The sequence below is a fragment of the Dipodomys spectabilis genome, unplaced genomic scaffold (assembly GCF_019054845.1).
Source record: "Dipodomys spectabilis isolate Male_0828 unplaced genomic scaffold, ASM1905484v1 ptg000190l, whole genome shotgun sequence".
NCBI lineage: Eukaryota > Metazoa > Chordata > Mammalia > Rodentia > Heteromyidae > Dipodomys > Dipodomys spectabilis.
The window spans coordinates 6,421,983-6,566,161 of NW_024870867.1; the positions used below are offsets into that span (position 1 = coordinate 6,421,983).

The window sequence follows — 144,179 nt, forward strand, 5'->3', positions numbered from 1 at the left end:
TCAAACCTGTGGTTATGACAAAAAGCCAAGTATGTTTATTTTAATGAGATTTAAAATAAGCAAGCTTATTATGCATCTCTAAGTGTTTGAAAAATAGAACAATGCCCTGAAGTCGTAAAAGGAAGGAAAGATTATAGATCAAAACTGAAATAAATTAGAGCCTCAAAGAAAGATACATGAAATAAATAAATTGTTCTTTGGCCAGGCGCTGGTGGCTCACGCCTGTAATCCTAGTTACTCAGGAGGCTGAGATCTGAGGATCGCGGTTCAAAGCCAGCCCGGGCAGGAAAGACCGTGAGACTCCTATCTCCAGTAAACCACCAGAAAACCGGAAGTGGCGCTGTAGCTCAAGTGGTAGAGCGCTCGCCTAGAGCTGAAGAGCTGAGGGACAGCGCCCAGGCCCAGAGTTCAAGCCCCACGACTGACCAAAAAAAATAAATAAAAAAAATTAAAATAAATTGTTCTTTGGAAAGATAAATAAAATTGACAACTGAGACTGAGAGTGAGAATACAAGAGAATACAAGAATACAAGAATAATAATGAGGGGGGAGGAGGAAAAGAAGGAGGAGGAGGAGGAGGAGGAGGAGGAGGAGGACAATGAAAGAAATAAAATTAGAGAGGGACAAGGAGACATGACCAGTGGCAACAGAAGTTCCAATTGTTAATTTTGGACAACCATAGAACACATTAGAAATAAAATAGAAAATTCCTTGATACATGACCTACTAACACTGAAGCAAGAGGGTATAAAATTTTTAAACCCTGAATAGACCAATAGCAAGTAATAAGACTAAACCAGTTATTTTTTTAAAAAGTGTTCCCAAGAAGAAAAGTCTAGAACTGAATTGCTTCACTGATAAATTTTACCAACTTTTAAAAGAAGAATTAGTACCAATGTTTCTCAAACTATTCCCTAGAAATGAATGGGAGAGAACCCTTCTAAGCACATTCTATAAGCCAGAAATACCTGTTACCAAAACTAGATAGGAACACAATGGTTAAAAGAAAACTATGGATCTAGCTACTCAGGAGGCTGAGATCTGAGGACTGCAGTTTAAAGTCAATCTGGGTAAGAAAGTAAGTCCATGAGACTCTTATCTCCAATTAAGTACCAAGAAAATAAAAAGCCAGAAATGGAGCTATGGCTCAAGTGGAAGTGGGCTCACACACACACACACACACACACACACACACACACACACACACACACACACACACACACACACACTACACAACCTATGGACCAATATTCCCTGGTAAATATAGATGCAGAAATTCTCAAAAAAAAACCTAGCAAATAATTGTTGGTAGAAATGTTGATGACTATGGCCACTATGAAAAACTGTGTGTAGATTCCTCAAAAAGCTAAAAATAGATCTGTAGTATATACAGAGATTCTACTCCTGTGTGTCAATTTAAAAGAAATGAAATAAACTTTAGAAGTGATATCTTCATACCCATTTGTACTGCAACACTATTCACAATGGTGCTGACATATGCAATCAGCTATGGTGCCCACCAACAAACGAATTATGCAATATATACAGTATGATGTATTATCCAGCCATGAAACAACCTGATATTGTCAGAATCTATACCTGCAACTGATGTGGCAGTTGTGAGTTACATAACCAATCTTATTTCAGGGGCCAGTATCAACTTTGCCTGGAGTTTACTCCTGCACAGGAAACATAGGGACTGTGCTGGCATCTTTATGATTAGTTATTGATGGGTCTGGCTTCTTTAAAACTACTGTTTTGCTTAGAAACAAAAAAATAATCTTTATTACAAAAAGTAATCAATCCCATAACTCAATATTAATATAGTTATATTACCAGAACTAGTTCTGTAGCCAATACTCATAATCAATATATCAACTGTCAACTGAATCAGAATTAACATTTGATTATTTCATGACATTAAAATTCAGATCCATTTTGAGATCTAATTGTGGTGTTTTGTATTTGCTTTTCAGCAAACTAGTATGGATTAAATAAATAGATTATTTTTCATGGCCACTTTTAAACAAGATCATAAATTCTCATAAAAGCTGAGTAAGGAATTCATAACCATAGCTCTTGGTCGCCACCTAAAGGTTTCTGTCTTGTTTTATTTTTACATGAGACCTACTGTGCATTCCTTGCACAACAAAATTTCTGTCTGTGTCATTATAAGTTTCTATGTAAGCATAGGATAAAGATACTTGTTTTAGTATGGCCTTTTGCTTTTATTAATTTGAATGTGCATCATGTGTCTACTTTGAAAAGTATTTATTAATCAATATCTTCATTGTTAAAAAGAAATTTTAACTAGGACCTCTTAGTGGTTCTGGAATTCCCTGTTTATTCAAGAGATTTGTAGTGTCTCCTCATTTTATACAATCCCACCCATGGGCTAACTTAAATAAAACAAAAAAACATATTTAAGTCAAGGTATTTAATTGCAGGAAGCATGCACAGGTTACTGATAAAAGAGAATAGCTTCTTTTCCATCATGTTCTGCATTACAATTACCATTAATTGGATGCTTCTGAGAAAATCTAGAAGCAGCTTAACAAAGTATTTTTATATCCACTTTCCTAAGGAAAACTCATTTAAACTCATATTTATTCTGCTGCTGCTGAGAGTAATGCACTTGTTAAATTCCTCAGATTCCATGTAGGGCATTAGTATCTGATGTTTCTTTAGATTTGATCACAAATAGAAATGTCAAAACTATTTTCTATATTCGATTTTCATTCCCTTTATTTCTCCTTCTAAGAACATGATTGATCAAATCAAATATCTCAAAACTACTTAGACTATAAGAAAGTCATTTATGACACGATAATAAATAGTCCATTATCAATTTTGTAAATTTTTTAAATGAACAGAGCATCTATCTTTATTCTTGTCATTATAGGTTTTGTACATTTAGTCTTTTATTTCTAGAGCACCACGCATAGGTTCTTATCTTATGCCAAGCATCCACCACTGTCTTCACCAGGCTAGTCTTCAAAAAAATAAAGCTTGTGAAGAAAATTGAAAATAAATAACCAATCACTCTATTATATGGCTCAAAGAAACTGAATAACGTACTGTGATAGAGAATTTTGAGGTGAGTAGACCTTCATTAGGTAAAGAAGTCAGGAACACCTATCTATGAAGACAATATTTAACCTGAGACCTGAAGAATAAGGAATTCTCTATTCCATATTCTCTGCCAAAAAAAGAAAGAAAGGAAGGAAGGAAGGAAGGAAGGAAGGAAGGAAGGAAGGAAGGAAGGAAGGAAGGAAGGAAGGAAGGAAGGAAGGAAGGAAGGAAGGAAGGAAGGGAGGGAGGGGGGGAGGGAGGAAGGGAGGGAAAAGAAAAGAAAGGGAAGGAGGGAGGGAGAGAGGGGAAGGGAGGAAAGAAGGAAGGAAGGAAGAAAGAAAGAAAGAAGGGAAGGAGGGAGGGAGGGAGAGAAGAAAGAAAAAAGAATGGAAGAAAGGAAGAAAGAGAGAGAGAGAAAGGAAGGAAGGAAGAAAAATGGAGGGAGGGAGAGAAGAAAGAAAGAAAAAAGAAAGAAAGAGAAAGGAAGGAAGGAAGAAAGAAAAAGGGAGGGAGGGAGAGAAGAAAGAAAGAAAAAAGAATGAAAGAAAGAAAGAGAAAAAGAAAAAGAAAGGGAGAGAGAGAAAGAAAAAGAAAGAAAGAAAGGAAGAAAGAAAGAAAGGAAGAAAAGAAAGAAAGAAAGAGAAAGAAAGAAAGAAAGAAAGAAAGAAAGAAAGAAAGAAAGAAAGAAAGAAAGAAAGAAAGAAAGAAAGAAAGAAAGAAAGAAAGAAAGAAAGAAAAGAAAAGAAAAGAAAGAAAGTCTGCAGGAATTGCACATGCAAAGTCCAACATATTGGGAGAAGGCTAAGGGAACTAGAGATATAACGAAGAACCAGATCAAACAGGGTTTTGAAATGCAGCAGAGAGGACTTAGTTTTTAGCTGAAAAAGAATGGAAAGCCACAATAACAAGTTAAAGAAGGAATCCACTTGATCTGATGGTTGTTTAGAGGAAGGATAATCTGGATATGGAACCCTACTAGAGGAATGCAGATGAGAGAAATGATAACACTGGTGATAGCAGAGACAAAGGTGATGTCGATGAAAGTCAAGAGAAGTGAACACAATCTAGATAGATTTTTGAAGCTACCACTTGGTGGTAGATCACATGACCACTTAGTGGGTTCCCAGCTTGTTAGCATTTGCTGACATCACCATCACTTTGAAATGCTGATGTAATTTTCCACACTCAATTTAGATTTCTACATTGGATTTTATGTTACACATAAAACTCTTAATTTAGTTGAGTGCTTTATAGCATTGTGGAAAAATGTCTTAATTGAATGAAAAAAATTTCTAACAAGAAAGAAGCAGCAATAGCTCCTACAAATGAAATGGCTACAAAAATAATTTTTGCAGAAAATAGATTCTTTTCTGAGTTTGTATATATAAATATGTGTGTATATATGCATATATATGTATATGCACACATATATAATCTTTAAATATGTATACAAAGGAGTTGCCATTCTACAAAGCAGTTTATGAATACAATGCATCCTGATGGATGTTAGCTTTGGATTTTTTTTACATTTTTATTAATTCCATTAGTGGTACAAGGGAATTTCATTTTGGCATGTCCTTAGATGCACACAAGCCACTCTCCCTCATTTTCTCTTCCCCCTTTCCAAACCAATCTCCACAAACTCCCTTGTTCCATTTATCACACATGTACATAAAGCATTTTGGTTATATTCACCCACCCTCCTTAACCTTCCTATTGGAGACACCAAAGATTATTTTATTTTACACATCCAAAGAATTTTTTTCTAAAACTTTTCAACATGCCCCTAATCTCTACAATAGAATATATTTATTTTCTTTTCTATTATTATTAAGAAGTTGTACAATGGGGTTTCAATTCAATGTGTTAATTTGTAAGTGAAATGCATCTTGATCAATGTCAACCCCTTAGTTCATCTTTATAAAAACTCAGATTTATCATGCTACTAATAAAAAAATGAGATTTTAAAATGGGTTTCCCTCTTTTGGCAAACTGCTTTGAAGTAATGTCATTCTTCAGCCTATTGGCTGTGAATTCTCAATGTGCCTGTCAATCACATCAACTTTGACCCACTCAAAGCGCTGTTTCCTTTGCTAGAAGCTGAGAATTTAATTATCATATGTTCATGCATACTAGTAGCAATGAGGTTCCAAGTGAAGAGTACGAATTTTTGATTGTACAAAGCCTATTTTTGTTACACCTGCTGATTTATCAAGTATTTTTGTTCATTGGAATTTATTGGCCAACAACATGAATGTTGAATTTATTGGCCAACAACATGAATGTTGTTTCTGTAGTACCATATTATTTCCCACATTTTCATAATACTCTTTGTAAATGGAATTCACATTACCATTTATATTAACACTTCTACAAAGGTTGTCACAACTTAAACATCATTATGAATAATGTTTTTAATGAGATATATAAAACTTTCAAACATAACAAAAATATAAAATTTGACATAAAACTTGATTCAAAAGATAATTCCAAATATCATGACTGGTATTATAATGTCATTTTTTGTTTCTATTTCTTCATTTAAAATATTTTTGATAAGACCAGAAATTCAAACAACTCGAATGTCCACAAAACTGTACTCTGCAACACAATTTTCAAAGTATCTTTTAAGAACTAACATGCAGGGAAGGGAGGTGAAGGGTAAACAAAGGAGGAGGCTGCAATGCTTGGTAAGAAATGTATGCATTTTCCTGCCCATGTAATTGTAACCCCTCTGTACAGTATGTTTTCAAATAAAATAAAATAATATAAAAAAAAAAGAACTAACATGCATATTTTTAAACCAAAGAGAACAATTAGAAATGGCTCTTCAAAATATTCAGTTGGGTATTAATGGCCCACTTTTGTAATCCTAGCTACTCAGGAGTCTGGGATCTTGAGGGCTGATCTTTAAAGCCAACTGAGGCAAAAAAAAAAAAAATACAAGAGATACCTATCACCAATTAAACAACAAAAAGTCAGATGTGGAGATGTGCCTCAAGTAGTTCAGCACCAGCCGTGAGTGAAAGACCTAATCAAGGGTGCTGGCCCTGAATTCAAACCCCAGTAACAACACAAAAACACAAAACACTTCTCAAAGCTGTGTCCATATCTACCTTGTCTTTGTCTTGTGAAAGAAACTTTGCAAATATGTAATGGAAATATGTAAATAATTGAAGCATTAGTATAAACAAAGAACATTCTTAGCACACATACAAATTATCAGGAAACCTACTGAAAAACCAGATCCCAGATGCTCCATGGCTGATCTTAACTGCCAAATGAAAATCTCAGAGAGTTACAAAATTTGGCATTTGAAACACATATTCCCAAACTAACTATTCTAAGTGTTTCTTAAGACAATCTATAGATAGTACTGTGAAAACTGTGGGTAAGAAATCTACAGTGATTTGCTTTTGTTACATTGTCTATTTTCCAAAGGTAGTTGTACCAGTATATAACACATCATCCTATACGCTCTTCCTATAAGATAACATGGATATTTCTCCATGAAATGGTGTAATTTATGTTAGCTTCTACTTTAACCTAGGCAGACTTTGGACTTAGAGTGAAAATGATACTACGTGACTTCAAAGAGCAATTATGCAATCAAACTTTAACGTGCTTGTCTTGGGGTTCTGGCCCTAGTAATTCAGTCACCATATTGTGACTGAAGAAAGCCATGTAACTTTCTGCCATAGTTCCTCCTGAAATCCCCATCAACAACCAAGCATCAACCATCAGACATGTGAATGAGTCAGCTGATATCCAGTCCCCAGTTTTAGGTCACTCTCAGTAGAATGAACATGAGTGCTCTCACCTCGCCCTGGTCAAATTCCAGGTTTGTAAGTAAAACTAATGTTGCCCCTGACCTAAGTTAAAGTTTTATAGTGGCTTGTTATGCAGCAATAGATAAACCAGAACTAATTTTAAACACTTTAGCAACTTCTTCAGATAAAAATGTAAGGCTCAGATAAGCCTTTAAGCATTCCAGTTTGCATTTTTGAGGGTTTATTATTTTTTTCTATCTAAATCTTCAGGTCCAGTGTCAGGCAAGATTAACTCCCTGGATGCTGCTTTAAGAATCTGCCTAGATCCATAATTCTCAGCCAGAAGTTATTACGCTCCCTCACAAGATATCTGGGAATGTATGGGGACATTTAAAGATATTCATGAAGTGTCAATTGTGACAGAATTAAAAACATGGAGAATGTCAGTGTTGAGAAACTTTAACCTGGATCTGGTCCATAACTGTGGGCAACTTAGCTCTTATCCAAGATTTTCTTCCCCATCATGTAAGTTTGGTCTCAAGCCAGGAATTAAAGGAATTATAGGTACATATTTGGGATAGAGGAGGATTATCCATGAGGATTTGTAGCTTGTACAGCACTATTTTCTGAAGGTCTGTATCCCTTCAAAATGCCTGTGTTGAAACCTCATCTCCCCTGGGATGGTCTTGATTGCTGAGACCTTTGGGAAATATGGTGATTATGAAGGTGCTCGTGAATAAGTTCTCCCAATGGGATCATGTATTAAGTTACTTTTCTCATTGCTGAGGTGAAGTGCCTGATGTAAACAACTTGAAGAGTGGTTCATTTTGGCTCACGGGTTTACAGTGTTCTGTCCATGGTCATTTGACACCGTGTGCTTGGGAAGGACATCGTGGAAGTGGGAGAGGCTGTCTCCTTCATGGTCGACAGGATACAGAACGATATAGGACAAGGCCTGGGACACAACACTGGTCCAGGACTCATCTCTGGTGACTCATTGCCTCCAGCTGGTTCCTACCCAGAACCTCCCAAAAGAGCACCACCATCTGTGGACTAAGCCCCAACACATGAGCCTGTGGAGGCCAGCTAATCTTCAAATTATTACAGGGTGCTCAACGCGAAATTGGCTGATACTTTTATCTTATACTTCCAAGACTCAAGAACTGTGAGCAATGAAGTTCTGCTGGTTCTGAATTACCCAGTGTAAAGATTTTTTTTAAAGCAAAAACAGACTAAGACAAGTAAGTCTGTGATGCTTAACCATGGCTACAAACTAGGATACCTTTTTCTAATGTTAAATTCTCAATTTCCAGTTTTCAAGATTCTAACCTTGAAAGCAGTGGCTACTATCCTTTGTTTGAATGCTTCTTATGTCATTCTAATATGTACCGAAGCATGAGAACTATAGGGCCCACCTCCTTTGCTCCGGATTAGATCTCCTAAATTAGAAAGGAGTATTAGAGAAGCCTAGAAGGCAAAACTACAGATCCCAGTGGAAACTTCTAACCTGGTCTCACTCCCTTACTCAGAACCTTTGTTCCCACATGTTCCTCTATACTTAGATTGTCATCCCTGGCCAGACTTGTCCATATTTTTTTCTGAACTTACTTTGGATGGAAGAAACTTGTGCTAGTTGATTCTTGGTAAACATGTAGACAGCACCATTGAGTAAACAGCCAGTTTAGTACAATGTGTTCTATCAGTTATGTACTTCTCATCCATGAACTTGATTATCTTCAGTACACTGTCTATTAATTACCTAAGAAATATATGAGAAAAATAGTTGGTTTTCTGGACCTCACACTTCAATTTTATTCATAGTAAAAATAATTGATGATAATTTTAATTTTAGTTTAAAACTAAATCCTGTCATTTACATGATTTACATCACTCAGAATAATGACAGAAGTCACCGGTAAAATATTCCACTACCAGCAAGAAGGATGGAGGCTCTGCTCATCTTTTTCTAAAAGGACATACATTGCTCCTCCTAAAGCAAATGTATTGTCATCTGCCTCAAATAATAAGCAGATGAAACTCAACTCATTCAAAGAATAAAAATGATAAGTAGAAAGGGTAAAATGTGAGATAGCCTTATTATTATAATTACTATAACAGAAAAATGTGTTATTTCATCCCAACAATGGACTTTCATAATATATTATAATATTATACTTGGAGTAATAAAGCAAAAAACAAACTTATTCTTTTCAAAAATGTATTTATCGAAGGAAAACAACAATTTAGTAGATTTTTCAATAATTATTAGGTTATGACTTCTGCTTTATTCTTCTCCACTGAAACCAAAACTGGAATCTATCACAATACATTTATGCTCATGGAGTATCTGGAATAATTGAGTACTTTAGCTGTACAGTATTCTACCATATTTTTTAGTCATGATCAGTTACAATTAAGGGTTTTTAAGTGAAGATAATGTTTGCATTTAAATACTGACTCCATCATTTACAAGGTGAGTTGGGGAAGTCATTTTATCTCTTGAGTCTTAATGTCCTCTTCTGAAAATGGTGGTAATAGTAGGCCTGACAAAACAAATGGTGTATGTTAACATGGTTGCTGGCACATAGGATATACTTAATGGATGAATTTATTTCCACTCCCAGATCTGTAAAATCTCTTTATATTTTGCCTTTGAATGTCAGAACTGTTTCCAATTGCTTCTATTTATCTATATAGATTTCCTTAGACTCTTCTGAGTTATCTTCCCTCATATGCAGATCTGTTTTCCTCCTATCACCCTTAACTAACAATGTATGCCATTTTACAAAGATAGAGTAAGGTGTTTAGAATTATTTTCAAGCTGCATAGCCCAACAGGAGGGTCACATGGTAATTATACTTTGAGCTGAAAGTTTTCTCTCTTAGAAGTCTGGAAGTTGAAGTCTGGAAGATTGAATTTTGAATCCAGCCTAGGCAGAAATATTTCCTTGGCTCCATCTTTAAAATAACCAGCAAAAAGCTCGGCTGAAGATATAGCTCAAGTGGTAGAGTGCCACCTTAGGAAGCAGTAGCCCAGAAGTCAAACCTTGGTATAGCCAAAAAAAAAAAAAAAAAAGGCAAAAACCTATCATACAGATCTTAGAATACCAGCTTGACTTTTCTTTTTGTTTCCTGCTGACAGTGTAGCCTAAAAAGCCACTTCAGAGTACAAAACTTTTTCGCAGGTTTGGAATCTTATCTGGACAAAACTTCTCATCAAATACTAAGTTCTGTCTCTGGGTCATTTAGTGTCCTTGAATTTTTCTGACTTTAAACCAGCAAGTCTCCTCCTAATCAAAACAACTCCATATACTCTTCTCATTAATTGTCAGATATTTTTTTCTAAAATTTGGTGCTTAGGATATATTCTGTACTTTCCTGAGTGGAAGATGAATTCATAAGAAACTGTGGGAAAACATAAAGTTTCGGGTATTAAATATCGGAGATGTCAAGAGAGTCCCTAATCTTTCACTCGGTTATATCACCTTCTGAAGTTTTCTGAAGTAAAGAATTTTAAGCATTCAGAAATTTGAATATAAATGTATGCAAAGATGTTTACATTTGCAATAATCATTGTTAATATGAACACAGCCAAAGCTATATATAAATGTGTGAATTCTATCACATGATAAACCAGGTGACTTCTGTTTTCTACATTGGTTTCTCTCACCAATTACTCTTGCCTTGGAAAGCTAGCCTTCTTCATTCTCAGGCTTTGACTCCACTACCCCATCTGGCTTCAGGATAAACCTTACCAATGATGCATTTTAACAGGAAATTTGAGAAGGGAAAAAGAGCAAAGTGAGAATAGTTATTCTCCCACTTCATTCCCTGCAGATAACCTCAAGTGCTTGTGACTCAGGAGCTAAATTGAAATAGTTTATCAGGTCACCAGCTCCACAATCCAGTCTGCATAAAATCCAGCAAGCAAATATTATCTGTTATGAACTACTTCTTAGCATAGGAAGATATTCATGAGGAATATAACAAAAACAACACATTCAGTATGAACACAGATACATTAAAATGAAACAAAAGTCATGAAGCAAATGCAATAATTCTTCCAAGTTTCTTATAATTAAAAGCAATTATCTTTGTGTGTGTGTATGCTTCTCCTGGGTCTTGAACTCAGAGCCTGCATACTGTGTCTGAGCTGTTTTGCTTAACATTCTATCACTTGAGCCACAGCTCCACTTCTGTTTGTTTTTTTTTGGGGGGGGGGGTTGTTAATTGAAGATAAGACTCTCATGAATTTTGCTGGCAGAGCAGGCTTCAAACCATGATCATTAGATCTCAGCCTCCTGAGTAACTAGGATTATAGGAAGGAGCCACTGGCACCCATGTAAAAACTAAAAATGTATCACTTTTTGGTGAAAAAAATTAATAACTCAAAAGTTGTAGAAAGATCAGAATTTGGAAAGACTTTTTTGAATTAGAAATAATTCTTGGTCAGGCTGAAGGTAAAGTGCAATAGAAAAGTGTTTGCTTAATATGATCAAGTCTTTGGGTTTGATACACTGTACTGCAAAAGTAAATGCAAAACAAAGTGAAAATAAATAATTCATGATGATCAAGCAGGACAACAAAGAAAAAAGGAGGGGGAACCTCTCTGGCTGACAATGAATCCTAGAAAAGACAAGTGAAAGTATTAGCAGAAAGTCAGGATTCCAGTCTACAGAGCCTTGGGTAGATGGTATTGGTAAGAAGTAGGGGAATTTAGGAGAAAAGGGCACTGGGAATGTGATTTGGGGCCAGAATGTCCAGGGTTTCATTGTTGCCTCTAAAATGTCCCCTTCCTGGCCAGGAAAGAGTTTGGGTAATAGCATGAAGTTAACTGTAAAAGGGTTTTGAAAAAGGATCACAAGTTTGGATTTGTATTTCAGAGGGAAAACTCTTCAAACACTGTGGAGAAAGGATGAAATTTCAGTGAAAGGTGATAAGTGCCATACTATGGAGACTTACTAAGAAGTAAGTGCCTTAAAACAATTATAGGCTGGGCACTGGTGGTTCAAACCTACAATCCTACCTGCGCAGGAGGCTGAGATCTGAAGATCATGGTTCAAAGCCAGCCTGGAGAAGAAAATCCATGAGACTTTTTTTTTTTTTTTTGTCAGTCATTTTGAACTCTGGGCATGGAAGCTGACCCTCAGCTCAAGGCTAGCCTTCTACCACTTGAGCCACAGCACCACTTCTTGTTTTCTTGTGATTAATTGGAGATAAGAGTCTCTTAGACTTTCCTTGCCCAAGCTGGCTTTGAACCGTGATCCTCAGATCTCAACCTCCTGAATAGCTAGGATTATAGGAGTGAGCTACCAGCCTGGCTCCACAAGACTCTGATCTCCAATTGACCACTAGAAAACCAGAAGTGGAGCTGGGACTCAAAGTGGTAGAGTGATAGCCTTGAACAAAAAAGCTCAGGGACAGTGCCCAGGCCCAGAGTTCAAGCCCCACAGCCAAGCAAAACAAAAAACAAACAAAATTGTAGATATCTTCCTATAAGATTTTGGTGGTGGTGGCAGTGGTGGTAGTTTATCTATATAAGGTTGTTGTTGTTGTTATTTAATTATCTTGAAGTAATTGTACAAAAGGGTACCAATTCCACGTATCAGTTTATAAATCAATGCATCTGGACCAGTGTCGTCCCTTCCATCATTCTCTCCTATCTCTCCCAGCCCCACTCGATTCTATTTTCACAAATGCAAATTGAATATTGTTACTGTATTCACTCACCCTTCTCAAGGTAGGATTTATATAATCTGTAAACTAGTAATCTCAAAAGCACCCAAAAGGAATGAACAAAAAAAAAAAAAGAAAAATAAACCTAGGGCATACTTCTGATATTCCACAGTGGTCTAAGGAGGAGAAACACAGTCTTGAGGATATTCATTGAAGATTTCCAATTTCTCTTTGCTCACACACTAAAGAAACGGCTATATATCTCAAACTGCTTTGTTTCTCTGCAGGGTCCAGCTGCTTCCACTCCTCTCTGCTGAAGTCCAAGGTCGTGTCCTCAAGTGACATCTTTTCTGTAACAACATAGCCCAGCTTGCTGGGAATGACTCATCATTACTGAAGGGGAAACACATATAGGAATGTGTTTTTAATGATTTGTTTTCACCATGATGTCTCATTGCTATCCATCAGATACTATGTTCCTTCGATCATTTTTTTTAAAATTTTCTCTCATGAAAGGTCAGAAAACTGACTCTCTAATACTTGATTAATAAAGAACAATGAACATGACATTTTTAAAGCAACTACAAGCAAGATTAGAGTTGTCATGAGTTCTGGGGACTTAGCGCTGAATTAAATAACTGTTTATGCTTGTAGCAACTTAGAAACTGGAAAGGAGAAAAGTTAACTGTTTTAACTATGTACTAAAAAAGGAAACAAGAAGTAAAGATCAAGTGGTAGAACATGACTCTTGAACAAGCCAACAGACAGTCTGAGGCCCTGAGTTCAAGCCACAGTATAGAAATACAGACAGACAGACAGACAGACACACACACACACACACACACACAGGAGAGGGGTGAGGAGGGAGAGGGAGAGAGAGAGAAAAAAACATAGCAGAAATATACACAGAGCACACTGTTGGGAAGGATAATTTAAGAACAGATAAATGTACCTGAGAGAGACAGTTATGCTACTTAAAGTTGATGATATCTATATTGGAAATGAAAAGTTGTTTGCAGAATGTGGAGAAAAACTTCTTTCCAAATCAGAGTGACTAACAGGGAAGCGATAGGAACATCCATGATGAATTCAGGGAGCAGCAAATAGCTGTAAAGGGCAAGGTAGTCATTATGATTTTGGAAATTGGTCATCATCCAAGTCACAAGTTGGGGACTCTTGGTATGGTTAGGAATTTTTAGTGTGATCAGTGGATTGCCATTTATATATTTTAATGCAAAGGATTAGATGATCATGTTTATAGTTTAAAGAGATGATCTCTTCTTTAAGAACCAATATTAATTTAAGTGTTGATAGTAGAAAGATCATCAAAATCCAGGAACAGCCAACATTTACATACAAAAAGGAAAACTAAAACCTGGGATACACTTAAAAATGTATAATATTTTTGGGGTACTTTAGCTCGGAAACTTTTGTTTATCTTTGTTTTTTTGTGCTAGTTCTGGGGTTTGAACTCAGAGACTACAGGCTGTTTGAAGCGAACACTCTACTAATTGAGCTAAAGCTCTACTTCCAGCTTTTTGGTGATTAATTGAAGATCAGAGTCTCACAGACTTTCCTGCCTGGGCTGGCTTTGAACCACAGTCCTTAGATCTTAGCCTCCTGCGTAGCTGGGATTACAAGTGTGAGCCACCAGTGTCAAGTGAAAAAATTTTAATAACCAAAAATATTCATTTCATCTTTTGTTGTAATTTTTTGTCACATTGAAACGCATTTTCATGGGCATTAAATTTCTTATATTAATCATTTGAAGATTGACTTTTCAGACTTAAGATTCGTGTTTCAACTATTTTAAAGATTTTATTATATCTCGACAACAGATTGCAGTAACATTAGTGAAAATATGTGATTATACCAACAATCAGTTCCCATTTCAGTCATCTATTGTTACTGTTAAATACTGTATTTCGGAAGTCTGAACATTTGCTGCATAAAAATGGCACTGGTGACTCATGTCTGCAACCTAGTTACTTTAGAGATTGAGATTAGAGGATTGTGGTTCAAAGCCAGCCTGAATAGAAAAGTCCAAGACTAAAATAACCAGAAGAATGCTCGCTGGAGTCTCAAATGGTAGAGTGCCAGCCAAGCATATGCAAACTGAGTGTCTCTTGCTCAAAGCCTTGAAAGCTGGCCACAGAACTAACTTTCTCTCTCTCTCTCTCTCATACACACACACACACACACACACACACACACACACACACACACATTTATATATATATATATATAGATAGATAATATTAAATTTCTTGTTAGTATTTTTGATAACTAATGAAGCTAAACTCTTCCCGTATATCTTTAAGCATTTGCATTCCCTATCATTCCCATAATGTACATCAGGAGAAGATAGACTGTGTTCCAGTCTATGAATGTATGAATGTAATATATGTTTACATTTTACCCTTTTCTCTAATATTTGTAACCACATAGTTTAAAAAACAAAATTTGTTAATTTCTTTTAAATTGAATAGATTATTATATATATGAATTTTATTATATATATGAATTTTATTACATATAGCAGTAAAAAAATGGTCTCATCATTTTACACTGAGCCAGTTAATCCATCATGAATGTATTTTGGTATAAGGAAAGTTTCTACATTAACTATCTTGTCTGAAGATCTGACAATTATCCCAACACTAATTGTAAACTTACTTATTTATCTTTTTCCATTGCTATCTAAGGTATGTTTTACATTATATTAAAGCACTACTGATATTACGGACTATTCCTGAGCAATCTTTTTTTTACCAGTTTAGAAACCAAATCATCTTTTTTCCAAGTTAGATTCTAACATCTTAGAGGAAAAGGATTAGATTTCATTGATGCTTTTATTTTCCATAAGGCCTATCACTTTACACATAGTAAATGTTCAATAAATATTTATATGTTTATTAAGTGAATGCTTAAATTGAATATCCTGTGCCTAATTTATAAAGTACTTCCTTACTATGTCAAAAGGTCACATTCTTCAAGGTGAAACATGAAGTAATGTTGAAATTAGAGAAAGGGTCTGAAAATGGCACTGTTCCAAGTATAAAAATTCCATGTGAATTTGATTAGAATAATTTAAATTTCATGGTGACTCCACTCTCCAGAGGCCATGTGATCATGAGAAAATGCTGAGGAGAGATGTAGTCACAGGCTGGTTGAGTCAGAACAGGCTGTTCTGAGTTTCAGAACAGCCTTTAGCTATGGAACAATGTACAAATCAGCCCACATACCATTGTGTCTACACAGATGAAACGTGTCAAAGGTGAGATGTTGTCTTTAGAAAGTCTGCAGAAACGTGTCAAACATTGCTACCCCCTCCCTTATTTTTTCCCACTTTCTGTCTCTCCAATTCATTGCCAACACGTCTTGTGACTATCGCTGTCGCTTGGGTTCACCCTTTGTCCTTTGTCTCACCATTTTGTTGTCCCCTTTCCCTTCCCCAAATCAGATAAACGTATATACAAGACACAGGATACCAAAATCAAATACAGTGACAACAGGGGATAAGGCTAACTGGGAAAAAAATGAAAGTACAAAGAAAATTTTCACACAGTACATTAAAAACAAGCAGAGCGCCAGTGGCTCATGCCTGTAATCCTAGTTACTCAGGAGGCTGAGATCTGAGGATCGCAGTTCAAAGCCAGTTCAGGCAGCAAAGTCGGAGAGACTTTTCTCTCCAATTAACCACGAGAAAAACAGAAATGGTGCTGTGACTCAAGTGGTAGAGGGCTAGCCTTGAGCTGAAATGCTGAGGGACCGCCCACAGGCTCAGAGTCCAAGCCCCATAACAGACAAAAACCAAAAAAAAAAAAAAAAAACCCACAAGAAAAAAACCTCTTGTTTTCATATCTTGACAAGAAATGTACTCATTACCTTATGTATGTAACTGTAACCTCTCTGTACATCACCTTGACAATAAAATTAAATTAGAAAAGAAAAAAGTAAGTCTGCAGAAATTTCTCTATGGGAGAATCAGCTGTAAACCCCTTAAACTACTATACATTTAAGGAAATAACATTTAATATTATTACATATCTATTTTCCTTCTTAAGTATGTATGTTTGAACATTTTAAATTGTAATCAAAAAGCAATATTGAATTATACACAACCCTGTTATGACCATATGTGAAATTATCCACTATTTATATATCACACTGTTAAATAATGACTTCAGATTGAAAAGATAACACAAAAATTTTGTTTGACTAACAAGACATGAAACTTGATCCTTAAGGATCCTAGAATGACATACATAAAGACATGTTACTACATCTATAAATGTGACCAAAGGATTACATCATTGCCAAAAAGAAAAGTTATATTCCCAACAAACCTATGAAGAATAGAGTTTTTTTAACAATATGCAAAACTGGAAATAAGTATTGTGTGTATTTGTGAAATGAAATAACCCTAATTATCATAGTAAAAAAATCTTGAGATAATATATGGTGAATCTTAACATGTTTTGTCAATAATCTTTCTTGATTTTCACAGTAGTTTTATTGAGTAGGGTGTGTGTGTGTGTGTGTGTGTGTGTGTGTGTGTGTGTGTGTGTGTGTGTGTGTGTGTGTGTGTGTGTGTGTGTGTGTGTGTGTGTGTGTGTGTGTGTGTGTGTGTGTGTGTGTGTGTGTGTGCTGGTCCTGGGGCTTGAAATCAGGGCCTGGATGTCTAGAGCTCCTTTTGCTCAAGGCTAGGCATTCTACCATTTGAACCACAGCTCCACTTTTAACTTTTTTTCAGTAGTGTTTTGGAGACTCTATCTCTAATAAACTATTCACAGATTATCCTGCCCAGGCTGCGTTCAAAGTTCCTCAAATCTCTGCCTCCTGAGATAGGATTACAAGCATGAATCACTGGTGCTCAGCTCTGTAGACTAACTTTGAGAGCAGCCTTAGGTTCACACAACATCAAGGAAAAAGTAGAATCTTATATATTTCTTACATATCTTACATATCTTACATATCTACTCCCTTGTGTATAGAAAATTCCCCTGCTATGAACATCCCATACCCCAGAGCTATGGTTGTTGTAAAGAGTGAAGCTACCTATGTCATTAAGTATAGCTGATACTGGGACCCACTCTTCCTGTTGTACATTCTTTGGGTATAGACAACCATGTAATGGTAAGTAGTATTGTACAATTATTTTTACTGCACAAACATTACTATCTCTTTTGCTTGTTCTTATCTGTGGCTTGCCTAACAGCTGCAAACCACTAATCTTTCTATTGTCTCCATAGTTTTGCCTTGTCCACTTTGTCTTTACCAGTTTAGTTGGTGTCATGTACTATGTGATTCTTCCAGGTTGTCTGTTTCTACTTAATTATATACATTTAAGCTTCCTCCATGTTTCTATGGTTCGTTTTTTAAAATTCTGAGCTGCTCTCGATTGTTTGAAAACTACAGTTTGTAAAAAAAAAAAAACAATTATGGGTGATATTCATTCATAACAGAAGAGGGTTTAATTGTGGTAACTCAATAGATGTGTGCATTGTATTGTCAACAAGTTCACTGTATCTGTTATATACCTAATCTCCTTCCAATTTCTTCCTTTTTCAAATAGTATTTGGTGAGACTCATTTTGTTATCTTCATAGGTATAATGAAAACATCATTTATGTAATATCTGTATAAGTGTAACACATTCCAGGACATCTTTATTGCTTCCAACTTTAGGCAATTATGATTTCACCTGGTTTTAAGTGTCCATGTACAAATTATGTGTGGATATAGTTTCCAGTATCTTTTGGGGGGGGCGTCGGTCATGAGGCCTGAACTCTGGGCCTGGGCACTGTCTCTTAGCTCTTCAGCTCAAACCTAGTTCTCTACCACTTGAGCCACAGCGTCACTTCCAGCTTTTTCTGCTTATGTGGTGCTGAGGAATCGAACCCAGGGCCTTATGCATGCAAGGCAAGCACTATACCACTGAGCCACCTTCCCAGCGTCACTTCCAGCTTTTTCTGCTTATGTGGTGCTGAGGAATCGAACCCAGGGCCTTATGCATGCAAGGCAAGCTCTACCACTGAGCCACCTTCCCAGCCCCAGTTTCCAATATCTTTTGAATAAATAAATAAACAGTGTGATTGCTGAAACATTGAGTTGTTTAATATAATTTTATTGTCTTTATTAAGGTGTTACACAGAGAGATTACCATTTCATAAGTCTGGTAATGAGTATGTTTCTTTTTTGGACAATGTCACACTTTCCCAGAGTTTCCCCCTCAAATATTAGGACACTACTAAAGGGTCTTCCACAGAGGCTTTCAACTTTACATTCTCACTAGCAGTGAATGATGGTGCTGATGTTTTCTGTACTTCTACATTCTTGCCAGAATTTGGTCCTGTCCTTGTTTTGCCCATGCTGATGTTTTCTGTACTTCTATATTCTTGCCAGAATTTGGTCCTGTCCTTGTTTTGCCCATGCTACAAGAAGCCTAGTGGTTTCTCATCTTAATATGAAATTTTGCTATTTTGCATCAGCGATCATTTTGTAAATGAATAAACTGAGGTCCAGAGATATTGAACAACTTGTCCACAAATCTGTAGCTGGTAGGGAGGACATTCAAACTTAGATTAAACATTCTCTCTCTCTCTCTGTCTCTCTGTCTCTCTCTCTCTCTCTCTCTCTCTCTCTCTCTCTCTCTCTCCAAAGCCCTAATATTTTTCATATGATGATTGCTTGATAGCTAGACAAAAGTAAAATTTAAATTTGCAAACGCAGGGTACTAAAGGTGACTTTCTAGTCACATTTACTACTTGCCCTAGCTTTGGTTACTCAAAAGAAGACTCAGAGACATGGAAATATCAGGGAGCAGGGAAATGGGGAAGGGAAAGGCAGCCAGCAAGATACATTTGGAACCAGTTATCATTATATGCAACTAGAATTTGTCCCTACAGGGAAATTTGGGTGAAAGGGGTTCAATTTTGTTCAAAGTCTGAGAGACAGGATCATTTCTTCTACTGTTTAAGATTGGTCCAGGAAGAGCATTCTTTGTGGCTCAGGAGGGATGTGTAAAATCTAAAAGTATAGCAACCTGACATTTTTGAGACTTTGAGCTTTCTAGAAATTTGTTTTGTTATTTTTAATGGAGCAGTTTATCATACAAGGCTTAAAGTTAGTTCCATATAAGAAGCAAAGGAAATGGGGTCATTATACCCCTCTGCCTCTCGAATCAAGGAACATTTAGACAAAAGTAAAATTGTGCCCCTGCAATCAAGGGACTTTTGTTCTGTAGCATTTTAAGCTATGTGCAACAAAGTGAACTGAGTCAAACAGTGGAAACCCTTTAATAGCATCTGGTACAGACTAGAGTCAAAAAAATTCACACAGCTGAGAAATTATTTCAGTATTATTGTATCTCTACAATTACTATAAGGACTATTAGAGCAAGTTTGCCTTCATCCTGGATTCATTACACATGGTTTTGACCAAGTGAAGTAAAAAATAAAAAATAAAAGTAATTAACAAAACATTGAATTTCTGTGTCCAAATTAGCAGTTCATTGGATGCAGACCAGCTCTCAGTTCTATAATCGTCACGTTTTCAAATCATTGTGTGACTGCTGTTTCTCTACCCTTAATTTTCGGACAGTATGCTCTCTGAAAAAGTAAATAGTGCCAAAAAAGCAAGGTAAAATATAATATGGAAAACTTAAGGGATAAAGTGAAATCTTTTGATCTGTTGAAAGGAGACTTGTCTTTAGTGAAAGTTGAGCAGCATATTGGGGAAAATGCATCAAGTATCTGCAAAACAATAGTAATGTAATGCAATGCATCATAAGCATGGGTAACTTTTCTCAATGGCAATTCCCTGGAACAATATACCTGTGGATATCAATGTCCACTACAGTGTAGAAGCTAAACTTCAGAAGATATAATGTTAGGATAAGAACATGGCTGTGAGTGCAGCTGTGAGGTTGATAACTTGAGCAAAATCAGGTTAAAATTTGCATACTCGATAAAAGCAGTAGTGTCTCAGGCATCACTTCAGCCACCCACCAGTGGCTTGCTTATTCATTCTCCCCAGAACTGAATTAGTGAAAACTCAAGATTAAAGGAGTAGAGAAGGAACGAGTCATCTAATTTTATGGCTGATTAACAACTCAAGAAAAATCTGACGCTAGAAAGGCTGGAATGAATAGCTAAACTGTTATTTTTAGATGTACTGTGTTAATTTCATTTTCTCTCATTACCACAAATCATAAAATATTAGCTGTCAGAAACTTCAAAGGGAGATAGCAAAACAATAGAAAAACAGAAATTAGTCTAGTCATCATGTTCTTGAAGATTTTTTCCCCCTCTGGCAAATTCTTTAGGTCATATCATGAAGATAATACTATCATTCTTCACAACATTCTGTGCATTTTTTTGCAGGTAAAACAATGAGTTTTGATAATGAGTGACATTTATTAGAAGCAAACAGAAATCTGGTCTTAGGTCACTAGTCATATTTATTATAAAGAAATAACACATGTTTTGCAGGATTTCAGAAGAATTTTCTTTATCTTTATAGACCTTACTATATCAATAACCTGTTTGTAAGTTATAGGATCACAGCCTAATATCTTAGACATTGTATCATATTTCATTTTGATAACTAGAGGCGCTGCAGCCTATATATACTGACTTGCTGACATATTAATATTATTATTTTATTTTTATTATTTTGCATGTGGCATCAGTTCTTTCTTTCTAAGGGGCTTCAAATATTTCTTTGGGGGGGGCTTCAAATATTTCTGAAGAAAATATGTGCACTTCAGTTTATTGCCTTCCCTATGCAGTTACCTAATTATTTAGAATATATCAACATCTAAAAATATAGAGCTATAAAAAGTTAATATAGTCCTCACTGATGATTCAGTTGCATACATTCCTATTTGCACATGTTAATTCTGTTTAATATTGTAACTGTAATTTACAATCAGCATCAAGAGTTAGATTTTAAAAATATGTCATGATTTGGAAAAAATTGTATTAAGTGAAGTAAGCCAGGCCCCAAAAAACATAGGTCCCATGGTTTCCCTTATTTGCAATAACTAGTATATGTCTGAGAAAAGCAGAACTGGTCAGATAAGTTGATGTTAGGCGAAATGAAACCCAAGATAAGGACTCAAATGGTTTTTCTTTCTTGCTATTGTTTCTAAGATATTTATGAGTTCTTTGTTGCTTATATGCCCCTCTCCCAAGGTATAACTCCTATTTTCACTGTATTTGATGTTGGTATACTTTGGGGAGGGGAAGGGAAAATACAAATTGTTTAAATAGAGATAGAGGTGGACCCATTCCAACAATGAGATGTACAAGTCGTTATGTCGAAAAATGAACTTTACAAGTGGGTGCAGGAAGTGGGGTGAGAGGGGCAGGCAGGGGGGGATGGGAAGGGATGGGAAGGGGAAACAAAGGAGGAGGCAACAATGCTTGATAAGAATGTACTCATTACCTTGCTCATGTAATTGTAACCCCCTCTGTACGGTATTTTCACAATAAAAAATATGTCATGAAACTTGTATGGGATGTCACTTCACAGTGTAGTGTACATACATACATATTCTTGGGGGAATAAGAGAATTGGTTAGTTTCCTTCCTTCCTTCCTTCCTTTCTTTTTTCTCTTTCTTTGTGATGGTCTTAGGATTTGAACTCAGGGCCTGGGTTTTGTCCTTTAGCTTTTTCACTCAAAGATGGTTTTCTATTATTTGAACCACACCTTCACTTCCAGCTTTTTTGTGGTTAAGTGCAGACAAGAATCTCACAGACTTTCTTGCTCAGGCTGGCTTCAAACCTGTGAATCTGAATCCTCAGATCTCAGCCTCCTGAGTAGCTAGGATTACAGGCATGAGCTACTGGCACCCCACTTGATTTGTTTTTGTTTGTTTGTTTGTTTGTTTGTTTTAATTGAAACACTGCACTGTCTCAACAAGGGTAGCTGCAGTCCTTAGGTCTGAATGACTTTTATACTCTGGGGGAAAAAAAAGACAAACTGCCCAAAGAAAGCATCACTTATCAGATCTTGAACTTGAGGACAATTCAGATTTTCAAATTTTTACCCCTATCCCAGCTACTTTCCAATCTTTCCCTTTTAAAACTCCTAAAACCAAACTCACAGATGTTGAAACTTTAAGAAAGAAAATGAAAAGGATTTGGATGGAGTGGCTACCTGTTTAGAGCACAATACCTATGGTGGAAATTTTCTTTTCCAAGAATCAGTCCTTAATGTATGGAGCATGCCTTTGATCTCTCAAAAGTGCCAGCCTTTTGGACACCTAGTGGTGGCTCACACCTATAATCCTACTCAGGAAGTGAGATCTGAGAATTCTCATTGGAAGATCTGAAGCCAGCCTAGGTAGGAAATTCAGTGAGATTCCTGCTCTACTTAACCACCAAAAGGCTGGAAGTGGAGGTGTGGTTCAAGTAATAGAACATGATCCTTGAGTGAAACGCTAAAGACAGAGCCCAGTCCCTGAGTTCAAGCCCCAGTACACAAACACACACACACACACACACACACACACACACACACACACACACAGGTATAGAATGAATTAAGTCAAGAATTCTGGGTCTATAAAGCAATGTGTGTGTGTGTGGGGGGGGGGGGGTCCATACCTGAAATGGGGGAGTTTTCCATGTTGTGGTTTATTAACCCGGTACTTTCCATTCACTTGATTAACAATTAGAAAACAGAAAGAAGAAAAATACAAAAAAGAGTCTACCCTTTGCTTGTGCTTTTTAAACCCAGGGAGGAGACTGAAACTATTAAATAAGAAGGGAAAGTCCTGCACATTCACCTTGACCTGGTCTAATGCCTGTAAGAGGCCAGTGCTCTGTAACAGACATCCCTAGGTACAAATGGAAAAATCAGAGGTCTGACTTGAAGATGGGGAAACCACCCAGCCCCGAGAGAAAGGGGAACCATCATCATCACCCTGTCTCAAATTGGAAAGGGTGTTCTGGTTTCCAATCCTGGGACCTGGATTTCCTCTGACAGCTTCCAGTAGTAAAGACAAGACCCCAGCAGGAACGCTGCGCCCTCTTGTCCCACAAACCACCACCCCACGCCTAAACCTAAATGTCTCAGCTTCCAAGCAGGCAGAAATGCTCTTCCTTTCACCTTGGCTTCTCCAGTCGCTCCTTTGCTGCGGTTTGTAACTTCTTTATTCAGTTTACTGAGATGGTCTGACGTTTAAGGTCAAAAGACAACACTCAGCAAAAGCCCAGAACCACTAACAGACCCTGGGAAAAGGCAAGATTGTCCAGCCCAAGGACTGAAAGCTCTAGAAGGAGCGGCTGGAAATCTCTGCCAGTAGCTCCTGGAACAGCCTCCCCCCCCCCCCCCCCCCCCCCAAGGACTCATCCAACTTTCCAAGATCTGGAGAAGCCCGGGACAGCCTTGGGATGGGACAAGAGGGTGCACTCCTAACACTGAAAGCAGAGTGTGCAAGGTACCACTTTCTCCTTCACGAGAGAGTTGGGGGGAGGGAGGAGGGGCCCTGGACTCCACTTTACGTGCAACAGCTGCGGGGCAATGAGTACCCCCCGAACAAAGGAGCACAAAGCACGGTGGGGGGGAGAGGATATGGGGGGGCGCGAGGTTGGAGTAGCTCGCAGCTGCCGCCGGCGCTGAGCGACTCCCTCACCACACCCCCCTCTCCCTGGGCAAGCATTGGAGGGTGTGCAAGGATTTCAGCAGGGAAGGGAATGCATCGTTGAGATTCCCGTTGCGCAGTGAACGCCTCGGGAATTCTCGTGGACGCTTGGGAATGGCAACCTCAGATCCAAAGGAGTCTGGAGAGAGAGAGAGAGAGAGAGGGAGAGAGAGAGGGAGAGAGAGGAGGGGAGGGGAGAGAGGGGGGAGAGAGAGGGAGGAGAGAGGGGGGAGAGAGAGGAGAGAGAGAGGGGGAGAGGGAGAGAGAGAGAGCGCGCAAAACAAAGAGCGAGTGTGGGCCGCGGTGACTTCATGCCTCACCAATGTCCCGCCCACGCTGCTCCCAGCCCGTCCTGCGTGCAGCCCAGGCAGCCACCGAGCCGGCAGGCGACCGGGGCGAGGCGCACTACAGCTATAGCGTGGGGAGGTTTCCTAGCAACGAGAGGCCCCGAAGCGCGCCCTGCTTACCAGCAGGTTAGGAACCCTTTTTTGGGGTGGGGGGGAAGGGAAGAGTGCGGGGGACAGGGCAGAACAACCCCACCCCCACCTATCATCACTCTCGCCTCCTCCCTCGCACCCCTCACCGGGTGCAACGCAGAGCGCGCCTGCTGCCGGGGCTCTGGGCGGGCGGGACGCTCGAGGAGCTCCTTGGGAGCCGAAAGGACCAGGGTACGAAGCTCCCGCACCTCCCCGACCTCCGCCGCCGAACCTCTTCTTTCTCTCCCTCCCTAGCTGCCGTGCGCTCCACTCCCCGCCCGGCAGGACGCGGCGAGGTCTCCTACGATGCCCGCGGACGCCTAAGGAGCGCCCGGAGCCTCCTCCCCAGCGGCCGCTGGCACCCCCACCCCGCCCCGTCCACGACACCCCCCGCCACCCCGGGGCTTCCTTCCTCGCCAATCGGGACGCTGGAGGCCGGGTCTTCGCCCGCTGCTCCGTGAGCAGGCGGCCAGGCTGTAACTCAGCGGAGTTGGCCTCGCTGCCCACCTGTGGAAGAGCTCGCGCCGACGGATGCGCCTTCGACTTCGCCCGCTCCCTCCCCGGGCCCGGCGAGGCGTCCCCTCCCACAAAAGCAACATCACCCAGTGAATTACATTAGGGTGGTTTCCCTCCCCCCCCTTCCAACCCCCCCCTCCACCGCACCCCACCCCCCCCAGCTTTGGGCTTTGTTTGGGTTTGATTGTGTTTGGCTCTTCGCTAAGCTGATTTATGCAGCGGAGCCCCATCGGCTGGAGAGAAAACAAAAGCTCTTTTCTTTGTCCGAGGGAGTGCGGACTGTGGAGCCGCGGCGGCTCGCCCTCGGCTGTTTTAGGAGGTGTTTTTCTCTCTCTCTCTCTCACTCTCTCCTTTTCTCTCTCTCTCTCTCGCTCTCCCTCTCCACCACCTCCCTCTCCCCCCTCCTTCCAAGATCGTGGGTCTCGCCTCGCAGAGCTGGGAGGGCCGCTAGGGCCCTGAAATGCAGAGCGGTGCCCAGGCCCACGTATCTGCACCTCCTGATCAGAACCGTGGGATCCAGCTGCCGGGCCTGCGGGAAAGGTCCTAGCGACCCTCGGCCCGCGGGCCCCGCGAGGTGCGCCCCGCAGGCGAGGCGCGAGCGCGCCGCAGGATAGCCGCCAGGCAGCGCGCGCGGGGCGGGCTGCTTTGCATGATGTGCCGCTCGGCCCTGGCTTTTTTGACTGCTGCATTTGTCTGTCTGCAAAACTGCCAGCGAGGTCCTGTCTCGTTCCTCCGGGCGGCGTGGGTGTTCTCACTTGTTCTGGGACTGAGCCGAAGTGGTAAGTTGTTTTGATTTGTTTTCTTGTCTTCATTTCCCCTCACTCCTTCCCCCCCTTACCCCCCACCCCCTGGGATACGGGAAGAGCTGGGGATGCTCCAGCCAGGTAAGCAGCAGATGTCAATCTCAGTCACTCCTGAGACCAGGAGGAGGTCAGTTGTGGGGCAGCTTCCTCAAATACAGGTGGCCTCAAGAAAGGTCAGGAGTTGAGCATGTTCGCTTCGCAGTGACAGCAAGGGCTAACTATATTAGGACACATTGGAAGTTGCACCAGGGTGCTGGGCTAGCAGTTCTTGGGAAGCGTTTGGAAAGGAGGGGTTGGATTTTTATTAGCCAGTTTCGAAGGTTCCAGAACATCCTTGAGGGCACGTCTTGTACTCGTTTGTGCTGGTCCTCTCTCCAATATTTGGGCCCACAAGCTACTCATTTGAAATCGACTCAAGGTTGTGGATGAGCTGATTTATAATAGGAACGTGTCTTCCATTGTTTTAGTCTATAAAAGAAAAAAGAAACGGCACTGTACCACTTTCTTCTATCATAGAGTTCATTAATAGAGTGAATTAAATATGCTTAGGCTTTAAGTTACTACCACTGTACCTTGTAGTTGTTGTTGTTTTTGTTTTCTTTAGAAAGAAATCTGTATTGAGTTCATTCTGGGAAACAAACAACATTGACAGTTCTCAGTCCTTTTTACAAAGTTTATAGTCTTCTTCCATTGGCTAAGTGAGGCCAACACCTGCCCTCCCTAAGTCTCAAAAGAAACTTCATGTCTAGCAGTTGAGAAGGGCTTAGAGTATCTTTTTTTTTCGGGTCCGGTCGTGGGCCTGAACTCTGGGCCTGGGCGCTCGCTGTCCCTCAGCTCTTCAGCTCAAGGCTAGTGCTCTACCACTCGAGCCACAACGCCACTTCCGGCTTTTTTTTCTGCTTATGTGGAGCTAAAGAATCGAATCCAGGGCCTCATGCATGCAAGGCAAGCACTCTACCACTGAGCCACCTTCCCAGCCCGTTAGAGTATCTTTGATTGGTGGATACAAAGTCAGATGTAAGGTGGTAACTTTTTTTAAACAAGCCATAAAACAAAACTAATAATAGTAATAACAATCAATTTAGGATGTCGTTTTCATAGAGATCAAATATTTATTTGTGCAAATACAAGACTCCAGACAAGTTGAATTAATAACTTGAATTAATAGTTGTAATTTATTAACAAGTACATTCAATGGTTGTAATGCTTTTACAGACTAAAATTTACTTCTGTTTTGAATTGATGTGTCAAGTCTCTACCTGTAACAACTAATTAAAACAGTCAAGTCATAGGCTTATAAATACGGGTTGGTAATAAAACTAACTTCCTTTAGTTGTTGCAGAAATAGTGATCTAATAGTTATTTTAGGGAGTTTTGTCGAGTTACCTGAAACTGGGTCAATTAGAGTGAATTTTTATCTTATGGTTTATTTCCTGACTACATATTAATGTTGAAATAAGTGAAACAGAATACCAAGGGAAAAAGTAATAGTCATTATTAGTTCTTTCCTAAATGGAACATATAGTTGTGGCAACAGATTTTCTGCCAAGTCTAATTCCATCCTGTTTCAATAAGTAACAAAGTGTTTTTCTAGATTTAGTAAACATACACTATGTCAACAGAGCATACTTTGTTCCTAATACTCAAAGTAAAAAGTCCCACTTGCCTTTAGAATTTACTAACAACAATCATTTTATTAAAAACCTGCATTGTGCTTGTAAAAATGAATTGAGTTCTTGTGTAGTAGTGCTGTATTCCATCTGTAACTCTAACTGACTTAAAACAAGGATTATGAATGGCCTGCCTTGCACCTGCAGATCTGAAAAAGAATGTTTATCTGAAATCAGAACAAGGCATCCTTTTCCCAGTCTCTGTCAATATACAAAGGTTTCTGATGTATACTGATTTGCATGGCAGTTTAAAACATGCAAAAAATTTTAATTATAGTAAATATAACTCAGAAAATTAGAGATCAGGGCAAACTGTTATACTTTTGTTATATAGCTACAAATCTTAAATTATATGTTTTCACAGTACAAATTAGATGCTTAGAGCAGAATAGACATTTAGGTATCAATTACAAAGAAAATCTTGCTCCCATGCACCATAGTTTACACCAAGAAAATGTTAAAAGAAGTAAATTCCAACAAAAGAGACCATAAGCTTCCCAAGAAACATATATTGCTGGATTTGATTTTTTAACTAGAATTTATAGGTCTCAAATATATAGACTTTTAGTATAGTGAGTGGCAGGTGTTGTGAATAAAATGTAAATATATCTCATGTACAAAAAGAAGATTGCAGCCTTTTTTGTAACTATTCCTGGAAGAAAGGGTCAACAATTAAATACAATTAGTGTTAATGACAAAAATGTTATAAAATGGTTATTGAGTAACTAAGAAACAAAGAATACTTAGGGCTAATATTTGAAAAGTAATGTAACAGTGCCACCATTCTATATTGGTTTATTTTTAACGATAAGGAAGACTTTGTTATCTAAATTTCCATAGATTGATATTACAGTTAAAATGTCAAAAATCACTATTAAGCCTATCCTAAAGCAAGAGAGACACTTTTAGAATCAGTACAAAATAAAAGTCATTTATGTTTGCCCTGTTTATGGAAACAAGTAGCTGATGTGATTTGAAAAGTGCCAGAAAAGTTTCTGTGTCCCCTAATGTCTCCTTATCCTTAGAACATATTATCTAAAATGTTATCACTCAATGGATTCTTTCAGGTTAATCACGGTATTGATCCTTGTGTCTCTTCATTTTTAATACTACATAATAGGCATTTTGAACACAAACAGAAGCAGAGAGAATGGTATAATAGGTACAGTATACTCATTACCTGGCTTTCCTCCTTATCCGCTCTCAAGATCAATTTCTTTCCTCCTATTACTACTCCTACCCAGCTCGTGCTCTTCCTCCAAATAAATTCTTTTCAAGAAAATCCCTTATGCAAGTTTATTAAGAAACATTTCAATAAATGTCTCCCAGAAGCACTCCTGGAAGGAAAAATACACTGTCATTAATCTCAAAGCATGAATTTTTAAGTGAAATTGAAGGCCACACAAATGTTACAATCTTCAGAAGAAGGAATTGTGCAAGATGAGGGAAAGATTTTTTTTCTTAAAAATAAGTATATGCAACAATTTCTTATGCTATATGTGTTGAATGAAGAAGAAAAATAATTACATAAATATACTTCCCAAGAGAAGCATTAATTACTTTAATCCAGTGGAATCCTAACAGGTATACTTGTTAAAGTTTCAATTAGAAAGATTCATATATGACTCATATGTGCTACAGAATCTCTCTATTTTTCCCTCTCCCTTTGTGTTAAGTCCTGAACAGAGTCCTTGAGTCTTTGCAGCCAGGATTTCCATACCACCTCCACAGTTCCATTTTGTCCAGATCTGATAACTTCACTGTTGGCATATCTAATGGCCAATTCTTCATCTTTATCCTGTTTGGCCTATTTCTCAATTGACAATGTAGACTGAGCCCTCCTTGGAAACATTCTTCAAACCATCTCTTGATTTAGCTCTTTCTTCATCTCTGATGTTGCTTTCCTCTTCATGCCATGTACGCAGAAGAGGAGGAATGGCCCACGACTTCAGTCCTTTCAATTTCTCTGAGTTCTCACATAAATTGATCAGTCTTGAGATTGAAACACCATTTCTATGCTGACACCTCACTGATCTCTTATTGGATCTCCAGAGAACATTGAAAACTACCTTTCCAATATCCCCACTGTGTGTCTAAAGAAAAAATGATCCCCATGTATTCAAGACTAAATGTCAATTTTTTCCTTCAGGCTTGCTACAGGCCCACTTTTGTCAACCTCTTGGTAGTTCACTAAAACTTTGGTGGCTTTCTTAGTCCTTGTGTCTCGATACATTTCACAGCCCTTATACCTTATATATCAGCCATGGCTCAGGTCTATGAAACCATTTTTTCCCCAAACCTTGAAAAACCTACTAGATAGCTTCCTTGATGCAGAACAGCTGCTTTCTGCTGTACATCAGGTCTGTTCTGCTGCTCTTCCACTTAGTTCTCTTCCACATAGTTTTTTTTTAAATCTATCTCAAATTGAGGTTACCCTTCCATACCCTTCAATATCCCATATAAGTTATTTCCTGCTGGCTCAATGGCCTTATTTTCTTATCTTCCTCCTTTTTTCCTTTTCTCCTTATGTTCCAGTAACTTTCTAGATCTTGGATTCAAAAGACATGATATTATTTTATATGTACATATACGTATGTATGTATAACATGTATGTACATCGATGTATACATACATAAATATACATATGCATGTATAGACACATTTATGCAATACTGGTATTGAACTCAGGGCCTCAGTGCTTCGTAAACTGGCATTCTACCACATAGGCCAAGTTCTCAATTCTTTTCTGCTTTGGTTATTTTTCAGCTAGTCTTGCATTTTTGCCCTGGGCCAGCATAAACAGTGATCCTCATATCTATGCCTGTATTGTTATAGGACTGACAAACACATACTTCCACACTGTGCTTACTTGATGAAGTGTGATCTCACTAGCTTTTTGATTGGTTTGGCCTGATTTGGGATTATAGGCATGCACCACTCTAACTGACCCTACACTTCCAGTTTTGAATATGTTGTGCCTTGTTCCAGGAGTATTCTTTTCTAAGGTTTGTTGCTGACTCCTTCTATATTTCCTCCTAGCACCTATTCAAATATTGCCTTATAAGAGAGAGCTTCTCTGTCTTCCTGCCAGCCCTGAGTATCTCTTTCTTTCATAACCCTTAGCATCTCTTAGATTCTCTGACTGTCCCTCCTTCCTCCTAACCCCCAAACTAGAAGTCAGCATGAGGAGATGTACTTCATTCTCTTTCTTTGAAAAATATCAACCATATTAAAAGACTTCCAATACACACTTGTTGAAGAATAAAAGAACAAATTAGGGCATTTCTTCTTATTCAAGTTTTAGAATGATTCTTTGTTTCTATCAAGACAGGTCTCTCTTTATAACAGATAAACTTGAGAGCCAAGATGTATTATATTTTAAAGGAAAAAATAATTAAAATATTTCTACATTAGTTCAAACATTAATTTAAAAATGCTTTCTAATAATGTCAATTTTGCTGTGATTTTCTTGTCCACTTAAATGTGTCCACTTTTCTTGTCCACTCAAAATCAAAACTGAGTCATTTTTAAATCCATGTTTTGTCGGAAAACTATAAACAGTATAGAATATTTTTCAGGGATGTAATTGTATAATCCCTAAAAAGGAGGTCTAACAAGATAGATAAAGTGCTCAAAATGGTTTTACTAACTGATACTTTTTTAATATATGTGCAAGTTTTATATCATTTACTCATGCATTTATATGCCTGTCAAGTTAATTATGCCTTGATTAGAGACTGAAAATAAAATTAGTTAGCATTATAACAAGGCAATGTATGTCAAAAGATATTGCACAGAAAAGAGGGTGAATTAAAAAAAAATAAGATCTAAGGCAGGCTATTAAGCAGATAAATATAGTCTCTGGATGTTCCATGAGATCTGAGAAATATCATGATAGAACAATATATTGTCCTTCCAGTTTTCCTGTGTTCACTTTTAAATGACATTGTCATATGAAAAATAGAGCATTTAAGATAATCTCATGTTTGCCGCTTAAGAGTTTAGATAGGTTCTGCTTCCACTAAGTAAATTGGGAATATACAGGTATAAATAGTTTAGTTCCTAGTCTAGCTCTATAATATTCTTTAGGCCTTTTTATTGAACATTTAACTAGATGACAGTGGCTGCTATTTTGATCTAAGTTTCTTTAAACTTTAATAAATAGGCCCTGGCCTTATGGAAATACCATCCACTTTTCTTAAATAAAAAAGCAGTGAGCTATTTGCCTTTGATGCAGTCGTCTTTGTGTTAAGTAAAGATGCGCTCAGATCACCTTAAAAGTCCTGGTGAAACAACATCTTCTGCCATTGTGATGCTTTCCTTTGAGTATTGTTGAGGCTGACAAATAAGTAACTGATATAAAATCTGTGGTCTGTACACATTAATTGAATAACCTGACAACTATATATTTGATACTGTTTGTATTGCTCGATCCTTCTTGTCCTCACAACTCTAGTCCCTGTTGCTCTACCAAGTCTGCACATGTCAAGTTTGTCATCAGAAAGCTATGAGGCTGTTTGTAAGTTCCAAAACTACATCTGAAATAACATTCTATCAACTACACCTTGGCTATTAAAAATAATCTATAGAAAAATAACACTCATGCTAATTTGTGGTATTATATTGAATGATTACAAACTAAACTTCTTAAGTTACCTAATTATAAATCATCAAAACTATAACCTTTCCAAGGAGGTTTTAGGATTTATAACCCCTAAAGATGTACATAGTACTTCTTAGTTCTCCTTCTATACCCTACAATGGCTAAAATTACTACCCATATTCATTTAATCTTCACCATAACTCTGTGATAAAATTGGAATTCAAGTTGCTGTTTTAGAAGCAAGGAAACTGAAGGCCAGAGGAGATGCAATGTCTTGCCCACTCATGTGTAGCTAGTGAGAAGAGGTAGGATTTACACTCATTGTACTGCCTTGCAATTTCTTTGACAAACGACTGGATGTCACATAGTCAGCATGACCTGTCAGATGACACAGAACTAGCCACACAGGCCTTGCCTGATTATTCCTTGGGCTCCCCACTGTAATGTGGATAATTGTAGAAACTTTGTCCTCGTCCCCCTACCCCTCACCTCCACCTCAGAGAAACCAGAGGGGAAGATTCTGATTTCTGAGGTATCAGCTTGGTCACCACATACTTTCCATGGAAGCTCCCCGATACTCTCAGCTCACTTTCAAAGTATGTCTCTATATGAGTGAGGAAGGAAGAGAAAACATGTGGCTTTGTGGGGAGCACACGGGGGTAAAACTTTGCCTCCCTGAGGCACATTGGATTTCCCATGTGTCAACGATGTGTATGACTTGTGAGAGAAAAGAAAAATAAAAAGGAGACTCTCAATTAAGTAGCCTATTACTAGCTCAGTCAAAAATATTCAGAAGGACAGATTCATGTTCTAATCAGGCCAGCAATCACACAGGACTAATCATGTTCCTAAATGAATGGAGCCACTACATCATATGCTGTATCATACATTATATTTTTAAATGCTTACTGTTTTTACCCCAAACAATTTTTTTAACTTAAGTATTCTTTAGGCTGTAAGAGTTTGCAGTGATTAGCCACATGTAGCAGGAGGTATCCCACGGAACCTTAGCATTTCCAGTATTATCCTAGGCTTAATGACATGACATTCTTAATGACATCAGGCAGCCACCTGATGCTGAGCTATTAGATGCTAAGTTCCAAGCACTCAGAACACAGAAGAGGCCAGGACAAAGTACTCCTCTCGTGGGATTTACGTTCTAATTAAGAAGGACACATGTATATGCACATGCTTGTGTGTGTATGTGTGTGTGTGTGTGATGGCATTGACCAAGGGCAGGCTGCTATTTTGCATACAGGAGTCAGAGACTGTTCCAATCAGATGACTTTAAACTTCTTTAACTCTTTGTCTCCATGGTCCACATAATATATTGCACAATCTCTACAGTTTAACTTCTGGGAAGGCAGAGAAGCAAATATACATCCAGGGTTTCAAGCTAATCACTGCATTGAGATATCCTCTTCATTTTCTACTGAAGATAATCAAATTCTCTTGTAGGGCTAGGTAGAAAAAGAGTTATAACTCAGCAAAGGGGTGATAAAACAATAAATAAGGGGCTAATACTAGATAAAAAGTAAACCGTTTTAACAGGTCTCTTAACTGCAACAGTTTTTTAGATATGCTCCTGTCTTTTATTACGAAGCCATTAGTTGGAGAAAGCTTGAAAGCACCCTTATTATGTAAGTTTCTTATACAATCCCTTTATTTTAAACCATTGGCCACATCTCCCTTTTGTACTCAGAATCTGCCCATGGCTCCCATTACCTGTGGTCTCTTCCATATGACATTTAGCTACCTCCCAAAGCACTGCATGCTTATCTCTCTGTGCTTTGTTCATTCCCTGCCTCCAACCCCTCAGTGACCTGCCTGTGGAGAGACACTGGGACTGTTGTTTGTATTGTTTTCAAATGTCTGGCACACAGTAGGCCCTAATAAATCATTTGGAGCAAATGATCCTTGAATGATGTGAGGACCATAGAGAGTAGCTTAAAATTGCATAGCTAAGCAAATAAGTCTGATCAGCTCTAAGCCTTACCAGAATTTGAACTCAAGGAAATAGCGTTTTCTTTTCAAACTGGGCTGCACCATGAAAGACTGTTGTTTTTGCTTGTTCAGTCCACTCAATAAAGCAGTACCTTGATCCTTCCAGGCAAATCTTTGGCACCTTGAGACCTCATGCACATGTGGTCAGCAGTGCTTTCCATTTAACATTGATAAATCTTGAAATATCAGTGGATGGGTGTGCTCCACTCACTCCTTACCCTTAATGAGACCTAGAGTTGGGGGCTAGAGCTGGATCCTGAAATGCCAGGGAAGAAACTCCAGTCACCTGTTCATGATGCTGATTCAAATGCTGAGACAAATGCACACAGTTGTAAATTCTGGGTCCGTTACTTAATAGCTAAAAGAACTTGATGAAGTTATTCTCTATCGTTAGTTTCCCTATGACATGGTACAAACAGTATATAGCTCAGAGGGTTGGAACTTTAAGATTCTCTCTCTCTGTCTCTCTGTCTCTGTCTGTCTGTCTCTCTCCTATTGTGTGTCCCTGAGGATGCCCAGCCTGTATAAATCCTTCAAAACATTTAACTATCATTATTTGGCAGAGACATTGTATGTTTGTATCTTATCTTGTGAAGTTTTCTTTGCTTCAAATATTTCTGTAATATCGTTTGCATTGTTGGTAAGTAAGTATGAGACGTAATCCTGATCAGGTAATCGCAGTGTTGATTTTAACTTGATTTCTATTTAAATTATACAAACTGGAATTTGTAGTCATTTAAAAATGAATGCAACAGTTGGTGGGAGGAGAAGAAACAAAAAATGTAGAAGGAAAGAAACAAAGAAAAAGACATCTAATTCAGCTAGTCACGATTAGCTCAGACTTACAGTATCTACAGTTTTATGACCACACTATACTAGAGTTGAAAGAATAACAATATTCAAATGTTTCAAAGGACTTCTTTAGGCCAGGCCTCTTCCTAGACACGCAATATGAAATAGTGTGTCCCTTAGTGTTCTAGCCCTCTCAGCTATACACCATCACTGCCGTGTTACAGGTAAGCTAATTATAGAAAGGCTAAAAAACTTCTAGTTCTCTTAGCTAATAAGTAATGGATCCCAAATTCATAAACATGCGGGTTTGACTCAGCGTTCTGAATCACCTTCATGGACTGGCTTCTATCCTGGCTTTCACCGGTCCAGCTCCAGCCCTCTTCTACCATGGTCTCAAACAGGCGTCAGGAATCGATGGAGCACCCCTATCCATAGATATTTCAAGATATGTCAATGTTAAATGGAGCCACAGCTGGTGCACACACGTATGAAGTTCCAAGATCTTCTCCTTGGAAACAGAACTGCAAGTATTTTCCTAGATACATGCATTTCTCCTGATTTCAGGGAGTGTCATATATTCAGTTTAATTCATTAGATAATTGTTATATGTCCTAAGTAGGGAAAGGATCTGGGTAGGACACTTGATTCTTATGGAATAAAGAGTAACCACTATGTCATTAAGGGATTTCAGAAGTCAAAATTCCTTTATAAGAACTGAGTTGACAGAATGTACCTTAAAAATGCCAAACAAGGGGGAGTATCTTTCTTATTTGCCTGCAAGGGAAGCTAAAAGGCCAGGCTGGCTATGCCTAATCATGTAAGGTATTCACTGACTGCTGTAGAACAAAGAAGGCAGGAAAGTTGTGGGGTGGCCAGGAACTGCTGTAGAACTGGATGTTCTAGTTGGAAACAAAGAACTCATTGTAACAGACTTGTATTGTTGGCAGAAAAAGGATGGAGCTGGTCTCTTAGTCCAAGGCACAAGGCACGTCTCCCAAGGTACTGCTCCATTGTCTTCCTATGTATTTGGTTTGAATTTTTAGTGAACTGAATACCAGTGGATCATAATTTGCCAATAGAGAACTCTCAACAAATCATGGATGGAACCCAAGGTCTGGAACCATCTGGAAGGTGGTAACATTGAAGACAAACAAATTGACAAACTTCAAAAAGGAAGCTACCGTTTCAGATGTCCTAAGTGTTTCAATCAAGGTTTTTATTGCAAAGTGCTACAATAAGAGCTCTGAAGCAAAGACAGACGTATAAATCGCAGAGCTGGACTTTAGTGTTTGATAATAGACATAGAAAGACTAAATGGAATTAGCATCAACCTTACTTTAGAGGACGTAGCATATTGATGCCATAGGAGAGACTTTCAAACCACATGATACTTGGTGACATCTGCTGGGACTGAGATGTTGGAGGAGGAGGGAGGGGAAGGCTTGTCTGCAGGTAGCATGGCATTGCATTCCTAGGGATGGAGAATGCTGCCCCACATGCCATACTGGATTACATAGGACTGGTAATGTAAGTATCCAGGGCTGACCTTGAATACCTGGAGGTCAATGCAGCATTGATCTCAACTCTCACTGCTCCCTAAAGATAGATTATCTGATGACAAGCTGTTCAAGTCAAAACTGATTTAGGACCACTAATGAAAAGTCAGAGACCTTCTGCCTCCCAGAGATGTGCTTGATTTTCAAGGTAAAAGCTGAAAAGTGCCATTTCTGACTAAATGCCTCATCTCAGAGATATCACTGTTTTCCTTCTTATTTCATGCATAAAGTTCCAAGAACTTTTTTTTCTCTTACATTAGGTAATTATAATTCCTTTTTTTTTTTTTTTTTTTGCCAGTTGTGGGGCCTGAATTCTGGGCCTGGGCGCTGTCCCTCAGCTCTTCAGCTCAAGACTAGCACTCTACCACTTGAACCACAGTGCCACTTCCAGCTTTTTTTCTTTTTGCTTATGTGGTGCTGGGGAATCGAACCCAGGGCCTCATGCATGCAAGGCAAGCACTCTACCACAGAGCCACCTTCCCAGCCCTATAATTCCTTTTTTAAATGTGCCAGTCCTAGGGCTTGGATACAGAGCCTGGATGCTGTTCTTGAGCACTTTTGCTCAAGGCTAGCTCTCTACCACTTGAGCCACAGCTCCACGTTCAGCTGTGTGTGTGTGTGTGTGTGTGTGTGTGTGTGTGTGTGTGTGTGTGTTTAATTGGAGGTGAGTCTCACAGGCTTTCCTGCTTACTGGCTTCAAACCAAGATCTTCATCATCTCAACCTCCTGAGTAGCCAGGATTACAGGTGTGATCTATCAGTGCTTGGCATGGTGTTCCCGGTCCTTTGAACAAACTAGATACTTCTAACTCAAAGGACTATTCAGCTACATAAACCTCCAGAACTGGGTCTTCAAGTTCTGTCATGCTGCTGTGGTGACAGAGGAAAGGACCTACTAACTAGACTTTCTACTTGAACATCTTCACGAAGGGAGCTGACTGACAAGCAAGAAACTGTATGCTCTAAAAAAAATTCCCAAGGAATACTAAATTATCTCAACTTTTGTAAGCTTGCTTTTCCAGCATAGTGTTGCTCTGCGATTTGTTCCCAAGAATTTTACCTTCAGCCATGCTAACTAATCTCCCCAGAGCCTTGAGAATGCGACTACTGTACAGCAAGTGGTCCAAGAGGGTCCAAATGAGTTAGTCATAGGAATCCAGGTTATTGGATTGTGCCCAGATATACTGTGATCTCTTCTATCCAAAAGATCACAAGAGATGTAATATGAACACGGGGAGACTGGCAGGAAATTCAAGAATCTGAGAGACCATTGCCAATCACACACATTCCCCTGGCATATATGGTATCTTCTTTGTTTGTCAGTCATAAGGCTTGACCTCAAGGCCAGGGTTCTGTCTGTGAGCTATTTTTCCTTAAGGCTAGTGTTCTACAACTTTGAGCCACAGCACCACTGCTGGTTTTTGAGTGGTTATTGGAGGTAGAAATCTCATGGGACCACAGTCTTCTGATCTCAGCCTCCTAAATAGCTAGGAATACAGGCATGAGTCCCTGGTGCCCGGTTTGATAAGAGATCTCTTATCCACATCTTTTCTAATGTGTTAGCTAGCAAAAGGGAAGCATGGTGGAGATCTGGATGCTTCAGGAGTGTCTAGAAGGCAAGGAATCAATGGCCACGGCACCGAAACCTAGAAAAACTCGGTTGGGAGGTCATTTATTTGAGAGTAAAGGGGAGCCTCCAAAAACCTTGAAGGGATAGATAAATATATCTATCGCTGCATGAATCAGTGGATCTACAGCACCAGTCTGAGAAGGCAGGGAGACAGTGCAGATGGTGATACAGAAGCTCCTGCATTGCAGATTCTAAGATGACTTGATTGCATAGTTTTAAAGCCAACTTGGAGTCCTTAGCAGAAGCAATAGGGCTGCATCTTAAAAGGGACCTTACGAAAAGAAGATCTGAGACTAAGGGAGCTGAATAAGAATGAAATGGGCTCAGGCAGCAAAGCTTAAACCTAAAACTGTTGGATGTAGGAAGGATGTAGGGACAGATTGCTGCTATCTGTCAATTTACTGTTTCACCTGAACAGACTGACCCTCCACAGCATCCTAACAGTATGGTGTGATTTTTCACAGACAGGGTATATTTGGAAGCCAGGCAGAACAAGGATGCAATCATGTAATAAAAGGATGCAGGAAATTCCTCAAGGAAGTTTTCTCTGACCCTCCTTATCTCTCCTGGAGGTGACATTTTCCTGTAATCTGAGCCATAGTGCCCTGCCTGTTCCTTTTCATCGTACACCTCTTAAGGTTTTGTCTTATATGGGGTTGTGCTGTTCTCCTATAAGTTTTACACAGACCGAGACTGTGTCCTTGAAATCTTACACAATGCTATGATTTAATGACAGGTATTAAATAATTGCCAGAACATATATGGATGGACAAATGCCATCAATATCCTCACACTTCAAAGTTCCTAAGGCAGTGGAAATTCTGCTCTCTACCCCCAAATGATGATGTTATTCCTCTTTTGACTAAACCCTTTTCCATTTCTTCCTTCTAACCAATGAGCTTTTCGTAATACTAACAGAGCTGCCTTTGAGGAGGTGAAGGACAGTTATAAGAAGAATTCTGATTACCCAGAGTACATATGAATGTTAACATTTTAATTCATTAAATTTTGTGGCCATTTGCATTCTCTTCCTTCTCTTTTCAGATGTATATGTATTCTTTTCTGTCTTTCATTTGGTATTTAGAGAAGTTCCATAGTTATCATTGGATGAGAATTGCAAAGCCTCATGGATGTATTAATCAATGTTGGAAATACTTCAGCACATCTTCAGTGTATATGGCACCAGGTTAGCTGCTTTGGGATCAGAGAAGGTTCTATGTAGCAAGATAACTACCCCTGAGGGTCCATCTGAATCCCAGGTACCAAGTAGTGACAGGAGGCTGGGAGGCCGCTTTGAATCTTAGAGCTATAGTACTATAGATTTCTGAATCAGACAGATGAACTAATATGTTCTGATACATCGAAGAACCTCAGTCTTATCATTGTTAAGACTTAGTTTTTGTTTTCCTTCTCCTTTCATAAAATTTTAGAGTTGAGAGCCTTGCTAATGGAGGATTCTTAGTACTTCAGTTTTACAATCCATATAGTCTATTTTTTAGTGACTTCTATAAAATGCATGCAGATGAAGTCAAAGCCACATTATGGTCACATCTTAAGTGGGAAGATTTGATAAAAAAAACTTTTGAGAGTTTAAGAAGAAGAATAAATATAATAATACATAATATATAATATAATACATAATAAATAATAATAAGTGTGACAAAAATATAATGGTAATTCAATCAGAGATTTAAAAAAAAAGACTAAGGTATAGGACCTAGGCGAAGTGAGAAAGAAATATGGACAAGACTCAGTCTTTTTGTAAACTTAAAGATCCGCAAGGCAGCTGCAGACACTAAGACTCAGCCTGTTGTTTAGGCTTCACTATTTGTGTCTAATCTGCATCTTTTAACTTTCAGTGTTATGTTTTAGAGTCCTTGCTTAGTCACCTGCTTTCTCCACCATTCTCTGCCTCCTCTTAAATTTGTCACTTACTTTGCTTCTCTTCAGTTTTTCAAGTCTAAGAACTTGGCATGATTTCTTCACCAGTGGCCCTCATGACCTGTGAGAATCCCATGGTGTCTGCTGTACTCAGAGATTGCATGATAGAGGCAGAGTCCTGGGCATGGTGGCTAAGGCAGAACAACTTTAAACAAGGTGATGATACATTGTGAATTTTAGGAAAGCACTTATAGTTGATAACAATGAAGAGAGATAGGCATATCAATCCTAACTGTAAACATGGAATAGAGGAGAATAGAGGAGTGAGGAAAGGAAGGATAGAGGAGTGTTGATGGCAGGTGTGATGGAGGCCTAATGCTAGAGCCAGTGAGAGCCAGGAGAACAATAGAGCCCTGTTTGATATTTTTTTCCCAAGAGTCAAGGATCTCTGAGTATAGCTGAGTTATAATAAAGGGAAAACAGTAGTCGGACTACTTGGGAAGTGCATGGGAAATCTGGAAATAGAGTATTGAAAATAGAGTATCAATGTTAAATCATAAAAATGATGAATTCTGCTGTCACATATATGTTACATATATGTATATATATGTATATTATATATATATCTTTTTAAAATACCAGCCAATCAAATAAAATTAGACAAAGAATAATTGAAAAAGTTCAACTGCCAGAGGCATGGCTTAGGTGGTAGAGCACTTACTTAGCAAGTGAAAGACCTGGAATTTAGTATTAGAAAATTATGTACATTGTATGAAATACAGTAATGTTAACATCTTTTAATTTCAATTCAGAATTTCCTTTCGCCTGAGCATCCAAATAATATAAATTTTAGACAAAAATAAATATTTAAACTTATTCTTGGCTTGAGGATACATAATTTACTTTAGAGAACAAAATATAAAATTAACGTTTGTTAGTAAATATTGAAAAAACACCAGCAAATAATAGAAGTTATCCCTGGGTTTACAAATAAAAACAATGCAGTAAGCAAATAAATAAAATAAATGAAATGAAAATAAATAAAATAAAGACAGTTCTGTTTAAGCCAGACTAGTATCATTAGTGATAATACTAATTGCTAAGATAACTTATATTAGAATTACTACCAGTGGTTCAATTTCCCAAGCTGCTGAGTCTGAAAGAAATTCCAAGTCAATTATAAATTCTTTTTTTAATTTAAAAAATTATTCTTAAGTCATCGTACCAACTAAGATCAGTCCATAGGAAACAGCATCTGACTAATTTACCTCTTAATCTGAATGAAAGATGACATGTAAATTAGTTAGAAATTGTGAAGAAATAAACAACTTTAATTAATTACTAAGTGATCTCTAAGCCAAAAGTCTTACATAATGTATGGCATGCTTTTGAAAACTATGTAATTCAATTTAGTGCTTTTCTGTATACCATCAGGAGGAAATTTTTTTCACAAATGCACTGATTATTTGACAAGTAGTGCTCCATCTAAGTTAATTTTCAATGTTAATCATAAGCAAATTGTATTGTTATAATCAACTATCTGTTTTAAGGTGAAGGTATTGATAGACATACACACACCTGTGAAATAACTGCTGTAGTACCAGAGATTCTCTCCCAACCACCCTAGTTTGATTGACCTCTTTGCTAACATTTTAAATGTAAAACTGAATAATCATTCTAGAGCATGCACAATGGATTTGAGGGGGTGGCATTTTAAACTAAACCTAGCCTATTATCAATTAAAATAGTCCCATAAGTGAACAGAATTGTGTCTATAAATCAAATGTTGTCCGCCAATCAGGTCATTTTAACGCACACTCTGCTTTCTGGATAATTGTCAGAGCTCAGTGAATGAGCACAGGCCTAAAGAGCCAATACAGTTTCTCTACCTCATCTGCCAGGAAGCAGAGCCTGCCCAGAACTCCACGACCAAGACAAGGTCAGAGCCAAGGTCAGTGAACTAAGCAGGATTAGGACAAGAACAAGTTACCTTCCAGGCTTGGCTTCCAAGGCATAACTGGAAAGTCACAAATAGAAAAAGCAACTTGGAACACCATTTTAGGTGGCTCTTCCTAGTTAGCATGCAGCTCAGTGCTGTCCCCTAGGTTCCTTGGCAAGACATTGGAGAAGCACAGTTGTGAAAAGAGCTGCTCCTCCTCCCCCTCCCTCCTGTTGACCAATTGCCAGCCAATCTGCTGCATAAACTCAGTGAAAAGCCCAGGCCAGGACTTCCACGCTAAAACTCCAGTTCCTTGTGCATGGAAATGAAATGCATTTTGAAAGGGGTACTGAGATATTTAAACAGAGAGGTACAAAATAATCCTACTGGGTGTAAGATCCCAGAGACTTAAGCAAGACTGGCACAAGGGCCTTCCCTGGCAGATCTTATGCTGGGGAGGAAAAAAAGCAAGGATTTCCTTGTTTTTACAGTGAGAAAATGAGATTATCTGGATGATAGTGAAAGTAATGACAGACTACTTGTATTGAAGAATTATCTTCCTGGGGTCAAAGTTCAAGTAGTGAGGTACTTGTTACCATGTGTGACATCCTGGGTTCAATCTCTAGTAACACACACACACACACAATGCCTTGGCAGACACAGGATTATTATTGAGTCATCACTTAGGGATGAATAAGAGGACCAAAATAGTAACACTAAAGAGTTTTTAGCTATATTTTGCAAAAATTGTTTCTATGTCATTGTGAATACAGGGCTCTGTATTCAGAACTGGGTTCAAACTTGATCCCTGGATTTACTAGCCATTTACTTATGGAGTAAGATTTAGCCTCTCTGGACTTTTTAGCTCCTAATCTCTTAAGATGGGCTTTCTGCAAGACAGTGCTTTCTTCTTTGTGTTCTTTATAAAGTTCAATGAGATAATACATATAAAGTGCTTGATAAGGCACCCAACACAGAATGATCATGTGGCAAATATTGATTAGTTTTTTATTTTCCCTAATTTTATTCTATTGTATATATGCATTTGATTTTTCAAGTGGTAGTATCAGTATTTTTTCAGCTATTCAAACTTTGAAATGTAATAGGAAGAAAGTCAAATTCTAAGTGAGCTAAAAATTACTTTGGTTTTTATTTGTATATTTATTTTACTTAAAGCTAAATTTCTTGCCATGTACCTTATCATTAATCAAGCGCATACCTGCAGTGTAACTTTCAAGATTTAAAAGATACAGTGTAAGAAAAAAATTCAGTTTATCCTGGGGCATTTTAAAAATCAACATATTTAATTTTTTGGCATGAAAAAGACTATTATTTAAAAAAAACTTGTTTTTATTCAAATAGAAGAAAGAAAATCCATACCTGCCCAGAGCAAGAGGGGAAAGGAGGAAGAGCCCCGTAGAAGTCTGGATCTTGTGTGTTGAATTGAAAACATTATTTAGAGGAACAGAGTGGGAAACTGGTGAATATTTTGGCTTTTATAGAAAGGGAGTGTGCCTCATAAACAGGACAGTTGGAATGTATGGAAAGGTTCCAGTCAAAACAAGAAACAAAGCACATGCCTAGTATTGCTTTTCCAAGTTAGACAAATGTAGCATTAACCAGCATTTACCTCAGAGGGGCTTCAGGAACTCTCCTTGAATCTTGAGATGTTGAAGTCCTGAGTACGAAGTAGGGCCGCTATGGAGAGAAAAGCCATATAGATTCCTGAATGTCTCTCACTTTCTCACACATTTCCCCCAGGGAAGTATCAGAAGACAAACTGATGTGCTCAGGTGAGCACAGTAGAACTGGACCCCTTCAGCCACTATTCAGGCTGTACTTTGTATGACCATTTGGCCCACCCAAGAAATTTCATAGCCTAGAAAAATACCCCCCCCCTTTTTTTGGTGTCATTATTGGGGTTTGAACACGGGGCCTGGGCATTGTCCTTGAGCTTTTTCACTCTAGGCTAGCACTACATTTCCATGACTGGCTTTGGGGGGGGGGGGGCGGGGTTAATTGGAGAGAAGAGTCTCATGGACATTTCCTGCTCAGACTGACTTCAAACCATATTCCTCATATCTCAGCCTCTTGAGTAGCTAGGCTTACAGGCATAAGCCATTGGTACCTAGAGGACAAATAATTTTTATGCCCTTTTATCTGCTTGATACTTCAAATGGCATATATCAAGACATCAAGACATACAAGGATACAAGGGGTGTGAATTAAAAATGAACAATGTGCCATTATGTTTTTATACTTAATTCTCCTTCAAACCAAATCTGGGCCAATCTGTATATGGAGAGATGTCTTTAATGGTAACATATGGGGTTCTTTCTCCTGTCAGAATTTTTTCTAACCACCACATAAATTGCCTTGTTGTTTAATACCACTTATTAAACACCATCAAAACTCTGTGCATTTAGAATAACCACATGAATAGTTCCCCTTTCAAGGTACATGACCCAGGGTCAAACATAAATTATACAGGCATGCAACACATGTTACAACCGGAGATTTTTTTTAAAAAAGGGAAACTGGATAAATGGATTACAATGAAAAATTCTGATATGATTCCATCTGACTTTCTTGTGGTGACCAATTTCAACACAAATGAATGTCATTTGTGGCTGCCTGGTGGTTCTTCTTGCAAATCCCATCATGAAATAAAGTTCTGATTTATGCCATTCCAACCCATTTAAAGTCTGACTCATGCTGGAACTGCCCCAAAGAGGGCAGGACAGACAGGGGAATGTGTAAGCATTGCCCAGACACTTCCTAACCTGCCCAGAGTAGAAAGGTATTATTTTCCCCTCCTTGTTCTCCAAAACTCTTTATGCCAGTAAAACCCTATTATAACTACATGAATTATTTGCTACATAAAGAGAAGGTTGAAATTTGTCTATGAAACCTAAAGGTTACTACTAATAAAAGCAGCCTGGGGGGAGGGAATTGGCTTAAACAAGCAAAAACATATTAGTGTTATTTCCTAATACTGTCACAATAAGGAAGTTCTACTCAGTAAGGAACTACTCAGACTTAGATGCAAAAGGAATATGTGCTGCATTGAAAGTTGGTTTAGATATGAGCAAGAGAATGTAAATGAATACAGTGATTCTGAATCTGATGAGAGTAATGTTATTTCCACTGTATGCCTAAGGCTCACACCTGGAATCTTAGCTACTCAAAAAGCTTCAATCAAAGGATTGCAGTTTGAAGCCAGCCTGGGCAGAAAAATCCTTGAGACTCCAGCAAAAAACTGTGCTGAAGTCATGGCTCAAGTTGTAGAGCACTAGACATGAACAGGAATGTTCAGTGCATGAGGCCTTGAATTTAATCCCCAGCACCTCCCCCACCCCACTATAAAGTATTAACTCTGTATCTTCTTATTTACATTCAGTTTTCAAGAAAGACACTTGATTTTCTTTCAAATAAATCAGTAGGACTATGCAATATCAGAAAACCTGATTACAAAAATATAATATCACTTTGGCTATGTTTGTTTTACACTTTTGAAACAGCAAGATTAATATGAAGGTATCTCACTAAGCAAACATTATATTACTTTTCGAAATCAATAGGTTTTGGAAATGAAGATTACTTAAAAGTATAAGCAATTAAGGTCTACAAGAAGCTTAGTAATTAAGTTCCCAAACTGTCTTCTACTTAGATGCTGAGATGTATCAAGTATTAGACTCATAAAATATGTTTAAGGATCTATCCTCACATAAACTGACAGCCTAGTGATTCTTGCTTTCCCAGTAGAAAGGAAACCAACTCAGTATGAAAAAGCTCATCTTTTCTTTGTGAATGCTCTACTTCTTAAAGGCAGCCATTCTACCACTTGAGGCACACCTGAACTTCTGGCTTCTTTTTTCTGGTTAATTTGAGACAAGAGTCTCATGGACTTTTCTTCCCAGGTTGATTTTTGAACCTTGATCCTCAGTTCTCATCCTCTGTGTAGCTACAATCACAGACATGAGCCACCAGCACCTGGCTGGTGTCTTTCTCCTCATTTATCTTCCAAAACGAGATTGAAATTTTGTTAGTTTATAATTGTATAGTCTTCTAGTAAGAAAGGTCCTTAAAAATGAATTGAATAAGATTGCTGTAGTTTAAGTGTTGTTTTGAGGGTCATTCTGCACAGGTACACCGAGATAGTATGAAAGGCTTGGGTCCCTTTATCTCTGTGTCCTTACCATTGGTGTCTATGAGACAAGTTCTCTCAGGTCCAAATATAGATGCTGTAGATTAATACATCACATCCATGTATCGGGCTGGAAGAAGCAAGGCAAGCGAAGAGCAAATTAACTTCTATTTCAAGAATCTGTAGCAGAAGCCCTGTTAACCAACTTTGGCTTTATCTTAGCTATCACAATTAGTCATAAACTAGTAGCATTACAAGGCAGACGGAAGTGTGTGGCATTCCAGGTCCTTTCAGTGTTACCTTTAACAAATCTAAGATATGGTCAGTAAAAGCAGATAGACAAATAGCAATTTTAGTAGTATTGGATAGCTTTTGTAGTCTATGGGTTGCCTCCTACCCAGACTTCTTTTACAGGACCAGAGTCCTCATCCCCTGGGCCTCTGAGTTCTGACTGTTTATAGTCAACAGTTTGCTGTCACCTTCTTAGAAGAATGAGTCTCCAACCCAAGGAATTACATAAGTCAGAAAGGTCTGAGAGGCCAACTCATTCCAACCCATTCCCACCTACTCCACCTCCAATAAGTTGCCTCCAGCCAATGCCTGTCTGTACAAAGCCAGTACACAGCGGTATTATCATCATTTTAACACTTCTTTATACTTCTTTGTGTAGTTCAACACTGAGGTCACATTTCCTCTATTGAAAACACTAAGTAAAACGGCAAATGAGAAATGCTAGTAAGTACTGTGATTTCTATCATATTTAGTTATGAAATATTTTATTTCTGTAGGCACCTTTATCAAATTTCAAATAAAAGCTTGGGATAACTAGCTAATTGCAAGTGATTAGAACACATTAAGTTTAATTTTTCTTAAGTTTTATATTAAATGATACAGTATACTAAATTTTTGTGTAATAGCTTCAGTAATCTAAAGTAGCTGTAGAATTGATAAGATATATACTTTATATAAATTAATAATTCCAAAATTATATTCTAAAATTACATGTAAAAAATGTGTCTAGCTTTTGACAACTTATTATCACAGTAGAATATGTATTTGTGATTCCAGTGTGGACTTTGATTTTTTTAAGGAAGTAGCTTTATACAATTATTCAGGCTTTATTTAATTTGTATACTAAATTCAACTAAGGAAGACATTCTGCCTAGATAAAAACAGTGTACCTCACAAATCATTCCTACTGAGTCATAGGAAAATCTAGGATAACTTTCTGAATATCAGAGCCTATCTTTTTTATTTGTTTGTTTTTTTCGGTCGTGGAGCTTGAATTCTGGGCCTGGGCGTTGTCCCTCAGCTCTTCAGCTCAAGGCAAGCTCTCCACCACTTGAGCCACAGCACCACTTCTGGTTTTTCTGGTGGTTTATTGGAGATAAGAGTCTCATGGACTTTCCTACCCGGGCTGGCTTTGAACCTCAATCCTTAGATCTCAGCCTCCTGAGTAGGTAGGATTATAAGTGTGAGCCACCAGTGCCCAGCGGAGCCTATCTTTTTTTATTGATCTTATTTGTTCCTTCTGCCAGATAAAAACTACATGGATTAATTAAATTATATTGAAGGTTTGTGGTGAAAACTTTTATAGAACTTTTTTTGTACATCTTTTAATGTAAAAATGCTGTACAAAGGGGTTGCAGTTACATGAGCAAGGTAATGAGTACATTTCCTATTGAGCATTGTTGCCTCCTCCTTTGATTTCCCTCTACCATCCCTTCCCTCTCATCTCCACAACTACACCCCCCCCCACCCACAAAGTTGTAAAGTTCCTTTTCAACATAGTGTTTTGTACCTCTCATTGTTACAATGGGTCAACCTGTATCCTTATTTAAGCATTTTGTTTTTTCCCTTTCCCTCCCCAAATTAGAACGTTGTCATTTGACTTTCAAGAAGATCCCTATCAGAACACAGAAACTTCTGCTGCCTTGGTTTAGTTTTGAAGGGGTGTTTTGTTGTTTTTTTATGTTACTCTTCTCTTTTGTTTGGGTATTTTTGTACATTTAATTCTCCTCACTACTATTGACTAAATGTACTCAAAATGAGCTAAATCAATGGTAACATCTGAAACAAAAATAGGGAAGTGTGTGTCCCGAATATGACATTTCCTGGTAGTTGTGTGCTGTTTCCTGCTGTTGATGGTTATTTACTATCTTTTTATGACAAGCAGCTGTACAGGTCATTTTTTCATGTATTACAGACAACTAATTCTGGGAAACCAAAATTAGTCAACTTCAGTCAATGTTTACATTGCAAAATGTGAAGAAAAGGAAGTTATTCTAAGAGATGTATTTATTTAACTTATTTACTTTTCAGAATTATGACTGGGTGCAAGGGTAGTGTTTCACCACTTGAGCCACAGCTCCACTTCTGGGTTTTTGGTGGTTAGTTGGAGATGAGTCTCATGGACTTTTCTTCCTGATTTAGCTTTGAACCATGATCCTCAGACCTCAGCCTTCTGAGTAGATAGGATTACACCATAGAATTACAGGTGAACCACCTGTGCCCAGCTAGGCTTAGAAATTTTAAATAATTAGCCTAGTAATTGGAAACACCATAGATGCTTGGAATTTTCTTTCCCATGAACCATTTAGTAACCACGATACTACCTGGTCATCTCTGTTACATAACAGAATGAGAAAAAGTAAGACTCCAGCTCAGCTTCTGCTCATAGGGCAAGGAATTGGATCATTTAGTATATGTGTACTAATTGGCAGCAGGCTAAGTCCTTTACTGATTTCTATGATGGAATCATTCTGTGTATGTATGTATGTGAGTGACAGTCCTAAGGCTTGAACTCAGGGCCTGGGTGCTATCCCTGAGTGTTTTAGTTCAAGAATAGCAATCTACCACTTGAGCCACAGCTCCACTTCATGTTTTTGGTGGTTAATTAGAAATAAAAGTCTTATGGACTTTCATGCCTGGGCTGGCTGCCAACCACAGTCCTCAAATCTCAGCCCCCTGTAGCTAGGATTACAGGCAGGAGTCAGCAGTGCCTGGCAAGGAATCACATTTTTAATGGCACAGGATTCATAAAGACATAAAACAAAAAATTAAAAAAAAACAAAAAATCAAAAACGCCAGCCATGTGCAGGTGGCTCATGCCTGTAATCTTAGCTACTCAGGAAGCTGAGATCTGAGGATTGCACTTCAAAACCAACTCAGGCAGTAAAGTTCATGAAACTTATTTCTAATTAACCACCAGAAAGCCAGAAGTAGACCTGAGGCTTAAAGTGGTAGAGTGTAGCTTGAGTGAAAGAGCTAAAGGACAGTGCCCAGACCCTGAGTTCAAACCCTATAAACTCTCTCTCACACACAAAAAATCTCTAAAGTTTTGTAGTTTAAAATACTATCCTTCTAGTTTTTTGTTAAAAATTTTTACTAGAGTCAATAAATATCCATTTATCATAGCATGCAGTGCTAAAATACAAAGATAAGGATTCTTAGTACAAGGTCTCTGGATAAATGGGTGCACAAGCAGCAATTACAACCTCAGTGTGGAAAGGAGAGCCACTGAGACTTACACTCAATGAGTTGTCAGGGTAAGGCTAATGGCTGCTAAGAAACCATCCCAGGAAAAACACTTCCCTGCTTAGGGATGGGAGGCAAATGAGCTGAGTGACCCCAGAAGCTGATGACAAATGCCAGTGTCTGTAAACAGCAGTGGTGCACTGATATGTGGTCAGGTTAGAGATTTCTACTCCCACAGAAGGATACATTGTATGTGTGTGTCGAGGGGGGGGGTATAAATGGAGGGAGAAGGAAGAGGATTCTCAATACATGTTAATAATACTGTTAATAATTTGTCTATCCAGTAACAAGAATTGCCATAATTGGTGTCATATTTACATGTTGGATCTTTCAATCTTTTATATATTTTAAAATAAAAAAGAAACTCCTTAAAATCCTGCATGTCAGAGTGTATCTGGCATGCCTTCTGTGAAATGTAACCGTGACACTCTCCAGAAATAAAGCCTGACACTGTTCCCCTGGAGTTCAATTTATGGCCTTCCTGCAGTTCTGTGGAATAGGAAGGCTGCCTCCTCCACATCCACTTATAGGATCTTTAGTCCGGTAGTGTTGATTGAGAAATGTCAACCCTGAAAAGTGGTATATATTGGACAGAACCAAGTCTCTACACATCTCAGTTATCATCCTTGGATTTCTGAAGTTGAGAATAAAGCCTAACACCAGAACTTTCTAAAGTAAAGATAATATACAGGAAAGAAAGCAGTATCTGGGAATTTGTTATAGCTCAGGTGTGCTAAAGAAGCAAGATCTTGAGTTTGGGGTAACAAGATAGGATCCAATAACCATCACAAACCAAGACCAAAGTCCTAGGTTCTGCAGCTTTCCTTCCACAATTCTACAATTGTAACTGTCAATGCAAAAATCCTATCTATGAATGAGAGGCTTGTTCAAGTTCTGAACTGAAATAGAATTCACTCCATATTCTGGTGGAGTCAAAGTTAGTGGACTGTAAAGGTCAAGTTAGGTTCCATCATGTTTGCTTCAACTAATTATCTGGATCTAGGTAATTTATGTATTATTTAAAGAAATATATTTCTTACAGTGCTGGAGGATGGGAAATATAAGATAAAGGTGCTGGCACTCAGTATTTTCTGAATACCTGCTGCCTTCACATGGCAAATAAGCATAAGGTCAAATGGGGCCAACCACTGTGTGGTTGCCTCTTTTCTAAAAGCCCAATCTTGTTCACAAAGGAGGAGCCTCCAACCCAACCACTTCCTGAAGGTCATGCCTTTTAATACTATTATTGCATTGGAGACTAGTTTTCAGCAAATGTTTTTCAGGGAATCATTCATACCATAGCATTTTTCCAGCCTGCTTGATTTCTAGACCTATATTGGTTTCCTTTCTGGGAATAAAATTGCAAAGGTCACTCACTCTTCTGAATATTTTAGGAATAAGCAGTTTTTATGTTTTTGAAGACTAAGCCAGATGGAAGATTTTTTTTTTAGGCTAGAGATTCTTCAGATGTAGATGGCCAAGCTGGTAGTAAAGAAAGCCCATAATATAAGTTATTTTTAGTTGTTGGAATTTTAGGCCAGATCTGGAAACATGAATGAAGAACTTTCCAAAAAAAATGTATAAGAACATTGTCAAAAAGCTGAGGACAAAAAGACAGAGTACAGGGGATAGAGTGTAAATAATAGATCACCAGAACGGTTGAGGAAGAATGTGTTCCGATTAATCTAAACCATACCTGGGGAAATGCAGAGCAGGGTACTCACTGCCAGGCCTCTCTTGTATTTAGCACCATTTTCTGTGGTTCTGTCCTCTGGGCCCACTGCCAACACCCTGGTATGACACATCCAAGTCAGAACTGCTTTTATCCTGGGTTCCAGATTGTTTGGGAAAATTGAAAGAGAAGAAGAAAAAGAGAAACGAAGGAATGGGAGTTTTATGATCCCTATCCCTTTAAATTGCCATGTCCATATGTGGTTGCGTACACAGATGTACACACTTTTCTTGAATGACTGCTACATTGTTAAAGAGATAAACACAGGTCTAAAAACCCAAAATGAAATGGTGAAGAGAGTTCCCAGATGTCACTGCCTCTAGGGTACCATCTTTAAAGATACCCTCCTCCCTCACTCCTCTGCACCTCTCTGAAGCAGAGTGCCAAGCAACTGCTGCCACGTTCCCATGGCAACTTCAAAAGTCTCTCTGTGCTCCTCACTGGGTTCTCTCCTCACCTGGACTGTGAATGACTTAAAGCCTGGATACTGTGAATCTGAGTGATGGAATCAGCCTGGGGCTGCCAGTGGCCTTCATATACCTATTGTTAAACGATAAACTCTAGCACACATGGGGTCAATCCATTAAAACCTGACATAAAATGCTGCGTGACTCTTTCAAGATTGTAGTTTGTGTATATAAATCTATACTGAACTTTGATTTAATTGTTTAAGTAGTTAGTAGATGAAAAATGCAAGTAGTTTCCAAGTATAACTACGGTATTAAAAGACATTCAAGCTGGGTATCAGTGGCTCACACTTGTAATCCTAGCTACAGGAGGTTGAGACCTGAAGGTTGTGGTTCAAAGCCAGCCTAGACAGGGAAGTTCAGCAAACTCTTAATCTCTAATTTACCGCCAGAAAACTGGAAGTGGTGCTGTGACTCAAAGTGGTAGACACTATCCTTGAACAATAGAGCTCAGGGACAGTGTCCAGGCCCTGAGTCCAAGCCGCATGACTGACAAAAGAAAAGAAAAAGAAAGATAGTCCAGCACAGGATTCCATGGAAAAGTAAATTATCATTCAGGATCCTCATGTAATCCAATCAGAAAAAATTAAATTGGATTAACTTAACTTGTTCAGTTCTGTTTAACTACTATACTCCTAAAATACTGAATAATGCCATTATGTCTGGTTCTGTTCACACCAAAATAACCAGCAGAAACATAATCACTTCTACCTGAAGTACTCTAAATGTCCATCAATATCTGTATATGATCATTTTTATAAGAAAACCTTAGAACCAGAGAAACACCAACATGGCTCAGAGACAATGAAATACTAGACTTCAGTGCACTAAAGAATATGGAAGATCCTTTACTATTGCAGAAAAAATTAAGCCAAAGCCCCCAAAATCTGACTAAAATCACATTTTTAATCATTTTCCCAACTTCACAAAACCAGTCATTATTTAGGTATCTATTTGAGTGCTAGTTAACTGTTTCTTAAGAAATTATACATTGTGTGATGGCAGGTACTGAAACAAAAGGTCATATTATTTCATTTACAAGATATGGCTAAGAATTGCATGCACAGCCTAATTTCAAAATAAACCATAATGGTTCCTCCTATCCTCTGTTTCAGAAGACAGTAGATGTGTATCTTCAAATGCAGCATCGTGTGCAAGGTGCCTTGCCTTGGGTCCAGAATGTGGATGGTGTGTTCAGAAGGTGTGCCTTTCCTTTCTTTCTCATTTCCTTATGCGTGACTGTCTCTCTAGCATGATTTCACTGCACTAATATTCTGTGCCTTAACGGTGCATCAGGAAAAGGAAAGATAATCCTGAGTGAGCATCAGGAAATTATTTGGCTTGATGCTTGCAAACAGCACATCTGGCTGAATATATAATCGAGTAACTTTTTTATAAGGAAAACTTGGAAATACACTGCAAGCCAATTTATACTTTTGAAAATTTTGAAATAAAATAGAAACCAGTTTATGTTTTCTGTCTGGCTATAGAGAAAATTGGCAAATGCAAGTAGTAACTTTTCACAGTTTGGTAGACTTTGCTGTAAAATTCTTGCTGTAGCTTGAGGCATACACCCAAATTGGGCTTGTCCCTTATACTTGTTTAGTAAAGATAAGCAAGACATTTCATATGCTTTTATTTAAAACACTTGAAGTTAAGTAATCTCCATTTCTTAACACTTTGCATCAATTTGGCCTGATCTTGGCCATAAGAAAGTATACAATTAAATTCTGGGAAATTCTCAGAAAGTGTTTATGATTCAGGATTTGTGTTTTTGAAGAGAAACAAACCTTAATGACAACATTCTAAGTAAAGCATTCTTGACTTTTATTTATTTATGAGTTCTTTAAAAAAAAAAAGACCTTCAATCACAGATAGCTATATTTAATAAGTTTTACCAAAGAGCCATCTACTAAACTGGATTTTCTTCTTTATGAGATTTCCTAGGTAATTTTGCATAAGTGTGTAGCTCCTGGAAATTGGATCAGACAGGCTTTTAAAGGCCCTTTGACATGGACATCAATCTCTAGGTTTTGTCTTTTTTTGATTTAGCTCAGTGACTTCACTCACCATCGTATTTCCATCCTCCCTTGTTCCTGCTTGTCCATTGCTTACTCAAGGTAGAGAAAGAAACCTAAAAGTAGTCAAGGAAGGGAAACTTTTTTTTAAAGGAAGCAAGTCAAGGTTAAAGTAAGGGAGAAATTCACCAAACATCAGTTATGACTAAAAGTCAATCTGGATAATGGGAAGTCTGAAACCCCCTAGAAATGCCTCTGGCTGCACCAGTGATCAGATATCAGCCCTCATGGCCAGACAGCATCACAGAGAAGATCCCAGTTTCTGGATCCCATCACATCAGTTCCAAAGACAAGACAAAATCAACTCCATTCTTTGAGCATCTTTTTATTACAAATCTTGAATTTGGGGTTGGCATATAGGTTTTACTATGAAAGAAATGTTTCATGACTTGCTATTTCCTGATCCTAAACCACTATTCCATTGCTGGTTTAATGGGCCACTTGGCCCTGAGGCTTGTGCTAACCCAGCCTTGGCTGCTGCATGCCTTAATGACAGAAGTTTAGGAGAAAATTTGAACAGATAGCACAGAAGCACATTTAGCAATCAGTTGTTACATCTGGGTACAGAAGGACCCTTTCTCCATCTTTGTAATCCATACCAAAAGTCGGAAAATTCATAAGTCTGAGAATAAGAGTTAATCCTGCCCAAAAGGAGTGATTTGGGGTAATCAGAGGGATAGGTCACTGTGGAAGGAGGAGGTGTGGAAGGTAGCTGCTGGCAGAGTAGATAGCAACCTGTGTCAACTGAAGGCCATTTCCTTCATAGTGGATCTCAGGGAAAACACTGAAAAACTCACCTAGCTGCTCCTGTCTCAAAATGCTACTGTTACTATACATACTCAGTGTACTAGGCTTGAGAGTTTGAAAAATCAGGCTTTAAAGAGAAACAAAATGGGATTCAAATCCTAATTCCATCAATTTCTAACTTGGTAAACCTTGAACATAATTTTTGATTCCTGTTTTTGCTAAGAGGAAAATATTAATGACACTTGCCTCACACTATTGGGGAGATACAATGTGGGAAGGGTGTGATACACAGGCATTGTTTAAAATGTGGGACTTTTAACTGTAAAGAACTTAGGTAATAAGGCAGAGTGCTTGTGTTAATAACACAACTTCAGAGGAAGCACACAGTGCTAGGTGCTGGTCACTGTCCACATTGCTAACAGGAGGAGCTGTCCACTCTCTCCCTGTGGCTGACCAGACACCATTGGAAAGCAAGCTGTGTTAGAAAGTGTTAGAAGATCACATGTCATTCATTCTAAGATATGACAAATGTCTCTGGTTTCTTAGGCAGCATGGCTGGAGGGAAAAGAAAGGATGAAAAAGATTTTTTTAATCTTCATAATGAGAAAAAAGTAGCTATGAAATAATCCTGTTTATATAATTTTGAAAGTTGACCAGAAGTAAAAAGTCAATTAAAAATTTTGTCGTTTCAAAAAAAAATTTTTTTTGTAGTTTCAAAGGGAGTCTCAGAGCACAGTTATCCTAAAACATAACATGAAGGGCATTCATTGTCCAAAGGAATGTGATAGAATTCTTCCACTTCAAAGCAAGTTGCTATTATAGAGGTAAAAAATACTCAAGCAATCAGGCAGTAGCTCATGCCTACAATCCTAGCTACACAAGAGATTGAGATCTGAAAATCATGGTTCAAAGGCATCTTGGGAAGACAAATCTGTGACTCTTATTCCCAATTAACCAGTTGAAAACCTGAAGTGGAGATGTTGCTCAAGTGGTAGAATGCCAGCCCTGAGTATAAAAATAAAACAAAGCAAAACAACAACAAAAAACAAGCAAGATCAAGAGACCAAGCGCCAGTACCAGCACCCCCTCCCCCCAAAAAAAGCCTCAGACATAAGAGACAAGTAGGGGAGGAAGCAAAACAAAACAAAACAAAAACTTTGTTTTATTTTTATGCCCATAATATTATCTTAAAGGGATGAAAAACAAAGGAGGGGGTAACAATGTTCGACAAGAAATGTACTCATTACCTTACTTATGTAACTGTAACCCCTCTGTACAGCATCTTTACAATAAAATATTTTTTAAAAGACAAGTGGAGGGGAAAACAAAACAAAACAAAATAACAATAAAAACCCTTTGTTTTATTTTTATACTCAGACTATTATCTTAAAGGGATGAAAATAACAACTGGTGAACAGCCAGCCAAAGTAACTTCAGCCCAGGGTTTTCTTTCTCAATTGGTTTTAGATGCACAAAGTTGGAATATAAATTTGCTGGTGTTTTTCCTTGTAAAAAAAAAGTAAAATACAAGGATTATAAGAAATTAAAATGACACAAAATACCCCAAATTAAAAGGGTGCGGTTTCAAATTGCTTTCTTTTATATGAAGTGGAAAGTAGGCCACATTGGGCAGAGACAACATTCCATTCTTGATTTTGATGCCTTGCTCTTTTCTTCTCTTTTCAAACCTAATTGGCCAATTGGCAGTGTTTTCCTGCCTTTGTTTCACAGTGGGGTAAAAACAGCCATGCTGATTCAGACATTACAAAATAATTGAGAATATTTTGCTGATTTCAGCAAAACCAATTGACATTTAAAGGTCACGTGGCATCATAGCTTGATGTACACTTACGGTAAAATTAACCATCGTTCCTTTTTCTTCATTTGTTACACAAATAACAGACTCCCTAGCTGGCTGGGAAAAAATAGGGAGCTATTTGACCCTTATTTCCTTTCTATGATTCAAAAATCATAGATGTTTTTTAACATCTGTAAAATGCATATGGCCTTGTATGACATGTCATGCTAGACAAGAATGAGCAAATAAGAACAAACATGAATTATATACTGCCAGACACGTTCGGTGACACTCAAACATAGAAAAAGCAGGAGTTTTCACCTAGCCTAGGGTATACTGGGAGAACATGACAGGTATTATGCCCTAAAATTATTAGCCACTTTTCTCTGAGGAACTGGATACAATGTACCTCACCTTCTGAATCTCCTAGTCTTACCATGGTCTCACATAGTTAACCACAAAGCAACTATAATGTTTCTGTCTCCATAGTGCTCCAATGACACCTGAAAATTTTGATTGGGAAGAATGACACATTCCCTTTCACCTTTTAAATATGCTTGTACTTAAGTATTCAAGCAGAACTATATTTGAAATTTAAGAACGATGTCCAGTTTGACCATGACATTAGGCATCTCCACCATGAACTCCAGTTTATCATATCCAATTGATTGGAAATAGAAAGATAAAAAGCTTCTAAACTTACATAGTAACATATGAAATGATGTAGTACAATAATATTTGTTGTCACCTTAAATTCACATATGACCTGACCTCTCACTTGGAGATGGACACAAAGAAAAGTATACTTTCAGTCCTCATGGTCACATATTGTCTGGATGGCACATTTTTTTATACATCTTTTAAAGATATTGAAGCATTTTTTTGATGCTCAGATCATATAAAAACAGGCCTAGAGCTCCATTTGTTTGATTTGACCCTTGTTTGCAAAGCCTGTTTGAAACTGAGGAAGGAACAAAATTTTTGTATGAATTTTTATGTCACCCCCCCCATCATCTCATCTAACAGCTCATCAGTGCCAGGGATGTCCTTATTTGTAATTAGTCAGTGACCTCATCTTTAACTTTCATGTCCAGTTAAACTTGATGATCTCCTTACTTCTTAACCTAAAGACAATATGTCCTTCTCCTATGCTTAATTCCCACGATAATTACGTTTGCTTGCTTACTGGATGAATTCCTCAATGATTTGTTGATTGCTTTTAAGGTCACTAGTCAATCCATACCATTTCATATCTTCAGTGTGTAACTATTGTCCCCGAGTAAATATTCAATCAATATTCTTTAGTTGAATAGTTAATTAATTAGTTTCCAATTCGCTGAATCACTTGAACAAAAGGAAGATTGGTTAAATTGGTTAAATCAAAACTGCCACTGTCAGGAAAGTCATTTAGTGTATTTATAAATAATTATCCCATATGTTTTAGACCAGCATTACACATGATAAGATACATTATCATACTTTTCAATGATTTTCCTTTTATCATGTGCCTATACTAGAGTTTGAACTCAGAGCCAAGGAGCTCTACCTTAGCTTTTCTACTCAAGCCTGGCACTCTACCACTTGAGCCACACCTCCACTTCTGAATTTTTTTGTCAATCATGGGGCCTAAACTCTGTGCCTGGGCGCTGTCCCTCAGCTCTTCAGCTCAAGGCGAGCACTCTACCACTTGAGCCACAGTGCCACTTCCGGCTTTTTCTGCTTATGTGGCGCTGAGGAATAGAACCCAGAGCCTCATGCATGCAAGGCAACATGCTACCACTGAGCCACTTTCCCAGCCCCACTTCTGATTTTTTGATGGGAAATTGGAGATACAAGTCCCAGAGATATGTCAGAAAGAGCTGACTTTGAGCCTCTATCCTCAGTTAATAGCTTCTTGAGTAGGTAAGATTTCAGGCATGAGCCACCAGTGCCTGACTTTTCAATAGTTTTCTACCCTTAGGAAAAAACCTTGAATAGTTAAGTGAAAACTAGAAGTATTATTTTATTTTCAGCCAAAATAAATTGAAATTTTAAGCTTATTCCATTAATTCCAAGCTAAATGATATTGAAATTTTAGATTGAGTTCAAAGTCAGGAGAATTTGAGCTGGAACCTTCATATCTCCAACTCATAACACACACACACACACACACACACACACACACACACACACACACACACACAACTTCTTTGTTTTATCAAATTATTGACAGGCAATTTGGCATCTATGAAGTTAGGTGCTTTTATGTTCTAGGAAATTTGATATCCAATTTTCAATTTCATGAACTTTCAGTATTTAATTAAGCATATGATTTCCAAGGAGTCCCTCTCATATTACAAACAAAACAGGATATAATAAATATACCAATGAAGTCCTTTGAGATATGAGTCTCACATTTGGAGCCAATGAATGGTCTACTTTGGCAAAATTTTCTTTTGGCTCTGTCATTCTCGAGTCAAATAGTTAGAAAGAATCACATTGGTGTAATTTTACAGTGATCAGTTAACAGCATTTAAAGTGCTTGGTTTGAATTTCCTCTTTAATAATTCATTTTCTTCTTTTTAAATGAGGTTTGAAATTAAAGTTTTGTTTATGACAAATTTGCCAGTATTCTTATTATGAACATGCAACTATTTTAAACAATCTCATAATTTGTTCTGCACTACAAATGGCTGCTTTGCAATATTTACTTTGTGTGTCTTTTTTTTTGGTACTATCAGATAATATGCACTAAAAACATCAGGATCCTCCTTTTTTTTTTAAACAGGATTTCATTTCAGGTGAATCAAGAAGTGAACGTTGTGATACGGTTTCCAATTTAATACGCAAAGGCTGCTCAGCTGATTCCATAGAGAACCCATCTGTGCATGTAATAGTAGAAAGTGAAAATGAAATTAACACTCAAGTGACTCCAGAAGAAGTATCCATCCAACTGCGACCAGGTTTGGCCACTTTCAAATGAATCTGTGATGACTCTTACTTTGAAAGCAGAGCTCCTACTAATTTGCTTGGATTTAATAGGATGTGACAGGAAGTATTGTTGTAGTAGAAATCAGAGTGAACACAGAATCAAGAAATCAGAATTCTTGTCTTTATAATGCTCATAGCTGGCTGTGTGACTTCAGACAGGCTTCAAACAGGGCCACCTGACATTATAATTAAGCGTTCTGATCACAAAGCTGATTACACTGTAATGTCGCTGTTTCCTCCTTTATTGCAGTTCTGAGAGAAAAAAAAATCATGTTTTATTACACTTTCTCCAAACCAAAGGCGCATTTATGAAGAACACTATGAATATTTATTGGATGGATTGGAGATAGGAATTAAGCTAACTACATAGAGACTTTGTAAATAATTTTTCAAACATAAAATTGTAATTCATGACTATTATGAGCATTTTAGGCAAATTCTCTTTTGTCCTTTGAGATCAATATATACCTTTCCTCTAATACTTACATAATAGTCCCCTTTCTGTCATAGTATGTTCCATAGCTTGAAATATTATAGCATTTATTTGGAAAGAATTTATTTTCTCCTGGTCTAAAGAATTCCATTTTTTTAACTAAATAAAACAATGGAAGTGAAGATAGACACATATCTACTTTCAGTTAGATTGTTTGAAGCAGTATGAAATTGTTCCAAAGTTTCCTTTACTTCATTGTAAGTGGTCTTGATTTGTCATCTGTTGTTGTTGTTGTTGTTTTTTAAATAACCATTCTCCTCATTGAATTCCAAGTGCTGGACTGTTTCTCCCAGATTCTTGATTACTAGAAAGACAAAATCCAGGGACTGAGAAGGTGGCTCAGTGGTAGAGTGCTTGCCTTGCATACATGAGGCTCTGAGTTTGATTCCTCAGCACCACTTAAGCAGAAAAAGCCGGAAATGGCGCTGTGCCTCAAGTGGTAGAGTGCTAGCCTTGAGCTGAAGAGCTGAGGGACAGCACCCAGGCCCAGAGTTAAGGTACCATGACTGACAAAAACAAATAAATAAATAAATAACAAAATCCACTTTTTTCTTGGCTCTAGATATATTAAAACTGTGTTTTTCACCAAATGAAGTAATGACCCAGCCTGGTATAGACAGGTATGAACAACAGTTGGAAAAGGAGACACAGAAGTCAAAGTAATTAAGTTGATAAGAGTGTAGTTCTTGCCACTTTCTATTGCAAAACGTTTAAACAATGTTAGAGGACAAAATTTGTTAGTTGAGATTTTTTAAGAGAGAGAAATTATAACTACAATCTGACTATAAATTGCACATGGATGGCATTTGAATTTGCAGCCTTTTAATGTTATGATTGTCTACCACATTTAATTATTTCTTTATCTCTTTATGAAATTTTTTTTTGTGAATGTATGCTGGTCCTAGAGCTTGAACTAAGAGTCTGAGCACTATCCCTGAGCATTTTCACTCAAGGCTGGTGCTTTATCACTTGAACTACATCTCCACTTCTGGCTTAGTCAATAGACAAATTACTCCCAGTTTTTCAGCCTTCATGAATTTACCTGGGTCTCCTCCTAGAACATATCTAAAAGTCCTTATTTTTTAATTCATTTGCATGTTTCCAGCTCTGTTTTTGTCTAGTTTCTTGTCTACTGTTTGTCCAGGAGAATCTTTGGGTCTTAATTAGGTCAGCACCCCTTAAAAGTATAAACTTGGTAACATGCATGTAATTCAGTTATACTTGGACTTGTGACTAGTATAGTTGGGGCTTATCCTGTGCAACCTGAGGGCAGGTTGTTAACAGCATTGTCAGCATAAATGCTTCTTCCAGTCTTCCAGATAGGGATCTAGAATCTAGTGGAATGTCTTTATACTCTTTATACTCTTTATTTTCTTCCAACAGATTCTTAATATTAGGACTTGAACACAGCTCTTAATTTGCAGAGGAAACAAATAGGAACGAAATAATAGAGCAATTAGAAATAATCAGTACACAATATTTTTGGCTCTCTGGCTATCATAACAACATACCATACACTGGGTGTACAAACAATGGAAAAAGTATTTATTTCCTCACTATTTTAGAAAGTTTGTTCTAACCATTCAAGTCTAGAAGGCTGGGGAATCCAAGATTGAAATGATGAGAAAATTTGGCTCCTGGTGTGGGCTCTTCTCTCTTGCAGATGACAAGCTATGTTTTTGTTGCTGTTGTTGGGGCTTGAACTCAGGTCCTAGACACATTCTTGAGTTGCTTTTGCTCAAGGCTAGCACTCTATTCTTGAAGCACAACTCCACTTCTGGCATCTTGGTGGTGAGAAGAGTCTCACAAACTTTGTTGTCTGGGCTGGCTTCAAGCTATGATCCTCAGCTCTCAGCCCCCTGAGTAGCTAGGATTACAGGCATGAGCCACCAGCAGCCAGCTTGGCCATCTTTTTGATATGTCTTCACATGGGAGAGAGGGAGGAGATAATCTTCAGTGTCAGTTCTAAGCAGACTATAAATTCCATCCTAAGGACCTTGCCCTAATGAATTCATCAAAACTAATTGTCTCTCTAAGTCCTGATCTCCAAACACTGTCATGTTAGGGGCAAGGCTTCAGCCCACAAATGGGATACCAATAGTCCATATCATTTGATATATGAAAGATTATTTTTCCAAGTGCATGAAATATTTCTAGAAGTGAATCATAATTTAGACAGCTAAATTCTATTCCAAATAATGAAAATCATTTTGTAGGCAAACATCTTTGAGCACAGTGAATTGCTATTCAAAAATCAATATAATAAATAAATAAAAATACCAAATGAAAGCAAAACTAAGAAGTTTCCCATAAGTAACACTATTTTAATTTTTTAAAAACCCTCAAAAGTCTAGTCATAAGCTAGTAGTAACACTATCAGAAGACATCAAAATATATAGAATATGATTGAAGGTGTTCTTACAAAAATTCTAAACTTCACATTAACTATTAAAATAGCATGGATAAAGATGAAATAACATCAAACCAATACAGAGGAACATCAAAACAAAATAATTATCAAGAATACAAGGGGGAGCAGTTGGTAATTTTTTTAAAAAAGGACAGCATCATTATTGAAATACAAAATGAAAATGCAAAATAGACGTATAAATCCAAGATTTATCTTTCACTATGAAAAGCTGGTTCTCCATAAAGCTCAAGAAAATAAATTGTTAGCAAATCTAATTAAAAGAAGATACAAACAAACTCTAGTTATGTAAACTATAATCATAGAAACAAATCTTTAAAAAGAGAACATCAAGAAACTATTAAGCCTAAAAAATCTATTACAAAATGTTTAAATCTTGATTATCCTAGATACTTTTCTGTAAAAAAAATTGCAAGTCTAAAATTGACTTAAGAAAAGGCTAAAATATTTATTGTAGTACAATAATAAACTAACAAAATAAGAGATACTCTTTAAAGATATTAGGCCTAAATGCTTTCATGGCAAGAATCAATTCTTGTTCAAGTAGCCAAGGAACAAGTTTTCCTCATGTTATAAAGACTCTTTCAGAGATTTAGGGGAATACTAGTAACTGCTAATTGTTGCAAAGTTGGTGTCATTCTACTACCAAATCCTTAATAGAATTTTAGCAAATCAAATTAGATTTCTTATGCTAAGAACAGTACTACCAAACAAATGAGTTTAAGCTAGTATACCAAAGGTAACTGATTTGGGGGAATTAACTTATTTAAAAAAATATCTATTTACCAAATTAGGTAAGACACATTAGGAGACAGATAGACACTGAAAATCATTGAATAAAATTTAATGCTTATTACTGGCACTAATATTACAGAATATTTTCTTAATATATTTATTAAAATCCTATATAAACATGACTAGATACAAAAATAAATTATAAACATTATGAAAAGACTAAATAGGATTATCATTCTTTACCTACCTGAAAAACCCAAGCAAAGTAACTAATATTAACTACCTAATTTTCTTTCACTGTGGCATTATTATTTTTGCAATAGTCAAAAATCAATGAATTTTAGTGTCAAATATACAAGAATTAAGAGAATCATATGAAGAATAGCTAAGGGTAAAATGTGTTTAGCCCTTAATATTAACTTTGATTTATTTGTAAATTGTCACTTCATTATTCTTTGATAAAAATCCATGACTTTTAACAAAGTATTCAGGAAGAATTGTTAATTTTTCATGGATATTTTTATACCACATGTTCGCAAGATTCATTAAAGAAAGCTCGTAAGACTATGCTGGAAATTTAACACTATAAATGAGGTTGAAAAGATACTTTCTTCTATTTTTCACTTCTTAAATTTGTCCCTTTAAAAAAGTAATTATTCGGAAGTGGCGCTGTAGCTCAAGAGGTAGAGCACTGGCCTTGAGCTGAAGAGCTGAGGGACAGCGCCCAGGCCCAGAGTTCAAGCCCCACGACCGGCAAAAAAAAAAAAAAAAAAAAGTAATTATCCATCTCATAATAAATACTAATTCTATTAATATTCTCTAAGAATAATGAGATTAAGTTTGAGGGATGATAGAAGAGAGAAGATAATTCTCTAATTTTGACTCAAAATACATATGCCACATAAAGATTAGAATAGCCTATACTTTACTAATATAAGAAAATATTGCACATTTGATTCATTTCAATCTTTCAAGGGAAAATTTCTTTAATATAGTATAATTGAATTTAAATTCAAGTATGCCTTATTCTCCCTTAATTTTTAATTAAAAAATGGAAACTTGAATTCCCTCCAACACATGGTACACTGCCATTCAACTTTCTCCAAATTTCAGAAATATGATGGATCTGTACTTTAAATCAATCTCAAGCCAAGAGGTTGGGGACTTTCCTCATGACCAAATATAAGGAATGTAAGCCGGGTGCCGGTGGCTCACACCTGTAATCCTAGCTACTCAGGAGGCTGAGATCTGAGGATCGAGGTTCAAAGCCAGCCCGGACAGGGAAGTCTGTGAGACTCTTATCTCCAATAAACCACTAGAAAACCGCAAGTGGTGCTGTGGCTGAAGTGATAGAGCACTTGCCTTGAGCTGAAGAGCCCAGGGACAGCGCCCAAGCCCAGAGTTTAAGCCCCACGACCCACCAAAAAAAAAAAAAAAAAAAGGAATATAAATGGCTTCTCTTTCTTAATGAATGTAGAACATTTTTTCAATTTTCTTACTGTCCTAACATTTGCTGTAGCCAGAGCATCAAAGATAGCATCATTAACTGTCCTCCAAATCCTTTTCCTCATTCTGTGTCACAGACTCATTTTTTTCCTTTGAAGTTAATTGAAGGAAATAAGGACTTGACCCTTTATAATCACAATAGACATGAAAAGACAGCTTTTCTAGAGTTAACACAAGTTGACATTGTAAACATTGTAGGGCCAGATGATGCTCTTTCCTGACCCCCTCCATTGAACTCAAAGCCTCCATTGGTACACTGCCACTTGGGCCACACCCCCAATCTCTTCAAGAGCTTCCACATTCTCCCTACACTGTGAGGAAGTTGTACTTTCTGGGCTTTCTGAAATGCTGAACCAAAATATGTTTAAAGCATTTGTGAGTAACTACACGTGTGCCCAACACAGAAGCTTCAGAGGTGAAAACACAGCTATTTACCCTAATATTGCTTTACAATCTACCAGTAGTGATGGGAATAATATCTAACCCATTATATATTTACTTTGTACCAAGTACTGTGCTAAATATTCCACATAAACTATCGCCTGTAGTAGCTTTCAGCTACAAAAAGCAGATAAAGATGCCCTGTCTGGAATCTTGTAATTACATGGTAAACATCATAATGCTAGTATGACCTAGCTGCTATGGCAACACAGGGAGGCTACTCAGCCTGGTCCAGGGAGGAGCAGATTACTGAGCAGTGTGTTGAAGTAGTAATTACACCAAGGAAGGGAGGTTAGGATACCACAGGCAGAGAACAGAATATAAGCAAAGCATGTGTGGAGTGTTACATGGGGAATTACAAGCAGCATGTTTTGCTAGAGCTTAGAGAGAGTCAACATGATGAGTAACTTTTATCTGCCATATGTAGCCATCTGGATTCAACTTGAGCATTAGCCACCTGACAGAGAGCTGCTGACAAATCTAAAGCAGGGAAAAACATAAATAATTTTGAACTTCAGCACATATATATATATATATACACATATATATATATATATGTATATTCACACACACACACACACACACACACACACACACACACACACACACACACACACACAGTGGTATAATGATTGCAGGGAAGTAAGAGTTGAAAACAGATTGAGAGACTATGGAAATGATCCAGGCAAAAGCCGAGGAGGGCTGGAACGGGAAAAGATGCATGTTGATGATGTGGCATAACAGAAAGTTCATTTGAAATGTTGTAACTTAATCAAACATAAGAAATTGAGGGGCTGGGAAGGTGGCTCAGTGGTAGAGTGCTTGCCTTGCATGAATGAGGCCCTGGGTTCGATTCCTCAGCACCCACATAAGCAAAAAGAAAAAAGCCGGAAGTGGCACTGTGGCTCAAGCAGTAGAGCACTAGCCTTGAGCTGAAGAGCTGAGGGACAGCGCCCAGGCCCAGAGTTCAGGCCCCACGACTGGACCCCCCCCCCAAAAAAAAAAAAGAAAAAAAAAGAAATTGAGTAGTGAAACCTGTAATCCTAGCTACTTAGGAGGCTGAGGAAAGTCTGTAGTTTAGTTTTAGTTTTATCTCCAGTAAACTACTCAGAAAAAGCTGAAAGTAGCCTTGTGGCTTAAGTGGTAGAGTGATAGCCTTGAGCACGAAGAGGCTCAGGGACAGTGCCTAGGCACTGAGTTCAAGTTCCAAGACTGGAAAAAGAAAAGGAAAAAATGAATAAAAAATTTAATCTATCAGATTCTTAACTCTTTAACTTTTAATGTGTCAATAGTACGGCTACACGATTAAAATTATATTGATTCTGTCTTCTGTTTAGAAATTCTAGATCCAGCTGGGTATTGTAGTTGCACTGTATGGCTGCAATCCTAGCTCTTAGGTGGCTGGAAGGAAGGAAGGAAAGAAGGAAGGAAGGAAAAAGGAAGGAGGGGGAAAAGCAAGATGTATAAATATCAAGGAGGAAATGTTATGGTCAACCTCAAATTATAGTGTATTGTAACTATTTTCCTCATAGTTGGATATACTAGTCATCATCTATGTTTCATGGTAAGAATGGCCTGTTCAATGTGGGGATGAAAAAGACCTAAAATTGCTAAGACGATGAAATTTAAATCCCATGAAAACAAAGGAAAATCAGGTGTTCCTGCAACAAGGAGAACCTGATGATGTTTTAAAGATATTCACACAAACAAATCCAAATAAAATTTTCACATTTACCTGAATGCTATCAAAAAGAAGATGCATTTTCATCATGACAATCAAGGATACAAAAAAATGAATTTTTTATAAAAAGAAAAACTTTAAACCACTTCATTTGTTATTCTAGAAAATCACTTGTGGGTTTCAGGGCTTAGTAAAGAAAGCAGAAAGGAAAACAGAGGCTGATGGCTCACACCTGTAATTCAGGATGCTGTGATCTGAGGGTTATAGTTCAAAGCAGAAAAGTCCATGAGACTCTTACTTTCAGTTAACCTGCAAAAAGCTGAAAGTGGCTCAAGATGTAGAGCAGCAGCCTTGAGAGAAATTGCTAAATGACAGTTCCCAGGCCCCTAATTTAGGCCCTAGTCCTGGCACAAAAATAAAAATAAAAGAAACAAGATAGTAGAAACACAACTAGGGGATCATTTCCCTTTATCTTCAAACTCCTAAAGTTAACAGAAGTATCTTTAATTAAAGTTATGTAAGATAAAAAGGGCACATTGACTTAGATCTTCCATTAAAATTAAATCTAAAAGTCAACCCATTACAGGCTTACAACTGAAAGCAGCGGGAAAGAATGCACAGGCCAAGTTTGTCTTTATTTACAGAGAAAATACAATTGAATATAACTTGAATAATGGCTGATACTTTGAGGAGTATAGATAGCTTTAAAGTAATCAAAATGTATTGGGCGTAGGTCTACCAGTCCAGTCAAATAAAGCTCAAAGTTTAGCTGAAGAAGAAGCCCAGCTTCACTGGGTCCTGGTGGCTCATATCTAGAATGAAAAGTAATGTAATTCATCAGATTAAAAATTGCCTTATCAATCAATCAAATTATCACTGGAAAGGACAAGTGTGGAGAAAAAAGATTATTCTTGCAGGAAGAATGATCAAGAATGGAGAGTACTCATGTATTCATTCCCTTTCCTTTCCCAATGTTTTTAGTCTCTTTGGTCTAAATTCCTGGAAATATTCCTAAACACAGGCAGTGTTTAGTGGTGTGTTAGGACAGCTCTGATCTCATTTTCATGTGGCCACTCTAGTGTCTTTGGTAACAACCCTGGACCATTAATGAAGAGCAAAGACCTCAAAATGGATCATAACACTTCTTCAAATAATGCCCAGCGCCACTCTGAGCTCATGTTTACACTCTTTCCGAATCATGTCTCTGCACCGAGTCCAATATAGTTTCTAAGTGGTTGTATAATGAGTTTACATAAAAAACTAACGTATTCAATAATAATCTCTAAAATATCCCAGATTATAGCAAATAAACCTTACATCATTACTGAAAATGGAGTTCAAAAACTAAATTTGCTCCTTAAATCAGAATGCAAACATACCCAACACCCAAAATCATTATTATTATTACCTTTCAGTCATTGTACAAAGGAGTTGTCATTTAACAAAAAGTTATAAATACAGTTCATTTTGATCAGTGTCATCCCCTACCTAGTCATCCCTCAGTTTTCTTAATTCTGTAGGATATGCATTGGATGCTTGTCTAGCCTCAAATTACTTGATTGTATGTGTGAAATTTTTAATGGAAATATAAAGTTTTTATCATCCTCAACTTTTGGATTTACTTTATCTCAGACTCTCAGTATAAGGGTGGAACTGAGATCTTTTGGAACTTAAACTCAGGGACTCTCAATCCCATTTGGCTTTTTCTACTCCTGGCCAGTGTTCCATCCCTTGAGCTATACCTTTACTTCCAGCTTTTTGCTGGTTAACTGATTATGAGTCGAGTGGTTTTCTCTGCCTTGGATTGCTCTGAATCTTTATGCTCAAACCTCAACCTGCTGAGTAGCTAGGATTATAGATATGAGCCACCAGGACCCAGTAGATCTGGGCTCTCTCTTCAGCTAAACTTTTGTGTTTTATTTGACTGGACTAGTAGACTTCCCTCAAGATTCTGACAAGATTTCAATTTGATTGCAAGGCTGAGTGTATGCTACTTTTTTTTTTTTGATGTATGCTACTCTTTAAAAAGTAGGAATATGATACTACACAGTATGATCACAGTACTGGGTTCCTGTAAAGGCAGTTTCCAAACCTTCGCAGAGAACGGGTGATATTTTAGGAGAATATTCAAGGTTTATTTTTTCTTGCTTTTATCAGTTTAGTCCAGTTTTGTAAAATCTATGGGCACAACCAGACTTTGCCTTCCTTTCTTTCTTTAGCATCCACGATATTTGTTTCACCAATTGCCTCACACTGGTCATTACCCAGTCAATAATGACCTCATAATGGTTACTAATGTAATGAAACCCTCTTTAATATCATCCAGCCTTGAGCTCTATATTGATTACACCCCAGTACGAGGAAAGCAGAGGTTTTATGTAGTGAAGCCTTATCCTTATCCATATTGCCATGAGAAAGTATTTCTACTACCTCTTACTATGGAATACCAATTGTCTATAAAGCCTGTCTTTAAGATTTTTGTCCCTTACACAAGAGGTTTTATCTTTGTTGCTGTTATTTTTAATGTACTTATAATGTACTATGTGATTTTTTTTGGTTTTTCTTGTATGCTCCTCCCCCTGTTTTCAGTGTATTTGATTCCTGTGCACTGCATCTTGTATATACATTTTTCTAATTTGGGAAGGGGAAGGGGAATAACAAAATGCTGAAATAATGATAGAAGTTGACCCATTGTAACAGTGATATGTATAAGACACTATGTTTAAAATGAACTTTACAGCTTTTTTGGGGGGGTGGGAGTTGGGAAGATGGGGAGGGAAGGGATGGTAGGGGAAAAACAAAGGAGAGGGTAACAGTGCTCGATAGGAAACGTACTCATTACCTCATGTAACTGTAACCCCTCTGTACAATATCTTTACAATAAAAAATATATATTTAAATTTTTTAAGTCCCTTGTATATAATAATCCACTCTAAAGTCAGTTTGCAAGCACATTGTGGACTATGTCTCTAGCTTACATGGACAAGACGTAGTAATTCATGCTTGAACCCTTCCATTTCCTCCTTTAACAAAGAAGGTGGTATCTAAAAAGCACCCTGTCTCTATCTACTTTGAATGGGCAACTTAAAACTAGAACTTAATGGGATATTAGGGGCTTCACAAGTTAAGTCTAGCAATTACTCTCTTCTCTCCAGCAAGTACTAAAAGGCCAGTGTATAGAAAAGCTCCCTGTCTCCTTTTATTGACAGCTTGTTCTTCCAATGTCTCAGCTCAGACTCAGAACTTCAGCTGCCCCAGGTGCCTGTGGTAAGGCCAGCACCTAGGAAATTCAAAGCTAGGCCACAGCAACATAGACATTCTCATACCTGACCTTTTCACAAGCTTCCTCCCAGCCTCTTCCTCTTTGCTGACGCCAATGACATTAGAAAATGCTGACTTGGCTGTGAAGAACAGCTGATGTCTGCTGACATTCCCTGTGTGACCAGCATTTGGTTAGAGCACCCTGAATAGCTTAGGCCTCCAAGGACTCTACCTTTGCTGATGCTACATAGACTGTGCCTTTTTGCTGAACTCACCAACTCATACTTTTGCTGAGATTCCAGCACAGTATGCTGAATAAGGGGTGCATCTAGCAAGGCTTCTATGAAAGCAGATAACCTCTTGTCTTTACACAGAGTCACAATACATGGCAATGATTAACCAAGATAAAAATACCATGTGGTCAGTGCAGAAGGCACTGAGGTAACAGTTCATATTATGTATACCACATATATATACCAAATATAAAATATATTTTCATATATACTATATATTTATTTTTAAATGTTGACCAATACATTGAAATTCAAGCCCCTTCAAGTGAATTGCACTCCTCAACTGTGCTGTATGTATATTTCTCATGAATCTAGCCTGTTTCTGTGCCATTTTCTAACATTCTCACAAATTTAATTTCCCTTCCTATGGTGCAGAACACTTCCAAAGGAACTGAACTTTTCACAGCAGCTCAAAACTGAGCAGAATTTATGGTTTCAAAAGGGAAAGATTGAGAAAAAAATAGGTTTAGCTGGGTTATGCATGCTGAATTTCTCCTTCTAAGTCCTTGAGCTACAAAATGATGAGCATTACCTTAAAGCGATTCCCTACACATGAAGCGCATTCTTCCTTCCAAAGTAGTATTATAGGCCAGTAAACCCTGAGTATTTTGATAGGTTAAGTAATTCAGTAGAAAAACAATTTGTGGAATGAATTAAGGGAAAATACTGCTACAGTAAGAGTTGATAAATTAGAAGTTTCTCTTAATAAGGAAATTGGCCTACCAATTACATATACAACTCATTTATTTGTTTTAAATACTTCCCATTCAAAATATTTTCCATGGACAAAAATAGCTAATGACATAAAATCATTTGATTTAGAGTTTTAAAGTGAAATTCACAAACTATAAGTGACTTTTTTCAACATATTTTAAAAATAAAAGTAGACGTACCAATGCTTTGGGCTCCTAAGGGAATAGTGAGGTCCTTGTTTGAAATTATTATGTGACAGAGAACTGAAATAGGAAACTGTAGACAGTTGTCCTGGGGAAATTACCACATCATTTGGGTATAATGATATATTCACTATTTTTAAAGTTTACTGTACTGGTCAGAACCAGAGTTTTCACATCATCTGTAAATACACATTAAACCAAAAGAACGAATATATACATATATATGTATATATATATATATATATATATATATATATATATATATGCCTTCGATAAAATTTAATTTTTCTGGTTTGCATAAAACCATCCCATAGCCCCTTATACCTTCTGGAGACAACATATGCTTTATATTCAGCTTTTCTAACTACTGAGGGCCATGGACAATTCAGGTGTATGTGACAATACTTAGATTTGTATGGAGCTAGTGCGTTTATTATTAAGTCTAGCTAGTCTGCAGGATTATGGGAAATCCATCATAGAACTTGAAACTAAGAAACTAATTTTGAAAAATATATGATTAATTATTTCATAATATTCCAAGTCTCATAATGTGTAAATTTCTCTAAATGCTGAAATGTGACTTATTGACAGTTCATGCTGAGATACATAAAATAAAAACTATGTGATGCTTTTCTTTCTTTGAACCAGGAGCTGAAGCTAATTTTATGCTGAAAATTCACCCTTTGAAGAAATATCCTGTGGATCTTTATTATCTTGTTGATGTATCAGCATCAATGCACAATAATATAGAAAAATTAAATTCTGTTGGAAATGACTTATCTAGAAAAATGGCATTTTTCTCCCATGACTTCCGCCTTGGATTTGGGTCATATGTTGATAAAACTGTTTCACCATACATTAGCATCCACCCAGAAAGGATTCATAATCAATGCAGGTATCTGCTACTTGATGTGGATACTAGTAGATCACTATTTTTTGTTACATCTAGTTTTTCTATAACAAATTTACCAGAGTATGGAATTTTGTTTTATGAATCGGAATCCAAAGCATGCGAGCAAGAAGACTGTTTCTATCTGAAAACTTTTCTTTGTAGCTCGGGTTTCATATATTCTATTTCTTCTAATGTTATTTCTTCACTTTTTGTCACAGAACACAAAACCTAAATAATATTGGTATAAACTCTAGATAAACATCTACTGACCATGCTATTATGTTTACAAATACCTTTGTGGAAATTACTAATTTCTCCTTTTGGTTTGCTTCAAAATTATTGACTTCAAGCCTGACAAAAATTAACGTATTTATCATGTTAATTATCTATCTCTCCATCTCTGTCACAATTAAGTTTTTGTGATTTGATCATGAAGAAAGCCTGGCTATCTCATGGAGTGAATCAAAAGAGGAGAAACTGATGATTTACAAAGAACCCTTTTTTCCTACCATGTTGCACTTCTGACTCCAAATAGCACTTGTCCTACCAGGAAGAGAACAAATCTTAGATATACAAGTTCTCTCATGATACTACCTTTAGCATATTGAATTTTCAGAGAAATAAATCTGTGTAGTTATTGTTATATAAATCATGTTAATTTAACATATTTTCTGCTACCATAAATTGCTCAAGTCATCTTCTACTACATATTCCAACTTACTAAAACTACCTATCTTACCAGAAGAGACTTGATTTATCTCCTAGTGGCAACTTTATCAACTTCCTCTGCTCTCATTTTTTTTTCTTTTTGGACACAAGATCTCACTATGTAACCAAGGCTGACCTTGAGCTGTGGTCTCCTGCTACAGGCTCCCAACTGCTGGGATTACAAATCTGTGTCATCATGCCCAGCTTGAACCTTCCCTTGAAGGTGATCTTACTTCATTTTGAGCTGTCAGGAAAGCAGTTTTCATGAATTTTAATAGCTCACTGTAAGTCTAGTCTAAACATCGTTTTAAAAAAACAGTGAGAGCTAGGTGCTGGTGGCTCATGCCTGTAATCCTAGCTACTCTGGAGGCTGAGGTCTGAAGATCATGGTTCTTATTTCCAATTAATCATAGAAAAAGCAACAAGTGGCACTGTGGCTCATGTGGTAGAAAGCTAGCCTTGAGCAAAAATGAGCTCAAGGACAGTGCCTAGGCCCAGAGTTTGAGCCCCAGGACTGGAAAAACAAACAAACAAACAAAAACAGTAAGAAACAATAATATAGTTCAGTTAATTCTCACAAATATTTCCCAAAATGTGATTTTCAGATGGTTTTTGGCCAACTGTAACAGGAAATTACTCCAACTTCTTATATTCCTCCTTATTTGCACATTGAATATCCCTAGTTGTCTCATTTAATGAAATATATTTAATCTTCATTTTTGAAACATTAAACATTATGGCTTTATTTCTTACTCCAAAGAAGTATTCAGCAAGATTAAATTTATCCTCTAATTTTTCAGATTTTTGTGTTATTAAATTTCCCTATCCCCCCAAAAAAATACCTACTTCTTTCTCGGTTTAACTGAATAATTTTAGCTATGCTCTGAAACTCTCAAGTTTACATAGAAAAACACACTTTGCATTTCTTTTCCAATGCAGTGACTACAATTTAGACTGTATGCCTCCTCATGGCTACATCCATGTCCTATCCTTGACAGAAAACATCACGGAGTTTGAAAAAGCAGTGCACAGACAAAAGATCTCCGGAAACATAGATACCCCTGAAGGAGGGTTTGATGCCATGCTGCAGGCAGCTGTGTGTGAGGTAAGATGTGTCAGGTCAATAAAGGTTTGAGTGCTCAGATGCAATGCTCTGAAAGAATGAAGAGATTTTATTTTCTCTCTGGTCTGTGAGGTGAAACATAGTTTGGAAGAATATGCACCCCTCTACCATGAACTCATCACACATATGACTCACTTAGTACAGATGAGAGGGATGAAACTGGGAAAATATTTTTTAACAAAAGGCAAGAGCAACTTGAGCACATGGACATAACTAAAATCCAAAAGGGCTGTTCATCCCACGGGAGAACCACGCTATCCCACGATACATCACGTATGTTCCTTCTTGAGTCCTTATGCTTCCTCCAGTACAACACTAGCAGTCTGGGCTCAATGACAGTGGTGAAATAGAGGATGTACAGATAATTGTGGACCCTGTTGAGCAAGCCGCTTTGAACTCTTATCCTCACATATCCTCGCTTCATGTTTGTCAATTCAAACATTGTTTTCTTGAGGCAAAGAACACAGGACAGATCTATGTGATTGTACAAGGTCTAATGATGCATGTTTATTTCAAGAGTCACATTGGATGGCGAAAAGAAGCTAAAAGATTGCTGCTGGTGATGACAGATCAGACATCTCATCTTGCTCTTGATAGCAAGTTGGCAGGCATCGTGGTGCCCAATGACGGAAACTGCCACCTGAAAAACAATGTCTACATCAAGTCAACAACCATGGTAATGTAGCAATGATTCCTTTCATAATGATGACTCTGGGTGAAATCCACAAGCTTGAATTGGCAATCTAGTTATTCTTGTCCCAGTAACTTACGGAGAGAAGCCACACATACAGAAAGCCAGGATAAATCATGGATGGAAATGTATGAAGCAATACAGTCTGTAAATTATATTCAATAAAATTGATGGCTAAAAGACTTTGATAATTTAATAGATGACTCTTCTATTTTCTTTTGTGCTGGAACTAGGACTTGATTCTGGGCTTCATGTTCTCACTTAACATTTTGCTCAAGACTCGTACTCTACAACTTGAGCCACACCTCCACTTTTGATTTTTGGCTAGTTAATGATAGACAAAGAGTCTCCTGAACTTTTCCTTCCTGGGCTGGCTTCATATCAAGATCCTCAGCTTCCTTAGTAGCTTGGATTACAGGTGTGAGTCACAAATGCCTAGCTAAATAACTCTTTGATGACCTACAGGACACTGTACAATTTTTTAAAACTAAAAATAGCTTATTTTTATGTAATTCATGCAGCTAGAAAAGAAACAAAATTATGCCTTCACTTTGTACAAATAGACTAGTTCTACAGGTTGATCTCTATAACCATGTTAAGGAGTGATTGAAAAATAGCAATTGGTCTGGCAGTCTAATAGATATCTTTAGATATCTTTCCAGTCTAATAGCTAAAACCTAAACAGGGAAGGAGAGGAGACCAAAACAAGGGGCTTTGTTTCTCTTTCCCTCCTCTGGAGTGTACCTTTGTGGGGGTCTCTGCTTTAGCTGAGGGATAACTGAATTGCTGCCCGAGGGTTAGCAAAAGCTCTGGGTCATATTTTTAAAGGCAGTCTTTCAGAACTCCATCTTCCGAAGCATTAGCTCATGCTAGATATGAAAACGAACAAAACGTCACTTGTTTCTGAAGTTGGCACCTATTTATACATTCTCCAAATGTTAGAACACATCAGACTTTCTCAGTTTGTGGCTCCTGCTTGTCTTAGAGGTTCTTTCCAAGGTATTCCTGGGGACAAAGAAATACTGAAAGTTGCAAAGTCCAAATAACTTATTTGATTTTTGGCTAGCAACTCTAACTAGTTAAGAAATTATACAAGTGAATATATAGATATGCCTTCATGTCATTTTTAGTAAATTACTTTTTTATTTTAAATATTTTTATTGTAAAGTTACTGTACAGAGGGGTTACAGTTACATGAGCAAGGTAATGAGTCCATTTGCTATTGAGCATTGTTATCCCCTCCTTTGTTTTTCCCATACCATCCCTTTCCCTCCCCCAAACTCTCCCAAACAAATTACTTTTTAACAAGAACTTCTAAAATCTTATAATCAGACTAGTCAGAGATATTCCTTTCCCAAATTGATTTTTCACATTCAACAGTGTGGCAAAGTTATACTTTCATTTAGAGGAATAGAGCCAAATGAGAACATTTTAAACATGCAAGCTACATCTAACTTATCGTTTCTAGTTACCTGGAAAATATCATTTGTGTTGCTTCTCTTCAAAATTTAAACTATTTCTCCTGGGCACTGGTGGCTCAAGACTTCAACTGTTGAGGGGGTTGAGATCTGAGGTTTGATGTTCCAGTTAACCAGCAAAAAGCCAGAAATGAAGTTGGGGCCCAGCCTTGAGTGATAAAGCCAAAGGACAGCACCCAAACCCCAAGTTCAAGCTCCAGTACTCATACAAAAAGAAAATATTTAAACTATTCTGTGCCACCTTTGTGAGTGTATGTGGTTCCCAAAGCTATCTTGCCCGTGGTTTGGAAATGCGAGTATTAGAAGCATCTATAGTATGCTGAAGTTGCTGTGGTTTCCATGTGTAAAACTCAAATAGATCACCAACTGATCTAAAGTACTCCACCAGACTTTCATAGTCAAGGTAGGCAATTGTTTTAGCATGTACAGCAAGTTTAACCCATGGTTATTTAAAAACTAGAATTTGGGTCTATGCCAATGGTATCTTGACTCCTGTTAATTTTCTCCCTATAGCCTCATTTTCTGTTGGCAGATCCACCTGCTTCTACTTAGTCATTTCTTATCTATTCCGCTTCCTGGCCTCTTTCTTTTTTTTTTTTTTTAATCTGAGGTAGAATTCTAATTCGTTCAATGGAAGTGAAAGGAGGAGACAGGGAAGACAAAGGGAAGCTTTGTTTTCCTCGAGAAAAGTAACAATGGCATGAGTCACAAGCTACATTATTCTATTTAAGTTTCTCCAAGTCACTGAGGTCATTGCCCCTCCACAAATGCATTTGAAAAGATGCTATTGCTCATCTAGAGGTGATTCCTTGAGCAACAGTAAAAAAATTATGTCCTAACTTTAGAACTCTCATATTGTAGTACCTTGAGGAACATAAATGATGATTCTGGAACAATTTTAGACAGTGTTTGACTCTTTATGATATCAGAAAATTAGAAAATTTCTCATATGCTTCTTTTAACTTCTTAGTTATTATCCCACATATTTAAAGGAATAATCGGTCCACATGCCACCAGAGTATAGATTAAGTTAACTAAAGAGAAATGTGCTTGTCATAGCTTAGAAGATAACTTTTATTTCCATTATCTCAGGACTGTGTTTTAAAATACTCTAAGAATTCCCAGGCCTCTGAAACTAAAAGAAGCTAAAGTATTTTACATAATCACTTAATTATATATTTATAGAGAGCAGATGCACTACTACCCTGATGTCTCCTGTATCTGAGACAACCTTGACCCTGACTCTTGTCAGGGATATTGATATAGTTTGTGACAGGTGCACATTTTATAGTGGCCCCTTCCCCCATTTATTCTTCCTAGGCTAATAGAAAGGTGTTCTAAAATTTCTTCAAGCTAGAGAAGTAACTAAACACTCTGCTTTTTAGCTTTATCTCCGGCACCCATATGGCACAAAGGTTCTGATTCAAGAAGTTAGTCTTTTGGTCATGTGGTTAATTAAAAAACTATTGTATGTCTAAAGTACAGGGACCCTAGTTCTACTTTTATGCATAGTTATTAAAGATCAATGTGAATTCTAGACAAATATAAACTAACCTTTCGTCACATAAATTGAAAGTACTGTGGCAAATACCCGGTATACAGCATCAACTGATGTTACAATAATTCTTTTTTGTGATTTAATATTTTTGTATGTTTTTATTGTAAAAATGCTGTACAGAGAGGTTACAGTTACATGAGCAAGGTAATGAGTACATTTTCTATTGAGCATTGTTGCCTCCTCCTTTGTTTTCCTACAATAATTCTATAGTGTATTCTTTCTATTATTACTCTTTTACAAACAGAAAAAATAAAGGTGAAAAAAGCTAAGTACAATTTGCCTGAGGATAGACAAGTAAAAGGCCAATAAATTGCAGGTGTGTGGTCAAAGCCATCCCATTCTTATATTTAATTATCTCTTCTTGACCAAGATGTTACAGCAGCTTCCAACTTAAAAGTAGAAAAAAATAGATAATGTCTTGCGTCGTTTCTGTTCTCACATTCTAATTATAGTCTGAACCTACAAAGTATAAGCCAGATGTTCTGGTTTATATCAATTACAAAATAAAATATAATTTAAAATAATTTCTTTTTATGTGTTGTTAGCATCTGTACATGACTGTTGCATGACAGAATAAATTGCATTTTCCACTGTTTTTTTCTTTTCCAGATTAAGTTCCAGTAGAGTAGTAATGTAGCTTTATAATTGTTCTAATAATAATTAAAGTATAACATTCCTCCTCAGGTGATGGACATCCATAAAAAATTGTTAATGGTGTAGATGATAGGTTGTTAATATTGAGGGCCTGGAATTCCGTCCTATCTCCCCACCAACTCCTTCAGGGCTATTCTGAACCTTTGTCAGAGCCCTCCCAGAAACCATTCATTCACTCTCTTTTTGGCCGAAGCCAAGAATAGCGCACATCTTTGGTCACAATGAGGGGAGACCACGGTTCCAGTATGTGGAGGCCACCCAGTGAACTTGATCAATGAAATTTTCAGATGCTCCTGACTTTCGAGCTGAACAGAGAGATTGAAATAGTCAAGAGCCAACCAAACTCTTACCGTGTAGGAATGCATATCATTTCTTGTATTCTCTAGTATAGGAAGCTTGATTCCTTTTCCACATCACTTTTTATGTGCCCCAAAGTAATATGGTCAATGAATCTTCAAGATTTCTCTCATATACCTCCTTCAAAGTCTCTACTGTCTATCTCCTTGGTAATTCCTTTCCCTTCAACCTCAGCAGGAGAGGCTAGTTGCCCAAGGGAACAGCATCCTAGCTGATCAGCATCGAAGCATGGAAGTGGCATTGCAGCAGGGATTCAGTCATTACTGAGTACTTAGTTTCCATGGCTAAAAATTAGCTCAAAATAGTCATTATTACTTGTGTCTCTTCTCATGAAACTGAGCTAAGACCTTAGCTCTTCACAGGCTATTTAGGAAGTCTTCCTTTCTACTACAAAATAGATTCAACTTTTCCAGAACTGCAAATGAAGAAAGAAAGCTTAGAAACATACTAATTCAATCCATAACTTTGTGACACAAGTTAACAAGTTTTCATATAGTTATTGTGTTTGTGAGATAACTGTAACCTTTTTTGTGTGTCTCTGGTGCTGGGATTTGGAACCCATGGCCTCATGCTGGCTTGGCTCATTTGCTCAACCAGCACTCTACCACTTGAACCATAGCTGGCTATTTTGCTGGCTATTTTGGATATACAGTACAGCTTGTGACCAGGCTGGATTTGAACCTCAATCCTCCAGATATCACTCTCTTGAGCAGCTGCAATTACAGGTATAAGCCACTGGCACCCAGTAATAATTGTAATGTTTTATTAAACAAATTTGTCTGTAAGGTTTGATGCACTGTAACTTAGAAACAGCCTCTGGACTTCAGAAAGAATGAGCTCTCTTTTCCTGCTTCTCAGCTTTTGTGTCTTAGATAAATACAAACAAAAAATATGAATAATTAAGCACCTTTATACGCCAGGCAATGAATGTAATTAGAACATTGTAAGTCAGTGTGTATGCTATTGAAAAATATCATTGACATCTCTTGGGGCTTTAAGTGGCTAGCAAAATGCCTGCTCCAGCTTCCTGCTTACTGAACTATCTGCTTTAAATTGTAAACACCAGTCATTTTATGAGATGCAATTTGAATGCCTCTTGTATTCTCAGAAAAGTACCCAGGAAATGATTTCTGCAAACAATATCTGAGTTTATTTTTAATTGAAAACAAAAGTTGCATGTAGCTATCACCTATCACAGGCTTACAGACACCTGCCTCTGCGTCCATCGTACCTTGGGGATGGGATGGAATGAAGGTTCCAGAAGCAAGCACAATCAAATTCAGATTTGTTGTCAGTGCTTATGGAATGGAATGTTCTAATTAAATTACATGTTTTTGTATCTAAGCCAATTTTTCCTTATTATTTTCTATCATAAAACTTATAGCTTGGCATCCGTGGCTCACATCTGTAGCACTAAATAATCAGGAGGCTGAGATCTGGAGGATCTAAGGATCAAAGCCAGCCTGGGGAGAAAAGTTAACTAGAATCCATCTCCGAAAATAACCAGAAATAGAAAGCAGGCATGGCTCAGGTGGTAGAGTGCCAGCCTAGCAAACGTGAGGTCCTAAGTTCAAACTCTACAATCACAAAAAAACAACTTAAGACATTGTTAGCTCATGCCTTCTTTCAACAAGTAGTTTGACATCCACAATTTATACTGTCTGAACAGAGACCAAAAATATCAAACCTTTGAAGGGTTATTTACAGTGTTAATAAGAGACAAAGTTTAATTAAAGCTCCAGTCATGCTCTCTTCCAGAGCAGGACCTGAAATACACACCGAATAGTGTGACATCATAACATGGGCCTATACTTACCATTGATTTGGCTTTAATATGTCCACCAGAATGATGGTGGACAGATTTTACACATGGTGCACTATTAAGTCCGAAAGGGTAAATAATCATCTTCATGATTGTTGTATGGGTATGGAGGCTGGATCACAGAGAAGTTAAGACTGCTGCCCAGTCACATAATATGTTAGTCAACTTTCCATCACCATTTAAAAACATACCCCAGACAACCAACTTGTAAAGAGAAAAAAGGTTACTCTGATTTACAACTTTGGAAATCCTAATCTGTGACTGGATGCCACTGTTGCTTTGTGATTCTGGCATCTCATCATGATGGGAGCCCAGGGTGAAGAAAGCCATTCATCTTGTGGCAAGAGAGAAAAAAATACACCAGGGTTCCATCATCTCCTCTAAGGGCACAGCCCCAATGACCTAAAATCCTTCCTTTAGGCTCCACCTTTGAGAGGTTCCACCACTGCCAATAACTTCACAGGTTGAGGACCAAGCCACACACACAAGAGGTCATTGGTGCACTTTTAAGATTCAAATGACAGCACATAGCTAGCAATTGCAGAGCCCAGAAATGTTCTGTTTTCAGTGTGATTCTCAGCTAATGCTGTTTTACCTTCCTGAGGACAGAGTTTCATGAATGAGGGCAGAGTTTCATGTGTAAGGACAGTTTGGCTGCTAGAGTTGACGAAAGGAGCTGCTACCCTCTAGTGGGTAGAGTCCAGGGATGTCACTGACCACCACACAGGACAAAGGATATCCAGCACAAAATGTCCACCATTGAGGAGCCCTGGTTTGCAGTTACCATTGTAGTGCCGTGTACTCAGAAAATAGGCTGTTGGGATGTGTGCAGATGGACAGCATATACCTTGTGGTTTTCACCTCTAAATGAATCTCTGCTGCCAACTCAAGTTGTTGCTCATTCTAAAATACTTTCTTGTTCAACACTAAATGCTCCAAATTATCTTAGAGAATTCTATTGCAAATTTTACTGGAGATGAGGAGAATCTTGTACTCTTCCCTTCGGTCCATCTACAAAGATATTAATATTCTGTCTACATCAAATTCTACCATCCTTCTTTTTATGGGTTATCTCTTAAACCAAAATTGCTCCCAAAGAATCTTTCTAACTCCTCCTCATTCCGACGTTTATAAGTTACTTCCCACAGCCTTAATTACTCAGCAGCTGTCCCCGCATACTGCTTTTCCTTCTCCCTTTCGCCCTGAAATGTGTGTTATCTCTAATAATGATTTTCAGAGTCTAGGGCAGCAATGTTTAATAGGATAGATGGAAGGGGGAGGTATATTTAAGGGATAGTGACATCACCAGCCCAGGACAGCTGCCTGAGAGGGAAAGTGTTCTGTTAGCAGAATAAAAGGCATGAAAGATAAAATACTTAGAAGATAACATGCTTCATGGAGGAAAGGGGAAGGGGCTTCCGAAAGAGCTATTAATCCATAAGCTTCTTGTCAACAGTGGTATGCTCAACATCTGTTGTACATTTATAATTTTAAAAAATTAGCCTCAAGGTACTTGGAATTTTCTTTGAAAACAGATTGCTCTCTGGGGTTCAAAAATGTGTTCTTTCAAGCCTAAAATTCCTGACTATACTTTTTAATGCACTTCTGAACAAATTAGAGCATTCTAGATTCACATTGTATATACTTTTGGTCAATATGACTTCCTATTTATGAAAGGAAAAAGAAATTAAAGAAAAAGACTCCTATTTTTCAATGTCTGCTTTTGCATATTAAACATTGGTTTCTGAATGTTTTACATATTAATTTTGTGTAAGCGTCAGATAGTTTAAAATACATGGGATAGCCAGGTGCCAGTAGCTTATTTCTGTAGTACTAGCTACTCAGGTTTGAAGTCAGTCTGGACAAGAAAGTCTGTGAGATCTCCAATTAGCTGAAAAAGCAGGAAGTGAAATTGTGGATTAAGTGGTAGAACTCTAGCCACAAGCGAAAAAGTCCTGGGACAGGTTCCAGACTCTGAAACCAAGCACCAGGACCAATCACAACCAGCCTCCCCACAAAAGCCAATGTTCTTGAAATATAAATGGGTTTGAAGATTAAGAAGTTTTAAGTGCTAGGAAAACTGTAATTATTTGTAGTTAAAGCAAAAGTATTTGAAAATCAGGTTTTGAAATTAAAACAATGTTTCCAGATTGCTAGATTTATATTTTTATTCTCTTTAATTTACTAGTAATATATGAACTGCCATAAGTCTTTTAAGATTATGTGAGTCTTTTGGATTGGGATTTCTGTCTTGTTTGTGCCTATACTGGGTCTTGAAATGAGGTTATCTCACACTTCTTGGCTTTTGCACTCAAAGCTGGTAATCCACCACTTAAACCACATCTCCACTTCCAGCTTTTTGCTAATCAGAGATAAACATTTCCAGATTTGTCTGCCTGGCTTCAAACCTTGATCCTCAGATCTCAGCATTCCAAGTGACTAGGATTTAAGGGAATAAACCACGGGCACTTGGCCAGATTATGTATTTTAGCAGGAACAGGAATCAGATTGTAGCTGGCAGAATTTCTATTTCTATTTTTCTTCTGCTACTTTCCTCTTCTCTAGTAAGGATCTAGTTTAGTAAAACAGAATGAAGTAGAGAGAAGTAGGAAAGGAAGAGGAAACATGTCCTGCTCTCCACACACAGGAAATGGAAATGAATAAGACTCTTTCCATTACTTTAAACTTAGACTCTTAAGAATTGCTTTGGGCAGAATGTGTCCTTTACAAACCCATGTGATAAGGTGTTCCAAACGTTTTTATAGGTTGGGTTTCACATCACACTTACATGCAACAGGAGAAAGTTGTTATTTCTACGATAACAAATACAGACAGTATCTCTATCTTTTATTTCTAAATAAAAGAACATGGGCTATAATTTTCCCGGGGGTGAAGCCAGAGCCTTATGTATGCTAAGCACATATTCTACTCTGAGCCCTACCCTCAGCTCTGGTAGTATTTTCTTCAATAGAACACTTTCTATTTTGGGTCTGCATATGTAAATGTAAAATGTGGGTCACAGAACTTTGGGTATAGTAAAACTAATTAATTAATTAGTTATTAGTAATTAGTTATTACTAATTAATTTATTAATTAATGCTTTCCTGAGTTGCCACAATACTGGGAGGTTAACCAACTTAATTTATCAATATTTTCTCTTCAAAAAAACACAATTGACCAAAAGAGCAAAATCTAGGGAATAATTTGATCTTGAATCACAGGAGAATAGTTAAGCTCAGTCACATCACCCTGGCCTTACATATTTAGGCACCAAAGAACAGGCAGAGACTACTGCAAATAGTTTGGTATTATCACTGTGAGATGTCCAGGCATGATCTTTTTGTTCTATACAATCACATTTATTACTAGAAGAGCATTTCTAGAAAGAGAAGTACCTGTAACATGTCCCACTATGTAACCTCTCTCTCTCTCTCTCTCTTAACTTCTCTCTCTCTAACTTCTCTCTCTCTCTCCTCTCTCTCTCTCTCTCTCTCTCTCTCTCTCTCTCTCTCTCTCTCTCTCCTTCTCTCTCTCTTTCTCTCTCCCTCCCTCCTTTCCCCTGTCTCACTTCTTTGTATGGGGAAGGAGAAGAGTTATACCAGTGTATGTTCTTCTCCCACAGTATAACCCCTGTTTTCACTGTATTTGTCATCAGTGCCCTGAATCTTGTATATACATTTTTCTAATTTGGGGATGGGAAAGGCAATAACAAAATGCTGAAACAAGGATACAGGTTGACCCATTGTAACAATGAGGTGTACAAGACACTATGTTGAAAACGAACTTTACAACTTGGGGGTGGGGTGGAGGTGAAGAGGTGGGGTGGGAAGGGATAGTAGAGGAAAAACAAAGGAGGATGTAACAATGCTTGATAGGAAATGTACTCATTACCTTACTCATGTAACTGTAATGCCTCTGTATACTATTTTTAACAATAAAAACATAAAAAAGAAAGCAACAAAACAGCACTTAGCAGCTGTAAGAAAAAAAGAAATAGGTGCTAAAAATTTGGCAAGTGGAAAGAGATAAAATTACCAGTTATTTTAAATGGAAGTCATTAGTCAGTTAGTAGGACTTGTACTTATTCTGGAAAAATGAAATAATAATCTGTCTGTTGGTTGAAATAAATTCTTGTATTATCAGTGCATTAAATTACCTTTTGATTATGTTATTGTGAATCCAGTATTAATCTTGAAGAGGTCTTGATGCCTAATACACTGTGCTGAATCTAGCCTGCTGCATTTTTCTAAGTTATAGATTTTTGCAGAGATTTGATTGATTATGATGTTGTTCTACAGAAGAATTTAAAAGTCTCTAGTTAAACCACAACCCTTTCAAATTAAGTACATTATTATCTAAGTCAGATGATTTTCCTCACAAATGTTTGGATATACATTTCATTTCTTTCTTTATTTCATTATATATTACAGGAACATCCCTCACTGGGCCAACTTTCAGCCAAACTAATAGACAACAACATTAATGTCATTTTTGCAGTTCAAGGAAAGCAGTTTCATTGGTATAAGGTATGTTCATTCCAAAAGCTAAAAAATTAGAATGTTTAATTTGGTGGGGGTGGGGGGGTTGGTGGGATTTTATTAGGATAGTTATGAGAACTAGAGGTAAGCATTCTAGAAGTATTACACATTGTATAATCAAAACTTATTGCTATATTACCTCAAGTATACTTCACAGTAACTTGTTACCATTTAGATATAAATTCTGTGTATGTTTGTAAAATGGAGGACCAAGAGCAAAGGGTAGACACTAAATGCTACTTGAGAATTATAGCCAGTACCCATGAGCACAGTTTGATATGGTGACAACATGTCAATAATAGGCAAGCTTTTTACCAAGTCCACATTCCATCACTGTGCTGTTTGTTTTTGTTTGTTTTCAGTTTAACCTTAGGGCCCCATACTAAATGTTCAACCCTTTACCATACTCCCATCTGTTTTTTCTTTGGTTATTGTTCAGATAGGGTTTTGTGCTGCCCTAGGCTCAAAACACAATCCTCCTACCTATCCCTTCTAAGTAGCTGGGATTACCGGTGCATACTATACCACAGGGCCTGGCTTATTAGTTGAGATAGGATCTTGGTAACTGTTAGCCTGAATTGCAGTCCTCTTGCTCTCTACCTCCTGGATAGCTGACTTTACAGGCATTAGCTGCTGCCATACCCAACTTTTGTCTGTACCTTTTATGTCTCTAGGCTGCTTCTACTGGGGTGTATGGGCCTGTCCTTATAGTGGGTTAAAGCTGGACAGTGTCAGTCTTCAATACTGTTTGCACATCTAGCTTTGGTCTAGGCTGCCCAAAGCATTTGTGTAGAATGTCGGTGGTGTGAAGAATCTTTTGTGGCAGATGAGACTCAGCACAGTAGATGTGTGCTGAGGGATCACTGTGGGGTGCCATGATACTCCCAACAGAGAGTGGTTCCCCATGCATTTGCTATTGTTTCTTTAGTATCTCCCATGGCATTTTAGTATCTCCCATGAAATTCCATTTTCTTAGTTTCCATGGCAACATGATGCCCTTACATTTATTGTGCATCACTGTAAACATGGAAGCTTTATCTCCTTTACTGTCTTTCCTTCTACCTTCTATATCCCTCTCAATGGCTAGGCTCCAGTGCTGTTTATTTTTATTTTATTAATTTCTTTCAGTACTGAGATTTGAACTCCTGGCCACACACTTATCTCATTTTTATTTTGGTTAGGCTGGCACTCTATTACTTAAGCCAGGTCTCTAGTCCTACTTTTTGACAGGCTTTTTTGGAGATGGGCTCTAGTTAGTTTTGTGTGTGTGTGTGTGTGTGTGTGTGTGTGTGTGTGTGTGTGTGGTTTGCTGGGTCCAACCTCAAAATACAATCCTCCAGATCCTGATTAGCTAAGATAACAGGCTTGGGCCACCAGCACCTGACTAGTGCCCTTTAATTTTTATTTTGTAAAGCTTTGTTAAGGAAACTCATTATCTTGCCTCAACAAATATATGAACTCATTTGCATTTGCACAAAGCTGCTGTGCCTTTCACCAGTTCAACCTCATAATTAACCTTATATTTACCATCCCAGAGCACGATTTTACTTATATCATTTCTTCTCTTGGAAATTCATAAAGAAGTTAATTCCCTTGTCTTTCGAATGCACAACCTATGGAAGCATTTTCCAGTGTAACAATAAATTACATTTTAATTTAACAACAAATTATTGTCTACTTGGTCCACACTAAATGGCCCAAAAGCACCTTAATAATAGCAGGAATAGATGCCACCCACTGAGTAGTTAGCTATTATCAGACATTGGGTTTAGAAACACTAATACTTCTATTCTCTTAGTTATTTATAACAATGAGGTCAGTGTATTTATTATGCCCATTTTAACATGAAGACATTTTAAGGGAGATGATGTGCTCTCTTTACCTCTAAACTTCATGGTTGACTTTCAAACATGATGAGACTTTTTTATAGCCTTGCCTCCTCTTTCTCTATGACTTACTTTTTAAAAATAATGTTAGTAGTTCTAGCTGGTTCTCTTCAATCCTTTGTAAACTGTAAAATCAGGTTCATTATTAACCAGACTGTGCACAGAAGTAAGGATCAGCATGTTCCATCCTGACCAGCTCCGAGAGTCCTGTGCCTGTTTTACAGCCAGAAAGACTACCCAGCAATTTTCTCACCCATCTTTCCCCTGGATTTTAACAGTCTTGTAACCCTTCTCTCAATCCATTCTGTACCTGGCTACCAGGATGAACCATTGAAATCACAAGTATGTCCACAGACCTCCCTTAAGTAAAATATGCCGAGGGCAGGCTCTGATTGAGGGGACTAAATCTCTCATGTGGGCAAGTAAGAGCATGTGGCCTCAACTTGACACTCCGGCTGCATCCCCTGAATGTTCCTTGCCCTGCGCTTGTCCTGCCAGTCCTGCTTCTAACCAGCCTCTGTATAAGTGCTCACCAGACATTCTCTTCCTTTCCTGGTTCCTTTATTCTTGCTACTCTCCTTCCTACACGTCTCTGGCAGCCATTTTTCTCTTATTCAGCAAGCTCTTACTCACCTGTTAAGGCAGATCTCATAGTAACCTCTCCAAGGAAACAGCGAGTGCTTTCCCAGCTCTGAAGTGCTTGGTGGACATCTCTCCTAACAGACCTGGCACGTCTCTGTTGAGTCATACAAATGTTGTATGAACTAGACATTACAATATCTGTGAGAATGTAAGGATAGGAACTACTTGGCTTTGCAGGTTAGCGTATCCAAAGTCACATATAATTAGTGCTCAATCAAAGTTCAAGAAATAAATCAGAAAACCCTCTAAGTGAGCGCTCTGACTGGAGATGCCAAATACTTCATGTGTAGAGTATAGCTGGCATACAGCAGGAACTTAGTGATGCTTATGAGTAGAGGCACAAGAAGTAGATTTCATGGTTTTCCCAGTCTGATTCCATTATGGTAAGTACCACAGTCACACCAGTTTCCTCTCAGCTAGACATTTAAGCCTTTGCTCACTCTCATGCTCTCCTAGAAATACCAAGGTCTGCTCCATAATTATTGAGCTCTCCTCATGGTGAGCACCTGCCACACAGTGCTCTCACCTCACACCGTCACTTTTTCTCCTGTCTGGCTTCCAATGACCTGAAGGTTATTCCATGGGACAGCATTTCTATAAAACACTTGTCTAAGTTAAATTATGAGGGGGAAAGCTGGGGAAATTTCCAAATTGCTGGCCTATCTTGAACATTTTGATTGGAAAATATACATTGTGAGCCTCTATGTGGAAGAAAAATTTGCCAAACTTCACCATTTTTTGCCTTCTGAAGCCTTTTAAAAAGCTTGCAAAGGCTTTGGGGGACCACTGATGTCTATCACATTTGTAGATCATCATGCACACATATTCACACATGCACTGATGCAGCCACACAACACTATATCCCAGGTATATCAGTTGGCCACCCTGTTAGGTAACCCATCATGTTTTTCATTCATATAATGACTCTTTCCATAATAACTACCTGCCACATGTTGAATCTTTGCTAATTACTGGACCTTTACCTACTGTTATCACTGTGTAAATGTTACTTATATGTATTCTAGGATCTTCTACCCCTTTTACCTGGCACCATTGCTGGTGAAATAGAGTCAAAGGCTGCAAATCTCAACAATTTGGTAGTCGAAGCCTACAAGGTACGTATATATATCATATGTGGGTTTTTTTCTCCAAACAATCTCTTAACCCCCACTTCTGGAGGAAATATAAACTAGTGGTGGTGAATTATTTTGCGAGGAGTAGTAGAAAGAACATAGGACTCAAAACTTGGACCTAAGCCCTCAGCCCTGCCTTTGCCATGATCTAGTAAAGTGTTTGGGAGAGTCATTTCAGCTCTCTCTGTACCTGGCTTTTGCCACTGACCGTGAATTGTTCAGATCAAAGGTTGTCCACTTGGCCTTCCAAATCTAATGCTCAATGAGTCACCAAATCATGACTGCAGGAAGCTCTTTAGTACCACAAAGCAGAGTTTCCTATGTCATAAAATAAGATATGCACAGTTTTTAAAAAGCTGAAATATGTCAGGGAAAAATGCATTGCCTTGGGATATAATTACTGACAAGACTGTGAAGGACACTGTGTTCCATCATGTGATTGTCCTAGCAATTTCATCAAAACTCTTTGACTGAAAGAATCACCTTAGTAGATTCAGTATTTTATTGAATAGATGGCCATATGTTGTTATCATGAGTCCTTGAAGAGTGGCTGACAGAGAAAAGAATAGAAGGAAATAATATGCTCTCAGAAATGGGGCATGCCTGGCTATGATAAATGCTATTACAATGTGATTATTCTTTCATGCTAACAGCTAGTCACTTTCTATACATGCCTTCATTTAACCTCACAGATGACCTATAAGGCAGGTGCTACTACTCCCATTGAGTATTTGTAGGAACACAAAAGTGCAGCCAATTACCCAATAGTCACACAAGTCACAAGTAAGAGAAGGTGTTCATTCCATGCCCAAGTGCTCCTGCCGTGTGATATCACTTGTTTTTCTTTTCTTACTTTTTAGCATGGTTTTGAAAAATATGCCTTATTCTTTCTTGATTGATGGGGCCAGTTATAGTAAAATCTCGCTTGCCCAATTCTTTAACTCCCTTTCCCACATGCAGAATTTAATAGAGTAAAAGAGTAGCCAAAGCATTTAGAAAAGCTCCAGCTCTCTTCTCTAATCGTCTTCAATATAAACCTGGTTAGATTTGAGTCTCTGGACATTTGTGTTCTCTGCAGAAGACTATATATACCAATGGAAAACAGAGAACAGAATTCCTTATATGTGTGAAGGACAGGTATGGGGTGTGTTAGCCCACTGATTAGCTTTACAGTAAATATTAGTAAATTCAACAAAACTCCGTCTCCTCATTATGAGTTTCCTTTATTTTTGTGGGTTCGTAGTTTCAAAATTTCATTTTGTCTTCACAATTCAACTGAAACAATTCAATATTCATTGGAGAATTACACATCAGGAAAAATTTAGTCTGTCTAAATACTTTTAAGCTAAACTTCATATGCAAAGTTTCATTTCTAAGTCCCCAAACTGAAAAACTTAAGAGATATTTCTTCACACACTGCTTGTAAACATTGGCCTAACTGGCTTCCATCTTAATAGAAGCAGGATTTCAGAAGGACAAGCTGAGAATATTCATTAAAATATTTCCTTCTCAAGGGAATTATTTCATATCAACATCTGTTTTTATTAGTTTATCAAAATGATTCAATTATTAGGTGATAAATGAACATATGATTGGGACAGTATTGCCTAATGCAAATGCTGTTAATGAATATTTGGTTCTAAGGATATACCCTCAGAATTTCATGATTGATTATTAATCAGTAAGTACATCTCTTATGATTGCTGATAAAAGCAGTAAAATCACCCAAGTAAAAAATTAAAAGCTGCTGGAAACTTTGCTTCTGACATTGCCACATACTTTTTCCTTCTGGGTTGGGGAATCTTTGCTCTGTCAAGAGCCGTTTGGATACTTAGAACATTATTCCAGAGCTAAACAAAATTATCAGTATAGGCAGATGGCCACAGGCAGCTGATGAGACCCATACATGTCTGTTTTGTCACATGCCAAATGTCTCCATGGGTTGTTTCCATGGATTTTAAATCCCACCCCTACTCCCTTTTTTCCTGTTTACAAGTTAACGATTTGGGGAACAAAATATGCATAAATTGGAAGGAGTTATTTAAGTAACTAGATCCATTGGAACTCAGAGATTGTGTTGGAAAAAATGAGCATGTGCCTGATGCATGATAGACATTAAATAGATGTTTGCTGAGTGAGTAATTGCGAGATTGGTTTCATCATAGTAGGAGGCCTTATTTTGGAATTAAAGCTTAGAACAAATGATTGATAGAAGCAACCAGTAGGGATGTAGGCCATTCTTGGAGAATCTTAAGAATCAGTGTCTGTCAGGTAATTCTTGTGCTGACAGTGTAGATGTGACTTCTCAAAAATGGAGCTTTCAACTGTAAATCCATAAGCACTCTGCCTTAGTCAGTGTTTGAAGTTAAAATGTTACTTTAGTAACTGTATGTTAGAAGTATGTTCCTTTTCTGTATGGTAGTACCATATATGAGCACCATACCTCAAACCTTGAACACAAACCTTGAACTAGAGACTTTTGTGTGCAGAGGAGTACTCCACCACATCAGTCATAGTTGCTCTTTGTCTCTGATTATTTCTGAGATGTTTGCTTTTTCGCTAAGCCATCCTGGACCAATTACTCCCACCACAGCTGACTGGATTAACAGGTGCCATTCACCATATTCGGTTTCATCTATTGAGATGGAGTCATAGGAACTTAATTGTCAGACTGGCCTAGAACTATGATCCTCTTCATCTAGGCTTCCCAAATAGCTAGGATTGCAGTATCTTATCTTTTAGCTGTCAAAATGTACTCTTTGTAATCATGTATGTTCCCAATGTTTTATTTGGATATTATCATAACATACACAAAGCAGTGGGTTTTAAAGGAATATTTTTACAAAACTGGCTAGGGAGAATTATTTTTGAAACAGTCAAATGCAGTCATAGTATACAGTATGCATGGAACAAAATAAAACCATTTAAATGGAGGTAATCTAACAATTTAGTAATTCTTACATTTTCAAATATAATCGGGTGGTTGTATGAAAATGCTGTTTCTATTTATCCCTTTGTAGAGATAGACTTTGATTTAGTTAAAAAATAAACCTGAAATGATTTAATAAGCTTGACTCTACTTTGTGGCTTACATTTGAAACTGCTTGGATCTGTAATTTAAAAATGTTGTCTCGGCAGAAACTCATCTCAGAGGTAAAAGTTCAGGTGGAAAACCAGGTGCATGGCGTTCTTTTCAATGTGACTGCCATCTGTCCAGATGGGGCCAGAAAGCCAGGAGCTGTTGGCTGTGGAAATGTGACCAGCAATGATGAAGTATGTGGCTGTGTGTTTTTCTCATTTAAAATAAATTAAGTTGTCTAGAATGAATGCTTTCTTCTAGGAAAAAAAAATCAACCATTCTGAAAAGCTTTCTTACTATGGATGGCAAGAACCTTATTTATATTTCAAAGTGACTTGCATTACCTCTCCCCAAAGTTTCTTTGTGTTTTAACTCAATTGACTGGTCTCCTCAAACTTTTAAGTTAAAAATAAATATATATGTGTTTTACTAAATGTTTGAGTTTTAACTTAAAACTTAGGTGGAACAACTTGCATAGATGCAATAATCACATCTCTTCAGGCAATTGGTGTCCATAATTATGATGATAAGTCTATCCAGTTCCAGTCTACTAATTCTCAGAGCAACTGTGAAATGATAAGCTACAGAACAGTTGAGAAAGGCTAAGAACCCAAAATCTTCTGCTTTGTGATGGCCTTGCTGCACTCATAAGGAGGTAGGAAATTTGCTTAGAGCAATCAAAAAGGAAAAGTAACGTCACTTAGCTAGAAAGGGTTGAGATCTAGAGAAGAGAGGCCTGGATTAGAGCAGCATCTGGAATAGCCCAGGACAACAGGGATTCCCCAAAACTGGTCCAATGGAGGGTAGCACATAGAACTGGCTTTTAACAAGAGTCCTTGTAGGTCTTGTAGGTGAAGCTATTCTCAGACAGTTGCTGACCTGTTGAGCTCCCAATTACCTGGTGTGTGTGTGTGTGTGTGTGTGTGTGTGTGTGTGTGTGTGTGCACTCGCGTGTGGGTGCGTGCAAGTGAGCATGTGTGTGCACACACACGTGTGCGCACATACACACATATATATGTGTGAATGCATGCATACCAATACTGGGGCTTTATCTCAGGGCCTCAAGCTCTTCCTTAACTATTTGTGTTCAAAGCTGGGACGTTACCACTTACATCACACCTTCACTAGCAGCTTTTGGCTGACTAATTTTTGATAAGAGTCTAAGATTTTCCTGTCTGTGCTGACTTTAAACTGTAATTCTCAGCTCTCAGACTCCTGAATGGCTAGGATTTATAAACCTGAGCCATCAGAGTCTGACTGAGTTACCTGATTTTTAAGTGAATGGCTTAACTAGATTTCTAGTCCCTATTCCACTCTAAGGTTCCATATGTTAGTAATTATTTTAATGCCATGCTGGTGGGAAAAAAAGAACAGAGATTGAAATAGAATGCGCAAAGATTCTAACATTGAATAAAAGAAAATTTTCCTTTCTCTTTAGTTAGAATTATTTTCCCCTCTTATTTTCCCCTCTTGGGAATTTTAGAATATGTAGGCAGTGTGATTTTGCCCACAAGCTGTACACTTTATTGCAAGTATCTCATTCTGTAGATTCTCCTTAGATTTTGTTCGAAAGGCAGATTATACCAGTTTATAAAAGGTATGCTGAATTTCCACTAAGTTGCAAAAAAATTCTAGCACACAAAAAATTAAGTAATTTCTTTCAAAAAAATCTTTCTTAGGTTTCCTTTACTTTTCATATGTTTTTCTTTCTTTCAAATAAGTCATCTATACAGGTTGACTCACAGAAAAAGACATCTGACCCCTAAATGTGTATGCCCCCAAGTTTTGCTCTAGTAGCAATGATCATATTATCCTGTACTTAAACCCTCTTAAAATGAAAAACATTTTTATTTTTCTAATTCAACCTCAACACCAATTGTATTTTTATATAAAATCATTCAATTTCCCAATACATATGAAAGTTTAGGTATAAATAATTTAAATCATGTGTAATATGATTTAGTACAATATAATTCTAAACAAAATGCCTAGCTATCAGGAGTTTAAAATTGCCATGAAATTTGGCTCAGTGTGAACAAAGTTATAAATGCCTTGTTTGCCAAAACACACAAAGAGAGTAAAGTGAGTCAATGAACAGGTATATTAAATCAATCATTTTATGTAAAATAAAAAAGTCTAAAAAGGAAATATTGGCAGGAGACAAAACCTCCATATTATCATCAAAAACACAAGTTTTGATAGCTTAGTAGGCCTTTATTTCTGACTGACTTTCTCCAACTGAAACATCTTAATGTCTGTTTGTTGAGGTCAGGGAGGGAAGGGATTATAGGAGAAAACAAAGGAGAGGGTAACAATGATCAACAAGAAATGTGCTCATTACCTTACTCATGTAATGGCAGCCATTCTGTTCAGCATCTTTACAATAAAAATAAAAATTATTAAAAAAAACTAAGAGGGACTGGGAAGGTGGCTCAGTGGTAGAGTGCTTGCCTTGCATGCCTGAGGCCCTGGGTTTGATTCCTCAGCCCACATAAGCAAAAAGAAAAAAGCCGAAAGTGGTGCTGTGGCTCAAGTGGTAGAGTGCTAGCCTTGAGCTGAAGAGCTGAGAAACAGCGCCCAGCCCCAGAGTTCAGGCCCCACGACCGGACCAAAAAAAAAAAACAAAAACAAAACAAAACTAAGAAATGGAGCTCTAAGCCTCTTTCTCTTGAGTAATATCACATAAAGCCTCTGATTTGTTCCATTTATGGCTTTTATCAATTAAAATTTGAATTTGACTGTGAAATCTACTCAGATGCCTGGAAAATAGAAGGAAAATAAAAGAAAACTCATTTTGAACACCTCCAGATATTAAACCAATAGATCAGATGCCTATTACTTTGGTTTTTCTGTCCCTAGTGCCAAATACTCAATAAGCTCACATTTTAAGGATGAATCCAGAAAGTAGTATGTTCTTTCCCAATTTCTGTAATACAGTAGCCACCAAAAATGGTATAAACAGGTACATCAGGTCTATTTAATGCTGGGTTAGTATTAACTTGCAATCATTAGTTCTTTTAATTCTCAAATTTACTAATTAGGAAATAAATTACATGAAAAAAGAAGAAATTTCATCTCCATAAGAAAATTTCATCTCCAAGATGGTATATAATTGATTCGAATATTAAACAATATCAGGTGCTGATTGGCTCATTCCTATAATTCTAGCCACCCAGAATGTTAAGATCTGAGGATGGAGATTTAACACCAGCCTGGCCAGTAAAGTACATGAAACTCTTATTACCAATTACCCCCAAAAGCCATAAATGAGGCTGTGACTCAAGTGGGCTCAAGTGGTAAAGTGCCAGCCTTAAGCCAAAAAAAAAAAAAAAAGAATAAAGCTCAGTGACAGTGCCCAGGCCCTGAGTTCAAGTCCCAATTCTCTCTCTCCCTCCTCCCTCCCCCTTCACTCTCTTTCTCTCTTTCTCTCTATTCCTGCCTCTGTCTGTCTGTCTCTCTCTCTCCCCATCTCTCTCTTAAACAGATATAAGTGAAGAAATATAGAAAAATGTAAATATATTTCCTTTCCCTCCCAAACACAGGTTCTTTTCAATGTAACAGTCACAATGAAAAACTGTGAGGTCACAGGAGGAAAAAGCTTTGCAATTCTAAAACCCATTGGTTTCAATGAAACCACTAAAATTCACATACACAGAAGCTGCCGCTGCCAGTGTGAGGAGAGCAGAAGGCCTGAGAGGCAGTGTGTGGATGAGGCCTTCCTGGATCCCAAGTGCTTGCACTGTGATGAGAGTAAATGTCACTTGAGTAAACACCGGTTTCCATCTGAGAGCTGCCAGTCACACAAGGACCAACCAGTTTGCAGTGGCCGCGGAGTCTGTGTATGTGGGAAGTGTCTATGTCACAAAATGAAACTTGGCAAAGTGTATGGACAGTTCTGCGAGAAGGACGACTTTTCTTGTCCATATCACCACGGCAGTCTCTGCGCTGGTGAGTACAATACACAGTTTTTCACTAATCACTGTCACACTTGCCTATGTGCTCGTGGGTCTTTAGGTCCCGTCTTAAAAATTGCCATCACTCAATCTGAATGGAAGGCTCAGGGTTTCACAGGCTCTTCGGAGAAGTCACAGCAACTGATCTACAGTGCATAACTTTATAGTTGGAGTGCATCAAATATCATTCTATATCAAAACCTAAAATAAGTCATGATCTTCATAGATGCCTTGACTGTGGAAATTTTTATACCAGGAAAGGAAACTAGTGATGATGGTTGTCATGTTTTCTAGAAGAATGAGGGTATTCTTCTACATGCTTCTGATTCATTCTGTCCAGTGGTCCCTCCCTCTAGCTTGCTCGGAGGATTTTATTTCTGTCAGTATGAAAGGAAGTGAGCTACCCAAATATGCTTTCCATTCACTAGAAAATTCTAAATGCATCATTATAGATGATATTGTAAGTGTGCCATCATTTAAACCTCTCCAGTTTATTTTTAGACCACCATCAATAACAAAATTGCCAAAGGACAGAATTCAAGAAAATAGTAAGGAATCTAGTGATCTAGAAGAGCAGTTTTCCTGACCCTCACACAGATCAAGTTTTCAAATGACATAAAAAAGAAAAAAACAAGATTATTATTATTATTATTTGTTTAATTGAGCTTACTGCCACCTACAGGCTAGTGTCCAGATTTTCTGGACAATTTTTGAAGATTAAAACAAAATACTGTTTAACAATAAAATACCTGTTATTTGCATTCCTTCTTGGGTATTTCCAGGACAATATAATACATTTTACTTATAGTAAAAAAAAGCATATTTCAGTATTAGCATAACACTGTTATAACACACCTGTAAAAATACATTTTCTACTCTTGTATAAGCTAAACTTGGTCTATATTACCTAAATTTACAATGACAAATTGTCTTTCCATTTTATTATATAGATAGAATGTCTTATATTCTAAGCACTTATTCAGCTGTGACTAGAATTTAGGTATTTGACTTTAGAATGAACCAGAAATTATCTACTTATGTTTTCTTTTCATGGGGCTTTAACTTGAGGCCTCACTCTGGCTTGGTTGTCTTTTGTTCTTGTTGCTGCTTTGTTTTGTTTTTGCTCACATCCATATTTTACCACTTGAGCCACATTTCCAGTTCCTGTCTACTTATTTGAAGAGGAAAGGAAATATTGTACTGGGAAGAGATCTGTGATCATTCTGCATAGCAATCAATCTGTGAGCAAAGTTTCAAATTCACTGAGAATCTCAATCCTTACAGGGAAATAGAAAATCTAAATGTGTTGACCCTACCTATGTACTTACAATACTACTGACCCATAGACAACTGAGAATTGACTTTGAGATGTTGTAGAATGTTGTATATGAGTGAAAATTTTAGAGATGATATGCTTGTTCTCCACTACTCCCCTTTGGAAATAAAAAAAACAAAACATGTTCACTAGTTAGCTGGCTGGAATTTAGCATGCAGGCTGCCCAGGGGAGCAAAATTTGGCAGACGCTCATTCAGCCTGGACTTACTAGCTTTACATGTAGCAAATTGAGCCATCTATCACAGTGTATGAGATAGCTAATCTGTGTGATACTCAGAAATAAGAGAGAGATAAGGTGAAGCAAAGAAGGGAGAGAAGACAGGAAGGAGAGAAGAAAACAGAAAGTTGTTTTGTCTATAGTCAAATAAGCTTGGGAAAAACTATGTAACCCTATAAAATGTACCTCTTTTGGAAATTTTTATTTCATATTGGCATATGAAATTTTTGGCACTTTCTGCAGTGTAAAATTCATTTAATTAGGCCTAACCAACATTTCCACAGGGAATTTGCTCACATAAGTGCCATTCCCCATCCTTTCCCCCATCCATCCTTATCTCCCACATGTCATCTTCCTCTTTTTCATTTACTACCTAAGAACAGCTCATGTCACATTCGGAGGATATGAAAGGATTTTTAAACTTCTCATGGGACATACTACGACCAACACTGAGGCTTTGTTCCATCCTCTCCTAAACTTACCATTAGCAATAGAAAGACTAATGGAATAGACTATAGAAGTCATTCATTGTAAGCTGGGTACTGATGACTCCCTCCTGTCAGCCTAACTACTCAGGTGGCTGAGACCTGAGGATTGTGATTCTAAGGCAGCCTATTCAAAAAAGTCAGTGAGACCTCTATCTCCAATTATCAGCAATAAACCAAGAGTAGAGGTGTGCCTCAATTGAGAGAGCACCAACATTAAGTCTAAAAGCCAAAAGTGGAATGTTGAAGCCCTGGGTTCAAGCCCTAATACCAGCATACCCACACCTTCATACACCCCAAAGTCATCAATTTAAAACTTCAAGTAACATGTTACTTCAACTTCTTCAAAGTGTTATTCTTTAATATAAAATCAAGTGCTGAATAACATCCAAGTATCCCTCCATATTTGTTGGCACAATATATTAGTATGGAGACATTATCTACATTTAAACATCTTTAAATGTACATATTCCTAAATCCTGGCATTGTTTAGTCTAACCTTGTAGAAAGTGATGTCTTTATTCACTCAACTGAGACTGTTGTCGGAGAGATAGGAATCTGGTTTGGGGACTTGTGGCAAAGTCAATGGTGATGGTAACTTAGGTCCTGGGGTGACCTCGTTGCAGGGCATGGAGAGTGTGAAGCAGGAAGATGCCAGTGCTTCGGTGGCTGGGAAGGGGATCGGTGCCAGTGCCCATCAGCATCAGCCCAGCAGTGTGTCAACTCCCAGGGCCAGGTGTGCAGTGGGAGAGGCACCTGTGTGTGTGGCAAGTGTGAATGCACGGATCCCAGGAGCATCGGGCGCTTCTGTGAACACTGCCCCACCTGTCCCACAGCCTGCAGTGACAACTGGTATGACTGATGCCAGCATAGGCAAAGCAGTCCTTTAGGATGGCTGCCTTTGGTTCTTCATTAGTCTATCTTCCTTAATCTCAGTAGTTGCAAATAACAATAATAATGATAATGATAATAATAATAATAGAATTAGAACCAGGTACCAGTGGCTCATGCCTATAATCCTAGCTACTCAGGAGGATGATATCAAAAGATCTTGATTCAAAGCCAGCCTGGGCAGAAAAATCAGTAAGACTCTTACCTACAGTTAAGTACCAAAAATAACAGAAGTGGAGCTCTGGCTCCAGTGGTAGAGTGCCAGCCTTTAGCAAAAGATCTCAGGGATAGAACCCAGGTCCTGAGTTCAAGCCCCAAAACTGGTACAAAAGAATGGAATAGGGAAATTTAAGAGCTAGAAACTTAGATCCTTATCTTTGGCCCACTAGGTAGCTGTAAAAGATTCAGAATAAATCTGCATATTCACTCCCATAGGTTATTTTCAGAAATAATTTCTGAAAATAAGAACCTCTTCCTAGGTACTTGTTTGATACACTACAAGTTGTCAAAGTGGGCCTTAGTTTGAAAGAAGAATGGTAATCATAATACCTTACAAGAGTTCTGTGAAACAATTAAATAATTTATATATAACAAAATATATTTGGTGCATAGTAATCACAGAATAATGTTAGCTATTGATATTGCATCTTAATTTTAATATTTTAATGATAATAAAAAGACTATGAAGCACTGTAAAAATCAACGGTACATAAATGGAAGATAATGTTAAATAAGGTAAAATTAATATTTTAAGATAATTAATAATTCATTTTCCTGTGAAATTCAAGACCCGCTCTAAGATTACAAAGTTAAATGTTACTTCATTTTCCTATTTGATTTATTCTGATTTTTTAAATATTTACTTTTATCAGATCATTAACTCAAGTAGACTTTTTCAAATTATACATAATAATTTGTTTAAATCATTTGGAAAAGCAGTATTTCAACATCCCAATGGTATCTTTTTTCCTGATGCGCCTCATTAAAATTTCAAATATCTCTTCACTATTTTGTTAATTTGTCCTTTAAAACGCTGTATTCTACCACCGTGTTAGAGCAGTAACTGTTTTCAATTCCCCTCACAGGAACTGTCTGCAATGCCTTCACCCTCACAATTTGTCTCAGGCGCTACGTGACCAGTGTAAAACTTCATGTGCACTTGCAGAGCAGCAGCTATATGCAGACCAGATACCAGGTAAACCACGAGCTCATCCTCAGATCACTTAACCCAGCAATAGAAAGGATCAGAGGGAAAAAATTCAAAATTAAAAAGTTAAAGGAAAACCTGGAAATTAGTGGCTCACACTAGTACTCAGGAGGCTGAGATCTGAGGATCATGCTTTGAAGCCAGCCTAGGCAGGAAAGTGTATGAAAGTCTTATCTCCAATTAAGCACCAAAAAAAGCCAGAAGTAGAATTGTGACTCAAGTGGTAGAACACTAGCCTGGAGCCAGAGAAACTCAAGGATAGTGTCCAGCTGTCAAGTTCAACCCCAAGACCTGAACTCAGGGCCTGGCCACTGTCCCTGAGGTTTGTTTGTGTTTTTTTTTTTTTCCATCAAGACTACTACTCTATCACAGCTCCTGGTGATGGTAATACCACTCTTGAAAATATGATATTAAATGAACCACTGAAGATGAAAAAAGTATCTAAAATAACCTATGCATATATACCTATACATACATGGGGAAAGATGAGGCAGAAGAGTTTTTTTAAGCTGATAATAAATATTACACAAGTTCGACCAGAAATGTACTCACTACCTTATGTATTTAACGTAACCCCTCTATACACCCCCTTGACAATAAAATTAAATTTAAAAAAGTAATACTGCACTTAATAACCACAAGGTAGGCTGAGAAGAAGCTAAGACTATTCAGAAACAAAATTTTATTAGAACTCATTGGGCACCAGAGACTAATGCCTGTACTCCCAGCTACTCAGGAGGCTGTGATCTGAGGTTCAAGCTTGAAGTCAGCCCAGACAGAAAAGTCTGTGAGACTCTTACTTCTAATTAACCACCACCAGAAGTGGAGGTATGGCTCAAGTGGCAGAATGCTAGCTTTGAAAAGCTAAGGGACAGTACCCAGGCTCTGAATTCAAACCCCATTACCAACATACACACACATACATGAAATTATTAGGTCTCAAAAGTCAGAACCCAACTTTGGACAGAGGTAAGAAATAGAAGGAATTAGAAATTAATCTTGAAATGAGGGTGTCACTGAAATTTCTCCTACTGTCTTCATTGAAACTACTTTTACTGTTGCAAGTCTCTCCTCCATACTGGAAGAAAAATCCCAGCTCTTAAGGAGATGTCAAAGCAGAATAAACTTTGTCTTGAGATTTGTTTCCTTTTTCCTTGTATCCACCCTCATCTTAACCCATAATGAATTTGGTTCTGAAACAGCCCCATATGCTGCCAGCTGGGACTGTAATACCAATGTAGAAAGCCAAGTAGTCTTTCTAACAAATAGGGCCCTTACTGTCAACATATCATTTATTACATGAAGTAAACACTATACTCCCTTAAATGTTGTTACAAACAGAATTTCCTTAAAGCTCCTTAAGAAAAGCCCTGGCCTGTCCTAAAATAAGAAAAGGATAGGCCAGAGCTAAATGTTTGACCCTCTACAGCATTTCAAAATTCATGCAAATCTGAACTCACAATAATGTCCTCTGTATTAACCTGCTAGAAATGTCTCTGAAATGTATTTAGTAGCTAGCGGGCTCCCTTCCCATTGACAACTTTTGTGCAAAGAGGGAAAAGGGGCATTGGTTAGGCTCCTCTTATTATCTATCCACTCAATCACACTTAAAGGGCCTTCCTTCAGTCTCTCTGGCTAAGCGTCTACCAGGCAAAAAGCCAGGAAATGGGATCAGATCTGTACTAGCTGGCTAGTGGCCTCAATCAGCCAAGGAACCTGACAGTCCATCAGGACAAAAGGCAAGAGGGCTATTAACCTGAAGGTGGCTGTGGGAGTTCAAAGGCCATCACCCTTCAAACACTACAGCTCAGATTCCACTGCCTTACAATCTATAAACATGAAAGTCTTACGCCAGGCACCTGGTGTTTTCACTCCAGTGAGTAACCCTGGGGTCTGTCTTTGACCTTCTTCTCAAGTTCCCTTTGAAGTAATTAAAAGAAATCCATCTCTATTCAGTCTTCATTTATGGAGAGGATCATTTGTCTTTGTCATTTGGGCTTTTGTGTTATTCAAGAGCATAGCTAGTTATCACTCAAAATTGGGACCTAAGTCACCCAGGTTTGGATGATGTGCTATTCTCAAGCTCTCTAAAGTCAAGGATGACTTCAACTTTTAGATGAGGTCCCCAAAGTCTACAGAAGTGGGCAGAGGAACCAATACCTTTTTAGGCCAGGAAGTCATTTATGAATCTGGAGCCACTGATGACTTCTGTGAAATACCCAGTATTGTGCAACCTTGTTCCTCTAAGATTAGAGTGATACCTCTGGCAACAACAGAGCCTGCAGATTTTCCAGTGAGAGTTTTGCCAAAGGTCTGTTGCTGAAAGAGAGAGAGGTCTCAGCATGCTGCAATTCTCACCATGGCATTGGTATTGCTTTCTCTTGTATTTTTTTGTGGTCAGAAAAGAAACACGTAATGAAATTTTGGAAGCAAACAGAATAGATTCAGTGAACAGACAAGTAAAAATTCAATTAATAAAAAAGTGAGGCAAGAGCTTTGTGTATTTTCCCAAATTGGACACTCCTATTTCCTGGTGAAGCCATGTGTAACAATAATGAAATCTTACACTGAGCTTTCAGAGGGAATATTTATGCTTCAATTAGAAGAGTACTGAATTTAGCTTCTATAGATATTTGCTGTAGTTTCCATTGCTGGTATTCAGCAAATGAAGAAGAAGAATAACAAAGGAAACATATGCTAAAGCCCTGAACCGTGAAATAACTTTTTAAAATGCCATTTTTGACATAATGCCCAACAATAACTCACGCACACACGCACACACACACACACACACACACACACACACACACACAAACTCCCCCTTTGGGTAAAGGACTTGGGCATAGCCCATCTAATATAATTACAGAATCAAGTTGTAAAGAAATAATGCAATAATTTGTGATTATTCTCCAAAGGAAGGTTTTCTGTTGAAAACATCTTAATAACAAATATGCAATAAAAGTTAAAGTTGACTATTTTGAATTCAACAGTAATTTCAGTCCCTTGTTTTTTTCAGAAATTCAGATTTGTGAATATCTCTGGGTCTATTCATTGAGGTGTAAGCAGCCTGGACTTGATAGAAATGTTTGATTTATCCCCTTGACGTGTTTTAAACCTGTTTATTTGTTTGCTCTCTTGCAGAATGCTTATCTACTCCAAGTTACTTGAGAATATTTTTCATCATATTCATAGTTACATTCTTGATTGGGTTGCTTAAAGTCCTTATTGTTAGACAGGTGATACTACAATGGAATAGTAATAAAATCAAGTCTTCATCAGATTACAGAGCATCCACCTCAAAAAAGGTTAGTGAATTTTTTTTAAAAAAAGGGACAGTCAGTACATTATGATCTAGTTACAATATTTAGGCCCTTAATTACTAATTAATTAATAATGCTATTTCTTCTCCATCAAGGATAAATTGCTTCTACAAAGTGTTTGCACAAGAACAGTAACCTACCGACGTGAGAAACCTGAAGAAATAAAACTGGATATCAGCAAACTAAATGCTCATGAGACTTTCAGATGCAACTTCTAAGCAAAGATAAAATAGTATTCTATGGGAAACTGGATTTTTAAAATAATTGCTACTAAAAAAATAGTCACAGGAGAAGACAAGTTGTTCAAGATTGTGTCCCTTCATGGTTGAGTGCTGGCAAGCATCATCATCGTCATGTGATTCACCTAGCTGCTGAATTTTTCAGAGAAAAATATGTCTTACTACTGTTTAAAGACTAGTGTCATTGTAGCACTTTATTGTAATATATAACTTATTTAGAGCAGCATAGAATGTAGGTATTCTGAAGAGCACTGATTACACTTTACAGATACCTGCCCTTCTTCTGCTTCCTTGAGAGACACAATGTTCACAGGCAAATTAGCACTGTGTCTTTGCAAGGATGCAGTGATCCCTGCACCGAGCATGCAGGTGAGAAGTATCTAATCTGGCAGTTCCATTCTGAAGTGACTGCACACTTCAACAATTGGAAGAGGCTAGACAAGAACAGTCAGATGAATAAATAGTTAGAGTTTCACCCCTTCAAGAGGTGGACAGAGTCTTAATTGTAATGGGTTTTGCTTTTGAAACTGTATAGTTTGTTGCATGTGTATTTATGTTTGCCACTTTTCGAAAATGGATGCTGAATCCAACCTTCTCTTCTTTTGCCATTTATGTTTTGTTTTTCTTCCTTTCAGGATGTTTATGTCACAGATGACTGGATTTAATAAGTGCTAAGTTACTACTGCCATAAAAACCTGTAATACATTGTCACTTTATTAGAATACTAGTTGTAAAAGCTGAATGTTAATAAGGGACACTGTAAAGTATCTTCTAAATCTAAAGGGCTTTGTTGTTTGAAGATGAGGAGTTTCATATGTTCTTACCTGGTAAACTGGATGATTTCACCATTTCATTTGATCTAACAGTGAATTGAAATTGGTAAACTGAAATGCACAAGATATTTAGAAATTCTGCTTCTAGTCAAATACCATATTTTAAATGGGCTTTCTTAGGTCTTGATTTCAAGTAGATATCAACATTTCTCAAATGCAAAACTATTCTTTTTTGCTCTTCCATGCACCAAAAGACCTTCTTGCCCTGAATCTACTGAACCCTACTCACCAGAGTTCATAAAAGTACAAAATTGGAGGAAGGTAGGTGATAAGGTAAGGGATTCAGAATAAGCTAATTCCTCCTTGCAGTTAGCCATAGAACTGAGTTTAGAAATTTTAAATGATTTCTCAAAAAAAAAAAAACCTCAAAAAAACTACCCAAGCAGTAAAGTGACCACATTAGAAATTAGCTGCCTTCTCATTACAAGGCCAGTGTCCTTTGCACAATATCATGCTACCTCCTGAAGTTTTAAACATTCAATTGGCAACTATTTTTAAGTATGATTTACTGATGTCTTAAGTATATGAGAATGAGAAAATTTCACAGCACATTAAGTTAAACTGAATGGTTCATAATGGGTTTCCAGGCTTCTCTGCCCATCCCCTCCCGATAAGAGACTGCAGCATAGCATAACAACAGGAGAATCCTTCCTTCACATCCTAGCCCGCATAGCTCCCTGCTAGCCTCCAGTGCTCCCTGGAGTTGTCACTGCTCATCTCAAAGCCCTGATACAGAGACCCATGAATTCTAACTTCTAACTGTCCTGTGTGTAGTTCAGAGTTACACCTACAACTAAAGAATTCACTTAAAAATATGATCTAATAACTAACCTCCTGTATTTGCTGTCTTCCAGAACCTCAGTGAAATTCTAGATATTTGCATTATAATGAAGATTTACTTCCATTCTCCTCTAAAGAGAACTGAAAAATACATAAATTGTTCTAGATGCAACAGATCCAGACTGCAACAAAGCAATTAGGATGTTAAACTGAATTACATTTCTTTCCCTAAGATAAAAAGATTAGGGGTGTTTTCCTAGTTTAGTACTGTGATTCACTTATGTAAGAAAATACTTTGGTCGCTAATATATCAGGCACAAATGGCTATAATCATAGTTACTCAGGGACTTGAGACCTGGAAGACCTCAATTTGAAGCCAACCCCTGGGGCATAAAGGCTAAGTGACTTCATCTCTAATTGTCTAGTAAAGGTCCAGGTTGGAGGTTTGGTCCATGCAGTGAAGCATAACAGTGATGAGAAAGAAAAGCATCTCCAAAGTTGCAAGGACTTGAATTTAAGCCTTAGTAAAAGCAAAAAAGAAGAAGAAAGTGTAATGAAAGCTTTGGTCACTGAAGATAAAATAAAAATTACATTTTATCCTCTGTCACCTATAGTATTCTTTGATAAACACAAACAAATGGATACTTGACAAGTCACTAAGAGGAAAAAGTAGAAATAAAATGTTGATCATTTAAAAATGAACATTACAGTGTTTATACAAAATAATCTCACTTCTCTGTGTAATGAGCAAGAGAGCATAATAAAATGAAATCATAAAAAATCAAAGGTTTATATTTTCCAAACCATTATTGTTTGCACTAACTTAAAATGGACCAATACTGGTACCACAGGAAGTAATTTCAGAGCTAGGTGATGATATGTAGTTAAACTCGGGATTTCTTAATGCTTCCTTTTAACCTTTCTTAAAGAGCTAATTCTTAATGACTTTAGAGGTTATATTTTACTTGAATAATTATGTAGTGCATTGTAAGGAGAGAATTATTATTTGACTAGTTAGAATTAATTAAAAGGTGATACAGGGTATCCTTAGATTTAATAACATGTAAATAGAGCTCACTTTCAACTACTATGAACACAGGAGCCTTTTGAGATTTATTGATATTAAACATGACTAATCGAATCTTAAATTATTAGCAAAAATTAAGAACTTGAACAACATTTTTGGTTCAGAAGCATATTTTAGGTTCTAAAGTAGGTAACAATTTAAAAAGTGCCATATTACACACACACACACACACACACACACACACACACACACACACATAAAGCTGCAAGCAACTTCTTTCTCTGAGACATCTTTATATTGCAGTGCAAAAATGTTTATAGAAATTTGCTATATGTTTGGAATTTTCTACTATTTATAAAGCCCTCTACATTCTTTGGCAGACTTAGGAATTCACTGAAAATCTGTCCCAAATGTTCAATTTAACTTTTGTTTAAAAAAATTAACCATAAGTATATCTGGGGATTAAATTTTAAAAAAAATCAAAGATAGTGGATGCATCAGATGCAATACTTCACCAAAGAATAAAATCACAAGTATTTGTAATATCTATTTAATCTCTTTGGAAACAATTCTTGTGAATAGAAATGGGCATCCATAAAACACTGAAATATCTTATGATAAGCTATGAAAATTATAGAATCTTATTGCTCCTGCTAACCTGGTAAAGTCAATTAGACTTTTCTGGCCTTTCCTTCCTTTCTTGACTCTTGTTTTCTTTGATTACTTTGCCCAAGGAATTGCTCAAATGCTTCAAGCTTACTAACACTCATTGTGAAACAAATGTGAAACAAATGACTATCATTTAATGGTATAAATATTTCCTTCTCTCCGAAGACTTTGTTGATTTTAACATACATTTGAATCTGAGAGACCAATTAAAAGCTAAGAATTGTAAGTTTTCATAATGCTTTCCATTCTGAAGGATTTGAGACCTATATGTTTTCATTAAAATAGCAAATGAAATGCAATTACACAGCTCAATCATTGTGCATATATTGGCTAAAGAGCTCCATTTCATGCCATTCAAACCTCTTCAAAGGAATATATAACTAGCATTCTCTCAAATCATTTCCTTTTTCTTTTCTTTCATAACTCCTCCATAGCAACTGTCTTATGTGCAGCTGGTTATATATATCCCTATATGTGTCTCATTAATTCTAGGGCACTCACATTTTTTTTTTTACTTTTTTATTTTTAAAATTTTTGCTTATGTGATGCTGGGGAATCAAACCCAGGCCTCATGCATGCAAGGCAAGCGCTCTACCACTGAGCCACCTTCCCAGCCCCGGGCACTCACATTTTAAATGTAACATTTCTATAGCTGTGATGTCTCTTGAACTTGTTGGCAACTTAGGTATAGCTTGGGTGGTATTACACTAATTCAATTTTAACTAATCAGTCATGGATGTAGGGATATTCTTTTTCTTATCAATGTTTGTGAATTCGTTCATGATAATGTGTGAGGCTGATTTTCAGTGTAACTGAATCACATGCAACTCCATTTGGAGCCTAAATGAATATAGGCTAAAATCCTGTGTACCGAGAACTTATGAAAGCTTCCAACTTCTGTTTATGTTTTGTAGTAGTACTTGTCATTTCAGCAAAGCTATCTAGCTATCTTAATTAACAAGAATGGGTGGTTTTCTCACAATTTTCTTAACAAAATTCCTTCTATTCCTTTCTTTTGTAAAAATCATCTCCCTTTTTTAATCAACTGGAAAAATATTACATGAAAACCATCACAATAGATTTTACAGCATTTTGTATGTCTTATGTCAATGACAGGAGAAAAATATGATGCAACTTTCAGTTTGTGGAAAACAACTCTTGTCTTTGATCTTTGCTTTTCTTATTTGTCTTAATCCTTTCTGTTCATTTGAGATGTTCCTCAGCTCAGATAAATTTCCTGCCAAGCCCATGTAATGATGATTGTAAAACTGCATATTTAAGTTATTTTAATTATGTGAAACAATTGTTCAACTCTCTGGGCAGCTTTTAATGAAATAACTGAGAGTAACAACACTACTCTTATATCTACCTGACATACTTTTCTGAATAAAATTTACTTTTGTAAGCTAACTCTTTTAATTGGGTTTCTAGCTTCTCTCACTCATTTCAGTTAAAATTGCCGACCAGGACAGAATAACAAAACCACTGTGACCATCAGGGTGGAAATAGGACCTGCCTGAAGATCCTTTACTGAATTTGCATTGCCCCACGGACAAATGTGACTGTGAGACAAGATGGTACAGAGATGTTATTAAAAATATGGAGTGCAAGATATTTTAACTCTAAATTATGAAAAGTGCAAATTTGTACATATTAATATAGAAATTCAGTTTGTGTATATTTAAATCTTTAAAACTATTTTACATTTGCCAGCTGCTTTGCTAAGGTTCTTATAAACCTCTGCAAAAATAATTAGAACTGTTCTTAAATTATCAGTGACATAACTTTATTTTGTTTCATTTAACAGGTACTGCCTTTGTAAAAAAATTTTAATATAGAATGTATTTTTAAATTAAAATATTTGAATATACAAGAGCTATAAAGAGGAAACAAATTCTTACTGGAGATGTTTTGTATTATTTCTGGCTTTGTACTACACATAAAGTTAAATTGCCTTAAATGACAATGGAGATTGAGAATATGATTATTTCACATAATATACTATGAACCTGTTCACATAACTGATTGACTACTAACTTCTGTTTTATGTATTTATTAAAGAGCTGACACTGTAGATTGTTGTGAGATGTTTATTTTTCTAACAGAGCTTAAAATAGTTATGACAAGGCATTTAATTAATGTACCATGTTGTTTAATAGTAGATCTTAATCTATGTGAAATTTGTTTTAAAATAAAAATGCAAGAATATAAGAATACACAGAATGCTTCTTTATCATGTGTTTCATGATCTTCAAAACTGCCAGACAAACATCACATTGTCACATGAGAAAATGTGGTAATCCTCATGTACTATTGTTGGCAGAGTGCATTGCATAGTATAAAACCTAAAATATTGCAGAGCCAAGCATGAAGAGGAAGGAATGATGCTAATTGTCATTTTCTCTTTTGGTAGCAACATAATTCTAGAAACATAGAGAATGGCAAAGAACTAAATATATACATATATACATATATGTGGAGAGAGATCTATATATCTTTCTATAGATATATCTCTATACTTAGATCTTTATCTATCTATATCGATTTATCTTTTAAGGCCCCCAAATTCTGAGTACTCTACTTTGCCATTTGCATCCTGAGCTCCAATACACTCCTCAGCTTTCCAAGAAGTTGGGGGGGGGGGGAATCAGTTCTGTGGCTGTGGACAGAGAGAGAGGAGAGGACCGCCCTTGATGCTAGGATGAACACAGAAGCTGCTTCTGAGAGAAGCTATATATTGATCTTTGTTGGGATGTCTGTCCTTGTGTCAATGAGTAGAGCACTCTGAATTTGGGGGCGTAAAATATACAACTATATAGATAGATTTAGATAAATCTATCTATACATATATATGTATGTATATACATATATACACTTATAAAACAGACCTTTTCTACCTACAATGGACTTCTACTATTAAATGTATAGTTTAAGTCTTAGTACAAATCTAACATATTTATAAGCGTCGATTGTAATTTCTAAAGCCATATTTAAACAAATGTGTTAAAAATCTCTATGTTGTGAGTTTTGCTTTATTTAATCTAAGCTAAAGAATAACAGAAGGATTGTGCTAGAGAGATCAGAAAGAATCTATGAGAAAATCAGTCTCATAGGCCTTTGTTGGAAATCCACCCAGTTGGGTTTGAGCTGCAGTCTTTCAAGGCTTGCAGTCCGGGTTTTGTTGTGACTGTTATTAGCCCCATTCCTCCCCTGACTCTTGAGGAGGCTCTACCTCCTGAATCTCAGTAAAGTATAAAATTGAGACTGAAATCCAAGATTCCTTTGCAACTAAATATAAGTACTGCCAATCAGTATCTAAAGATAAGTACCTAAACACGGCTATAGTGCCACCACCTGCGGTTCTCACTTTCTTTTTCCTTCTATCTGAGACAGCCAGCGTAAAGGATGTCTTGTCCTGAAGCTGTCCGAATTTCCCCATTTACCTCTAATGTTCATGTCAGGGCAAATCCTTGGAAGGTTATCCTTCTTCATAAAATCACTGCATTTGACCTTCTTGCAGAAAATCTGCACACTCACAGCAGTAGTCAATGTATACAACTGTCTCACTGAATCCTCAGCAACACAAATACATTTATCCTTGATTTTCTAAATAAGAAAAGGGAGATGTAAAGAAATTAGGATCTCACATAAATAAATCTAAGAGTCTAACTAAGTGGCAGGATTCATTGTGTTTCCATAAATAACTGACCATACATTGTGCACATAGATTTTACTAGTTACCATAGGTTAACAGTTGTCCTCATGCCACCAAAAGCATATGTGATAATAAAGTAGAGTTAATATATGTGCCTAAATACTACAAAGGAAGAAGTGAAGTGATTGAGCCTGAAAAATGAAATTGGAAGTGCACTTTGATGCCAGGATTAGAAGAGTTTTAAAAGTCCATGGAAGAGCTGAGTACTGGTTGCTCACACCGCTAAACCTAGCTACTCAAGAGGCTGAGATCTGCGGATCACTGTTCAAAGTCAGCCCAAACAGAAAAGTCCATGAGACCCTATCTCAAACTGGAAGTGGAGGTGTGGCTCAACCTGGTAGAGTGCTTCCCTTGAGCAAAAAGAACTCAGAGTAGCCCCCAAGCCCTGAGTTCAAGCCCCATGACAAAAAAAAAAAAAAAATCATGGAAGACGGTGCTGGTTTTACAGGAAAGATTGGCAGCATTGATTTGCAGAAATAGTAAATAGTAAAGCACGACCAAAGGCAACAGAGTCTAGACTTCATCCATCAATGTTAAAAATCTTATTGAGATACAATGTGGGACAATGAAAAGCAGTAACTCAAAGGTCCTAGGTTATTCAGACCTTTATTTCTAGACCAAGAATATCAAGTTTCCATGGCTAGGAAGGAAAAATTTTTTAAGATTTTACACAGCAAAGAGATAGTATTAGAATTTAATCTGGTTGATATGTACTTACTGTGTAAACTATAATTTTTAAATATTGATTCATGCTCTCTAATACCTTCTGTAAATTTTATTTGGTGCTCTGAAATACTTAATATTATTAAATTTAATTTGAAATTAAATACTACTTAAGACTAGTGTGGGAAAATATTGAAAATAACATTTACCTAGTGACAATCATTTTCATGTGTAGACTTATTTTTTGTCTTTTATTCTGTGTACTTTTTGATTGATGTTATTCAGAGTACATGTTTATTTTTTTAAAATAAAAAATATTTGGACATTAAAATTAAAGTAAAAATTAATCTAGCCATACAGTTCATTAGTTTGTTTGGCTTCTACCTTGTAAAAGAGTTCGTTTTCTTTGGGAAAAAAAGTACCAAATATTTTTGCATGCCAAGATGTAAAATTTGTAATAGGTGGATAGCTTTCTATCCTTATATACAACTTCTCAATATACAATTGAGAAAAGAATAAGCAAGATATGATACCAAGTACCAAATATTGGTAACAATCTCAATATTCAATATAGGAAGATTGGTTAAATAGTCTGAATGGAATAGATTTGAACAAGTACAGAGAAACGAATGTTGGTCCTGGGAAGGTCTGAATAAATAAAAGATAGCCCTAGGGAACAGGACATTTCAAATTGTAACATGTCAGAGTCAGTGACATGAGCATGAGGACTTTCCATAAGCAAGAAAAGATCTGGAAGTAGTAAGGGAGTGATCTTGAGTTACTGCTGCAAGAGGGACTTGAGAGAACTCAGGAACTGGCTCCACAAAGGTTAGAAACAAAGGAGCTAGTCAAAGAGAATTCGAAGGCCAACTCCAAAAGTCACTACAGGCTTCTCTCCAAACTGGATAAAACTCCTGTCTGGCCTTGCAAACCAATTATTCTTGCCAATCCATGACTTTTAGACTAAATTCTCACTTTATCAAAATATTTGGCTAGACAAAACTAAACCTGGGACTTTTAAAATCATGTCAATGATCATGCTTTTGAATATTGTTAAAATACACTTAATTGAAAGATAAGTGATATCTCTTTTAATGTGACTTCTTATATATGATTGTCATGCCCATAACTAGAAGCAGATGAACTATCGAAGAAAAGTAAATGGCACCTTGTGTCTCAACAATTTTCATCCTTCAACACTGGCGTAGGCTGGTGCATTATTTAGAACTGAGGGTTCAGCATTGTTCAGACTCCCAGTGAATTGCATTCCAATCTGAAAAAAATGTTCAGACTAGATTTGTGATAGAAATACTCTTGCTTTGGTGGGGTTTTAATATGCTCAGTGCTTCTTTCAGAAAAAAACTCTTTAAGAAAACTTTTCTTTCAGAAAAAAAAACTTCCTTACAAACTCACTTTAGCCATTATTAAATTGTAAGAAATAATAATCTACATAAGAAAATCTCAATTTATCAATAACGTATTTTTCTACATTTTGTCCTACTTAACGATAGGATACCCTGAGTCCATGGTTTGTAAAGGGTAACCTCTCAGCTCACATTATCAACATCACCTGAAAACTTATTAGAAATGTAGATTTTTGGCCTCCAGCCCAGACTTTCTGAATCAGAAACTCTGGGAATGAGGCCCAGAAATGTGCTATAATTTAACAAGTTCTCTAACTGGTTCTAATGCCCATCAAAGTTTAAAAACCATTTCCTAAAGAATGAAAATTGTACCACCAGACTATAGGTATAGAGGAGTTTAGAGAACTTGAGAACTTGCTCTACAAAGGATATAAAGAAAATAGTTAAGAAATACTAAAGCCCATTCCAAAAGTCACTGCACCAGGGGAAAACATGGTTCTGTGAGAATGCATTCAATTTCTTAAATATTTTTATTGCAAAGATACTGTACAGAGGGGTTACAGTTGCATGAGTAAGGTAATGAGTACATTTCCTATTGAACATTGTTACCCTCTCCTTTGTTTTTCTCCTACCATCCCTTCCTTCCCCAACTCCTCCCCCCACCAGGTTGAAAAGTTCATTTTCAACATAGTGGCTTGTACATCTCAGTGTTACAATGGGTCAACCTGTATCTTCGTTTCAGCATTTTGTTATTTCCCTCCCTCCCACTCCCCAAATAAGAAAAATGTATGTACAAGATGCAGGGCACTGGAATCCAATACGGGGACAACAGAGGTTATACCATAGTCAATTTTTTTTCAGTCATTGGGCTGTAACTCTGGGCCTGGGCACTGTCCCTGAGCTCTTCAGCTCAAGGCAAGTATTGTACCATTTAAGCCACAGAGCCATTTCAGGTTTTCTGTTGGTTAATTGGAGATAAGAGTTTAAGGACTTTCTTGCCTGGACTGGCTTTGAACGGTGATTCTCACATCTCAGCCTCCTGAGTAGCTGGGATTTCAAGCATGAATAACTGGTGGCAGGCCTCAGTTTTTTCTTTATTCCACTTTTCTCTTATTGTGATAGTATTTCTGCTATAATGTAGCTTGATAAAGGGGGAAAGATTCTGAGGGTACCACTGAATAAAAAAGGGAAAGAACATATATGTATAGGTACACATTTACATGTAAGGGATTAGATCTTCCAAATAAGTGAGCCATTAGAAAAACAAACATAGTGCATTTCTCATCATTGGATAAATGAAACCAGGACAGATGGTTTTCATATGAAAAAAAAAAACAAACAGGAGAGGAGGAGAGAAAGGATGTTTGGGTTGATGGAAAATATAAATCTACAGGGTCTGAATATGTGCAATTTAGTTTTCCATGAACCTCCACTGGAAGATAAATATCTATTGCCAGCTGTGATATTTTGTGTATTTTATTTTTCTAATAGAATCCATTCTAAATGGGCCATAGAATAATTTGGATATACATTGTTTTTGTGAGGGTCTACCTTCTCTTACAAATGTTGACAAGCTAGTTAGAAGGATTGGCTCTCACAGAAATCTAGGTTAGTCTACCACGAAGCAGAACTACAGTGGGAGACCTAGAATATCACTTTAAAGAATATTACTGAGGAATTAATTGCAGACTGGGAGTGGCATTCTGGACTTTGTTAAGCAGCCATAGATGTTTCATTGCAATAACTGCTATTTGTTCCTTCTGAAGATTATTAGAAAGGCAGATTGATTGATTGATTAGAAAGGCAGATTGACTGGGAAATTAGAGTTTTTCCCTTGTTGTCTTTTGTAGTACATTGCTCATTTATTTGGTTTAAAATATTAGTTACCAAAGAACAACAATTCTGTCCAAATTTTCTCACAAAGGTCTTTTGTTTGAGATTATATAATTTCCTATATTTTATGACATGTTTAAAGGATAGAACATTGCTATAAAATTCACTTTGAACATCTGAGTCAGAACCAGACAGACAAATAAGGGTTCAGGATTTCAGAGAGGCGTCTTCCTACATCAGTCTAGACAGGGCACCTGTGAAAAACAGCCATCAAAATGCCAAAGTAAGTATGAGGCCTCCACCCAACAGCTTTAAATTTTCAAAAGAAGTGGTATTAAGAACTTGTTCTGAGACTCTGGGACCCTCAGCCTATGAAGAATGTGCAGATAGTGATGAGTAAGAGGAAAAAATGAGAAAAGAAAACAGTTTTTTTAACAATTTTTGAGAGATCTCTTCTGTGAAACTCTTCCACCTCTCTTTGACAATAGATAAAGATTATATGCCCAACCATAAGGTTGGTAGGTCTTTTGAAGTGGATAGCCTAAATTTAAAATACAGAGAAATCTATTGCTTGATTTATGTTTGTGATCGATTAGCCCTAGGTCTTGTCTCCTCCTAGAGAGACTCAAGAGAGAAAAAAGACTCCTACTAGTTTGGGAATGTATTTCCCAATTGAGTGTCTATTGTCACACTACAGGTTAGTGTACCATTTGAAACAAAATAATCATTTTCTTTCCATCAAAATCACATCAGACTCAGAAATGATTTATAGGCTCTTGAATATAATTAACAATGCTCTATCTCTTGACCAAAGAATCTGGAAGGAAAATAAAAATATAAAGCATTTGCTGACAATATTTTATGAAGATAATTGCTACAATTTTCTAAAATTCACTGGAATGTGTATTTTGGTATATTTCAATTAAATGAGATTACTTTTCATGTGAAAATGCTTACCTTAGTCTGAGATTGAATGTTCAAATTTTGGTACATCTCCCAACTTCCTAGATTCCTTTTGTTAGATCAATAACTTTTACTTTTGAAATAGAAAATCTAAAATACTTTACAGTACTTAAAACAATGACTATAGTATGATACATATTTGTCCTTGAATAAACTGTAAAAAAAAAAAAAGACCAATTTCAGTGCCTTATCCTCTGATAACATGAAATCCATCTGGAGAAAATTATATAGAGCTCTGAATAAAATTAGATGACTAGGACAGTAACTATATATGCCATCTTTTCAATTTCCTCTATTACTAAGAAATACGCATGCAGTTTTTCTTCCTACCTCCTGAGTCATTCAGTAAGAATAAGCCTGCATCTTCTCTCTCTATTCTGGTAAGGGGAGATAATTGTCTAATTAGTCAGTAATCTCAAAATCAAGAACAGAATAGAAGAAACCCACACACTTCTAAAGAATTGAGGAAAGAGTAAGGCGGTCTTAAAAATGGGGATGAGTGAAGGCGGTAGCGAGTTTTCATGATTGCTGTGGGTGGTTCAAGAATCAGAAAGAGACAAATGGAGGAAAATGTTAGTGCAGGATCACACACACACACACACACACACACACACACACACCATACCCATAGATCCTGAACACAGATGCCCAGGGGGACTTCTTTTGCATATTTTAAATTTTATGTATTTTATATACAACATAATACACAGATACTAATTTACTATATTATTTTATGTGATATGTGGTTCTGGGGTTTGGATTCAGGACCTGGGCACTGTCCATTAGCTTTTCACTCAGGATAAGGCTCTACTACTGGAGTCACACCCCCATTTCCCTTCTTATTTTTATGTTCATTTTTCGTTGTTTGTGGTTAACAGGAGATAAGACCCTCAGACTTTTCTGCCCAAACTGGCTTCATAACACAATTTTCTGATCTCAGCCTCCTGAGTAGCCAGAATTATAGACAAGGGGCCTGGCTAGGCCTGGCATTTTAGATTCTGATCTGCAATATATTTATGCTTCAGATGCTTGGCATCCTCTTTGGGTTTCACAGTGTTAGCTTTTTGGTTTCCCTCATTGGCAATAACTAATATATGTCTAGGACAAGCAGAAAAAAGCTATGTACATATTACTAGATAAGATGAAGTTAAGTAAAATGAACCCCAAGATAGAGACACAGTGGTTTTTTCTTTCTTGCTATTGTTTCTAACGTATTTATAAGGAACCACATGATTTTTTTTTGTTGCTTTGTATGTTTCTACCCCATGGTATAACCCCTGTTTTTACTGTATGTGATGTTGGTATAATTTGGGGAGGGGAAGGGAAACGAAGTGTTTAAATAAGGATACAGGTTGACCCATTGTAACAATGAGATGTACAAGACACTATGTTGAAAAACGAACTTTACAATTTAGGCAGGGGGGGCGAATGTAGTTGAGGAGGTGGGAGAGAAGAGATGGTAGGGGACAAACAAAGGAGGAGGCAACAATGCTTGTTAAGAAATGTAGTCATTACCTTGCTCATGTAACTGTAAACCCTCTGTACAGTATTGTCACAATAAAAAACATTTTAAAAAAGATGATGCTAAATGAAATAAACCCCAAGATATGGACACAAGAGGTTTATTTTCTTTATTGCTGATGTTTTTAATGTACTGTGTGATTTTTTTTGTTTCTTTTGTTGTTCTTCCCCCTATGGTATAACCCCTGTTGTCACTGTATTTGATTCTGGTGCCCTGAATCTTGTATATACATTTTTCTAATTTGGGGAGGAGAAGGGAAATAACAAACTGCTAAAACATAGATACAGGTTGACCCATTGTAACAATGAGATGTAAAAGACACTATGAAAAGGAACTTTACAACTTCCAGTGGGATGAGGGGGCGGGAGGAGTTGGGGAGGTGGGGAGGGAAGGGATAGTGGGGAAAAACAAAGGAGGGAGTAACAATGCTTAATAACAAATATACTCATTACCTTACTCATGTAACTGTAACCCCGCTATATAGTATCTTTACAACAAAAATATTTTTAAAATATTAAAAAAAGAAAAACAAACAATTCAGGCGGGGGGAGGGGAGGGGAGTGTAGGTATGGAGGTGGGGAGGGAAGGGATGGTAGGGGAAACAAAGGAGGAGGTAACAATGCTTGATAAGAAATGTACTCATTACCTCGCTCATGTAACTGTAACCCCTCTGTACGGTGTTTTCACAATAAAAAAAACATATATATATAAAAGAATCTGCAAAGGAATGTGCACTGCTCTTCTCTACATATTTAACAGAGCATTTCCTTAATGGCTAAAGAGGCTGAGGGCTTTCCATGAGCTTTCCTTTGATGGGCCCTGACATGATCCTGGGATAGTGGGGTTCCTTCCTCAATTGTAGCTAACAGGGTGCAATAGAACTGGTGGTGTGCAACCCAGGAGCCATGCCCTTCCTCCTTAATCTCCCTTGCTTTGAAGAAAGCCAGCTGCTATGTTATGAGGACATTCAAAAAGCCCACATAGACAGCCATGGGATGAACACAGGCCCCCCTGACATTACTCAGCACCAACTTGCCAGCCAAGTGAGTGAGCAGCTTTGAAAACAAATCTTACAGCTCCCATTAAGGGGCTCAGAGACAGCATCCCTGGGCAACATCTTCAACAGAATCCAGGACAACTCAGCTCGTCCATTCCTGGATCTTGAGCTACAAAATGATGTTGAGATGATACAGATTTATCATTATGCTATGCACCAAATTCCGTGGAGCACAATAGATAACTAACACACCATTGATATCTTCTTTGGCAAAAAAATATATCTGAACAAACCTCCATCTGTTTGTTTAAATGAAGTTACTCACCTTTGTGTTATTAACTAAGAGGTCTTTATATACTTTGGAGACAAGTCCTCTATAAGGTAGGTGCTCTGCAAATATTTTCTGGGAGTTATATTTGGTCAGTCATGGGGCTTGAACTCTGGGCCTGAACTCTGTCCCTCAGCTCTTCAGCTCAAGGCAAGCTCTACCACTTGAGCCACTGTGCCACTTCTGTTTCTAGTGGTTTATTGGAGATAAGAGTCTTACAGACTTTCCTGCCTGAGCTGGCTTTGAACCGTGATCCTCAGATCTCAGCCTCCTGAGTAGCTAGGATTACAGGCGTGAGCCACCAGCACCCGGCTTATTTTATATTCTTAATGACATATTTCCAATCAATTTTTAAGAAATCTATTTTTTTCTTTTTTGGTTCCTGCTTTCGGTGTTGTGGCTGAAGGATCATACTTCAAAATCAGACCAGGTTGGAAGTCCTTGAGACCGGGTCTCCAAAATAACCAGCAAAAAAGCCACACTCCCAATTGATGCTCAAGTGGGAGAGTATAAGCAGTGATCAAGAAAGCTGAACTTAAAGCCCTAAACTCAAGCCCCAATACTGGCACTAAATAAATAATAAATAAACAATTGGCATATATGATGGTCTCATTTAAGGTTCAATTCCATTGATCTACATTTCTACTTCCTTCAAATATTTGTTGGCTTGATTATTCTAACTGCATAGTCAACTTCAAAATCAAATAATACAAATCTTCCAACTTGGTTTTTTCCTTTGCAAAACTTTTTTGCCTATTTCAGCTACATTGCTTTTCCATATGCATTTTAAAATACACTTTCAGATTCCATTTTAAAAGCTTGCTGAGCTTTGGATTGACATTCTATCCAGTATGTAGACTGATATGAAGGGAGTTAACAGCTGAATATTGATTCTTCTGGTCCATAAATACAGCATATCTCTTCATTTTATTTCTCTCAATTATATAAGCATACCCCTTAACATATATTGTGTTAGTTATCACTAAGAATTTTATATTTGAGTGCTAGTTTAATTACACCAATTTCTTATTGTTGGCCTAAAGAATAACAATGAATATTTGCATATTGACTTTTTATCTTGTGCTGTTACTAAATCTACTTACTGGTTTAGTTGCTGTTTTGCTTATTTGTGGGAGTTCTATATCATCTATCAGTCATGTCCTACAGCAGTCTTAAGACAATGCTGAATAGGAATGATGGAAGCAGACATCTTTGCATTGTCTTCAATCTTAAGATGAAAGTATTCAATCTTTCAACATTAATTAACTAGCTAGCTATAGGCTTTTTATAATTTCCTTGTGTCATGGTGCAGAAATTCTCTTTGTACTTAATTTGCCAAGAGCTCTTCAGGGCAGATGTTGATTTTTTTCTAGAATCTTTTTACTGCATGTAATGACTTGATCGCATTCTTACTGCTTTCATGTCAATAAGGTGATTCCCATGCACAGATATTTTTAATGTTTAACCAACCCATTTGGCTTTAACACCTCTCTATAGAATGACTTAAATTTATATTTTCAACCACATTTTATAGGAGAAATGGTCACAACCCTAAGTTCTGGTTCTACACTCTTCTACTTGACTAGTGCTAATTCTTTGACCAGCAGATATCTTCTCACTTCTCCTCTCCAAATCACTGGCTCCCTTAAGGATCAGGATTTACTCCCAACAAGAAAGGAAGTTTCATCTCCATTAACATCAGAAATCCTCATCTTCTCTATTTTCATAGGCCAATCATTTGGCTATAAACTGTGGACTATTCCATTGTTCATTTGCAAGAATGAAGAATGAGAATAAAGCCATGAGACTAGAGAGAATGGACCAGGGAGGCTGAGTAGAATATATGAGCATGACTATGGACATTTCCCCCTGGTGCAGTACAGGGGATTACTTGCTTGAGTTATGGGGAGATTCCAACCCTGTTCTTTCAGATCACAGATAAGCTTCCTTCCACCCTTCTGCCCCTGGAATCATTCTGGAAAACTGTAATCATTGTTTTCCCTTTTCAAGGAACTACAGAGATAAAAAAAGAACCTCCTGTTCTATATATACTTGTTCTTTCTGTTAAATTTCTCCTCTATGTAATTCCCCCCAACACACCCTCCAGAAACATAGCGGCTTCCTTCTACCCGTGGAAAAATGCCATTCAATCTACAAATATTAAACTCTATAACCACATTACATAGATTTAGCATTGTCTTAGTTTTACACAACCAGTTTCATTTTAATCATGAAATATAACCCTTAATTTGTTAAAAAAAAAAAAAAGTCAAATACTTTCTCATGATCTTTGAATAAAAAAATCCAGTTAAAATATAACAAAACTGGTTTTCATTAAAAATCAAGAAGGATAAGCACCGTGGCTAAAAACTTGAAAAGGGCACTGTTTGGATTTCCTATGACACTTCTCTCAATGGAAACATTTTGTCGTTTATGTTTTTGGATATCAACCTTGGCCTTAAGGATGGTTTCCAGATGACTATTAAGTTACCTGGGTAAGGACCTTCCAATTAATAACTACTTTTTCTCGGTAATGTGTTTGTCTTTGTGTGCAGACCAAGTACGAGAGTGACTGCCTGGGAATCCAGAGATTGCCAAATGTTGGGTTTGGTTAGCTCTGCTTCCACACTCAGGAGAATCAAGAGACCACAGTGAAACTTTGGTGATTTCCATGATCCAAGAGGAAAAACAAAGAAGAAAGTCTTACACTGTAAGTGATAGTGGGGATTTTTCTCCCTTCTATTAGAGCTCAGATCACTAAAGTTCAGTTGGAATGTACAGCACTGGATAGCCACAATGAACTATATAGCTGGAACAGAAAACATGGGTCAGCTACAATAAAAATTATAGTTCAGAGTACATGATGACTCCTGGTTCTATGTTGACCGTGATCAGTTCTGTGACCAAGCCTCAATTCTACCTCGAACAATTTAGGAGTGATCTGCCTGAGCAAGGCTGTGGATTCCCCTGTCTTCAGTCCTCTGAGTCTCTGACTTTTGGCATGTTTGTCTTCTCTGGCCCACTCAAACTTAAGTAAATAATCTATTAGTCCTAGGGACCTAATGGTAGAGCAATACAGTTTATAAGAAACATGTGTTTAAAGCAGATAGCTTTGTACAAAGTCTTTTTAGGTGCCTGCTTAAATCATCTGTGAAAAACAGTAGGGATGGTGCAGAGTATTAGAACCAGGAGACAATGAAGAAAAAGGGGAGATGAGACCTTTTGTTACTCGCCCTTTACCAGCTCCGTATATACCTAGAACTAGCCTCTTTGAACACGTTGGGGTCTACCCTCTGGGTATCCTCTGAGCCCTTTCATCTCCTCCTCCTTGTAAAGTGTGTTTTCTATATTATTTTAAAAGAGTCAAGGCACCAGAATCAAATAAGTGCAAACAGGGGTTCTACAGAGGGGAAGGGAAATAACAAAAAGCGGAAATAAGAATACAGGCTGACCCATTGTCACAATGAGATGTACAAGACACTATGTTGAAAACAAACTTTATAATTTGAGGGTGGGGAGAGGAGTTGGGGAGGTGGGGAGAGAAGGATAGTAGGAGAAAAACAAAGGAGGGATAACAATGCTCAATAGGAAATGTAGTCATTACCTTACTCATGTAACTGTAACCCCTCTGTAAGTATCTTTACAATAAAAATATATATTTAAAAAGAGTCAATTATCCTACTGAAAATGAGAAAATGTAGAAGCTGAACAGTGATTGCTCATGCTTATAATCCTAGCTACTCAGGAGGATGAGATCCGAGGATCCTGGTTTGAAACCAAGCCAAACAGAACAGTCCATAAGATCCTCATCTCCAATTAATTAGCAAAAAGCCAGAAGTGGAGCTGCGGCTCAAGGGGTAGAGCACTAGCTCAAGAGGAAAAGCTAAGGGAGAGCAGGAAGCCTTGAGTTCAAGCCCCAGCATTGGCACACACAAAAAAAGAAGAGAAAATAAAGTTGGAGAAATACTTAATATAAATAGTAACTATAAAAGACAAGAAACTCAAAAAGCATAAGTAGCAAGTTAGTGACTTGTACAAAAAAAAATCAGCTCGAAGTAAGGAAGAAGCATAGGAGTGTGTGAAATGAGAATGAAAAGACCAAAAGGCATCCAAACAATCATACTCTCTCAAATGTTAATGAGGCAAGAGGTATCAATGTGGTTCTGAATATTCATGAGACATTACATTGCCCTCACCCTTGAGTAACATCCATTCTGGCTAAGGCTACCTGAAACATGCAAATAGAATCCACAGCAGTTCATGAAGTTACTGAGGAATCTGCATCTGAGGCCCAATCCTGTCTCTCTTCTATACCAGCATTTGTTGACTCCAGACACTTTCCATCTGCTGAATCTCTTGTACACACTCAACGCTAGTCTTTATAATCACGTGGACAATGGAAATGACTGAAAGGTGCAGAAGAAGTAAGACATGAACCATAACATAGGAGAGAGAAGTTACATAGTATGGTTCATTGTGCCCTCTACCCTCTCTGAAATGTGTTACTGACCCCACATCTTCTCAACTCTGGTTTACGGTGATTCAATAGACCATGCACTTCAGTGATTTCACTTTAGCTTCTGAGTCTTTCTGTACTGTGACCTTCGGAATAGCTTGCCTGGATATATACATGGGGCTTTCGCTGCATCAGGTCCTTCCCATATGACACCCTTTCCATTTCTCCATGTGACTTACTCTTGCTGACCTGGTTGGCACAAAACAGTGACAGTTATCCATGGATTCCACAGGCTCCAGAGGACAGTGTTGAGCTCCTCTCTGTACTCAAGACCTCTTGCCCTTGCTAAGCCTAAGCCATGAAGAAGTGTCTTCCTATTATTATTTGCATCTGAAATAGCCCCTAAAAGCTGGTATGTTGAAGTCTTGGTCTCCAATGCAGCAAGATTCAGAAGTGGGCATCTTGGAGTTAATTAGATCAAGAGAGCATTGAGGCCATAAGTGGATTAATTTCCTCATGGTTCATGATTTAGTAGGTTATTGGAGTTGCAGAAACTTTAGGAAGTAGGGTCTAGTTTGGAGGAAATAGCTTACTCTGGACCAGTCCCTAGCTTTTCCTCTTTCTCACTTTTCTTCCTGGTCACCTTGAAGTGAGCAGGCTTACTCCACCATGGGCTATGCATCCCTTCAGGCCCACGTCCTCAGGACCAGGCAACCATCGGCTGAAACCTCAAAAGCCATGAGCCAGCATAACTCTTACCTCATTCAGTTTTCCTCACATATTCTGTCACGGTTGTGGAAAGCTAACATTTCTCCACACTGTGTGAGACTTATTTAATGATACTGATTTTCCTTGCATAGTCCCAGGCTTTGAACATCTTCCAGTTCATAATTTTGCATTTTATTATCTTTTTATGCCTGCCTATTTGTTTACTGATTTGGATTTATTTTATTATTGTGAAACTCGAGCCATTAATAGAGTTAAGTAAATTTTTAGTTTTGTGATAAGGCGTGTATCATGTCTTGCTCCATATTTTGGTGAATGTAACCTGCTACATACAAGTAGCTTGTGATGTACCCAACAAGGGGAAGGAATGAAGAACATGTTGCTCTTGTGTACTTAGCATTACTAAACACGATTCAACTGAGAAAATATTTTTCTTCTATTGGAGAAAATTACATAACATGTAGGAGGCTTTTTAGTTTTGTGCGCTGTAGATTTATTACTCATGAACACTAGACTAAATAGAATCATCTCTTGAACTAACTAGTAGGACTCAACTTCAAAAAGCTATTTTCCCTTTTGTTTAAATAAATTAAAAGGTGATTTTTAACTCGTGGAATAAACTTGCTAATTGCAAAGGTGTGTTATTTACTGCCATTTTATTACTTTTACCATAAATAATTCTGCTTTTTTTTTTTTTGCCAGTCCTGGGCTTGAACTCAGGGCCTGAGCACTGACACTGAGATTCTTTTTGCTCAAGGCTAGCACTCTAAAACTTAAGACATAGCACCACTTCCAACTTTTTTCTGTTTATGTGGTACTGAGAAATTGAATCCAGGGCTTCATGCATGCTAGACAACACTCTACCACTAAGCCACATTCCAAGCCCTAATTCTGCTTCTTGAGATGATTAGTGGAAAGATGTTTTAAGTTCTTGAAAACTTCCCATTTGTTTCCCTGTCACCCTAGTCCTTTTGCTATAAGCACCAAATACTTAGTTTCTTCAGTATCAGAACAAATTAGATAAAGGTAGAATGAATAGCTCAATTCACTCAATTTTATTTCAATTTTTAAAAGAATCCCACATCTGGTAAGCATGAACAGAAATAATTTAACCAATTTGCATTAAAATATATTTAATGTTTAATTCTTATTAATAAATTAACCATAAAAGTAGTTGTTTTTGATACTATGCAACATGTAAAGTTTTCAACTATACCTTTAGATACTCATTGAAATTCCTTGATAATAGATATTATAATGTTCTGTATGGCTATGGATAAACTTCTCATCTCTTTACGTCTCAGTTTCCTCATCACATAAAAATTAAAATACAATAAAATGTGTCTTACAAGGTTATCTAGAACTCAAAATTATAATTGCATGTAAGGTGCCTACAATAAATGACTGGTACTTAGTCATTTGAATATTTTGTGAATTGTTCATATCTTTTTTATTTTTCTATAGCATGTGTGACTTTTTAAAAAATGTAAGTATTTCATACTTATAAAGATTATGAAGCACTTTTAAAATAATTCTAAAAATTAATTTTTATCTAATTCTTTTCATGCTTCAAGAATTCTGTACTAGCTAATTTTATTTAATACTTCAAAAGACCTCATGCATAGGTATCATTATTATCAACATTTGCCAGAAGGAATGAAAATGTAGCATAAATAATTAGTTTACTAATGGTCATTTAAGGAAAAAATAGTGAGATCCTGAATCATGTTATCTGTTTATATCTTCATAGTCCATAATGCTAATATTATGTTTTGTCAACTTTGTCAAAAATTTCTTAAAGTATTTTTCTTCTATACAATTAATCTTATCTTCATTAAGTTTGATGAAAACTATAGTAATAGCTAACAATATTTGCTAGTTTTATCACATTTTGCTTAGCTAGTACTTTCTCAGTCTAAAATAAATATTTTGCAATACTTTCTAATTACTTTAGAGGATCTTTTATTTCCATTTGCTTCATTAATCAACTTGCTATTTTCCTTTTTGAATAGGTACTTAGAAATAACTTTAGAGGCGATTAATGAGTACATCTTTATTTTACTAATATATGATTTCACTTCAAATAATGACACAGATTGCAGTTGTGTGATTTTTTTTTGTTTGTTTGCTGGCTTGTTTTTGGTGCCAGTCCTAAGGTTTGAACTCAGGGCCTGAGTTCTGTCCCTTAGTGCTCAAGGTTGGTGTTTGACTACTTGAGCCATGGCTCTACTTCCAGAATTTTGGTGGATAATGGAGATAAGAATATGATGCACTTTCCTGTCCAGGCTGTCTTTAAATTGTGAACCTCAGATCTCAGCCTCCTGAGTGGTTAGGATTATAGGTGTGGGCCATGGGTGCCTGGCTTGAAGTTGTATTTCTTGTTCATAAATTTAAATTTTGGGAATCTGAAAACTTATTCCACTATGACAATGTGAGTAACTCACTAGTTGCTAAATATTACATACATGTCTCTTTAAATATCTAGTTTAAATATCCTCACTCTAACATTAAAGTTCTTAAGAATATTGGTATTCCAACAAGGAACAAAGCCATCACTCTGTTGCATACCATGATAGTGGTGTGTATAGCAGAGAGCATCATAGGTCCTACATAATAGTGATATGTATAACAGATAGCATCATAGGTCCTAGTGAATGGCATCCCTGGTGACCAGTCCAGGCTCTGAAACCAGCAGCTGTAAATGTGGCTGGTGTGCTCATGTGAGCCCCAAGAATAACTAGAACCACGAAAGACTCGGGTGGAGGTGGGTTAGTTGAAATGTAATCCCAGGAAACACTGGTAGAGGAGTAGAAAATTAAGAGATAAAACAGAAAACAACCACCTAAGGTCGCATTGTCCCATCTCTCATCACCACTGGATTACTGGGGTTCCTGCCTCCTACAGCTCAGGAAGTCAGTGTGGACCTGACTCTTTAGAGTTGTCCACCAACTGGTGAGGGACTTGGAGACTTTAAGCAACTCTCAACAAAGGAGGGCATTGTGGGAGGCATCTACTGCAACAGTGGAGCCCTAAGGTTGTGGTAGGGACTGATATGCACTTGGGAATAAGTTTGAAAGAGTTGCTGAATTGTGAGAAGTCTTTATGCCTGGGTCCCCAATGACTACTGTGTGTAAAGCATTCTAGAATGCTTGCTAAAATGATCTATCTCTTTTTCTCTCTGCACCTTATCCCTTCCAGGGTGACTGTTCTGATCTAGAACTCCTATTGGAGAACTACTCTTGGAGAGTGGTGACATTTTAATCATAGTATTAATATTTTAAGGCAAATAAATCCTTCTTAAGAAACCATTTTCTTTTCTTTTCTTTTTTGTCAGCTGTGGGGCTTGAATCTGAGCTAGGACACTGTCCCTGCATTCTTCAGCTCAAGGCAAGTGTTCTACCACTTGAGCCACAGCACCACTTCCAGTTTTCTAGTGGTTTATTGGAGGTAAGAGTCTCATGGACTTTCCTGCCCGGGCTGGCTTTGTACCATGATCCCCAGATCTCAGCCTCCTGAGTAGCTAGGATTACAGTCATAAGCCACCAGTTCCCGGCTGAAATCATTTTTTAAGAATAATTTTTGGCTACTCTCATTTTCCCAAATAAAATTCAAAATTTCTTTGATCAGATCTAATACTTACCTTTGAATATTTCTAGTGGTAATTATTGTTATTTCTAAACAAATAATTTGGGAAGAATTAAGTTCTTTAAAAGCAAAAATGGGGTTTTTTGCATGAATCTGTATTCTATAACTGCATAGGTAGTGTTCCTTTTGTATCCCTCAAAAGTTGCTAACTATATTCACAGGCCTGACACATATTTTAGAAGATTATTCTGAGTATGCAACAGGCAGATCCCAGCTTTCCAGCTTTGGGATGAGCTGATTCCATAAAGGACTTAGCATGCAGTGTGAGGTGCCTGACCACCAGCACCTACAGAGGGACCCTGGTCCCAGCTGTGCAGGCTAATCCGACTCCCAGAAAGGAAAACATAAAAAGAGATGTCTGGGGAGAAAAGTGCCACTTCTCACATTGTTCCCAAGGGACGTAGAGGGGGAAAATTGTATTTGGAGACAGCCCCCCTGCCACTATTCCTGGACTCAAGACTTTGACCTTGAGCCCATAGGGAATTCTGATGTCCCTCAACCCCCAGCCAGGCTAGCTGTTGGCCTGAATAAACTAGAACAGGTACAGTGGGGGTTCACAGTCATCCCCAGCCTGTCCTCACAGGGCTGTTTCCAGCAACTGCTGAGCAAGCTTGCCTAGGGAGCACCCCATTTCATTGCAGGAGAACAGAGTCCACTGAGGCAGAAACTGACCTTGTGGTAGGCCTAGAAGAAACACACATGATAGAGAGTAAGTAGCCTGTGCCCCTGTGGGGATTTGCTCAGTGAGCTCTACGCCTGATGCTGGAGCAGATAATGAGGCTCTAGCAGCTTTCTCTCCAGGACCTTTCCTGGGAATGCTGAAGAGGAGGAGTCAGCTTTTCACCTTCCCTTGTCACAGGCCCCAGGCCATGGAGTACCAGGCCGCAGAGCTGTTGAGGCAGACAGAGGAGACAAGGGCAGTGGTAGCTTCACTTTCAAAGCTGTGAATTCACAACACCCAGGCTGAGGGAAGCCCAGGGAAACAACACCTCTCCACCCTTCCCAAGACATGAGGACTTCTCTCACTGGGACAAGGTCAAAGTTCTGCTCAAACAGAGCCTTTGACAGCCTGAGCTCTTGCCCCTGCAGTGAGTCCAGAAAAGTCTCTAGAAGGCATCAATGCTGGCCTTGGCAGAAGACCATTGGACATCCTTCATGATTAAGAAGCCATAAGCAAAACCTTTCTGTATGCAGAGCTCTGGTCCCCCTGGGTGGAGGAGGTTTGCTATGACATGTTCCTCATACTTTATGCTATTGCTCTTCCTCTACCTTGCCAGGTGAAAGCTTCTGATATCTCCATCCCAAGTGAGACTTTCTCCTCTGAGCAGCCTGGAAGATAGCTACTGGTCCAAACTGCAGCAGTTCTAGAGTTCCTCTTTCTTCCTAGAAATCCTTGGGCTTAGACAATGTGAGTTAATTTGTTTGGCATGGTGATTTACCTGGGCCCCGGCATGATGCAGATATGTGTTTGCATAATGCATCTTAGTGAGCTTGTCAGTTGGCTGGATCCAACTGTGGCTTCCAGAATTTTGCATCCAGAGGTTGATCTTATGCATGAGGTAACAATGGAAGGATGGGGCTCACCTTCATCTCATTGGGGAGCAGTTAATTTCTGCTTTCATCCTCACACTTGAATTGTTAGGTCTGGAATAGGGACGGCTGCTGTCTTGGCTACCTCTATATTGAATCTTCCCACCAGAGCAGAGCCCCATAAGGCTGCATGAGGAATGGGGAAGATCAGGAACAAAGAATGAATAAATATCAGACTAATTTTTCAAGGTCAGTTCTTAAGCTGCTCTGGTTTATACTAGCATACACATACCAGAGCCAAAATAGAAAGCCCAAGCTAGCTGTAGATGATGGCAAAGTCTGAACCATGACTTTCCACTTGGGACAATGATGTCTGTCCTACCTCTGTCATCAACAACTTATAGCAGTAGAAAGACAGCAAAACGTCAAAAAAAAAAAGCGAATCTTGCTTTCAGACACAGGGAACTAAAATTCAGCCATAAAGAGCTTTTGTGGTTGTCTTTTTAGTAGATAAGACTGACACTCCTAATGTTTTAGAAGTCTTGAGAAAGGAAATGAGAAATTATAAAATATGAAATTTCGAGTACACGTTTCTTTTCACAATTCAAAGATATGTATCTTTTTGGGGGGGGGAGGCGTTGGTTGTGGGGTCTGGACTCTGGGCCTGGGCGATGTGCCTCAGCTCTTCAGCTCAAAGCTAGAGTTCTACCACTTGAGCCACAGTGCCACTTTGGGCTTTTACTGCTTATGTGGTGCTGAGGAATTGAACCCAGGGCCTCATGCATGCAAGGCAAGCACTCTACCACTGAGTCACCTTCCCAGCCCCCAAAGGCATGTATCTTAATGGACAAAATGATGTAACAAAAAAAAGGGAATCTATACTATACAATTTTATTCCATTTTTTTATATTCTAATTTTAATTTTTTTCATTTTTTTACAATACTATCAAATAAATTCTCTCTTTAGCCCCCTCCCCCCTCTCTCTTGCTCGCTCATTTGCTCACTTTTTCCCCCTATCAAGTCTAAGCTAAGCTGGCTTGGCACTTCAGATTCCAACCTCACCTGCCTCAGCCTTACAGATGTGAATCACAGCTGCATCTGGAATTTTCTTTTTCAGCAAAGTTGCCCTTTTAAAATTCCAGATACTTCACAGTGTATTATTAGAAAACAACAAAAGATATTAGTTAGTATTGCATAATAATAGTTAATTATTAGCATTTCAATACAAAACTCATCCAGGTATAGCAGTACAGGCTGCAATCTCAACAATTTGGAAGCTAAGGTAAGAGAATTACAAGTTCAAGGCCAACCTGCCTACAGAGACCTTGTCTAAAAAATAAAATAAAAAGTCTGGTGCCCAGTGGCTCATGCCTATAATCTGAGTTACTCAGAAAACTGACTTCTGGAGGACTGAGGTTCAAGGCCAGTCTGAGAAGAAAAGTCTGCATGTAGAGACTACATCTCCAAAGTAACGAGCACACAGCGGAGCTGGAAGCACAATGCAAGTGGTAAAGCACCAGCCAAGCAAAACCAGGCTCTGAATTTTAAATTCTAATTCTGCAAATAAAAAGTACAAACAACAACAACAAAAATCCACTGAATAAGTATCAGTTTTAATCAAAGATTGAAAAATAATCATTTTTGAGTGTCCTTCCATAAGATAGTCATTATGCAAGCTGTTATTTTTTTAAAAAAATGTTCACTGAACACAAAATAAGTTAGAATTATTTTTAAATTGATTCACTTTCAATCAGATTGGCTTATACAATGAGGTAAAATATGAATCAAAATGAAAGCTTTTGGATTTTATTTTAAAATCTACCGTAGTTTCTATCACAGGAAGTTATCTAACATTTTCCAGGTTTTGTATTGTCCTGGTAATTCAAGTGACCTTATGTAGTGAGAATAGATTATGAATACTTAAAACTCTCAAAAATACAAAAGTTCTTCAAAGTATATTTTGCTACCAGTAAGTACAATAAATGCTCAGCAATTTTTAACCTTGAATTTTTGCTCATTTAATTCAAACAGTATTGCATTGCAGAATAATTTTGTACTTATAATTTTAAAATAATCTGAAGTTCAAATTCTGTGCCGAGTTTCTATATTCTTTTATTTATAAGACAGCTTTGTTATATTTTGATATCCTTTTATGTAATGAAGAATTTGACTGGCTTCAGGCCCTGATTACCAGAAGTTATTTTCTAAATTCTCGAAATTTCCAGAGTGATTGAATGTCTTTGTTATTATTACTGGGCCCTTGGGATCAGACCTGTGACTATGCTAATGAGGTAGCTCTTGGTAAGTTTTTTGATACTTTAGGCTAATGAGATGATGAGGGAGTGATGGGACAGTCTGATCCCGACAGGAAGGAATACCAACTACATTAGAGACTGTAGTTTGAACTAGATAATATCCATCCAGTCTCTGAGGAAGACAGGGCAGCTGGAGCTTGAGCTCAATAACATGGCCAGTAATTCATTCAATCATGACAATGCAATGAGGCCACAGCAAAACTCAGGGACAGAGTTGGCATGAGCTCCTCTGGTTGACAGTACAGACCATCACACACTGGTGTACTGAAAGTCAACACAGCCTGACTCCAAGGCTTAGGACACTCAAAGCTTGTGCTTGCCATCCTCCCAGCTTTGATTTCTGTTCTTTTCTTAAAATAACTCTAAGCCTACATACAGCACTTTCTTGAGTCATTCCAATAAGCTTTCACACCTGAACAATTTGTAGTGAAAGTCCCTGAATTTATAGTCAGCTGGTCAAAAGTGAAAATAGCCTTGGGTCTCCTAACTAGGGTCTCCTAACAGCTCATGTTGAAATAAGAATAGTCTTACAACCAGGTGCTGGTACCTCACATCTGTAATCCCAGCTCCTCAGGAGACTGATCAAAGCTAGTTCAGGAGAAAAAGTCTGTCGGACTCTTACCTCCAATTAACCACCTAAAACAAAAGTGGAGAGGTGGCTCAAAATGGTAGCATTCTAGCCTTGAGCACAAAACCCAGGGATATCTCCCAGGTCATGAGTTCAAGCCCCACTACTAACCAAAAAATTAAATTAAATTTAAAGAGACAAAATAGTCTTACAGAGGAATGTGCCTTTATCTGTGAAGTTTGACCTAATTATATCAAAATCCATCAATTTTCTTAAAATGAAAATCAAGATAGGCACTGGTGGATCTTGCCTGTAATCTGGCTACACAGGACACTGCCATCTGAAGTTTGAAGCCAGTGCAGACAGGAAAGTCTTTATTATCTCTAGTGAACCAGCAAAAAGCCAGAAGAGAAGTATGCCTCAAATGGTAGAGTACTGTCCATAAGCAGAAAAATCTAAGAGAGTTCAAGTCACAATACTAGTACAGGCACTCACACAAGCATACGCACATGCATACACACATATGCATACATACACAGAGCACAGAAAATCATACATGTAACAATATTCTTTTCCATGTTTCTAAGCCTTTTCTTTTTTGCTTTCCATTCTTTATCACTAAATGTACTAATCGTTCTGACATCAAATTGAGAGGTTCATATGGTGTTTGTTTTTTTTAAGAGATCATTAAGTGAAGAAGGTCAAAACATTTCTACTGTCATGTTAACTATTATCTCCTAAGGAACAGGGTGCTCTTGCATCAGGATTTACTTCTGCAGGTCATGTTCCTGCATACCATGTCTAACTTTGCTAAGCAACTATCTTAATCTCCTAAGTTTGTTTAGAAAGAAATCATGTACTTCTCAAAGAAGTCACATTCCATAGGATGATTATAAGAATAAACTGATTCAAAAAGTTTATTTATATGTATTAGATTAATTATATTTTAAGGACAAACACTTTGGAGGTGTGTCTTACATAGTTTGTGTGTGTGTGTGTGTGTGTGTGTGTGTTTGTGTGTGAGTGAGATGTTTGTAATGTGTATATGTGAGTGTGTGAGAAAGAGAGAGAAATGTTTGTGGTGTGTGTATGTGTGTGTGTTGCTGACTGTTAAAGTATATTTTCTGTGTTTAAAGAGATCATCATTTGTAATAAATTAGTGAATAGCCCAAATGAGCCTCTAGTATTATTCTATCTCTTGAGGAGACTCAGACATTAGTCAGGTAAATCTGTTTGGTTAGAATGGCCTGAAGTCTACATGAACATCATAGAGCTCTTGGCTGCAAGAAATAGTTTTCTGTTGATATAGAAAGCCCCAGATTAAAAATGCCTTCGGTCACATAAAAGGTGCTCTTATCAGGGATTTAGTGTTACAAGGAAAGCATGAAGTGAAAGGAAAGAAGAGATCTGACATTTCCCTCATCGTGATCAGGGAAGCACATTTGCCTGATCTCATTTTTGGACATGAAACTTCAAATGAGGAAATAAGATCCAAAAGTGCAAGTGTCTTTGATATTGCAGTAAGGAGCAGTTTATTAGAAACATTAGGAAAGCACATAATTCATTTAGCTCAACCAAAACACAATGTCAAAACTTTGTTTCCTGCTTGTCAAAAATGATAAAGTCTATGAGATTCATGTCAATGAGCCGAATGACTGAAATCTTTCATTATCAAATCCTCATGCTATTTTCATGTCTGGTTGCTTTGGTTGTAACAGGAGCTTGAAAAATGAGGAACTGAGAAGAAAAGTCATACCCACTTTAGAGGAGTAATTTTACCACTACATGCTGCGTTGTTTCTCGGGAGAGGAATAACTTGGTATGGTAGAGAATCAAACCATCATGATGAAGGTAATTCATAAACAATTGTCTAACAAGGGGATGATGTGGAAAACTGGCTTGTCTATGGACCATCTGCCTCCTAAATTTCCCATTACATAACCATCTTTGCTTTACTCCTAGCTGACTACTTGAGATCAAATTTAAAGGAAAAGGCAAGTGCCTTTTGTTTGGCTTTTACTTCAAATTGTCATGCTTAATAACTATATCCCAGTGGAAGAAGACCAGAGGAGAAGTAATTTAAAATGCTCTATATTGGGGTACATTTGTCAATTCTTAATGTGAGGAACTTTGACCTGCCATACATAAATCTGTATCTCTGTGCTTAGTGGTTTATATTGTCCACCAGACAAATTATATTCCTATGTATTTGGTTTGTTTGCTCATTATAATCTTTGCAAAAGAAGTTGAGATACAATAACATCAGAATATGACCCATATAATAATGGAAACATGTTTTGGAAGGTGGGTGAAGGGGAAAGAGGACATAGGAATGGAGAGAGGAAGGGTGAACAAATGTAATTATATTCAATATACACTATGTAAAAAAATGAATTATGTACCTTGAAGGTAGAGACCAGAGAGAAAAATTAGGAAAGAACAAAGTAAAGGATAACATTGATCAAGAAGCATTGGACTAATAACCTGATTAAGTAAATGCACCTCTTTGTACATCTAGTTAACAACAACAACAATAATAATGTGAAAAAGTGAAAGATAAGGCACGCAAATAATCAATTTAGACTATGTAATAATAAAGTTCTTAATCATGTAAGCCATTCAAGCTTCTTTAGCTGGGGTTCTTATTCTACAGGTGAAGTAAAAAAAAAAGATGTGATCACTTAATTCTCATTTTGGAGGAATAGAAATTGGAATCAGAGATTATAAATCATACACTGAAAGGAAGATTACAGGCAGAGATTCATTCTGGAAAGGTTTCCTACTGAGGGAATCAGCATTTAAGGCAGAAGATCGGCTATGAGTACAGAAATCAAAAGTGCCCTGAGGGAAAGGGCCAGGTCAGGATCTAGCCCATAAGACATGCCTACAGTGACTACTTTTACTAGCTAGGTCCCTACTCTAAAAATGTCTATCCTCTCCTAAAATAATGCCACAAGTCTTCAACTCAGGCTCTTGTGAAGTATATATTTTCAAACTTTAACCTCATAGAACCTAACAATCAGGGAGTCAGGAGATTAGGACATATTCATCTTTGAGATCAGCCTACCACTGAGAGGTGAGGAGAGATGAGAGTGGCTGTTTCAAGGGCTATTGGTTGATATCCAAAATGATGAACAAATATGGGACTTACATAGGAACTAAAACCAGTCATGAATGGGCCATGAATGTTGTGGGAGAGCTCTATATGCAAGAAGTAATACAGAGTATCCACATTCTTTCAGTCAATCAATATTGCTTTGGAACCAGATAATGTTCTAGTTTCTGAGAATGGAGCATTGAAACCTTCATAAATGTCCCTGCTTTCATGGAGCTTACTTCCAACATAGCTGCTCATGCCAAGTGATTCTATCTGCAAGTGTTCTTTTTCTCAGACAGGTAATGGGTGCTAGAGAGACAGATGCTCACTACTTCTGACAAAGACATGGGCTAAGACTTTCCCTGGGTTCTATATAGGAAGACCTTGAACTCAGAACCTGAGAGCTTTTGCCACATGATGCTAGCACTCTACCACTCAAGCCACAACTCTACTTCCAGCGTTTTGCTGGTTTATTGGAAATAAAGATGCTCATGGATTTTCCTGCTTCAGTTGGCTTTGAACCAGGAACCTCAGATCTGAGCCTCCTGAGTAGATATGATTATAGGCATGAATTGCCAGCTTCATCTTAGTTTTAATACATACTTATACCTTTATGTTGAAACCAGAAATTACTAACTTAGCAAATATTTTTCTCAATTTATCTCAATAGAATCTTCATTTTCCAAGAAATGTGTTGCTTGATATAAACTTCTATGCTTTTAATTCTGAATATCACATGTTAATGCAGATTTTAATAAAGAAGAGATTGCTTTACGATATTCCAAGAAGTTCCACTTTTGACCAAACTTTTTAAAGTTTTTAGTCTAAGCTGGAATATTAGTACTTAATCTTCATTAAGACAAAGTCTAATTGTGTGTGTGTGTGTGTGCATACATGCATGCATACTAGGGCTTGAACTCAGGGCATGGGCTCTGTCTCTCTTAGCCTTTTTTCTCATAGCTAATGCTCTGCCACCTTAATCACAGCTCCACTTCCAGATTTTCAGCAGTTACTTAAAGATAAGAGTCTTATAGGTTTTCCTTTCTGGGCTAATTTCAAACCGTGATCCTCAGATCTTAGCCTTTGTAATAGCTAGGATTACAGGTTTGAGCCACAGGTACCCTGACAGAGACTGGTTTTTTTAGTATGACACATAAAATCCCCCCTCCCTTATAAATTCTGAAGGTAAGATAAATGAGAAGTATTTATGTCTCAAAAATAATAACCTGACTTAAGAAGCTGAATTAATTCACCATGCTTTCTGCAACACTGAATGTCTTCTAGGTAATTTAATGGCTGTATTTTATTCTGTGATTTAGCCCCTCACTATTAAAAGAAATATAAGATTAGTTTCTTACTTTTCTAAACCCTCTTTTAATCAAATCATCCTGTTACAAATTAAGAAATATGTTTAACAAGCTGATGACAGGAGATTGCATAATTGCATTTATTCAATTTTATAAATCAAAAATATCTGTCTTGTGATTCCAGTTGTATGGATTTTGGCCTCTCTCCCTTTGTAAAATTTATATATCAGATTCTCAAAACTAAAATGACCTCCAAAAAGTAATAATGTTTGAAGAAGTTTCACATAAACACCAAAAGTTATAGTTAGACTCACTAGGGTGAAAACATACAAAATCATTAGCTGCCAAACCATTACTTATGCCTTTTCCTGACTGGGGTTTGTATTTCTCTGGCAATATACTTCTAGGAATAAATTTTGTTATCTAAAACTGACATGAGTTAGGTGTAAATGTTCTTCACGACATCAATTATGGCAAGTAACCTGAACATGAATATGAAATTTAGCCAAGTAATGGTTGCTCATGTCTACAATCATAGCTACTCAGGAGGTTGAGATATAGGATTGTAATTTGAAACGCAGGCAAGAAAGTCCATGTGTCTCTTATTTCCAATTAACCAGCAATAAGCCTGAAGTATATGAAATTTGCTAATCAAACTCTCTCAATACACACATGTTCATGCACACACACCCACACACACACACACACAACACACACACATACAGAGAGAGAGAGAGAGAGAGAGCTTTGCATATCAGCTGCACCTCTCCAGCATTCAACACAGTACTATGGCAGACACTTGCCAACACTCATCTTCCTCAGAAGGCCATCTGGTTCAGTGATTCACTTCATAATTTTCCATTGCTCATTTCTATTTTCTGATGATAATTACTGTCTAAATTTTCAATCAACTATAAAAGTTTGAGTGACCTTCATGACATTTGTACAATATTCTTTTTCCAAAATCTTACAACTAGTTGGCTGTCCATAAAAGTGGATGTGAAACTGTTCAGAAACAGACATGACACACCTTAAAAGTTGTCAGTGTGCCATGGAGTGTGGGGAGGCCAGGGAACAGCAGGCCCTCATTCCTATAAGAGTGACAGAAATTAATTCCTAGCAGAGAAAGGAGGGATTAAAGGAAGCCTCATGCATACCCATGTTATAGCAACATTATTCACAATAGCAAACATGTAGAAAAAACTCATGTCCATTAATGGCTATATGAATAAATAAAACATGGTTTATGTACATAATGTAATATTATTCTGCCTTAAAAAAGAGAACTCTGCCAGATGCTACAATATGAAGATTCCTTGCCAACATTATGCTAAGTGAAATAAGCAGCCATGTTCATAAAAACTGAAATAAGTAGCCATTTTATAGAAACTGATAATATGATGGTACTAACAAAGGACCAGGTGCAGAGAAAAATGAGAATTTGTTTAATGAGTTTCAGTAGTGCAAGATATAACCAGGAGACTGATTACACAGAAAGAGGAATATGCTCAACACTAGTGAAATGAATACTTAGAACTGACTAAGCCAGTAAATTTTTATAGTATGCAAATTTTTATGGTATGTATTTTTACCACAAATTTTTATATGACATCTCCAGAAAGAAACTCCACTTAAACCAAACAGCTGTATGGATTATTATAATAAATTGCCAAGGCTGTTGTCTGATTGTAGGGAATCAAACTAAGAGAACACAGTATCTTACATAGATGCCTGTGGGTGACACATTGAGTTCTGTCAGCAAAATACTGAGCCCAAGGAAGGAAATGAATAGTCTTTATTCTGTTGTCTGTTTCGGTAGTCCTGAGGCTTGGACTTGGCCTCTCGCTTGCTAGGCAAGTGCTGTCGGACTTGATTCTCACCTCTAGTCATGCCACGTGTTCTCCTTCTTGATCACCTTGGAGAGTCATGTGAAAGGGGAAAATCTGTTTAGCAGCTTGTAATTCAGCCTGGCGTTTATCCCAAGGGAAACATCATCTCAGCTCCTAAAGCTGTCATGGAAATTACAATCCTGAATAATGAGCCTGGTGAAAAGTTGTATATACTACAAAATGACTAAGAGTACAAGAAACTTCCAACAGGTCATTGGGAGGGTTGGGTGTGCTAACATATTCAAAGAGCTAGGAAGAATAATCATTCTTTATGAGTGACAATAGTGCTAACTGTAGTATTTCTTTAAATTAGCCCCTCTGTTACATATCCATATTGGATATATATCTATTAGGATATACATTTATATATATATATATATATATATATACAGATATATATGTATATCTATGTTGGATATAATATATATGGGATAAATTAGATATGAAAGGCATGTATTAAAAAGTTAGGGAAAATGAGAGTAAAGTAATTATCACACTATTACCATCAATGAACTACCTATAACTTTGTTAATGCATATACAGCTTTTTAATTTCATAACTTGATATCTAGATCCATTCATCATATTTTCAATAATAAAGCAAAACAGGTACCCAAAGGTCTGTGAATAAGAACATGTATTTTACCCAAGCAAGAGCTCTTAAGAAATAGAGCTAATTATAAGCAGCTTTCTCAACAAACATGTATTGCTGTATCAGGCATATTTATCAGATATAATACCCACCTCATTTTAGTGTCTTCAAATTGCAAACAATGTTTATCAACATTGGAGAAGGTTGTGTTAAGCTTGATTTGCATGTAGCAAGTCAAGCTTATATGTAGAAAGCTGAGGAGGAAGAGATCTATTAAAAATAGACCTGAGTCCTAAAACCTTCACCATCATAGCCTACCTAGTTAGTGGAAATCATCAGGAATATCTGAAGAAATATTTCCTCCAAATATCAACAAAACTTTTCATTTAAAAAAATGTAGTTTCTCAGGTTTATACTAAATTAGCTTTCCAGTAATGTCCATAATGAAGTTATCCATTTAGTTTTAAATGTATCTATGTAGAAGTAATAGAGGGTTTTTGAGGTTAAATAAATGGAACATTTAGCCACCAGTCACCTGTCATACCTTCATTTCAGCTGATAACAAATTTCCTCCTCTGGAATTTTTATCAGAATGGAAGATACAGTGTTGTCTAATTTTAAAATAATCTAAAGGAAAAATGAAACATCAACATTAAAATGATATTCTAGCCAGAAGATACGGAAACAAAAATCCAGTGTGCTTGCATTGTTTATATATATATATATATATATATATATATATATATATATATATATATATATATATATATATATATATATTTCCTTTGTTTATAAGCCAAATAGGATTGGGCTAGCCTTCCAGAATTTTTGGAAAGAAAATCAAAGGAATGGGATGGTGTTTATCTGATTGGTGTTTTGTTCACCAGGCTCTTTATTCTGTTTCCTGGCCTGTCTGGTTTTGCTTTAGTGCTGCTGTGCTATAATAGTTCTGTTAAAATAAATGCCCTGAAAATTTTTGAAAAGAAAAAGCTAGTTAATTCAACTCCATTACCTTTCAATTTGTCAAGACAAAGAAGTGTAACCATCTTCAAGTTCTATCAAACTTTTATGTATCCAGTACTTCCATTAGGAAGAAATTAATTGCAATTAAACCAGTTAGTAATGGAGATAAAAACAAAAAAGTTGTAGTTCAGGGTGAAACAGAGGCACCAAAGTACAAAGCAGAAGCTGCGGGGATGAGGAGAACTCAGGAAAGTCCAAGTTGCCAAGTCATCTTTCCTAAAGACTAATGGCCATTGTGCACCAAGGAGGAAGACTGATGGGGACTGAGATGAACAGCAGATGCTGTGTGTGTGGGCCTTGAAGCTAGGAAAGAGAAGGCAGGAGGAGGAGGATGTTGTGTGTTTAGCATGTGTCTTTGAGGAACAGCCTCAGTATAACTGTCTTCTAGGCCGTCCTGACAAGCCACAAAAAAGGCAAAGAACAATAGCAGAGACAAGCATAGAAATGGTCTTTAAAAGTCAGGTGCCAGTGGCTCACAGGTGGTGGCTTAACTATTCAGGAGGTGGAGATCTGAGAATCAGCATTCCAAGACAATCAAGCAGGCAAGTCCATTAAACTTTGGCAGTATCTCCAATTAACTAGCAAAAAGTCAGAGTGGGGTATGTGGCTCAAGTGGTAGAGCACCTTGAGTGAAAAAAACTTAAGGACAGTGCCCAGTTCTGGAGTTTAAGCCCTAGTAACCAGCAGAAGAAAGGAAAGAAGGAAGGAAAAAGGAAAGAAGGAAGGCAGGAAGGGAGGGAGGGAAGGAGGGGAGAAAGAAAGAAAGAAAGAAAGAAAGAAAGAAAGAAAGAAAGAAAGAAAGAAAGAAAGAAAGAAAGAAAGAAAGAAAGAAAGAAAGAAAGGAAGGAAGGAAGGAAGGAAGGAAGGAAGGAAGGACAAGGCAGAAAGGAAAGAGAAGAGAAGAGAAAAAAGAAAAGAACAGAAAGAAAAATGGTCTCTAAAGACCAGGTAAATTCTAAACTCTAAACTTCTGGTGCTTTAAAATGCTCCTGGTTTTCTAACTAAAAGAAAATCTTCATCATATTTAGTAATTTTGGAAATACAATGCACAAATACCAAGTCATGATCTGGGATTTGTTCCAAATTAAAAAATAACCTTTTACTATTGCAGTTACACAAGTCTTTAGACTTGATAAGTAATAACTCACTCAACAGTAAAATCCAGAAAAGGAGCCTAACTGGCTGCTCTGCAGACTATTTTAATGGTTAACCAAGAAAGAAAACAAAGACCCTGACGATACTTGATTTGGTTTCGATGTATGAGTTTCAATCTGACTTTTAAGTACAATCACCAAATTTTGTGACTACAGATGTCATGAAATCGTGTACAAGTTATAAAGAAGGAAGAAAGAAACAGAATAGGACTGTGCCCGTATGTGTCAGGCACATCATACCAAGTATCTTATTTGGTTTTCAAAATGAAAACAAGTGAGCTATGCCTTGTCCAAATCAGTACAGATTGTATGGGGAGTATCTAAGATCTGTTTCCAAGATGATCTGGCTTCATAGCTTATGCTGTCCTATTGCAGTCCTTACAGCCTTTGTCTTCCAACACTTCAATATACAGCAAGGTTAAGGACTGACCCTTTAGCTGGTAGATACATAAATCACAAATTCATTTTTTTTTCCAAATAAGACATTTTATTATGATGAGATAAACATGTTTGGAAGTGCTTTAAAGGAAGTGAAAAAAGGCCCCATCCACTGGAAAACTTCTATGATATTCTAAATATTTCCAAAATACTGGGGATTCCACAAACAGTCAGCAGAGAGCAAACTCCAAAAAGTTGATTATACACAGGGCAGGAGATTCCCCCAGTCACCATCTTTATTATCCTCATCTCAGCACCAGGAAATACTTCACCACAGATGAGATGCCAAGACCTTCCCACTAGCCAGCATTCCGACACAGTCCTTCACAAATGCATATAGATACTGAAGACCCTTCAATGTACGCAAAAGCACAATAAATAGTAAGGGTCCAACTTTCAATGTAAGGAAATACCACATCTTGAGGAATACCAAGAAACTGAAATACGAGTTGTCAGGAGAAGAAAGGGAGTGGTCAAGGGATTGGGACAGATAGAGGAGAAGTTACCATTTCTCTTCATTTGTCTGCCCTCTTCCCCTGACCTCCTCCTATCTGACATAAACATTTCAACTTCCTGGTATGCATTTTGTTAAACATTAAACAGGTTGGTGATTGAAGGAATTACACCATTGGAATACTCTCCCTATGTATACTATAACAATCTATTTCATAATTTTTAAAACTATGAAAGAAAAGGATTTTGGGAAAGAATTAGTAGAAAAGATTGTTCATATCAATTGGAAAACTGTTCATAGAGCAATTTATTTTCCTCTTTCTAATATTCTCTGTCTTCTTCCCTATGGATAGAAAAGACACACAACTTTTAGAATCACAGTTAAAACAAAAAAAGGAGAAACCAAATTAATTCAAACCACTGGCCACATCTTTCTCATTCTCCAGGCAGATGCTTCCTTAATTGTCACACCATTTTGTTGAAATTTATATGACCAAACTGTGTATATATCTGACAGTATAAAATTTCCCCAGTGGCAGCATCAAGGTTTCATGTGCTAATTTATTCTGCATTGTGCTTTGTAACTTAATAACATCATGAAGCAACTTGCCACAGCTCTACGATGATGGGGTTTTCATAATGTGCATTTTGGATTTCCCAAACTCAAAGTCATGTTTGCCAACAGTTTCCCCAATATTTATAGCTGTCGCCAATTTTTCAACATGTCCTTGGTCCTTCACAAGGGAAAGTATATTTCCTCTTTTGTATTGTTTCTGGGTGATAGGTATTTTACTCTTCATATTCAGTGTTTTAAATTGATAAACAAATCTGATCTCATGTGGGTTTTTAATCATTTTCAGAAATGGGCAGCATCAGCACAATCTGATTCCATTTAACTGGGTGAAGAGTATGTTGTGTGCTTCTCAAATGGAGGTGTGTGTGTGTCTGTCTGTGTGTGTGTGTGTCTGTCTGTCTGTCTGTCTGTCTGTGCATGCACTCATGAATACTTGGGTTTGGACTCAGCCTGGGTGCTTTCTTCAGCTTTTATGCCAAGGTTTGGTACCCTACCACTTCAGCTACAACCCCACTTCTGTTTTGGTTTTTTTTTTTTTGGTTAATTGGAGATAAGAATCTCTTAGACTTTCCTGCCCAGGCTGGCTTTGAATGTTGTTCCTCAGATCTCAGCTTCTTGAGTAGCTAGGATTACAGGTGTGAACCGCTAGTGCCCAGCTATTGAGAAATTTTTATTAGCAACTTAAGCCAGCCGCTAGTGGCTCATGCCTGTAATCCTCACTACTCAAGAGGCTGATATCTGAAGATGCAGTTTGAAGCTATCCCTAGCAGGAAAATCTGTGAGACTCTTATTTCCAATTAACTACAAAAATAAAGAAGGTTGGAAGCTAAGTAGACCTGTGTCTCAAGGAGTAGAGTGCTAGTCTTGAGCATAAAAACTCAAGGACAGTGCCCAGGCCTTGAGTTTAAGCCCCAGTACCAGCACAAAAAAGAAAAGAAAAGGAGATTTTTTTATTAGCAACTTAACCTTATGCTTTAAATATATCTCAATGAAAATTCGTGGCTAATTAAATTTAACTTTGATTCATAACACTTGCATGCATTCTAAAACATAAAACACATATTCATGTTACTTGTGAATATACAATGCATTGAGTGACAACAATAATGTATTTGTGTTAGAGTTCATTGCTGGAACTGAGGGAGTAGAAAGGATTAGAGATGGAGGTTCTTTAATATTGTCAAACATCTTTCATTTTTTAAGAGTGCAAAATGAAAGAATTCTCATATTGGAGTGGTAGAAAAAAGTAATCATGTGTTATATTATCTTCTGTACCTTGAAACATTTTATAATTAAAATATTTTAATTAAAAAGTAAAAGTCATTTCAGTGCAGCTAGTATCATCACTGGGATGGCTAAGACAGAGCCAGGCAAAGCTAATGAGGTGATTTCTGAAATAAGCCAGGACCAGAAAGGAATCAGATGCTCCACAGCCCAGTCCTGCCAGGGTTATTTTTAGGCCAGGAATTCTATCCAAGGCATGTATACAAGAAGACTGCTCTTTCTTAATATGTTGTCTTGGGCAAAAAAAAAAAAAATACAACCCTAGTTTTGGCAACAACTTGTTGCTTTTTAGGCTCTTCCTGGAGATGGAACAGGAGTCTGAATCCAGCCAGCTCTTCATTTGGGCCTGGAGCCTGGGTGGAGGCGAGTCTAATTAGAATCCAGACAAATCCCATAGCCCTGGTATTTGCTTGACAAAAAGAAAATATCCAGGAGTGGAACATTTTCCTACCAAGGCCAGAGTTGACCTTTCCCAAAGATGGTGGAGAAATGCCAATTGGAGAGTTGAGGAGCTTTCAGTCTAGTAAAGGTAGGAATAGGTTGTTTATATATACTCCAAGCTTCTGGATTTTCTATGTTGCACTGCGTGCAAGGTTTGCCTGAGTCTCCTGTGAAAGAAGACTTATTCCACCATGGACTACAAAGTGAGAAGTCCAAGGTCTGAAAAGATAGTCATGGCCCATCCCTTGGGAAAGCAACAGCAATTATATCTGAACCATGGGTTAGAGTGAGACAGTAGTATAATTATGGATTCCAAGGGAGCATTGGTTCCTTCTGTTCTGTAAAACAGCATGGATGGTAAACCCTCCCTATGCTCAGGTTTCCAGATTCTCAATCACCTGTCTTTCCAAAGGACTAGTGTCCAACTCTGACAGATGATTCTAATTTTCTATCACTTAATTTTTTTTGAGGGGGGGGAGGGGAGGCAGGTCCGGTCGTGGAGCCTGAACTCTGGGCCTGGGTGCTGTCCCTC

General features: G+C 37.5%; 1 protein-coding gene across 3 annotated transcripts; it reads left to right on the forward strand.

Moving 5' to 3' along the window:
* The first annotated feature begins 25,562 nt into the window (after positions 1-25,562).
* Positions 25,563-107,051, forward strand: Itgb8 (integrin subunit beta 8). Of its 3 annotated transcripts, none has more exons than XM_042695806.1 (14): positions 25,563-25,944; positions 53,041-53,126; positions 59,316-59,490; positions 71,901-72,147; positions 73,792-73,957; positions 74,493-74,651; positions 84,966-85,061; positions 88,627-88,716; positions 91,873-92,007; positions 95,356-95,761; positions 98,431-98,656; positions 99,781-99,890; positions 103,044-103,207; positions 103,318-107,051. In XM_042695806.1, the coding sequence occupies exons 1-14, from the start codon at positions 25,815-25,817 to the stop codon at positions 103,438-103,440; spliced, it is 2,313 nt and encodes a 770-aa protein (XP_042551740.1). In that variant the 5' UTR covers positions 25,563-25,814; the 3' UTR covers positions 103,441-107,051. The 3 variants fall into 3 exon arrangements, with proteins under 3 accessions (XP_042551740.1, XP_042551741.1, XP_042551742.1); XM_042695807.1 differs by having other exon boundaries at positions 53,044-53,126; XM_042695808.1 differs by lacking the exon at positions 25,563-25,944 and having other exon boundaries at positions 53,053-53,126; positions 59,329-59,490.
* Positions 107,052-144,179: the final 37,128 nt, after the last annotated feature.

Coding starts and splice junctions, on each gene's coding strand:
- Itgb8 (XM_042695806.1), top strand. CDS start 25,815: ATGATGTGCCGCTCGGCCCTGGCTTTTTTGACTGCTGCATTTGTCTGT. Junction 74,652..84,965: donor ACATCAAGTCAACAACCATG/GTAATGTAGCAA, acceptor TATATATTACAG/GAACATCCCTCACTGGGCCA. Junction 95,762..98,430: donor CCACGGCAGTCTCTGCGCTG/GTGAGTACAATA, acceptor ACCTCGTTGCAG/GGCATGGAGAGTGTGAAGCA.